The sequence below is a fragment of the Leguminivora glycinivorella genome, chromosome 16 (assembly GCF_023078275.1).
Source record: "Leguminivora glycinivorella isolate SPB_JAAS2020 chromosome 16, LegGlyc_1.1, whole genome shotgun sequence".
Lineage (NCBI taxonomy): Eukaryota > Metazoa > Arthropoda > Insecta > Lepidoptera > Tortricidae > Leguminivora > Leguminivora glycinivorella.
In genome coordinates, this window is record NC_062986.1 from 14,095,610 (window position 1) to 14,204,369 (window position 108,760).

Sequence of the window (108,760 nt, forward strand, 5' to 3'; positions counted from 1 at the left end):
GGTAAGATAGATAAACAATAGAACGACCCGGCGCGCGCTACGAATGCATTCAATGCCAAAACATTATAACTCAGGTCTATGATAATTCAGGTCAGTTATGTTTTAAATTTTAGTGTAAGGTTTTAAAGTCCAATATTGTTTGAATCGACATAAAACTACGTTATTTGTGAGAGAGGCGCGTTGTGTCTAAGCTCGGTGGCTAAAGGTGTCGCCGGTGGCGTCGGCGGCGGCGTCCGGGCCAAAAATGGCCGGCGGCGTCGGCGTAATCGGCGTGATCGGCGTAATAATTAAAAACATGTTATATTTTTAAAAAAACGGCACTTCTATAACCGGCGTTACAAAGTACATAAATAAACTTTTTATCATGAGCCCTGTGACACAATTTCATGTTCTAATGAAGATTTTAGCAATATTAATAGCAAATTATTTCGTTTTTTTCTCGAAATTTGTCACTAATTTGATATGAACCGCCGCCGCCTCCGGGCATTTTTGCCGATTATTAAACGGCGTGACCTTGATGGTTACTAAACTGCTCAAACTTGGTATTTGTATTTGCACTATTTGGATATATTTTTTGGACTTTTTTGTGCAATATTTGTTACAATTTGCCAATAAACTTTACTATGAATAAAATATTTGTTATTCAGCAGTAAGAAAGATGAGGGACTTCAGTATGAAGTTCTTAATGGCATGCGAAAAACTGATGGGCATGCGGGGAGATCTGTGTGCGATTTTGCTCTGGCTTACGTCTTGACTATAACCACATGGTTACAGCGCCTACGAAAGCACCAGATCTGGAGAGCCAAGACTCTAGGGACCCTGTTGGATCTTCAGCTATTTTTCCATCTGGATGACTACCATGTACTATTCAAGATTTCAGAGCTCCTCGAAAAATACCTATGTGCCCATCGCGTCGGCAAACTGCTTGTAGCCACTGTGTGTAGAACTATAGTTTGGAATGGGACGCGATGGTATACTACCCAGGTTGGATTCACTTTGCGTGATCTTAATTTCGTTGCTGATCTGGTTTTGCAGGAATTAAAGCTTTTCATTATAATTATGTGTGATTACAGCTACCGGCAAGTGCCAACCTTCATTTAATCGTAGGTATCTTGTTTTTTTATGTGCTTAATATGTGGCCCACTGCTGGGCAGGGGCCTGTTCTTTTTATCCCCACTTATTACAGTTTGCTGTCCGCTCCTGCCAGTCATTATAAAAATGCATCGAGGTCGTCCTTTTATCTCTTTTTTGGTCTTTCCCGGCCTGACTGCGGTAGCACGGTAACCATTCGTTGGTACTTTGGACTAACGGTCCTGGTATATATCGCATTAACAGATGGAAAATTAATCAGTGCTAACATTGCTACACGACGCAAAAAACAAAACCAGTTTTCTGGATCAACTATCTGCATCCAACTCAAATTTGTATGCCGAGAGCTATATGCTGGACATCCGTTTCTACCATAGTTGTGTGTAAAGCTCTTTTTTTTCTCGTCACTCATCAATTGGCTGAGCACAATGGAATTTCTGTGGTTGTGCTGACGATGTGTGTTCCTCCGACTATTATTAGGGGGGTATTGTGGGCCTTTCCGCGTCACGCCGACCAGCAGTGATCTATTGTGACGGCTCTTTGTGATTAAATAATCTTCTCATGCCCGTTGAATCCAGGAAGTTCAAGATTTTTTGGACTTGTACCTCATAGGGTTGCAGTGCTCCACCGATGCTAATGCCTCTTTACCAGCTTCCAAAGGTCCTCATAAAGAAAGAGTGCCTTGCAGATTCACGATAATTTAGAAAATAAATTATTTAATGGAAGCCAACAATGATAAAAAAATATTTTGTGCTATGAACAGATAATTATTAGGGTAATCAGTGTTTTTTCCTATCCCGTGTTCATTTACATATGTTATTTAACTCACTGTTTATATAAAAGTATACGAATGATTTTTATATAAGGAACACCTTAGTACTTGTTATTGTACAAGTAGGTACAAATTAGAGTTTTGAACTCTCAATAAAAGAAAGTTCCAAATTCAAAATCGCAAACAAATGGCCTGGGACTTACGAGGTTTAATTCAAGGTCACGCCAAATTTACTCCGGAAACACGCCGCCACCGCCGATTTTTGGCAAACGCCGTTGCTGATCAATTTTTAATCGGCACACACGTCTACAGAATGAATAACACAGAACAAGCCAAAAATTAGTAATTATTTTCACTTCGATCTCACGCCGATTTCACGCCGGTGAAATGATCGGCGGCGTCGGCGTGGCAAAAATGACCGGCGGCGTACGCCACGCCGGTCGGCGCACACCTCTAGTAGGTGAACGCGTACTATCCTTTGTGAATAGGCTTTAATATCATATTTTTATATTTATAGAAAAAGCAAACCGTTTGACATTTATGGTGACTTGAATTTGCAACTCACAGAAAATATTTTTTTTTTTTAAATTTCATTTAACATTAAATGGTCATTTTAGTACCAAAACTAAATTCTACGTTATTTATTTACTCGAAAACGATACTAAACATGACCTAATAGCTAAACGGGTCCTAATAGAGTTTTTTAAAATAAAGGCATTTTAAAATTACGCTCGCGGCGTCCCGACGCCGCGCGGCTTAAAGGTTTTTTTTATGAAACTTAACGTTAGTAAAGGTGGGTAAAAGTTATATTATTCATAATTTATATTAAATAGGCTTTCATATCATATCATATCATTTGTAGAAAAAGCAAACAGTTCGACATTTATGATGACTTGAATTTGTAAATCATAGATGAAAATTTCAAACTTTTCATTTTTTTTATTTTTTTTACCATTAAATTATAATTTTAGTACCAAAAATGAATTCTACGTTATTGATTTACTCGAAAACGGTACACGATACCAAACATGACCTATGAACTAAACGGGGTATGTTAGAATTTTTCAAAGCAAGCCGGGTGAAGCGGTACTTTGACCCCCCCTCCCGAGCCCCAGGGGGGAGGCTCCCGAAGGCTCCCGATCTTAATCGGCTTATTTTGATATAAGGAACAACTGTGCCAAGTTTCATGCTTTGGTCAAGAAAAAAAAGGTTTAGCCTCTTTTTGTCGATAAACGTCCCCACTAAAAGTCTTTATAAAGTTCTACTTTTTTGATATTTTTTCATATTTTTTTAAACATAAGGTTCAAAATATAGAGGGGGGGGGGGGACGCACTTTTTTTCCTTTAGGAGCGATTATTTCCGAAAATATTAATATGATCAAAAACCGGCCAAGAGCGTGTCGGGCCACGCTCAGTGTAGGGTTCCGTAGTTTTAATGAGATTAAATAAATAATATACACGAGATGTTTAGAGCGTGTGGTCTCGTCTCACTTGCTTTACCTATTGAGCTGTGATCACAGTAAATAAGAGCTGTAATAACTAATCATCAAGTAAACACACAACCCTACTTATCGTGCGTCAGTGGTTACGTTACAGTCGTACAATTATGTACATAATAAAATCATCAGCCACTTGAATTCCACTTGCGCCCGCCTTGAATACATTACTTAATACTTGGTTTACTTGGTTTTATTTGTGTTTGGGAATTTAGTATTCTGAACGAGTTGGTTAAATGTTTACGGGATTCGGTTTTGCACAGTTTTTAAAACAAGCATTTATTTTTAATCACCTTAAAACATAGAAGAAGAAAGGTTTTAATTCTACGAGATTACTCACGAAGATCTACATATCGTTAAGAAACATGATTTCATTCCAATTTACTCACTGTCAATACTTACTTTGAACGTGCGATGACACAAAGTTGACAAAGTGAGTCTGGGCCTCGAACACAAGAGCACGCCACTTCGCACGCCACTCGTCGACGCCGATATTACGGAGATCTGCCTCCACTCTATCCGCCCAGCGATATTTAGAATGGCCAGCAGGACGGCGTCCAGTAGGACGACCCAAATAGGCCCTCTTGACTGCCCGATCATCACCCATGTCAATACTTCTCTCTATTCAGCGATGTATATATAAACCATTCCTTTTATATGTTTGCTTGATCTTGCATAGTTCCATAGTGATACTTTCACACGTTCCCTAAGGTACATACAATGCCGTAGTCGATCATTTTGATCGGCCACCTGCCTTGGATATGATGTTTAAACCAGAATAGTCGGCAACCAGTCTAAATGAGCGCTACATTTTGTCATTTTCTAACGAAAACAAATAGCAAAATCACGGACAAGAACGAACGATTATCAAGGGCTGCGGGTTTAGCACACTAGAGTGATAGACTTTATCACACTAGTGTTCTAGGCCCGCCGGTTAGACATCTTAGAACAATCGTTTAGGAACAAAGCCATTAATAAGTACTTAAGTCTTAATGATATCATTATTATTCCTAATGAGTTTGGTCCACGTGAGTCTTACGGAATCGATATGCCAAATTTGATAGTACTCGTATACGTATTAAGTAGGTACCGTTTCGTAATTTTATCAAGAAAACAAGTTCAGCAGGGACTAGTACTAAAGCAGACAAGTGTAAGTAATTAGTACTGCACTTGTCACGTTTAATTATTTACCTACAATGTACAAATCGAGTAGTTATAATCTTGATACGGTGCTGATTCGCCCTATAATGTCATCGCCCCATAATAAAACCTTGTTGTACTATGAAATAATTTAGTTTTACTTCCGTGGAAATAATAATTTGTTTTCTTTTAATCAGGAGGCAGATGACAGATGGCGCCACCTTATTAGTCCATTGCACAGATGAAGAAAGAGCGAGAAGATGATATTTTTTTCTCTCTTTCACATAATGAATGACAGTGACGTGCTCACGCACTTGTACAGGCGCCGCCTGGCGGGATAAAATGTCAGTGTGCCTCCTCATTGTAATAACACTGAATCTATAGGCGAAATCCAGAAAAGTTTATATGACATATAGTCTTGAAGTGTGGTCAGGAATATGCTGTTAAAATTATTATTATTCTTATTATTCAATTATAGGCGAGCAGCTATTCAGCTGATGAGCCTATGTCACACAGTGTCTCATGATTTATAGTTAGCAAAGTCATGTCACTATCTTATTATTTAAAATTATTCGGTTTTCTCATGTTAAATTACACCGTGTATACATTGTGCGTGCTACCTAACTTACTTATTCGTGTTTTTAAATGCTTATACCTATGTCGGCGGCAGATCGAAGAATCCGGCAGAACACGAGATTCCTAGGCATATCGTGAAACGCCGCCAAATCATGAATTGCCTAAAAGTTGGCCAGGCGTATCACGATATGCCTGATAAACAATACGGCAGATCGATTAGAGCAACGCATTCGTCGATATTCCTAGCTCTATAGCGGGCACTTCGTAGAATAGTTTCTTTCTTGGCTATTGGTGGCGCTGCGTATGCAGTATGGCGGTGTTTCTTTACCGAGTGAAAGATATCGGCGCCTCAACAAAACGATTTTAGCACCGAAAATAGTGTCATTATGGAAAATAGAAGTGCAAAACAAGCTTTTGAGCCTCAGCTCCATTAATTTTATGTGAGTCACAAGGATTCTGTGCACAATGTCAAAAAACAGTAAGTCTCGTTACATTTCATTTGTAAAATACAAATTATTTAATTAAATATAGTACCTACTTATTATGTTTATTGCATTTTTAATTTTTTACTTCAATTTTGGACACCCTACTTAAGTATTGTATGATATGGCGGCGTATCATGATGTGCCTACGAATCACATGATCTGCTTAAATGCCACTTGCGGGCTTTACTTGGTGAAATCATGAAATGGCGGCGTTTCATGATATGTCTAGGAATTTCACGATCTGCTTAAACGTCACTGGGCAAATCGTTAAACGGTGAGTTTTGAACGATATGGCGAATGTTACTAAGCCAAATTATGATTTGGCGGCGTTTCACGATATGCCTAGGAATCTCGTGTTCTGCCGGATTCTTCGATCTGCCGCCGACACCTACATTGACTTGACTTAATGTCCTATGTCCCCTAGATGGGGCAGAGGGCATCATGGAGGGCATCCACAGTGCGTCGCCATCCCGAGCGGTTTTGGGCTTCGCGCTTTACTTCGCTCCAGGTCATCCCTATCGGCTTCGCTTCTGCAGTGATCGTCCGCCGCCAGGACTGCTTAGGGCGGGCACGTCTTCGCTTTCCTTGGGGATTCCAGTCTAGGGCTTGCCTCGGTATGTGGTCGGGGTTCCTTCGGAGCGTATAATGGCCAATCCAGTTCCATTTGCGGCATTTGATCTGCTGGTTGATCGGAGTCTCACCGCAGCGTTCCCACAGAGCTGTGTTGGCTTGGTTACCTACATACTAGGTGTTCCATAAAGATAGCTAAAGGAAGCAGAAATTAGTTCAAGTACATTTTCTGCAGCTAACATAATGAATGAATCAGACTGCTCACCTTCATAGTGCTTATAGGTACATAATAATTATTACTTAAATACGAGTAGTTAACTATTTAACTGCACACGGTAGACTTGACTAACTTAAATGGTTATACCTAGATAACCATCAATATAATTCATGCACGCTCCTCTTCTTGTATTATCCTCTTTTGTATTTTTTCCTCAGGCATTTTTTTAGGACAACATGATCCTCCCTTAATTCGCCTGGTGAGATTAGAATCGTGCATTTTTTAACGTTGACTCTTTAAGTGATAAAAACAATCAATTTACATAAGGAAAAACCTACCTTACAAGGAAAACGTTGCGTCAGAAAAATATAAACTGCATTATAATATCTTCTCAATCAGGTAATCACACAGATGTCATATATACCCATTGAACTACTATGTACTACGTACTATGTACTATGTACTACTATGTACCTCAATGTATATACCATAGATCAAGCAAACGTATCTACTTAGCGTGTCAAATGAACTCAGTGAAATCCACTGAGTTGTCCGTCTTTAATCGCAGCTTGCAGCTTTCGGGCGTCAATTTTTGTAAGTTGAAGTCAATCAAAACATAAAAAATGCCTCGTTACGTGATATTCAATTGCAACAACACAAAAATTATGAACAATCAAGAGCCTGAGACATATTTAAAATTACAGGCAAGAAACAACTTCAGTACAAAATTTGACACGCTCGGCCCCTATAAGTAGATGAACTTGTTTCTTCTATGGTAATCATTTGTGCTTTCCACGCCCAAAGAGCGTCAAGTATAATAAGGTCGTACGAGTACAACATAAATTGTGACAAAAGGGTCCTTAGGTATTGGTAATGAAGCATAAGGCTTCTAACTTGCAGCGCCTCATTTACACCCGGATATTACTTTTGCGTCGCATCAATATTTTTATCGTAATACGTCTGTGGAAACACCTCTTTTTTATTTAATGATATCAGACCTTAGATAAAATAACCGGTAATCTCGTTTCTGAATAAGCAAATTTATCTACGTGCGAAGTTTCCGTAATAACAGGTATCATAGGATTATTAGACGAATGTTCTAGAATCTGTTCTGTCGTTAAGAGGATACGGTAGCGAAAATGCTAAAATGGAAAGGAGCCCCCCTTTCAACTTGGGAATTTTAGTTAAATATCCAAGTGTTATTAACTAGATTTATCGAAAAAAAATTATCCATTAAGAACAACTCAGTCAAAAGATATTTCAAAAAAATCTTTAAAATCGAGGTTCCGCTCTCGACTCTTTCCTCCTTCAAAACTTAATCAATCTGAACGAAATTTGAGAATCTGAATAACAATGAAATAATCTATGTCGGACCGTTTAGTTTTTTTGGTTAATTGTTACCAATCTTGAGTATCACACCTTTTTTTGCGCCACAGTGAAAAAGGCCGTTTTTGGAAATTTTTGATTGGCTCTAGAATCTTTAAAAAGCAGAATATCAAAAAAATCAAAACGGTCCGACACAGATAAAAATAATAACAATCTGTGTTGAAAAAATCATTGCTTTATCTTCAAAAACCAGGGAGGAAATAGTCGAGAGCGTTTGTATGGAGAATTGACCCCTACTGTATCGTCTTAATACGACGCAAACAGTGGAATACGGAGAGTGGACTTTGGACCATGATTTCCATTTCAAACGTGCCACTTGCTTGCTAGAGACTAGCCAATCGTACAATGGTTGATGCTTTGTGGTGTATGATACGCACCTAGCCCTGTCAGTGATACGCAAGAGCGACAGAGAGAACTACGGATACGCTACGGAATTGATTGTATTCTTTACTTCGGGCACGTGTATTATGATTATGACAACTGGTAATCTAGAAGTAGATATTGTAAATACAACCTCGGTTTTATGTAATAGTATATTGTTTATAGCTAGGCTTCCTTGGTAAATATTTAAGCACCATGCCGTTTCCTACCACTGTTTCCTATCCGTTGCAAAGATTTAAATTAGGAATGATGATATGGAATGCAGGCGTGCATCAAAAATATAAGTAGATACCTAGAAAGTAGAATGCTTATTTGTTTCTTTCACAACTGACGCTCGCGTCAGGATTCCACGACTCAGTCGAGTTTGAAGGGAGGAGAATGGTTGTTGAACCCTCTGACCCCCTTCCCATTTAAGTCATTCCTTCCCATTAAGGTGGTGGTTCCAGTGCCTACCATAATGGACTTAACGACGTGTCGCATTTAAAAGTATCTAAACAAAAAAAAACACGGTGTAAAATTAAGCTATTTCAAGGCACAGCACGTAGGTGAATCTTTAATCAATTTCCTCATTGCATGAAAATAACACTTACCTTCATATTGTTTCTGAGGTTTTTTTTTTTTTTTAATGTCTATTTTTAAGTTTACGGTCCTCGCTTTCAGTACGGGCGGCCGATAACTCTTGATACTTTATTTGATATATTTGCTGTTTATAATGTTTTTACTGTCTTAATTTACATTTTCTGTTTTTATTGTTTCTGAGGTATGAATACAATATTTACCTACTGCCAAAAATCTACAGCAAGGAAATTGTGAAAATGACCATGTAAAGCGGAAGAAAATGGAGGCTATATGTATTCAGTATTCACCCAATTATTGTTGATACATGCTTTGCATTTTGCTTCGATACCGGTCTACCTATTGCAGGTGGTTCCATACATACAATTCTAATTGTAATAAACGAGGTAGGGTCATTGTCTTAGTTTGCGTCCACTTACCTACTCTACATTTTGTCCACAAAAAGGATATTTTATTATTACAGTTCTTGCAAAATGTAACTTGTATTCAGGTGGGAATCTTGAGCGTTGCGAGGGTTTCAAGGCACGAAGGTTAAACAAACTTTGCCACCGAGTGAAACACAAAAATTTTCACCACACCAACACGAACAAAATACTGACTATAAAACATCAAACTTAATCAAATCCATGAATTTATCCAATATTTATGATTCAAAATAATCATTTGTACGTAAATTCTATCAGCCACATTAAGATATCAAGTTAAAATTTGTATGAAATTAATTACTTTGCACTCTTGTGGATAAAATGCAATTTTGCTATCTGTTTTCGAATAACAAAGTGAGCCTTTACCATATGGTGTGGTGATATAGTTATTTGTTATACAAGGGGGCAAAGTTGTATTTTAACGCCGAGTGTGGAATTGAAAAACGAGCAAGTGAAAGGATTCTATAGTTGAACCACGAGCGAAGCGAGTGGTTCGAGAATAGAATCCTGAACTTGCGAGTTTTTTAACACACGAGAAGTAAAATACATTTGCACCCGAGTGTAACACAAAACTTTTCCTCTCACTATAGTGAGGAAACTACAACGCAATAAATGCGTTTATCACTGCTTCCAGTAGTTCCACAGGTGGTAAATCATCTTTATTACTAGATTCACCTACTTATATCAATTTTACAGCAGTTAATTTGACTTTATTCAAGGTCAAATTACTTTACCCACTAGTGGATAAAATGCGTTTTTACCCGCTGGTATTAAAGGACAAAACACGTGTTTCCGAGCTAGTGAGGGGAAAATAAAATTATAAACTAAGTACGTAGATTACGTATGTAATATTTTGCTAGACTAAGTATATCTACTTAAATATTTCGACAAAGTTTAGTGCAATAGTATCTAAATAAATTTTGTATCTTTTTAGTTTTATATTATCTGTTACCGTGCTAGCCGTATTTATACCTACTTAAGTATTTGCAGTCTGGATTCTTTGATACCTAAGTACCTATAGGTATCGACTTATCTAAAACTTACCTTTTTACTGATTTTACCCAGTATATAAATGAATTACTTCCACAGTAGGTAATTAAGTAATGTCCATAATTAAGTCGTTCTTTCGTTGTTGTCCTTTGTCTTGTCTCTGCTACTTGCATATTTATGTCTGCAAGACGACACAACGTATTGTTTTATTGAACTGTACCTACATACATAAATAAACGCTCTGAAAGAACAATAGCGATCTCAAATGAATAAGTATAGGCTGAAAAATGACGAATAATTGATTAACAATGTAAGGAAAAGTTTGTTGCCTCAGCAAAGTGTTACATTTTAACCGCATTTATATAGTCAGTATACCATTTAATACCTAAGAATCAATGTAATCACATTGATTTTACTACTCGTACCTATTAGGTATAGGTACATACATGCACATTTGATACTGCCATAATTATTACCACCGCAATATACGTAATCAATATACGTAAATAATTTATTGTAATAGGGAAATTCCCTTGTTTGTTTATCTATTCAGAAAAAAATATAATTAGGTATGAAGAAGACTATACCGGCTGTAGCTATATTTTTTCAACGTTATTAATTTTAAGTTACTTACCTAACCTAGCATAAAACAATTCTTAAGCTTACCTCTGCCTGTCCATCCGTCGTTTTTATAAGGGTAAGAGTTTATTGTACCTATATGTTACGATACGTTGTGATTTTTTTACGGGGTTGAGGGTAGATTCCAATAATAGTTAGGTACTTACTGTCAAAATCAGACTATTGTTTTTTATCTATCTTCCCGAAAAAGGGGGCCGATTTTTAAATCTCGGCCATTCGATTTCGTGAAATTCGTTCAATAATATCTCCACTCAGCGCCGGCCCGTGCACTCGATCAGGGTAGAGCGAGTTTGAGTTTCGGCGCCCTTGACAAGAAGTTTGACTACTTAGGAAAAAGGCGCGAGCGTAGCGAGCGCGAAATTTTGTAATTTTAAAACTAATGGTCCATTACCACTAGTTTTAAAATTACTCGGCGTCCTTTTTCGAAAAAACATTACGTCGATTTCCACAGACTTTCGAACGGCGAATTCGTGCGTTTGAAATTCAAAAATCGATCCCCTGTTACGAAATTATGTGCCGTGAAATTCAAGATTTAAAATTAATTACGTCTATCTCTGTATTGTGTAACATTTTTTTGAGATAATTTACCTACATGCTTATACATAAATATTAGAGAGATATTGTGGTATATTTATCTAACAGGTAACTTGCCCTAGGTAATCCTATTATGAATAAGAATAATTTATTGAAAAACCTTATTGCTAAATACATTTATGCGTTTACTTATATTATGTGGAGTTTTATTATATTATCATTATCAATTTCCGTATCACTGCGGATTAAGCTTAATATTTAAATAATCGTCTGCACGATGGTGCGAATTTGGTTCAGTCCGATAAAAAATTGATCGATTAAGCGTAGGTGGCGGGAGGTGTGTACCTTGCACCTTACTGACGTCAAACCGTAGGTAGTCAATATTTTTATGCCGGTGGGTGTGTTGCGTTTAAATGCTATTATGATTATGCGGACGAATTGATAGTACACTTGATAATTAAGTTTGCCTTTAGGGCTAGTTCAGACACGGCGGAAACCGCGCGGATGCAAACCGCGCGAATCAACCGCGCGGATCTTATTTCAATAGCATAGTACTAGAACGTTCACACCACACCGCGCGGACTATGCATCCGCGCGGTAGCCGCAACTCGACCGCAAGAAAATAAAAACGCGCGTTCGCCGCGCGGTCCAAATTCTATGACGTTGCCTACGCGTGTTCAGTTGCTTCGCGGAATCCGCGCGTGCCGCACGTTACATGACGATGGAGTGCTTTGACACCGAATTATTTGTAGACGAAATTGAAAAACCGGCTAAGTGCGAGTCGGGCTCGCGCACAAAGGGTTCCGTAGCAGCAAATATAATAAACCAATAACTTAACCAAAATTACAGTTAAATCAACCTATCTCAAAAACTATAAGAGATACTTTGATCAAACCAAAAATCGTTGAAAGAGTTAATTAGCATGCATCACCTCTATTTTTTTTAGAATTTTATACCCCGTAGTTATAAAAATAGAGGGGGGGGGACATACTTTTTACGACTTTGAGAGCTGATATCTCAAAAACCGTTCACTTTAAGAAAAATGTTTTTTAGAAAACTTTATATCATTTTAAAAGACCTTTCCATTGATACCCCACACGGGTATGTACATCGAAAAAAAAATTTTCATCCCTCAGTTACATGTATGGGGGGCCCCACCGCCAATTCTTTTTTTTACTATTTAGTGTCATAATTTTGTAGCGGTTCATACAACACATATTCCCATCAAATTTCATCACTGTAGTACTTATAGTTTCCGAGTAAATCGGCTGTGACAGACGGACAGACGGACAGACGGACAGACGGACAGACGGACATGACGAAACTATAAGGGTTCCGTTTTTGCCATTTTGGCTACGGAACCCTAAAAAGACCAGCACTATGGGATATCCAGTGTGCAGATTATTCCAGTAAAATAGTCAAAAACAGAGGTAGGCAGGAGCTGGTAGAGATTTTAGGTGACAAAGAGGATTCGTTGGCGAAAAAAAAATGTTTGGTTAGTTGGTACTTTATTTACAATTTTCTACAGTAGTTACATTTAAATTCTATATTTTTATATCTTGCCATTCTACGCGACCCATTTACAAAGTAATGAGCATATCTATCTCTTATGTTCAAAGATGACGGTGTACTTCTTCCTGCGTACGATCTATTAAGATTTCTCATGGGTGCAGAGTATAAAGTGTCTTTATACCGCACACCATCTCTTGTTCTAACAAAATTGTGTATCATTGAACTGAGAGGCTGTCACGTCACACAGACTGGTATTTGACCCAAAAAGTTGGCCAAAATTATTTTAAAGTTCCAATGGCCTCCTAACCATTTGTTATTAAGATTTAAGGGTCAAGAAGGTAAAATAAACCGGCCAAGTGCGTGTCGGGCCACGCTCAGTGTAGGGTTCCGTAGTTTTCCGTATTTTTTTTTTAAACTACTGAACCTATCAAGTTTAAAATAATTTTCCTAGAAAGTTGTTATTAAGTTCTACTTTTGTGATTTTTTTCATATTTTTTACACATATGGTTCAAAAGTTAGAGGGGGGGACACTTTTTTTTCGTTTATGAGCGATTATTTCCGAAAATATTAATATTACCAAACAACGATTTTAGTAAACCCTTATTCATTTTTAAATACCTATCCAACAATATATCACACGTTGTGGTTGGAATGAAAAAAAAAAATTGTCCCCACTTTACATGTAGGGGGGGTACCCTAACAAAACATTTTTTTCCACTTTTTATTTAACCATTTTGCCGGCGTGGTTGATATATATATTGGTACCAAATTTCAGCTTTCTAGTGCTACCGGTTACTGACATTATCCGCGGACGGACGGACGGACAGACAGACATGGCGAAACTATAAGGGTTCCTAGTTGACAAATTGAAAGTTGAAAGACATTAAATATTATATTTCAACTTTTATTAGTTATTTTCATCAAAGCTTACATTAGCTTTCTTCCAGGACATTTCTGTTTTATGTCTCTTGCTCCTGTCGCTCAACTCTAAGAAAGTCTTTTCAGGACGACCAGAACTGACTCCTGCTTTTGGTAGAGATATGCATCCTTTGAGCTACTCGATGCTGCTATCTAGGAATCTGGCACTTGTATTAAGAGCAGCTGTCCATTTTTGTTTAAACTAATGCTTGATGCGAGACAGTTTCAGCTTTATGTCAGCAATATTGTGGTCATTTTCCGTATATAGATTCAGTAATACTTGCTCCAAAAATTGCAACTTTTTGTTAAAAGTTGAGCTGTCTGAGCGTTCAATAACAGCAAATAAATCATTCCTATATAATACCCGGATTCCAGAAGAACCTAAAACACAAAAACGTAAAAATAAGTAAAATCTCATGTACCAAGTAACGAATGTGCTTACGGAAAAAAAATCACCAAAAATAGGCGGGTGCATTGGGGTGGCTATTCTGTACTTTATATTATAAAAGAAAGTCTATTCTTCAACATGTCATTAAAATGTTTGCTGGATAATGCTTGGTAACTTATTAAAAATTCCAATGTTCTTGAAAAACCTATCTTTTTATTTAAAATTTCCCGGTACTCACTTCTCAAGGGTATTAATGAAGAAAATCAATTAATATTTAAGTAAAATTTAGTGTTAAATAAAGTACATACCTGGTTCTTTGCAATCCATATTAGAAACCAACACAAAACGGGCCAATCAAGGAATAACAAATTTTTGAAAACAATGAAATTCGAGTGCATCGAACAATCACGCAGACGCTTTCGGCGAACGGTAATTTTCGACTAAGCCTACACGGGTGATAGATGACTTTAGCACGTGGTATTTTTTTTTACTAGGTGGAGGGGTTATTCTAGTTTTAAGAAACAATGGTTAAGAAGGGGTACGGCGTAAATAAAAAAAATGGATTTTGGCCAGCTTTTGAGGCTCAATACCTGTCTGTGCGTCACCTCACCTCGCACCGCACGATAACCGCGCATGTCTGAACACTTTCGTTCGCTCGCGGATTGGATCCGCGCGGATTAGGACCGCGCGAAATCCGCCGTGTCTGAACTAGCCCTTAACGTGCTTGGTGCGTCGCGAGGTGTCGTAACTTAGTTGGATTACACTTCCAAGGTTTCGTGTTGTATTGCTGCGTTGTTGTGAGATGTGGCATACCCCACCTGGCGGTACGATCGATAGCACGCTTTCACGCGAGTTCAACTCATAACTCGTCAACCGTCCGCGGAAACGGATACTATTTTTCTCTTTTTTGACACCAAAAGGAGATACAGAAATGTATTCCATTGCTGAGGCTACCCTAGCTTTCATCGTTCTTTACCTATTTTCGTTCCTATTCGAAGTGGTAACGGGATTAGTGGTATAGGAATGAAGCGGTTAAAATTAAAATAGCTGTAAAATGTGATACTTATTTAAATTATTTTTAAACTTTAATTAATATGTAAGCTACGTTCTAAGTCAATGCAATACTAGTTAAATATAAGTGTTAATTATTTATTAAAATCATTCATCCATCTCGTCGTGCACTGCTGAATCATGTAAGTAGATAATTATTATACATTCTTCCTGTAATCCAATTAAAGTTAAAGGTTAACTTCGTTGCTTGAATACAGTTTAACAAACATTCGTTTTAATATTTGTGTAAAGGAAAAAGAGACTTTATTCCGTCTAATTAATTAATGAACATGTCACAATGCTGCAATTTCCCGCGTTTTGTATTGTGATATTATCAGCGCCATCTATTGAAGAGTAGTGGCATTTACGGTCGATCGTTCGAGTAGACTTACGTACGAGGTTGACGTGCACACGTGTTTGGTGTTTGTTACGTAATTCCATTAGAACTTTGTAATTATTGTTACATTTTTACTGACAATAATTTTTATGCTAATGTTTCAAATGTAATTTATTAATTTCAATATCACCTAATTCTCAGTGGAATACTCGTGTGCTCCTGTGCCCTCGTTCATGAAATTTTGTAAAAAAATCTAGCTGTCAAGTGCTGTCATTATAATTATGTCAAAATCAAACCGATCAAGCGTGCGATCAAGAACTCGATAGAAAACGATCAAGACCTTCAAAGGAATTCTCTGCTCCCACAACCTAGACGCTGGCGAAATTGTCCCAATGGACAGATGCCATGAGAACTAAAAACTGAACTGAAAATATTATAGATTACACATACATTTACTTTATGAATTCGAATAAATATTTGAAATTGCGCTCTTAATAACAGCAAGGTTATTAAAATGGGCTTGCGAAATATTCCTCGCCGGCTGTACAGTCACTACAAAAGTCCTTTCACGTGTAAATGTAGTTACTCAACTGTCTCTGTCGATAAACTGCAAAGTGTAGTCGGACTGGAAGTTCACGCACAGTTAAATACTGAAACTAAACTGTTTTCCGGCGCTCAGAATACTTTTGGTGGTGTGGTGAACAATTGTGTGGCTTTATTAGACGCTGCCATACCTGGAACGTTGCCTGTTTTGAATAGAAAGTGTGTGGAATTGGCAATAAAAACAGCCCTCGCTCTCTCGTGCAAAGTCAACGAAGTGTCTACATTTGATAGAAAACATTACTTTTACGCCGATTTGCCGGCTGGTTATCAAATAACGCAACAGAGAGCCCCTTTAGCCAGTGATGGAGTCATTGATTTTCAGGTAGTTTTATTATCTATACCAAAAAAAGATTTTTTGAATATTTTCTTTTTTAATAATGGTTTTATTTTTCATCAGGTTTATACTCCCGGCATTCACAAGAAACCTTACAAGAAGAGTTCAAAGATCAAGCAAATCCAGCTGGAGCAAGACAGCGGCAAGTCCCTTCACGACCCGGAGCTCAAGCGCAGCCTTGTGGATCTCAACCGGGCTGGAGCACCACTGATTGAACTGGTGTTTGAACCTGACTTGGAGGTGAGTGATATTACAATAATGTACCGGTCTTAGAAGGAATGTTAATATCTGGTACAAAAATGATGTCACCGGAAGATCAGTAATGAGTTTAGAGTTGTAGATTTTTTAGTTTAGCTGTCTCCTCATGCACCATGATTCTCTTAATTTGATTATAATATTCTAGTTGTCATTGAGTATTGCAGTAAAACATTTTAAATTTAGTTTGATAAAATTACTAAAATGTTAACTTTTATAAAGTTACCAATTGATTTCCAGTTAGAAATTGAATGTTGTTGAACAATTGAGTTTCAGTGAGACCTTTTAAATCATAATCGTTTCGGAAATGTAATCATTCACTTGCATAAAAGAAACATTTTGTTATTCTTCCTTTGGTTCAATACAGTGAATACAAAAGCTCCAGGTTACTAAACATCAATTTTATCATTTCTTAGGATGGAGAAGAGGCAGCGGCGCTGGTGAAGGAGCTGATGCTGATCGTACAGCGTCTCGGTGCATGCTCAGGCCGCCTGCAAGAAGGCGCGTTGCGAGTCGACGCTAACGTGTCGCTGCGACGCGCCGGTGACCCGCTGTCCACACGCACTGAAGTGAGTCACATGTAGACTATTACTGGCTAAGTAACATTTATGGCTATGAGTACTCTGGCCGCCTATAAGCACTAGTCCCACCGCGAACTAGTAAGCTATGAGCTATCGGCTATAAAAACGAACAAAAGATAAGCACCCCCGTGCCAATAAAAGAGACACGGCGATTTTGATAGCTCACCGCTGGGCGAGTAAGTATAAACATCGCCGTGTCTCTTTTATTTACACGGGAGTGATTATCTTTTGTTCGTTTTTATAGCCGATAGCTCATAGCTTACTAGCTTGCTGTGGGACCAGTGCCATAAGATGGTACTTTCCTTGTCGACGCTAAAGTGTCGCTGCGACGCACTGGCAACCCCAGTGGGTCACACACTGAGGTATGCCATGTGTAGGCTATTACTGGTTGAGCAGCACTGCACGTTGATGCAAACATGTCGCTGCAACATCTTGGCGACTTGCTGTCCGCACGAACTCAGGTAAGTCATGTTACCATGCTCTCGTTGATTTATGTTGTTAGGCTACTTAACTTTAAGCATGGACCTATCAAGCTGCGCATGAAATTTGTACCCTTACACTTAGGAAAAAAGTGTTTTCTTTTTTTTTCATTTTGTCATCATTACCAAAGAGGATCGAGAATTATAGAGAGTTCCTGTCAAAGTAAAATGTGTAATCACAGTGCATAGACTGCCATCTCGCGGCACAAGCTTAAAACTTTTGAACCTCCATTTTGACAATTTGGCCCATATTCTTAGCTTGATATGTGTCAAAATGTCAAATATTAATATTAGCGCCATCTAGCCGAGCGTTCTCCAAAGGTGTAACGCCATCTTGGCCACCGTACCTTTTTCTCTATGGCTTTGAGGTACGTTTTTTTCTTACATAGACCTTGGCCGTCTATACGAAGTTATACCTATAGGTCTTTGTCATTACTGTGCCCTTTTTTGTATAACTACAAGTTTTCTCATGATTTTTTAAATCTATTAAAGCCACATAAAACGTTTTTATTTCCAATGAGAGTTACACTACGATACCTATTGTAAAGTCAAGTAAAGTTAATGATAATGACTTAACAACATGAACGTGCGTTTTTCAAAATGCAAACACAAGGTTTTTTCATTCTCGCGTGCACATTACAGCTTGCAATCATCTATGATAACAAAGGTTGAATAGGTTTCTTTTTATATGAAGGACAAGTGCCTACCTATTTATGTTTTTTTATATGGTAACTTTATTACAAGCTTTTATTCAACTTGCATTGTTATTATGTTAGTGTGCGTCAAAACGTAGAAACTAAATTTGACCCTCTTCCCGGTTTCCGATTGAGCTGAAATTTTGCACACAACATGTAAATCACGTGACAATGCAATATTATGGTATCATGGAGCTGATCTGATGATGGAGCAGAAAGGAGGTAATAGGAACTCTGTCATGAAACGTCGTATCCCCATCGAGTAAGGGGTTTTTAGAAACGTCCTGAGAGCAGTAGATGACTTGAAAGAAAGGTACAGTCGGCGATAAAAGCTTGTGCCAAAAATTAATTTTTGCAAAAAACTTATTTTTTGAATATTTTCAGATAAAGAACATTGGGTCGGTCCGCGGCGTGGCGGCGGCGATCAAGCATGAGATCGCGCGGCAACGCGACGTGTTATCGCGCGGCGGCGTCATCGTCAACGAGACGCGAGCGTGGGACGCTGTCAAACGAGCCACCGTCGCTATGCGGGACAAGGAGCAAGTGCAAGATTATAGGTGTGGTATAATAATTATATAGTCTAGCATGAGATCGCGCGACAACGCGATTGTCGTGCGGTAGCCGCGGTAGCCACAGAGCGAGGGACGCGTTTGGCAGAAATGCGCCACCGTCGCTATGCGAGACAAAGAGCAAATGCAAGATTATAAGTATGTGGTATAATATTAGGTACATAAACTAAAAGGAGATCACGCGACAACGCGATTATCGCGCGTCATCGTGTTTGGAATTCTCATTCTATCAGCTTTGTTATAAATATCTTTAAAATCTCTATAAACTTACTAAATCATCATACTACTATTATTATTATCGTATGGCTTTATTAAACAAAGGATTTACAGAAAATCATTAAGGTTACATGCATGTTTAAATCTATAATTTTACATCTAAGTTAGATATCCATTCCCTGGCATCCGCGGTTATAGCGTGCAATTCTCTCAGGTCTCCAGAGAAGCGTCTTATAGGGCATTCCTCCACTATGTGCTTGGTTGTCTGGTCCGACGCGCCACAATCACAGTTTGGTGACGATTTGTATCCCCATTTATGGAGATTGTGGTTGCAGCAGCTGACGTCAGACCTAATTCTATTTAGTTGGTCAACGTCAGTCAACAAAACAATGGTTCTTTTGTTGGGTCTATATCAGTCGTTTGTGTATTGAGTATGTTCCAGCTTTTCTTCCATTCCAAATTCACACAGAAGCGTTCTGGGCCTTGAATTTGGGAATCTGACCAGATAGGCTTTCGGGATCGGAGACGTTCATTGGGGAGATGGTCCAGTGTTTTTCTTATGGGAAGCGTGTCTTTCTTAGATTTTTCCCATTCCCTCGAGGTGGCGTGTGTTCTGCGAATTTCTGGTGGCGCAATATGGGAGAGAACAGGTAGCCAATGTGTAGGTGTGGGTAGTAGGCAACCCGTTATAGTGCGCATAACACGATTCAGTTGGACATCGACTTTATTTGTGTGTGCACTTTTGTACCACACTGCTACTACTATTATAAATGGGAAAGTGTGTGTGTCTGTTTGTTTGTCCGTCTTTAACGGCAAAACGGAGCAACGAATTGACGTGATTTTTTAGTGGGATGGAGAGTGACATTATCTACTTTTTGTCCCTCTACCCCCCACTTCCCTAAAATGGGGATGGAAGTATGAGGCATACAGCAATTTTCAAATTTTACGCGAGTGGAGCCGGGAGCATAAGCTAGTTACTTATATAGTTAGTTTTTCTTTTTCGAACTTGTTAGTTTTAATTTTACAAAAAGCAGGTAATTTAATTTCACTTAATTTCAAACAACCCCATTTTTATTTTTCCAGGTATATGCCAGAACCGAATCTCCCGCCGCTCCGTGTCAACCTGAACACAAAGGACGCCACACAAGACGTGCTGAGCGTGCCTCTCATACAAGACTCCATACCAGACCTCCCCGAACATTCCAGAAGGAAACTCATACAGGACTACCAACTGCGGCCCGATACCGCCATTCAGCTAGTCAATGAGCCGATCCTACTCGAATATTTCCAGAGCTTGACTTCAGAAAACGTGAAAAACTCAACCAAAATCGCCAACTTACTCATCAACGATCTACTAACGGTGCTTAATAAGAAAAACTTAGATGTCGAAGAATGTAATGTAACTATTAAACAACTAAAAGAGATTGTTGACATGCTTGTTGCAAAGCAAATTAGTCTTGAAGTTTGTAAAAAAGTTCTAGAAGAGTTGGTCGATTCTAATATTGCTATATCCCCTTCTAAAATCGTGAAAGAAAAAGGCTGGTCTTTGGTCACAGATGAAGAAGAAATCACTAAGAAATGTGTGGAAGTCATTGAGAATAACCCTAAATTGGTGAAGCAGTATAAGGAAGGGAAAGTCAAAGTATTCTCGGCCTTGTTAGGAGCGTTAGTTAAGAGCTCTAGTAGTAAGTTAGATATGTCACTAGCATCCAAAAAGATGGAGGAGTTGTTGAAGAAGAATTAAAATATTGAATAATGGAGTGCTTGTTTTCTTTTTAACATGTTTATGAAGAGGTATTTCCTGTCGCTACTTTGGAACTACTTACACTGCAACAACAAAACAATGCATGAAATAAGTTGAGGGTTAAGGGGCTCTGACAACACCCAACAAGCGCGGATCCAGCTTCGTGCCCGGGGGGGGGTCACGTGGTCTATTTCTATGGCCAACCTAGCCCCACGACCCCCCTGGATCCGCGCATGACACCCAATTGCGCAAAATTGATGTTATTACTTGCGCAGTCTTTTTAAGACAAACTATTAGTTTTAGTAAGGCAAGTAAATTATATGTTATTATTTATTATATTTCAACGAACATAGCCGTACCTACTCGATACACGATTTAATGAAATCGGCGCGATAGAAGAAATTGAAAAGATTGGTCTCGAGTTTGTCATTAAACGGTTCTATGTCGTTCAATTATTCACTTAGTTGTCTTTAATTAAAATAATAATAACACAAATATACATATCTAAAACACTAACCAAACATATTGCACAAATAATGCATCTTTCTATTCTATTTTTATATTTTTCCATACTTTTCGTAGCTAGCCGCCCTCTTTTAGTGACATCGCGCTCTCACTTATTCCCATACGAATAGACAGTGTGCGCTAGCGTCAAGGTCATTGGGTCTTGTCAGCGTCTTAAAGGACAGTGTCCTACAATTGACACAACATCAATAAGACCGAATAGAGTTACGTCGCTGAATTTAATGTTGAATCAAAGTAAAACTAATCAATCAGACCATGAGACCACACAGCACAGTATTATTCTGAAGTAACGCTAATGGGCAAACTCCCTTGTATTGAACATTTTCATGATTTTGCCTTTGATACCATTTTGATACCGTTTGCTATTAGACAACTTATAGGCGTTTTTTATAATTTACCGTGAACGTCAGATATAATACATGTATAAGTAAGCTTTGGCCCGCGGCTTCGCTCGCGTTAGAAAGAGACAAAAAGTAACCTATGTCACTCTCCATCCCTTCAACTATCTCCAAATAAAAAATCACGTCAATTCGTCGCTCCGCTTTGCCGCTAAAAACGGACAAACAAACAGACACATACACACACACACACTTTCCCATTTATAATATTAGTATGGATAACGTAATATAAATAATTTGTAATTTAGGTATGTACCTAAGTACTATTAAGTAGTTGTTCTAATTCCATGTCATTCATAAATTTTGTTTTGTTGTCTGTGTGTTTACAAATAAAGTACTGATTCTATTCTATTCTATATTACCGCCACATGTAAATATGTTTGCAATAAATGGATTGTTTGTTTGAACTCCTGTGGTGTTTCACGAGCAATTTCCGCAATACTTATGTATATAGTACTATTAAATCATCCTTGCCTTGAACAATTGAAACGCATGGCTGGGCCCATAACCTAAGATGATTATAGTATAATCAAGGATTATTTATATAGGATTTACAGTCTCCATGCTAAAAATCGTACCTCATTTTTTTTAGCGCCACCTATTAAATACTATCATAACGACTACACTGATGAATGATGATGCATAATTTTTTTTTTTGATAATGTGTATTGACGTGATATCATGATATTAAAATAAAGAAGCATGTCATTTGTTCTTATGAAAAATAAAAACACGCAAAAATATTTCGGGAAAATATGAGCGACATCTAGTTATAAGCCTAAAAGGCCCCTACATTTCAAGGGTACGTTTTTTTGTATGAGCGTTGTCTGTCCCGTATTATAATTATGGTCCTTGGTATAATTAATGGTGGAAGTGCTGGAACCATCATAAGCTAAGCCATGATAAATTTTGATTTTAATAAAAAGGACATCACTTAAGGATAAATAATTCAGTTGTTTGATGTTTTTTGTATTTGTTAGTACCTACATAGGAGGCAACTAGGAGGTACTTAAATCAAAAACATTTTTTATATGGTTTTTATTTAGGTATTTATCATCTGTCAATTAGGTATCTACACATTAACAATGTTGACGGAGGAGGGGGGTGAGATTACATGAGGAGTGTCTTTTCAAAAGGGCTTATTTCCACATTGAACTTTTTTTGGGAAATCGAGAAAAACATAATTCCACGGTATTGATTTTGAAATTAATATTTAATTTGCAAAATTGTAATATTGTAAGTTGACGTTAATGCTATGATTACATCAAACGTAACATGTGTACCTAAATAAATATTTAATTACCATATATTTTTGAGAATTAAGCACTTTTGATGCGAACTTTTGGGAATTTAAGCCCTTTTGTTGTGGCCTTGCAGCATAAATGTAATTATTTTAGAATAGTTTTATTTTATTTTTTGATTTTGTATTAAGTTAGTTGATATCAATGTTGTTGTACTACATACATTGGTTTATCCACATAAATAATCATTACACATTTTTCAAAATGTGTTCTAAACTTTGATGTTACTCTTTTTTTTAAAGATCAAGGCGAGATTTTTGAGCTTTAATCTCAAAACAACACGTAATTTTCTCTACTAAAAAAAACTGCATTGGAAATAAGCCCTTTTGAAAAGACACTCCTCACATGCGGTGGTATTGGAACGTCAATATTATTAGTGTGTGCCACTTGGTATGCTGCGGAGCGAAGGCTGTTTGTGGACGCGCATGCGCCCCAAATATCCTAAACACAGGGGTCGTCAACTATAACGTCGATATTGACTTTTTTTAAATTTCGCTACTTTTCATAACTCTTTATAAATAAAATATAGCTTAGATAATATAAGATACGGGCTTAATATTATTAAAAAATATATTGTAATTGGTAGATTAATACAAATATGTTAATCGATTCTTGAACAGTTAAAATAACTGACCTATTTTATGACCTCGTAAATCATACATAAATACATACATATAATCACGCCTGTATGCGGTAGGCAGAGCACATGAACTAGGTACTAAGTTTCAATGCGACTCTTGGCAAAAAAGACATTGCAGTGACAGGTTGCTAGCCTCTCGCCTACGCCACAATTTAACCCATATCCCACAGTCGACTTCTACGACACCAACGGGAAGAAAGGGGGTAGTGACATTGTTAACCCGTCACCACACGGGGGAATCAAAATAATTAGAAATATATTTATACACAACTTCGGTCAGTTTATAAGGCTCTGCAAATTGGCACCTAAATTAAATTTGTCAATAATTTATTAGACTTTCAGTGCTCGTTTTTATTAGACACTATAAATTAATAGCTAGTAAAGTACCTACCTACCTACGAATTCGATCCTTATAAAATACCTAGAGCAGAGCGTTTGAAATTGAACCTTAAATAAGTATGTAGTTGCTGTTGTGTTGCTAAGTCTATTATTATATTAAACACACTCCTCACTAGACAATTACACTACCTAATTACTCATTAATTAACATCTCAACTATGTAAAACTCAACCCATAATCAACATAATGCATCCCATTGTCTAAACTGTTGTTAACCCCTGTCCCTCTTTCTGTTACTGTAAACAAACAACCAACAGGACAATTAAAATCACGTCCACTTGCATCATCCGCCACTTACTCGCCTCTGGACTACCGTTCGCCTTCAGACCACCACCAACTTCCAACAATGCTATCCGAAGTTTTCCTCTCCTGCCTTGTAGCCCTTCGGCTAAGTTCGGCAGAGCCGACCGCCGGCGGAATCGACCGAACCATGAGCGATGGAGTGACCAGTCTTGGCTACAATGTGTTGTATGGTGATGAAGACTTTACGATACTGAATACTGTTGTGGATGAGGTCGAGAAGAAGGCACAGAAAGCGAAGATTAGACTGAATGAGCTGATTCAGCCGCTGCCGGTGAGGGATGTGAAATGCTTGATGTCAGCCGATCATTATTGCTCTAAGGATATGAAAGAGACGAAAGGTGAGTTTTCCTTGTTTTTAAATCCATATTAATATTATAAATGGGAAAGTGTGTGTGTGTCTTTTTGATTGTCCGTCTTTCACGGCAAAACGGAGCGACGAATTGACGTGATTTTTTAAGTGGATGTATACAGTTTTTTATTTAACACGCTTTTATTAGGTCGTCGTGTATGTAACTAACTATGTAATGGAATCTGCGGAGGCTAATTTAACCATCTTCCAGGGATCGTAGCGTAATGAAAATTGGCAGCTGTATGTAGTTCTGATGACAATACAATAATATGATACTGTTGAACTGATCTGATGATGGAGCCGGAAGATATGAACTGGAACTACATGATGGAACATCGTATCATAGCTGTTTTTGGGTTTCTTAGAAAAGTCTTGTAATGAACTTTGACTACGATTAGGTTTCAAGGTCTGATGATGGAGCTGTTTTTGGGTTTCCGGAAGATATGAACTGGAACTACATGATGGAACATCGTATCATAGCTAGTTTTTGGGTTTCTTAGAAGTCTTGTAATAAATTTTGACTACGATTAGGTTTCAAGGTCTGATGATGGAGCCGGAAGATATGAACTGGAACTACATGATGGAACATCGTATCATAGCAGTTTTTGGGTTTCTTAGAAAAGTCTTGTAATGAACTTTGACTACGATTAGGTTTCAAGGTCTGATGATGAAGCTGGAAGATATGACCTGGAACTACATGATGGAACATCGTATCATAGCTGTTTTTGGGTTTCTTAGAAAAGTATTGTAATGAACTTTGACTACGATTAGGTTTCAAGGTCTGATGATGGAGCCGGAAGATATGAACTGGAACTACATGATGGAACTTCGTATCATAGCTGTTTTCTGGTTTCTTAGAAAAGTCTTATAATGAACTTTGACCACGACTAGGTTTCAAGGTCTGATAATGAAGCCCGAAGATTGGCACTGGCATTCCATGATGGCATATCGTATCATAGTTGTGTTTGTGCTTGTGAGAAAGGCCACGTAATGAACTTTGAACGTTACGTTTTCAACGTTATAACAAACCTATTATTGACCGAAGCGAAGCGAGGCCTAAGTTAGGTTAGGGTTTTCTTGCGACCCTTATGAGCGGAAAAAGGAAAGACCAAATAAGTATTTAAACTAAGTCAGGTAAGGGTCTTTTTGTGACCCTTAAATATGTAGCCCAGGTCGCGGGCTAGCGTCCACATGCTTGCAAAAGAAAAATTGATAACAAAAGCAAAATTGGGGGGGGGCGAAGCCCCCGCAAAAAAGAAAGATCAACGTAGTGTGTAAAATAAGTTGGGCTAGGGTTTTTTTGTGACCCTTAAGAGCAAAAGTAAGAGGGGCTCGGGGCCCCCGCATAAAAGAAAGATTAATGTAATATTTAAAATAAGTTGGGTAAGGTTTTCTTGTGACCCTTACGAGCAAATAAAGGGGGGCTCGGGGGCGAAGCCCCCTCAAAAAAAGGATCAACAAAGTATGTAAAATAAGTTGGGTTAGGGTTTTCTTGTGACCCTTAAGAGCAAAACTAAAGGGGGTTCGGGGGGGCGAAGACCCCCGCATCAAAGAAAGATCAACGTAGTATTTAAAATAAGTTGGGTTAGGGTTTTCTTGTGACCATTAAAAGCAAAGAAAGGGGGGCTCGGGGGGCGAAGCCCCCCGCATAAAAAAATGATCAATGTAATATTTAAAATAAGTTGGGTAAGGGTTTTCTTGTGACCCTTAAGAGGAAAGAAAGGGGGCCTCGGGGGGCGAAGCCTCCGGCATAAAAGGAAGATCAATGTAATTTTTAAAATAAGTTGGGCTAGGGTTTTCTTGTGACCCTTAAGAGCAAAAGTAAGGGGGGCTCGGAGGGCGAAGCCCCCCACATAAAACAAAGATCAACGTAATATTTAAAATAAGTCGGGTTAGGGTTTTCTTGTGACCCTTACGAGCAAATAAAGGGGGGCTCGGGGGGCCGCAAATAAAAGGATCAACGTAGTATGTAAAATAAGTTGGGTTAGGGTTTTCTTGTGACCCTGAAGAACAAAACTAAGGGGGTTCGGGGGCCGAAGCCCCCGCAAAAAAAATATCAACGTAGTATTCAAAATAAGTTGGTTTAGGGTTTTCTTGTGACCCTCAAGAGTAAATAAACAAAAGGGGGGCTCGGGGGCGAAGCCCCCGCATAAAAGAAGATCAACGTAATATTTAAAATAAATTGGGTTAGGGTTTTCTTGTGACCCTTCAAGTGCAAAAGAAAGGGGGCTCGAGGGGCGAAGCCCCCGCATAAAAGAAAGATCAACGTAATATTTAAAATAAGTTGGGTTAGGGTTTTCTTGTGACCCTTAAGACCCTTAAAAGCAAAAGTAAGGGGGGCTCGGGGGCAAAGCCCCCGCATAAAAAAAGATCAACGTAATATTTAAAATAAGTTGGGTTAGGGTTTTCTTGTGACCCTTAAGAGCAAAGATCAAAGTAGTAAAGTTGGGGGCTCTGAAGAACAAAACTAAGGGGGGGGGGCGAAGCCCCCGCAAAAAAAAAAGGTCAACGTAATATTTAAAATAAGTTGGGTTAGGGCTTGTGACCCTTAAGAGCAAAAGTAAGGGGGGCTCGGGGGCAAAGCCCGCCGCATAAAAAAGATCAACGTAATATTTAAAATAAATAAGGGTTAGGGTTTTCTTGTGACCCTTAAGTGCAAAAGTAAGGGGGCTCGGGGGCGAAGCCCCCGCATAAAAGAAAGATCAACGTAATATTTAAAATAAGTTGGTTAGGGTTTTCTTGTGACCCTTAAGTGCAAAAAGTAAGTTGGGGGGCTCGGGGGGGGGCGAAGCCCCCGTATAAAAGAAAGATCAACGTAATATTTAAAATAAGTTGGGTTAGGGTTTTCTTGTGACCCTTAAGAGCAAAGATAGGGGGGCTCGGGGGGCAAAGCCCCCTCAAAAAAAAAGGATTATCGTAGTATGTAAAATAAGTTGGGTTAGGGTTTTCTTGTGACCCTTAAGAACAAAACTAAAGGGGGTTCGGCGGGCGAAGCCCCCGCCAAAAAAAAACTATCAACGTAGTATTCAAAATAAGTTGGTGTAGGGTTTTCTTGTGACCCTCAAGAGTATATAAACAAAAGGGGGGCTCGGGGGCCCCCGCATAAAAGAAAGATCAATGTAATATTTAAAATAAGTTGGGCTTAGGGGGCCTAAGAGCCCCCGCATAAAAGAAAGATCAACGTAGTATTTAAAATAAGTTGGGTTACGGTTTTCTTGTGACCCTTAAGAGCAAAAGTAAGGGGGGCTCGGGGGGCAAAGCCCCCCGCATAAAAGAAGATCAACGTAATATTTAAAATAAATTGGGTTGGGGTTTTCTTGTGACCCTTAAGTGCAAAAGTAAGGGGGGCTCGGGGGGCGAAGCCCCCGCATAAAAGAAAGATCAACGTAATATTTAAAATAAGTTGGTTTAGGGTTTTCTTGTGACCCTCAAGAGAATACAAACAAAAGGGGGGCTCGGGGGGCGAAGCCCCCCGCAAAAAAAAAATATCAACGTAGTATTCAAAATAAGTTGGTTTAGGGTTTTCTTGTGACCCTCAAGAGTATATAAACAAAAGGGGGGCTCGGGGGGCGAAGCCCCCCGCATAAAAGAAAGATCTACGTAATATTTAAAATAAGTTGGGTTAGGTTTTTCTTGTGACCCTTAAGAGCAAAGAAAGGGGGGCTCGGGGGGCGAAGCCCCCAGGATAAAAGAAATATCAACGTAAATCAAAACGCAAAAAAAAGGATCATCGTAGTATGTAAAATAAGTTGGGTTAGGGTTTTCTTGTGACCTTTAAGAACAAAACTAAGGGGGGTTCGGGGGGCGAAGCCCCCCGCAAAAAAAAAATATCAACGTAGTATTCAAAATAAGTTGGTTTAGGGTTTTCTTGTGACCCTCAAGAGTATATAAACAAAAAGGGGGCTTGGGGGGCGAAGCCCCCCGCATAAAAAAAAGATCAACGTAATATTTAAAATAAATTAGGTTAGGGTTTTCTTGTGACCCTTAAGCGCAAAAGTAAGGGGGCTCGGGGGGCGAAGCCCCCCGCATAAAAGAAAGATCAACGTAATATTTAAAATAAGTTGGGTTAGGGTTTTCTTGTGACCCTTAAGAGCAAAGAAAGGGGGGCTCGGGGGGCAAAGCCCCCGCAAAAAAAAGGATCATCGTAGTATGTAAAATAAGTTGGGTTAGGGTTTTCTTGTGACCTTTAAGAACAAAACTAAGGGGGTTTTCTTGTGACCCTCAAGAGTATATAAAAAAAAGGGGGCTTGGGGGCGAAGCCCACCGCATAAAAAAAGATCAACGTAGTATTTAAAATAAGTTGGGTTACGGTTTTCTTGTGACCCTCAAGAGTATATAAACAAAAGGGGGCTCGGGGGCGAAGCCCCCGCATAATAGAAAGATCAATGTAATATTTAAAATAAGTTGGGTTAGGGCTTGTGACCCTTAAGAGCAAAAGTAAGGGGGGCTCGGGGGCAAAGCCCCCAAAAAAAAAGATCAACGTAATATTTAAAATAAATTAGGTTAGGGTTTTCTTGTGACCCTTAAGTGCCAAAGTAAGGGGGGCGAAGCCCCCGCATAAAATAAAGATCAACGTAATATTTAAAATAAGGGGTTAGGGTTTTCTTGTGACCCTTAAGAGCAAAGAAAGGGGGGCTCCCCGCAAAAAAAGGATCATCGTAGTATGTAAAATAAGTTGGGTTAGGGTTTTCTTGTGACCCTTAAGAACAAAACTAAGGGGGGTTAGGGGGGCGAAGCCCCCGCATAAAAAAAAAAAAAAAAAAAATATCAACGTAGTATTCAAAATAAGTTGGTTTAGGGTTTTCTTGTGACCCTCAAGAGTATATAAACAAAAGGGGGGCTTGGGGGGCGAAGCCCCCCGCATAAAAGAAAGATCAACGTAGTATTTAAAATAAGTTGGGTTACGGTTTTCTTGTGACCCTCAAGAGTATATAAACAAAAGGGGGCTCGGGGGTCGAAGCCCCCCGCATAAAAGAAAGATCAATGTAATATTTAAAATAAGTTGGTTAAGGCTTGTGACCCTTAAGAGCAAAAGTAAGGGGGCTCGGGGGCAAAGCCCCCCGCATAAAAGAAAGATCAATGTAATACTTAAAATAAGTTGGGTTAGGGCTTTCTTGTGACTCTTAAGAGCAAAAGTAAGGGGGGGCAAATTAAGGGCTTTATCAACGAAAATTTTCACGCCACGCCACTGCTAAGCACGTCGCGAAGGTCTACAGATCCCAGAGCCACTATCAGTCTTTTAGTTGCTTAGCAAACTGTCGCGTCCACGTTCCATAACCAGGTTCAACCCCACGCAAATATACTAGAGAGCGACTGAGAAAATTCAACCTTTTGTCTCTTTCCTACTCTGTAAGATGAAATCCTTAAGTTCTGTATTGCATTAATCTTCAAATTAGCGCAGCACTATGAAAAATGTTTTAAATGAATGACTTTATTGCGATAAACTTGGTACCTATACATCAGGTGGTATTAATTCTTATTAAGCAATAGCAATACGTGTTAAGCCACAAATGGCTTGCGAAATTCGCCTACTTGAAATAATATTTTTGTTTAAATTTTAAATATATTTCATTATTAACGACTAAAAAGTATAAAATAAATTTATAGTTTAAAAAACTCTAGAAAAACACGCTTTTATAAATGCACGTAAAAGCCAAAAATAAATTATGGATCGTTCAAGTTGTCTCTATTGCTGGGATGAAGAGTAAACTATGTGCTTTTAATTATAATATTTGATTGTAAAAGCGTGGGGCGCTGTAACAGGAAAAACTTTTTGTATAACTTGCTGAGAAATCAAGTTAAGCTATATTACGAGAAGCAGTTTACACAGATTGGCGCGCTAACTGGACTTGCAGCACGACTGCAGCGCCCCACGCTTTTACAATCAAATATTATAATTAAAAGCACATAGTTTACTCTTCATCCCAGCAATAGAGACAACTTGAACGATCCATAATTTATTTTTGGCTTTTACGTGCATTTATAAAAGCGTGTTTTTCTAGAGTTTTTTAAACTATAAATTTATCATGTGAAGCACATGCCAGAATAATCCTCCTTTTATTTTCTTTCAGGTATCATAATCCAAGCCATAAAAGACGACTGTGCGTCCTGTTCGACGACGCAGAAGGAGTCGGCCGGGAAAGTGATCGCCGCCATGATGGCCCACGACCCCTCCTCCTGGAAGCTCTTCCTCACCAGGTACGACGGCATCAAGAAGATTCAGAGGATCTTGGGATAAGAGACTTCACGTGATTCTTGCCTAACGGGGTTGCCTGGTATTGACCAGATACATCGGTTATGGTTGGCGCCAGCATAACCTGCCCAGTTAGCTCCTTCAATGGAATTGTGTCAACGTTTTTGGATTTTGTTTTGTCTTGAATCCTAACTTTTTATGCCATATCTAATAAAACAAAACTTGAAACAGGGGCAAGCTATGATAGAAACGTAGAAACCTTTGTAAGTCAACCCATTTGAGAAATGATACTAAAATGTCACAGTGTTTACCTATACTGAAACATTAAATTCGTATACATTTCGTTAAAAAGACCAAAATTCATGATCAAAGGTTGAACACGCTAATAAATAAGTAGTTAAAAATAATTGACTAATCTTAAAAATCTGCCATGAAATTATGCGACTTGATTTTCATTTAGTACCTAAAACATTTTTTTAAATTATGTATTTAAAAATATAAAAATGAAGACTAGGATTATATCAATCCCATTGCTTACCTACCTACCTCTATTTCATTTACACTTACATGTGACAGGCGTAATTATTCAATACAATTCGCCGGGGATTCCTTCTGTGGGTAATATAAAATGTTACTAAACGTTGTAGGGTTGCGCTCCTGCTAAAGGAGCAATATATACCCAAAAGGACTCTCCCCGAACAAGACAACCAAGAATACCTGATCGTAAGGGAAGAGGAGGTGGTAAACGCCCGCTCCAACCGGGTCCTTAAGCCCGGAGCCAAGGTGAGGGTCAGGAGGTACCTCATGGAACCCGTAAAAAGTGATGGATCGAATTAGACTAGGCTTATTTATAAATGTAAATATTATTAAATTAAAGGAAAAACTCATACCTCCGGCAGGATTCGAACCTGCGCCTGCGACCTTCTGCAATGCCGATGCCGGTGCAGCCGCTATGACCAGTTTAGCTCTCAATGGTTCTAAGGTTGCAGGTTTCAGTCCTATTAGATGTGTGAATTTTTCCATTTTTCCTTCAAATCAAAATATGTATGTAGTGATGATAAAAATAGGATTATAATTGTAAATTGTGCCATTTTAAGTAATATTTATAACTGATGTTTCGCATAAAATATAGGTTTTTGAAACTGTTTGGACACATTTGGATAATCGTCGTTATGGATGGCATGCCACTTATGTACCTAAATGATATACCTACGATTTTAAGCATCTGTTCTATAGCTGGAATTAAAAGTGGCCCGAGAACCCTGAAATAATGCCTCATTAGATTGTTTAGGTTCATATATGTTTCTTGAGTTCAATTTTATTGAGTTTACGAGCCTATCTGACTTGTCTGGACTCTGGAGAGGTGGTCAAAGTAGTTTACAAATTATTCAAAAAGTATAAATTTGATGAATGGAATGATGAAGAGTCAAATAGGCCCCGCGTAAAATTAATGTTGTAATAAAGACGGAATATAAGAATATTACACATTTGTTTCATTTATTTTCTTAATGCCACACGGCAACCATTTCAGATTTAGACCCAAAAATTCTACCACCTATTGAACAGTAAGTAGACCAAGTGCATAAGCAGTACTGCCTAGTAAGCCAAATTAAAAAAAAACTTATTGTGTATCAATTATAGAAACTCCTTAACTTCGGACGACTGACGGGTCGGAAGACAGTGTTGGTCTGCTTCAGCTCCACGTCAGTAACTGGCAGGAAGTTGCGTGGGATCAGGGCAAGTGGCACTTTAAGTTTACATAGGTCACTGAGCTAGGTTAAAATTCAATGAAATACTCGTCTGAATTATAAGAAACCCATATATTAGCGACTTTCTAATGGATTTGTCCGGTTTTCACAGCCACTTCTTCATAAAATTGATTTTCATTTTTCTTGATTTTCTTCGGTTTTTGTTTCCTCCGTAGTTTCGCCTTCTGCTAGTTTTTCATCTTCCGTTGTCTTGTCCTCCTTGGGAATTTTGCTGTCTAGGTACTTTTTCTTGTAGGATCCATCAGAGTTGTACCTGTAGGAAGTTAAATAATTATTTTCATATTTAACCTATTATATTTTCTTAATAAGATTAAATGTAGGTACAAAATACTATATGATATGATGATATTCGTCTCGATCTGATCGAGCCTGTGTACTATATTTGAAACATTTGCTGAATCAATAACTGCTTGTAACAAATCTACAGGCGTTTGATGTTTTTAATAGTGCTACTATAAGTTATATTTTGTTTGAATTCAGCTATACTGCCTGTACTAGGTACATGTATACATTGAGAAAAATTCCTTAGGTATGTACTTTTTCTCAAGCTCTTGCCTACATTTTCAGCGGCCTTCGCTCCTTCTGGCGAACCTTGCTCTTGATGCAGATTGTATATGAGTATGACATTTATCATCACCTTGTCGGCGCCGTCGTCGTTAGTTATTCGTTAGTCGTTATATATTCCTTCCAGAAGGTTCTAGAATATAAAGAGAATGTTCTTACTTCATCTCGAGCTTCTCCCAGTCGTCAGGCCTGTGGTCGATAATGTAGTGCATCACCTTGTCGGCGCCTTCCTTCCGTCGCTCCGTGCACTTGACACAGTCGTTATAAATACTTTCCAGAAAGTTCTAGAATATAAAGATAATGTTCTTACTTCTTCTCGAGCTTCTCCCAGTCGTCAGGCCTGTGGTCAATGATGTAGTGCATCACCTTGTCGGCGCCTTCCTTCTGTCGCTCCGTGCATTTCATGCAGTCGCTGGATATGGCATCGGGAAGGTTTTCTGCAATAATGTCAATAATTATAGTTCAGTACAGTCCACATCTCTTCAATTTACATAGTTGCTTTGCTCCAGGAGCCGTGGCAAAATGTCCGTATAGCTCAAATAATACGGGGAAATTACTTAGCTAAAATGACGGAATAATTAATGGAAGACTTTTTTTCACTAGGATATGTACCTACTAAATCCCAGGTAATAGTCATAGGTAGCTCAAAGCTTACTTCCAGGATTGACTTTAATTCTTTACCTGCCATTGTGTTTGATGGCGTACGGATTCCATTCTCTCCAAAGGTTAAAAATCTGGGTATCTTGATGGATCAGAGTCTTTCTTGGACAGCTCAGGTGAGTGAGGTTAGCAGGAAAATGTTCGCTGCGGCCGCATCTCTCCGTAGGCTTCGTAATCTCTTGCCTTACGCAACTAGGATTGCGCTTGCTGAATCTCTCTTATTGCCCATATTAGATTATGCCGACATTTGCTATATTGACCTTACGGAGGATCAACTCAATAAACTTGAGCGTCTGCAGAATCTTTGTATAAGATTTATTTTCGGCTTGCGCAAATATGACCACGTGTCTCACTTCCGTTCTCAGCTCAAATGGCTCCCTATTCGTCGCCGCCGGGACTCTCATATACTCGCCCTTCTTTTTGGCATTCTCTTTAACCCTGCTACTCCGCCTTATCTCAAAGAGCGTTTCAAGTTTCTCTCTTCTATCAGATGTTCTCAAACTCATATTCTTGCTCCCCCACCATCTACTTCTAAATTCTATAGCAACTCTTTTACCTTCCGGGCTGTACGGTTGTGGAATTCCTTACCAGTAGAATTAAGACTAGCAAAATCTCTTCCAATTTTCAAAAATCAGCTTAAATTATACTATCTATCTCTATCTTAAGTTGCCATTTTTATTTATTGTATTTATGTATGTATGTATGTATGTATTATGTGTATGTAAGGTATATTTATTTATGTATTCGGTATATATGTATGTGTGTTTGTGTTGGTTTTCTCTATATTTTTTGTTCTTGCACTGCCTGTTAACTTTTGTTTCTGTTCCATTTTTCCAGCTACCCTAAGGTTGTCTGGAAGAGATCGCTTTTTAGCGATAAGACCGCCTGTTGTTACCTAGTTATACTCTCACTAAACATTCTGTATACATATAACATGTAAAATGGTGCAATAAAGAATATTTACTTACTTACTTACTTACGTTATAGACCGATGAAAAATAACTTCGGCCTATAATGTACGTATCCTAATTTAAAAAAATCTTCCATTAATTATGCCAAGATTTTCATACATAACTTTCCAGGAGCAACGTACTAAAAGAATAGTTCACTAGCACTTCAGTAGGTAGGTACAGTCAACATCCCTTCAATTAAGCGTCATAGTTGTGGGCTCCATGAGCTGTGGCAAAATGTATAGCGCAGGGAATTAGGAGAACCTGCACTCAATTTATACGCAGAGACAGTTAGTGGGGACGTTTATCGACAAAAAGAGGCTAAACCTTTTTTTTCTTGACCAAAGCATGAAACTTGGCACAGTTGTTCCTTATATCAAAATAAGCCGATTAAGATCGGGAGCCTTCGGGAGCCTCCCCCCTGGGGCTCGGGAGGGGGTCAAAGTACCGCTTCACCCGGCTTGCTTTGAAAAATTCTAACATACCCCGTTTAGTTCATAGGTCATGTTTGGTATCGTTTTCGAGTAAATCAATAACGTAGAATTCATTTTTGGTACTAAAATTATAATTTAATGGTAAAAAAAATAAAAAAAATGAAGAGTTTGAAATTTTCATCTATGATTTACAAATTCAAGTCATCATAAATGTCAAACTGTTTGCTTTTTCTACAAATGATATGATATGATATGAAAGCCTATTTAATATAAATTATGAATAATATAACTTTTACCCACCTTTACTAACGTTAAGTTTCATAAAAAAAACCTTTAAGCCGCGCGGCGTCGGGACGCTGCGAGCGTAATTTTAAAATGCCTTTATTTTAAAAAACTCTATTAGGACCCGTTTAGCTATTAGGTCATGTTTAGTATCGTTTTCGAGTAAATAAATAACGTAGAATTTAGTTTTGGTACTAAAATGACCATTTAATGTTAAATGAAATTAAAAAAAAAAAATATTTTCTCTGAGTTGCAAATTCAAGTCACCATAAATGTCAAACGGTTTGCTTTTTCTATAAATATAAAAATATGATATTAAAGCCTATTCACAAAGGATAGTACGCGTTCACCTACGCGAGCTTAGACTGTGTGCGGGGAACGCGCCTCTTTCATATATTTGATCGCCAGTGTCAGAGGTGTGTTAATGCATAAATAGAAAAAGATTCATTATTATTGACTCCGGTGTCGACAACGGCAACACTCGGGTCGGACCACACGCTCTAAAGACCGACTGTACCTGTTATTTATTCATTGTAGTGAATCCTGTAAGAAATTTATATAATAGTATTTTGATATAATACAAAACTTTTCAGTCGAGTACCTTTTGTAGTACGGTACGAGAGTGAAAAGCTTAATTATATCACTATTGTATACAATACTTTTTCTACGATCTTCATCATCAATGGACGGAAATATCACCATTCATGCAAGTTAAAATTAATGTCAATAGAGTCGTTCACCGTTGTATCAACATCGAATTACCTAGCAACCAATTGTTTGTAATAACCGTCTCTGATTGGCCGATAACGCGACAGATAAAAAAAAAATGTGTTTCAGATGCAGGAAAATTTGCCAGGTATCGCAAATTAGTATAGAAATTGTATGAAGTTCTATTTTTGAAATTATTATAGTTAACTAAAGTCAATTATAATGAGCTTATTATAATTGAGTCGGAACTGCCATAGAGTATCCAACACTGAAAAGTTAGCACTCATAGTTTAGTCTGTGGTGTCCTAATTGACAGATTACTCATACTCATACTCATACTATACATTCCCTTCACAGAGACATAGCTGGGTACATATGGAACTGCATAAAGAAGGCTCTACCCTCTTTATGCCGTTGCATCGGTTTTTGCAACCTGATTTACATTTACATCTTGTAACTTCTAAGCATATACTGGCCACTTCAGTGTTGCCTGACTGGGATGGAAGGAAGAAGGAGACGAATGGGTACCACACTACCCATTCGTCTCCTTCTTCCTTCCATCTTCAAGAAGACGGACTTGGCAAATTTTGGTGTGGCACCAACGCCTGACTCCAAACAAGAACGCCCTGAGTTACAAGTTACAAGCGGAAGTCTCTTTGCAACTTGTCATATTAGACATTGACAACCAGTTGAAAACTGTAACTTGTAGCTTCGAGAAATGGGCCCCTGGTACACTGTGCGCAGTACCTATATGCTGATGCAAGGCAGCCTCTGAAGGAGGTATGTTCTCCAATTGTCGATCTTTTCTGGTACCTAAAGAGGTAGGTACTTCGACCACTCATTCACCGTTACGCAACGACTTGGTCTGAAACAATATGTGCATTATCATTTTAGAGTATACAACTATCAAATTACAACTTTTTGGTGGATCACGTAACCTTCAGTATTACCCACTTACGTTACGTATCATACAAAATTAGTACAAACTTTAGTAGAATCTGATTTTCCTCTGATATTGCTACATCTTGTAATAGTTTGACACCTTGGGCGGCCTGGCTAAGCTTCAAAGCCAAAAGAAAACGTTTCTAGATTAGACATAGTATGGGATAGGTACGATAAACGCAGCTTGAAACGATCAACAAGGGAGAAACATGGCCACCCAAGGCTTCAAACTATTACGAGATGGAGCAATATCATAGATAGGCTAATCATATTCTACTAAAGTTTGTAATTATTTTGTATGATAGGTAAGTGTGTAATAGTGAAGGTGATCCACCAAAATGTTGTAATTTGATAGTTGCAGAATCTGTTTAAATAAAATGACAATGCACATATTGTTTTAGATCAAGGGTCCTTAAGCAGCAGTGAATGAGTGCCGGAAGAACCTCTTTACTAGAAAAGATCGACACTTGGAGAACATACCTCCTTCCGAGGCTGCCTTACTTCATCATATACTGCCATTTGTCTAAGACTGGGGCTAAAGACATGCCAACCACACCCTTGCTGCTGACGCATTAGGACACCACGGACTCCACTGCCAGTCTAGTGCTGGCCGAATTTTGTGACACGCTGCACTTAACGATTTAATCCGCAAGGCTCTCGGCATAGCGAACATACCGACAACCCTCGAACCTGTCGGCTTGTCAGCAGCAGACGGAAAGCGGCCTGCTGGTTGCTCGCTTTTGCCTTGGTTTCTGGGACGACCCTTGGCGTGGGGCGTGACCTGTGTGGATACCTTGGCTCCGTCCAACGTCTAACGTTCGGCCCAGAAACCAGGGACTGCTGCTGCAAAACTCCCAGTTTAAACGCGCAAATATGTATTTTTAAAAAACAACTACATATTTGCGGCAATTGCATTTGAAACATTTGGACCATGGTCATTAGACACCAACCAGTTCGTGAAGGAAGTTTCCACCAAACTTGTCTGGGTGTTTGGTGACATACGCATAGGCTTTTACATCATATTTTTTATTTAAAGAAAAAGCAAACAGTTGACATTTTTGTTGACTTGAATTTGCAAATATGCATAGATGAATATTTTTTATTTATTTATTTACCATTAAATTATAATTGTAGTACTAAAAATAAATTCTTTGTTATTAATTTACTCGAAAACTATATCAAACATGACCTAATAGCTAAACCGGGTCTAATAGAGTTTTTAAAATAGAGGTATTTTAAAATTACGCTCACGGCGTCCCGACGCCGCGCGTCTTAAAGTATTTTTTTTGTGGAACTTAACGTTTGTGAAGGTGGATAAAAGTTATATTTTTTATAATCTATATTAAATAGGCTATCATGTCATATTTTTTATTTATAGAAAAAGCAAACAGTTTGTCATTTATGATGACCTGAATTTGTAAATCATGGATGAAAGTTATTGCACCAAAATAAGCGGTTCACTATTTCCTATTGCTATGCTACTTACGTCGAATACGCGTAAACTTACTCTTCAACTCTTTCCCATCAGGCGTGCACGGTCTCAGGTCCAACAAACAGTTGACATAACCAGTGAGGAGCCGGCTCGAAGCTAGAATCTCATCTAAGTCGATGCCGTCATACTTGGTAGTGTATGTTTGCTCCTCGCCTTGACTTTGAGCGAGGATAAGGAGCACTAGGAAGGCGAGTCTTTTCATTGTGAATTAGCGCCTGCGGAAAATATGTTGGTGATCAGGTACAGTTAGCTTTTACTTGGGAAAAATGGCACAGGCTCTTTCAACTACCCGATTCTTATGATTAAGAGTAGGATAGATGAAAAAAGTAACAGGTGAAGGTATCCCAACTCGAAATATATTTGCTGGATATCTGAGTTGCTGAATTACCATTTAAAGAGTTCAAACTGAGTGGATTTTACCAAAATTTCGAAAAAAAAAACAATCTGTAGAACTAAGGGCCACTTTCACCACCCGCTTAACTGAAGGTTAGTGGGCTGTTGTCAAACTCCATTTTCGGTGGTGCAAGTGACTGTAAGGGCAACTTGCACCAAAGAAAATGGAGGGTTAACCCACCATTTTCGTTGGTGCCAGTGACCCTAAGTGAGGTTAGCTTGGTAACCCTTCTAAACAATGTAAAAAAATATACCCGCCTTCTAGTGTTGAATGAAGGCACTGCCCAAAGATAAAGCGCTATTTTTTCTGATTTCAGTTCAACAATTTTCCTTTATATATGCTAGTGTAAATACAAAAATGGGGAATTTATTGCATGCAATGCTAGAATTTTAAACTTACCCATGTATGTTTGATTGTCATCAACTACAAACGCCGTAACAATTGTGTAAAATGTAAAACAGAGAGCCGCAAGAATGTTCCCTATAAAAGTTAAATTTAGAAATAAAATATTTATTATTATTATTTACTGATACAGATCTTTCAGTGTTGCTGACCTGCCATCCTTAAAGTATATAATATACTGCATATAATGTAGGTAGCACCAAATATATGTATGTAGGCCCAGGCCTCAGGAAAACTCTTCTATCTAAAAGGAAAAAGAACGATATAAAATAAAATGTGAACCCGTGTGTAACACTAAGTTTATAAACAAGATGCAATTGTAAAACTATTACTGTAAGTGATTGAGATTTGCATATAATGGGTTAAAATGGCGGACACATACGTGGTATAAGCGTGAGTAGGTAGAATCATTTTTAAATAGTTAAGGAAACGATTTTTATAACTCCACTTTACCAAATGTCACTAGGCAGTACCGGCCCGAGCACTCAAATAATTTTGGCGCTGAAAAAAAAGGCCCGTTATTTTTACCATGTTGCTTTTTGGCGCCCCTCCTATACCATTTGGCGCCTAGAGCGGCCGCTCCACTCGCTCTACCCTTAATCCTTATTATAGATACCTACAAATATATATTTTTTTATTATTTATTTATTATCAGAAATCAGAGTCTCTTCGCTAATAACTAAGAATAAAATAACACTTACAAAGTATCAATAAGGAACTTAAATAGTCTTCTTTTGAATATATTTCTATTGGCCTCCGACCTGATATCTGCAGACAGACTGTTTAAGATGTAGGGTAGACGTTTAGTCAGACACCTATCACCATAGTGATTAGACACTCTTGGCACATTGTACTTGCCTGCAGTTACTGATCTGGTGCCGTATGTATTATTTACAAGTGATAAACTATGATCATGACTTCCATGGTGACTAAGTGCTAATGTAAATGTATGCTTAAGGCTTACTGGTAGAATCTTACATATCTTAAATAACTGACTATATTCTGACTTACATTTATTTTTAGTCTTTCTGTTGACTAGAAGTTTTAAAAATCTTAACTGTAGTTTTTCAATTTTACTTATGGCAGTTTTAAAAGTTAATCCGTAGCAATTTAGGGCGTATCCTATAATAGACTCTACTAAAGATTTGTACAGATGTTTTTTTGTACTTAAAGGAACTTTGAAGCTAAGGTGGTAGAACTTGCCTAGTAATACTCTAAGTTTATCACAAATATAATCAACATGATGGGACCAAGAAAAGTATTCATCTACTTTGACTCCAAGGTAGGTTACACAGTTAACTTGTAAAATAGGTTTACAGTGACAGAGGGTTTGGTAATTATGTATACAATGGAAGTTATGAGCTATTATTGGAGATGGTACACTAGTGAGGTGCAGGTGAGGCGAGCGTATAACTAGGAGTCTTGTTTTGTCTGAATTCAATGTGATACCATTGTCATGAAAATACTTACTAACAACAAGAACGATTACAATAATAATTATATTAGCCCTTGCTAACAAGGAAAGTTTAATTAAAGCTTAATTATTACGGATAAAGTATAATTATTACGGACGACCGGGTTTCAAAATTTGCCATTTTATCCATATGAAATGTCATGGAGCGCTTGTAAATTCTTTAAAATAGTTTCTTGGTTTTACATCCATTTATCCAAGACGCCATAATACAAAACGAGCGTTTTTTTGCCATATTTATTTAGGTTTTGGGTTAAATTGTGGCGTAGGCGAGAGGCTGGCAACCTGTCACTGCAATGTCACAGTTTCGTTTTCTTTCAACCCCTTATTTGCCAAGAGTGGCACTGAAGCTTTAATAGTTTCATGTGTTCTGCCTACCCCTTTATGGGATACAGGCGTGATTGTATGTATGTATGTATGTATGTATTTATTTAGGTAGCCTAAGTGGACCGATATCCCATACATTTAAGCCGCCATCTTTGATTTATGCCTTTGAAAACCTTCCTACATCCGATATCGGATCAGATAATGTGAAAACGCAATAAGGGCATGGACCAAATTATCCGCTCCTGAATTATTTTTTTGTATGGGAATTTCCATAGACACGACGTATTGCTACGCGACGTACATGTGTCTGTAACTGTGGTTGATGCAACTGGCCCTAAGAAAACACTAAAGTGTTTTGTTTAACTACCTAATTTAAACAATTGACAGTCGGTCACCTCGACCGCAACAGGGCCACAGTATAGTCCATTTCAAATACGAAGGCCCGATGGCACTCGAAACTTAACAATAGGGCTCATAATGTTTGCCTTTTGTTATCTAATTAGGCCCACTTCAAATTGGCACGCGTCGGTGCAATCTTTTTGTCGGTGCAATCAGGTATCTTTTGTTATCACTAATCCTATTGTTAACGCTAATTGACCGTCTCAAGTGCCATCGGGCCTTCGTATTTGAAATGGACTATATAATAAAGAGTACTATCGTACAGTATGGCCACTCCCGCTCCCCGCTGGAAGCGCCGCCCACCCCCTCTCGGTTACCTCACAGTTACCGCCTGTCAAAAACGCGAACAGTCAACCTGTCAGATCTCACTCATACAAGCATGGTACGTGTTCACCTACACGAGCTTAGAATGTGTGCTAGGAACGCGCCTCTTTCATATATTTGATCGCCAGTGTCCGAGATGTGACAGGGCAGTATTCACATGTTATACTCAAAATAAACAACAATAAAAATTCAAAGCACGTTTGAGTAGGTAACCATGATTTGTCATGAATCATCGTGTAGACAGGAGTATTCTTAACGCGGCGTCACCCCTGACCCCCGTGACTCCGGGCTGAAGAACAAGGGCACATGCGTCATAAATGATACCTAGCAAAGAAAATAACCATTTCTAGAATGCTACAAACGTTTAAAAATATAGGTGTACAGTTCACCGGTAAATAACATCGTACATAAACTAACCACGAAATTAAAAAAAATAAAACCCCGACCGCGATATAGTGGACCGACTTTCATGAAACATGGCTGAGAACACTCCCAACTAACTCAGTTAAAAAAAAAAAAACGAAATCGAAATCGGTTCATCACATGACACATGTTTCTCTGTCTGTCTGTGTGTGTGTCTCTCTGTGGCATCGTAGCTCCCGTACGGATGAACCGATTTGGATTTAGTTTTGTTTTGTCTGAAAGCTGAGTGTCGGGAGTGTTCTTAGCCATGTTTTATGAAAATCGGTCTACTATATCGCGGTCGGGATTCTTTTCAAATTTTTTTTTTTATTAGCTTTAGTTGTTTCAGCCCACTGTTTTTCTCGCGTTCCATGTAAGAATGAAGTCACATCTATCAACATCGCGCTGTCTTTTGTGTATGAAAAATCGCTCGTTAGTATGAACTTGCGTCTTCATACTACCGTCGATTTCTCATAAGATGCGGTTCGATGCTGATAGATGTAACCATCCTCCTAAGTGATTAACAAGATCGAGAGAAATCGACTCATTAAGTTCTATATTAAGATTCTTAAGAGAACAATTATTTCATAAACTGCTATCGTCCAGCGGCCTCCTGTAACAGGGTAAAACCCATCGACTAGTTCTGTAACACAACAAGTAAAATATAGAGGTATTAAGCAAGTATTGTAGCTCTATTATAACCGACAATAAGGAGTAATTAGATGTATATTGGTGATACAAAACTAAAACCAGTAATGCTCTGAGCGGCGGCTCTTTTAGGCAAAATGATGATTAGTCTACTAGGTAATCATATCTAGTTATTTACGACAATAAAACTAGGTGTGGCGACGGGTTAAGAATTTCACCACCTCTTTGCAAACACGTGTCGAGTTTTGTATTTTTTGGTAGTGGTTTGTTATTTTAATTTGCGGTGGGAGGGTGGGAACATTATTTGCATGTAAAAAATACGCAAGTTCGCGGATTAGCAAAGATTTTTTTTAGATTTTGGGAGGACAGTCGTGCTATTTATACGAGTAAACCCTAAAATCTAAAACGCGTATAAGATAAATATTTCAATTATTTGTTTTATTTTTTTGCAAGTTGACGTACTGTAGTATAACCTGCACTATGAAGCATTTTAATTACAGCATTTAACCTGTAATGAACCTTAGGTACACGTGTAAATTTATTTATATTGTTGTGATCTAACTTCCAATATGGATGAAAAATAGCACACAACACGAGAGGTACCTAAAGACTAGCGATGAATTTTTATAGTGTTTTTAAAAAAGTTTACCTATTACCACCGGATTTTTTTTATAGCAAACTGCAATTCGACATCGTTTAAATTGAGGCTGAGAATTGGCTATTGAGGGTTGTCAAAAATAAAGTAATTATCTTATCTGTGGTTGTAAAGGGCCGTGAATTAGTGCAAACCAAGGATTATTTATGCGTGATTTACAGCCTCCATGAAAATATATCCTCATTTTTAGCGCCACCTATTAAATACATTGGTGATGCCTCTAATTTTTTTTTTTCAAAACGTGTATTGACCTGATATTAAAATAAGGGAGCATATCATTTGTTCTTATGAAAAATAAAAACACGCAAAAATATTTCGTGAAAATATGATTATGGCCACTTCCAGGCTGCGAAACAGCGTTATCTAGTTTTAATTTAAGCCTAAAATGCCCATACATTTCAGGGGTACGCTTTTTTGTATGAGCTTTGTCTCTCCTGTATTATATGGTCCTTGGTGCAAACCCTAAAATTAGGTATTCGTAGCAATGCTGAGCTGATAGGAGTCGATTTCGCCAGGAGCTTTCCGACTGTATTAGGCTAAATACTGACGAAGAATAGAACATGGAAGAGTGCATGGAAGCAAAAGAGACAGCACTTTCTTCTGGAATGTAAACAGGTATAGGTTCCTATATAAGTCTGTATATCGTCGCCTAGCACCCATAGTACAAGCTTTTCTTAGTTTGGGGCTAGGCTGATCTGTGTAAGGAGTCCCCCAATATTTATTTATATCAACATCGGCGGTTTTCTATTATTAGCAGCTTTTGCTACGTGGCTACTGAGTGTTGGAACAACATCCCTCAGACGATTAAGGACGCATTCCCTGCCAAGTATCAATATTTTTCCTAGATAGAAAACGATATTTTACACCGTGGAATATTTTTAGAATAGGGATACGATAACAATTGTTGGCAACCAAGGACAAACAGGGAGTTTTCTTCTCCACTAAATTAATATTGATAAACAGCAAAGCTTTGCGTCATGCGTCAGGATCACCCACAACGCAATCGACTCTAGGTTACTTACTAAACACTGGTTCCTCGCTACATGTAATTGACTTCTCTCACCTCGGCGTGTGAGGAAAGGTGACTTACGATACTTCCCAGCACAGTCCAAGTGTCAATTGTCGCTTAAGAGGGCTTTCGTGTTAAAAATAGTGAAATCGCAACCGAGCGCTCGATCATACTGTGTGTGGTATCAAATTAAAGGGCTTTGCGAGTAGTTTATAAATATATATCACATTATAGGACTTTTTCTACTTGGTATAACAAAATATGAGAAAATGTCCAAAAGTGGTAATAATTGTACCGGTGAAGGCTCGTTTTCAAAAAATTGGCAAAAATCAATAATAGCAATTTATAATCACTAAGGCATAACAGCAATTTAAGTAAACGTTGCAGATTAATTAAGTACAAAACTTACTTCGATGTGATGTAGATTTTCAAAGAAATTGTCACTTAATTTTAGGTAATTTCTGAAAAAATTGAATTCGCCTTAGGCTAGTTTACTCTTTTTCAAAAACTTAAAAAGGATATACGAATTATAAATTTACCCGTTTTAATATTCAAAATTGTCCAAATTTTACAAATAAGATCGACTGATTCAGCTCTATACGTGCGTTTTTCTAAACGTGCATTAGAGAAAAATTCATAATTAATTTAGTGAGTTAGTTTTCAAAAATCCAGTCTTATAAAAATCAAGATAATAAGATGCTCTAACTGGAACTTGAATTAAATAAATCTATTGGATAACGGAAAGTGTAGTATTTCACCGACTAAAACTATCAATTTTACATTCTTTTGACGTTTTTTTTGAAAGCAGCCTTAAGTGTTTAATAAACACTTAAGCGCGGCTGATCCATACAAGCCGATTCCCATTCCTAAAATTGATTACCAGTAAAGAACCTAATGTTAAGGTAGGTTTCTTTTTGCTCAGTGTTGCCTATCAGAAATTTTCACCACCCGCCACTGGTGTTTATACCAATGGTTAGAGAGGCTATTAGAGTTTCTTGTCTACAGCACAAGTAGGAAGGATTTCAAAGAAATCAAAGGTGGCGGCGTAAATATATGGGATATCGGTCCGATATCCGATATCGAATCGGATAATGTGAACACGAACTAATGGTTCAACAAATATTCGTGCTTCGTTTTAAGTTAAGACTAGTGGCCGGTATCATGGTCGTTATTAGGGTTCCGTAGACAACAAGGACCGTTATAGTTTCGCCATGTCTGTCTGTAGTGTCTGTCCGTCCGTCCGTCCGTCCGCGGATAATCTCAGTGACCGTCAGCACTAGAAAGCTGAAATTTGTACCAATATTTATATCAATCACACCGACAAAGTGCAAAAATGAAAGAAAAAATGTTTTATTAGGGTACCCCCCCTACACGCAAAGTGGGGAGTGATTTTTTTTTCATCGCAATTCTAACGTGTGATATATTGTTGGATAGGTGTTTGAAAATGAATACGGGTTTCCTAAAATCGTTTTTTGATAATATTCATATTTTCGGAAATAATCGCTCCTAAAGGAAGAAAAAGTGTGTCCCCCCCCCTCTAACTTTTGAACCATATGTTTAAAAAATATGAAAAAAAACAAAAAGTTTATAAAGACTTTCTAGGAAAATTATTTTGAACTTGATAGGTTTAGTAGTTTTTGAGAAAAATACGGAAAACTACGGAACCCTACACTGAGCGTGGCCCGACACGCTCTTGGCCGGTTTTTGTCACTTGTCATAAGTATGCACGGTGACAGACACGGTGAGAAAAGATAGACGCACTTTCATCTTGGCCCATTTATTTGTGATAAGTTACCTACGATAGATAGTAAAAAAATATGCAGATTTAAAACAATTTTGTTAAAACAAGATTTACTAATAAGTGGCACTTAAACTTGAGCAATTTTATGTGCTCAGCCACCGCTTTTTGGAATACAGGCGTGAGTGTATGTATGTATACTTAATAATTTTTAATTTATCTATCTTTTCTCTTGGGCTAGGTTTTTTACAATATGAGTATAAAAGTAAAAAAAAAAAACCGGCCAAGAGCGTGTCGGGCCACGCTCAGTGTAGGGTTCCGTAGTTTTCCGTATTTTTCTCAAAAACTACTGAACCTATCAAGTTCAAAACAATTTTCCTAGAAAGTTTTTATAAAGATCTACTATTGTGATTTTTTTTCATATTTTTTGAACACAGGGTTCAAAAGTTAGAGGGGGGGGGGGACGCACTTTTTTTTCCTTTAGAAGCGATTATTTCCGAAAATATTTATATTATCAAAAAACGATCTTAGTAAACCCTTCTTCATTTTTAAATACCTATCCAACAATATATCACACGTTGGGGTTGGAATGAAAAAAAATGTCCGCCCCCACTTTACATGTAGGGGGGGTACCCTAATAAAACATTTTTTTCCATTTTTTATTTTTGCACTTTGTTGGCGTAATTTATATACATATTGGTACCAAATTTCAGCTTTCTAGTGCTTACGGTTACTGAGATTATCCGCGGACAGACGGACGGACGGACGGACGGACGGACAGACAGACATGGCGAAACTATAAGGGTTCCTAGTTGACTACGGAACCCTAAAAAACACTTACAAAACAATATAAATACATTATAAAAAACCTAACCTAGGGTGCCGCCAGCAACGGGGCAGGGCCCAAGCTGCCGGTGGTTAGGGCTGCAAAGAGAGGAACCGTCAGAATATCCGCGCTGTGTCCAAGATCACCGCCTTCTGCATCTGACCCTTGATCCAGCCACCTAGCGAGAGTCTCTTAAGATGTTGGTCGAGAGGTCTTCGCTATGAGACCGTTCGCATAAGTAATAATAATTATTAAATGGGCTTTAATCAAGTAAAGTATGAGAATTATTTTATAATTTAATTTTATTTAGCTTATATTTAAACTGAAATAGATACCACACACTAAAGAAAAAGCGATCAAGCCCACTCGTGGTGAAGCCGGGAATCGAACCCGGGTCTCCAGCTCCGGGTCTCAGCGGGTCTTTAGCTTGTCAACACGTTACATTTAAATTAGGTACGTTCAATCAAATAATTAGGTATCCTACAAACAGGCAGGTAAACCTACTTTTAATTTATACTCCAACAATATACAGCTTAAAGTACTTTGCAGGAGCTTATGTTCTAGTACTAGGTACTAAAAGTATCAAGGCTAATACTAAAAGACATATGTAACTCCGTATAGACTCTGGTATAGACGGATAAAGTCTAAGAAAAAAACGTACCTCAAAACCATAATGAAAAAGGTACGCTCTGCAAGTTGGCGCTAATAAAAATATTTGACATTTTAACACATATCTAAGCAAGCTGCAAATACTAAAATATTATAATACGGGTCTATGCATAAACACGTTTAGTTAGGTAGTATATTAAAGTTTTAACAGCGAAAGAAATATTAGATGACAAAAAATATAATGTGTAAAAACTATTTTTGCCTCAAAGTTGTGCAAATACTTAATATTATTTACAGTTCTTGACTTTTCTAAGGCCATGCTAATTTGAACTAGCATGTTTTTACTTGTGACTGACGTAAAATGTGTAGAGTAGGTGTTTTTGATTATTTGATAATAACTTCATCCCTTCAAAGTTTCAAAGTTTTTTTATTGTATCTAAGGAAATATACAATAACACATTCAATACAGCTTTTAGTATATAGAAAAGTAAAGCCTATGTGCCTCACTGCTGGGCACAGGGGGAAGATTTTTTAATCTCGGCCATTCGATTTCGTGAAATTCGTTCAATAATATCTCCACTACTAGCTATTTAAATTCTACTAACAGAATCGAAAACGAGTGGTCATTACCACTAGTTTTAAAATTACTAGCAGTCCTTTTTCAAAAATAACATTACGTCGTTTTACCACAGACTTTCGAACGGCGAATACGTGCGTTCGGAATTCAAAAATCGATCCCCAGGCTTTTTTTCATGCATGAGAGGGCTCGGGCTATAGAGGGCTCGCTAGCTTAATGCGGATTGGTTAAGTATACTTGAGTATACCTATGATTTTACGAAATTCAAGACATGCGCTGTAACTCACCTAAGGTTTAATATTGGCGTAGTTTGTCGTCCGTCTAAGCTTTCTATTTCGAAAAAAATACATAAACAGACCAAAGTGAGAGAAATCATAAAAATACATTAATTAATGGCATTGCAGAAATTGTAAATACCATGAAGCGATTGCTCAGTAAAAATCTAAATCCGTCTTAAAGTGTTTTCGTAGGTATACCAGGGGGGCTAGCCGAATGGCACAATCGCTCACGAAACGCTCACGAAACGAAGCGCTAGTAGATATCTATCTCTATCGCGCTTGCGTATTGGCGCGACAGAGCCAGCGGCGTATCGCTTTCGTTTGGCGTCGGAGAAATGCCATTCGGCTACGGGGCCTGGCCCCGTGCCCGTGCAATTGTGCCATTCGGCTAGCCACCCTGTTATGTTATAATCGTATGTAAGAGTTTTTCAAGTACCTAAGCATAAGCAGCGTGCCTATTATGCTTCCAATTTTATTACTTATTCACGTGGATTAAGCATCCGTCACTTTTAGACGGAGAGCTGGCAGGATTTTGGAGTAGGTCCTTGAGGCAACCTGGAAAGGTGCTCAGATGCTTCTCTGATCATAGCCAACATCAGGTCTGCAAGTCTGGCAGCTGGGGAGCGGGGCTTTATCGAGCTATGAATTTTTGAAGATTTAATTTTTTGAGGCCCAAAAAAGGTGTTTGAGGCAACCTGGAATTATTAAAAGGTGAAAATAGAGTTCCTCAGAAGTCGCCTAGTATTTATGCCAGATCATTTGGCCGGGTCCTTCACCGTGCCAGAACGGTAAAAAGTGGTAAAAAAAAAAATTCCAAAAAAGGTTCTTGAGGCAGTCTGTCATTTTTACCAGTGAAAGATGAGGGTCTAAATAGCTATGGAAAAATAATGCCATGACATGAGGTGGGGTCCGTACCCTGCCATTCGATCTTGAAAGTCAATTTTTTAGTTTTTCGTAAATAACTCGTAAACGGTGGCCCGCAGCAAAAAAATATGTTAAACAGAAAATATCTACATAAAATTTCCTACAAGAAAGGTTATGTACGTTTTTTCGATAGGATCAATATATAAATGGATAATTTAGTAAGAAAGTTTTTTTTAATCGATTACATGCTCCGTTTTTCGTCAATACCTCGTAAACGGTGGCCCACAGCAAAAAATTATGTTAAACAGAAAATATCTACATAAAATTTCCTATAAGAAAGGTTATATAAGTTTTTTCGCTAGGGTCAATTTTTTAGTTGGAAAGTATTTTTAAATAGATTTTTGGGCCGTTTTTTGTTGATAACTCAAAAACGGTGGCTCACAGCCAAAAATAATGTTAGACAGAATTAATCTACATAAAATTTCCTACAAGAAAGGTTCTATAAGATTTTTCGCTAGGATCAATATTTTAGTTGGAAAGTATTTTTAAATAGATTTCATGGGCCGTTCTTTATTAATAACTCGAAATCGGTGGCTCACAGCCAAAACTAATGTTACACAGAATTTATCTACATAATATTTCCTACAAGAAAGGTTCTATAACATTTTTCGCTAGAATCAATATTTTAGTTGGAAATTATTTTTAAATAGATTTCATGGGCCGTTTTTTGTTAATAACTCGAAATCGGTGGCTCACAGCCAAAACTAATGTTACACAGAATTAATCTTCATAATATTTCCTACAAGAAAGGTTCTATAATATTTTTCGCTCTGGATCAATATTTTAGTTGGAAAGTATATTTAAATAGATTTCATGGGCCGTTTTTTGTAAATACCTCGTAAACGGTGGCCTACAGCTAAATAAAATATTGACGAGAAAAAATCTACATAAGATTCCCTACAAGAAAAGTTCTATACGTTTTTTTGCTAGAATCAATATTTTAGTTGGAAAGTATTTTTAAATGGGCCGCTTTTTGTTGATAACTCAAAAACGGTGGCTCACAGCAAAAAGTAATGTTATACAGAATTAATCGTCATAATATTTCCTACAAGAAAGGTTATATAAGATTTTTCGTTAGGATCAATATTTTAGTTGGAAAATATTTTTAAATAGATTTCATGGGCCGTTTTTTGTAAATGCCTCGTAAACGGTGGCCCACAGCTAAATAAAATGTTCACGAGAATAAAATCTACATAAAATTTCCTATAAGAAAGGTTGTACATATACGTTTTTTCGCTAGGATCAGAAATTATTTCCAGAAATAATATTAAACAGAAATAATCTATATAATATTTGCTACAAGAAACGTTATGTAAGATTTTTCGTTAGGATCAATATTTTAGTAGGACAGTATTTTAAATAGATTACACGAGCCGTTTTTCGCAAACAACTCGAAAACGGTGGTCCACAGCTAAATCAATCTTCAACGGGAATAACAAACATAAAATTTGCTACAATAAAAGTTTTGTACGTTTTTTCGCTAGGATCAATAATATTTAAATAGATGTATTTATTTATTTACTCAAAGAAAATTACACAGTATGACAGTATACAAAACTAAAGCACCGTGAATTTTAAATAAACATTACAACAAGTAACATAAAATTAAATATTAAATAAACAGCAAAATCAAAACATTACATACCAAAACATAAGTAATAAATAACAGATGCCTTCATTCCTCCAATCCCACACAAAACCTCATGCATTCGTCACGTATAAACGCCCATCTGCTCGCAAGAATATCAACATCAAGTCACCGCTAGTTCGTGCACTGCAAATAGTGAATGAGTTTTTAGACGTGGCGCCTACGTCTAAAAACTCATTCACTATTTGCAGTGCACGAACTAGCGGTGACTTGCGGCAAAACACGGTTCGAGCGGCCGGCACCACCAGTAGGGGCAGTAGGGGTGCCTACATTCACGAAAAGCATATGGGTCTCTATTGGTTCCCATAATTTTTTAAGTCCGATTTTTACTATCCATAACGTTTTCCGTCATAATTTTTCTTAGTCATATTATCACCAGTCATAAAATTAAACGTCAGAAATTGTAGTGCCGATTTTTGAAAGTCATAATTATTGTTAGTCATAAAATTTATTAGCCATAATAATCAAAGTCCATAGTTGTACAAATCCATAATGTTGAAGGAAATAAACTTATTCGGAATAATTGTTCTAAGGATTTTATCACAAGTCATAATGATTAATAAGCATGTGTTTCTTCGCTAATAGCATTCAATGGGATCTCTTTTGTTTCCCATAAAAAATGTTGCAATGTTTTTTCGTCTGCATTTTCGTAAGTTGTAATTTGGCTTACACTTTCCTCTTTTGTTACCCTATACAACATGTACGGAAAATAGTAACAAAATAAGAAAAAATGTATGGGACAATTTTTTTACTACTGTGATTGAAAAAGCTAGTAATTCTGATTAGAAATAGCATATTTTTTTAAAAAATATCACACTACATAAAAGTGGCAAAAAAAAGAAATGCTCACGCCATGGCTTTCGGGGTCGACGGTCGCGCGATGGTCGCGCGACGGAGATGCGACGCATACGAAATCAAACCTTATCGATATGGAAGTAGACGATGCGATGAGACGCGACGGCGACGGCCGCGACGGTCGCCTCTCGCAAAACGGTTTACATAGACTGTGGCGCCCCTAATAATACTTTCTAATTTCTACTCTTTTTTGCCAAACTATTAATGCGGTAAATGTCACCGGTTAAAACTTTGCCTCAAAAAGATTTCAAAAAAGTTTAAGCGCGGAAATTTAAAAAATTATACCTATATTTGCTCGGATTTATCAAATACCTATGCTTTTCAAATTTCAAAATGAGTTCAGACAAAAGTGATGTGGATGTAGATTTAAACTGTAGTAACCTATAACTGCAGTAACCTTTTCTTATAGGAAATTTTGTGTAGATTTTTTCTCGTGGACATTTTATTTAGCTGTGGGCCACCGTTTACGAGGTATTTACAAACACGGCCCATGAAATCTATTTAAAAATAATTTCCACCTATAATATTGCTCCTAGCGAAAAATCTTATAGAACCTTTCTTGTAGGAAATATTATGTAGATTAATTCTGTATAACATTATTTTTGGCTGTAAGCTACCGTTTTTGAGTTATCAGCAAAAAGCGGCCCATGTAATTTATTTAAAAATACTTTCCAACTAAAATATTGATTCTAGCGAAAAAACGTATAGAACCTTTCTTGTAGGAAATCTTATGTAGATTTTTTCTCGTGAACATTTTATTTAGCTGTGGGCCACCGTTTACGAGGTATTTACAAAAAACGGCCCATGAAATTTATTTAAAAATACTTTCCAACTAGTAGATTAATTCTGTATAACATTATTTTTGGCTGTAAGCCACCGTTTTTGAGTTATCAGCAAAAAGCGGCCCATGTAATTTATTTAAAAATACTTTCCAACTAAAATATTGATTCTAGCGAAAAACGTATAGAACCTTTCTTGTAGGAAATCTTATGTAAATTTTTTCTCGTGAACATTTTATTTAGCTGTGGGCCACCGTTTACGAGGTATTTACAAAAAACGGCCCATGAAATCTATTTAAAAATACTTTCCAACTAAAATATTGATCCTAGCGTAAAATCTTATAGTACCTTTCTTGTCGAAAATTTTATGTAGATTAATTCTGTCTAACATTATTTTCAGCTGTGAGCCACCGTTTTTGAGTTATCAACAAAAAACAGCCCAAATATCTATTTAAAAATACTTTCCAACTAAAAAATTGATCCTAGCGAAAAAACTTATATAACCTTTCTTATAGGAAATTTTATGTAGATATTTTCTGTTTAACATAATTTTTTGCTGTGGTCCACCGTTTACGAGGTATTGACGAAAAACGGAGCATGTAATCGATTAAAAAAAACTTTCTTACTAAATTATCCATTTATATATTGATCCTATCGAAAAAACGTACATAACTTTTCTTGTAGGAAATATTATGAAGATTAATTCTGTGTAACATTAGTTTTGGCTGTGAGCCACCGATTTCGAGTTATTAACAAAAAACGGCCCATGAAATCTATTTAAAAATAATTTCCAACTAAAATATTGATTCTAGCGAAAAATGTTATAGAACATTTCTTGTAGGAAATATTATGTAGATAAATTCTGTGTAACATTAGTTTTGGCTGTGAGCCACCGATTTCGAGTTATTAACAAAGAACGGCCCATGTAATCTATTTAAAAATACTTTCTAACTAAAATATTGATTCTAGCGAAAAATGTTATAGAACCTTTCTTGTGGGAAATATTATGTAGATTAATTCTGTATAACATTATTTTTGGCTGTGATCCACCGATTTCGAGTTATCAACAAAAAACTGCCCATGAAATCTATTTAAAAATACTTTCCAACTAAAATATTGATCCTAGCGAAAAATCTTATAGAACCTTTCTTGTAGGAAATTTTATGTAGATTAATTCTGTCTAACATTATTTTTGGCTGTGAGCCACCGTTTTTGAGTTATCAACAAAAAACGGCCCAAAAATCTATTTAAAAATACTTTCCAACTAAAAAATTGACCCTAGCGAAAAAACTTATAAAACCTTTCTTATAGGAAATTTTATGTAGATATTTTCTGTTGAACATAATTTTTTGCTGTGGGCCACCGTTTACGAGGTATTGACGAAAAACGGAGCATGTAATCGATTAAAAAAAACTTTCTTACTAAATTATCCATCTATATATTGATCCTATCGAAAAAACGTACATAACCTTTCTTGTAGGAAATTTTATGTAGATATTTTCTGTTTAACATATTTTTTTGCTGCGGGCCACCGTTTACGAGTTATTTACGAAAAACTAAAAAAATTGACTTTCAAGATCGAATGGCAGGGTACGGACCCCACCTCATGTCATGGCATTATTTTTCCATGGCTATTTAGACCCTCATCTTTCACTGGTAAAAATGACAGACTGCCTCAAGAACCTTTTTTGGAATTTTTTTTTACCACTTTGTACCGTTCTGGCACGGTGAAGGACCCGGCCAAACGATCTGGCATAAATACTATGCGACTTCTGAGGAACTCTATTTTCACTTTTTAATAATTCCAGGTTGCCTCAAACACCTTTTTTGGGCCTCAAAAAATTAAATCTTCAAAAATTCATAGCTCGATAAAGCCCCGCTCCCCAGCTGCCAGACTTGCAGACCTGATGTTGGCTATGATCAGAGAAGCATCTGAGCACCTTTCCAGGTTGCCTCAAGGACCTACTCCAAAATCCTGCCAGCTCTTGGACCATTTCTGGAAAGTATGTGTGAGACTGACATAATATGTCTTATCCACGTGGATAAGTGATAAAATTGAAAGCATAATAGCCCGGCAGGTAACATAGGTGTTTGTTAGTTCGAGTTGACTAAGCAATTTATTAACATGTTTGTAAATACAGAGGCGTCAATTCTGAGGAATTGACGTCATTAAACATGTCAATACTTATTGATTGATCTTAAGATCAACAGTACAGTCAGTAACGATAGAAACCTTTGCATGGGAAACAACATACCTAATAATAGTTAGTTGTTATACAAGGGGGCAAAGTTGTATTTTAACACACGAGAAGTAAAATACATTTGCACCCGAGTGTAACACAAAACTTTTCCCCTCACTACAGCGAGGAAACTACAACGCAAAAAATGCGTTTATCACTGCTTCCAGTAGTTCCACAGGTGGTAAATCATCTTTTTTACTAGATTCACCTACTTTTATCAATTTTAAAGCAGTTAATTTGACTTTATTCAAGGTTTTTTTAGTAGTAACACTACTATATATATTAAATTATAAACTGAAATAGATACCATACACTAAAGAAAAAGCGATCAACCCACTGGTGTCGATTCCCGGCTTGATCGCTTTTTCTTTAGTGTAATTTCAGTTTATGATGTGAATTATGTGAAATAAGTGTGACAGGAATCGACATCATTTTCAATTAATTAAACTTAATTTGAATGCAAATACTGGAATTATTATCCTACCAACAAAAAATAAAAATCGCCCCACATCTCTCTGATATGGAATCAGAGATAATAAAATCATCACACTCGCTCGTAAACGGTGTTATTACATGCCTGCATACTGATACGTAATGAGCAATTTTACCGCCCTAGGGCGGTAAAGTGAATACCTGGGGCCCGTTTCTCGTAAGGTACAAGCCTTGTATTACAAGTGCGCGAACTGTCAAATCGTATGGGTTTCCATGGAAACACACTTGTAATACAACGCTTGTACCTTTCGAGAAACGGGCCCCTGGTGTAGACTTCCACGACCTGTCAAAAAATACAAGATAGCGGACGAATGTTCGAAATGTCAGCGTAGGTAGTTATTTCAATACATTTAGTTTAAAATTTGGTTATTACCTGCTTCGCGAGTGTGATGAAAAATAATGTGTAATATATCACGGGAGGGCTTTAATAACTCGAGTTTGTAATTCTTTAAAATTGATAAAAGTAGGTGAATCTAGTAATAAAGATGATTTACCACCTGTGGAACTACTGGAAGCAGTGATAAACGCATTTTTTGCGTTGTAGTTTCCTCGCTATAGGAAAAGTTTTGTGTTACACTCGGGTGCAAATGTATTTTACTTCTCGTGTGTTAAAAAACTCGCAAGTTCAGGATTCTATTCTCGAACCACTCGCTTCGCTCGTGGTTCAACTATAGAATCCTTTCACTTGTTCGTTTTTCAATTCCAAACTCGGCGTTAAAATACAACTTTGCCCCCTTGTATAACAAATAACTATTTCAGTTCAGATGGTGTTTCTTTTACGCACTAGTGCGAGAAGTGGTTCATTATATGTCAGGTCGAAACTTCGGAGGGCCATCTGTACTGAAAAACCTCATACGATACATGTGCGAAAGGGAAATTCGTAACTCGTGTCGATTTAAAATACTCCCTTCGGTCGTGTTTTAATTTATCGCAACTCGTTTCAAACTTCCTTTTTTACGCACTTGTATCGTAATGTAGGTACTATTTCTTGGTCTTTCTTAAAATTACGCTTTCGTTCTGCGAGTCTACGAAAACCTAATTAAGTAAATGCTAACTTTTCCTCATGTTTTACATTGTTGAAATATCGAATTCTATAACGTTTGATATAATTTAATTATATCGATTAGTGCGTAATTAGACTAATTAGGTATATTTAACTGGTACGTTTAATTTTTTTAATACCTAGTCTATGTTGATATCGAAAAAATAGAAAGAAAGATACAGCGCGGGAATGCTGCCAGCCACGGGGCAAAATTATTATTTTAATTTAAATTTTTAGGTAGGTTTAGTTTTGTAGGTTTTATTTTGAAAGTAGGTACGAAGATTTTTTTATTAATTGTCCACGCATGTAGGGGTGGACAGAATATCTTGGGGTCGTGGATGAGGTGAGTTAAATGACACTCGTAGTCCAGTACATGCACGTATAATGATGATTAAGTGTGATACATAGGTGTTGAATATCACTGAATTTAAGCGGACGGGCGCGGCCGTCCGTCGCAAGATTGCTGAGCGAATTGAAGTACCGCCCCCACTTCACCGCGCCCCGCACCATGCGTTGCGCCGGCGACGGCTCCCGAAGATGCCCGAACAAAGACGAGGCGTTAACATTAATATATTATATTTAATTACTTTATATATAGAAAACTATCATCCTGGTTAGTAACAAGTATGAAATCTAGAACCTATTATTGATATTATGTAATTAATGGAATCACATTAGCATCGGTTTCACCCAAATCAAAGGAACTTTACCACAATATGATATTATTAATATAATGAGACTTTCCATTAGGAAGGATTCTAATACTTCAAGTTCAATACATTCACTTTCCTATTAAATTCTAATATAAATTTTGATAAAACAAATCTTATTCATAAAATTTCCGGACTCTCCCGTTAAGGAAATTCACAAATGTATTAATAATTCCGTTAAGCTCAATTAACTAGGTACCAAGGTAGTTAAGTACTTTTCCATGCAAATAAGGCCGGATAGTATTCGAAGAATCAATATTGTTACGTAGAATACAAGGAAAACTATACTGTGATTAATTAGGTCAGATAATGTGACAAATTGCCCTAAAGGGAATTTCAGAGAAATACTTAGGGCTTGCTTTATTTCAGAATAATAACAAAACTTTAAGGCATTTTTTTTTATAAACCTAGGAATGAAATAGTGACTAATCAGTGACCTATTTGTTTTACCAGAGAGAGTCTGTCAAATTAAAATATGTAATCACAGTGCATAGATTGCCATCTCTCGACACAAGCTTAAAACTTTTGGACTTCAGTTTTGAAAATTTGACCCAATATTCTTAGCTTAATTAAACTATTACACACAGTTCAATATACCTATGCAATGAGAAATAATAGGATTTAAAAATAAATGGATATGTTAATAATACTTATGCGTCAATCTAAAAAAACCTCGCTCATGTACGTTGGTTCATAGAGACATGAAAAAAAAATACCCAGTTTGCGTAGGTACTTTGTCTACTAATTACTTTTTGTAGATCTTTAGCACAAAATGTCAAGCTGATAATATGTGATTATTATCACATAATTATTAAAGTTTCCATTGGACTGTCTATCAATAATTGTCAATTATTAACCCATTGAAATTGTTAGGTACCAATTTGAGTCTTGCATCAATAAGGGTCATAAGTTGGTAAGTATCTATAATAATTACGAAAAGAATTTTTGAAAATTCTATCACTTACATTATCATTATACACCTACTTTGGATAATGCTACAACATACAATCACGCCTGTATCCCATAAAGGGGTAGGCAGAACACATGAAACTACTAAAGCTTCAGTGCCACTCTTGGCAAATAAGGGGTTGAAAAAAAACGAAACTGTGACATTGCAGTGACAGGTTGCCAGCCTCTCGCCTACGCCACAATTTAACCCATATCCCATAGTCGCCTTCTACGACACCCACGGGAAGAAATGGGGTGGTGAAATTCTTAACCCGTCACCACACAGGCCACATGCTATACTGTTTAAATATAGGTAGGTAGGTAGGTATATTGTTTTTTGTTTCATACAATACAATAGCTGAAAGCTACAGCTTCCAAATATTGAAGCATTTTCATCATTAGCTAAAGTCAGTTTTTCAGTACCTTACTGCAACACAATAACACAATTCAGAAATTCAACACACACTAAATATAAACAAATATAAGTATTTACAAGCACTTGTACATATTTACATATACCTAGGCACAATAAATATTAACTTTTAAATATCATTCACATCCAGCATAACAAAAACGAGTACCCAAACCTACGTCACTCCAAAAACTGTTAAAAAAAAATCCCCAATAAAATTAAAGAATATCATAAGATTCATAAACTAGTAACGTCAGCGCAGCACCGGTGATTATCAATGCTCTGACGACATTACCATGTCGCGGAGTCACAAATGTCCAAAACTGGTTTTCTGTTGTTCGCTGAAGTTCTGTTTAGTATAAAAAGTCGGCAAGCCTGGTGGTTGCATCACAAGCCTTTGGACAAGGGTGCTGGATAGTCACATATAATTCAAGTGAGTATTGCTCGAAAATTTATAGGTACCTCTCGCGTTCGTCCTTAAGACGGATTATTCAAATCGCTAAAGATAGGCCGCCATACATTTTTTTTTTTAATGATTGAGGAAACATTTTTATTTGATTTGTATTATATACTTGTTACATTTCTTTCCTGCATTTAAATAATGTCATGAACACTATAGGTATATTTTTTTAAACTGGGACAAACTTTTTTTTAATTTTTTTTTAAATAAAACTAGCATACTGGCAAACCTTTTTTTGTACATTAACATTAATCATTTAAAAATAAACTATCATACTCTTAAATAGATTGTCATCCATTGGTGTATTGATGTTGGTATTTGAATATTTACATGATAGTGTCATCGTTTTTTAATGGGAAGAACCCATAGATTTGTAAAGTTTTTAGTCCGTCTGTGCCTACTCTTACATCGAGTCTTACATAGAAGTAAAAGTAAAAAAGTAATTTTGATAAAATTTAAGTAAAAAACAAATGCAAAAATTACAGATTGTGTGAAACCTTGTGACAAAACAAAATCATAACTGTGTCAAGTCATTGGAAGCTTAAACGTGACATTTACATTTCGCGCCAATAAACAGTGTATCCAAAATGACAATCGTTGACGATAGACGTCGATCGAAACGCAGTCTGGCTCGAAAGATAGCAGCGATAGATAGCTACAGATATTATGCGAAAAGCTTTTCGTTCATCATATTAAACTCTCTTGTCTATTGCAGAATGAAGAGCATCCTGATCGTCTGCGTCCTCGCCCTGGCGGCTGCGGCCTACGCCCGTCCCGGAGAAACCTACACCGACAAGTTCGACAATGTCAACCTGGATGAGATCCTGGGCAACCGCCGGCTGCTGATCCCTTACCTGAAGTGCGTGCTCGAACAGGGCAAGTGCACTCCTGATGGCAAGGAGCTGAAATGTAAGTGTTAATAGTCTATTAATCAGTGTCAAGTCTATGTTCGTATTGTTCGTCTCGGAGAAACACCGACATCGACATATTTGACAATGTCAACCTGGATGAGGATCTGGAAATCAGCCGGTTGATTGTCCCTTATGTGAAGTGCGTTCATGAACTAGGCAAGTGCACCCGTGATGGCAAGGTGTTGTAAATAGGTAAAAACATAAGTGAAGTAGGTAATAACAATCAATAATAAAAGAGTAGAAATTTATAATATTCGAATCCTGACTCTGTTCAAAGTTTATCTAGTACAATACAATAGAAGTAGTACCTACATGAAATCACGATGTCTGATTCTGATCATCTTCCGTTCCATAGTCTAAGTATCTCTTTATTTACATGAACATATTTACATAATTATATAAGAAACTAAGACTGAACTTATATAATATTATTTATGTTACATCATCGGAAGACAAAAGTTTTCTTTCCTGTCGGCCTAGTCGAAATGACAATCGTTACGACCCAAGAGCCGATCGAGACACAGTCTGACTCTGTCGCTCCAATACAGGAGATCGATAAAATAAAGATCGTCGATCGCTCTTGCCTATTGGCGCGACAGAGCCAGACTACCTTTCGCGGCGTTTCGTTTTTGTTTCGCGTCGGAGAAATGCCATTCAGCTACAGCACCTGATTTTAAATATTTATTTCTTCTCCACAGCGCACATCCGCGACGCCCTAGAGAACAACTGTGCCAAATGCACCGAAACCCAGCGTCGCGGCACCCGCCGGGTGCTCGCGCACCTCATCAACAACGAGGCCGATTACTGGAACCAGCTCTGTGCCAAGTACGATCCCGACCGCAAGTACGTCACCAAGTACGAGGCGGATCTCAAGACTGTCGTCAAGGCTTAGACTGACATGTGATATGTGATATTATTGTAGGTTATAGTGAAATAAATTATTTTTGTTAACTTGATCTTTTCATTTGCAAACTATTGTAACGTAGTATATTTTCTTGGTCGTAATTAATATTTTTTTATAAATCTAAAATCGAAATTTCTTTAATTTTATTTTGTTTCAAATCCTGTCTTAGTGCAAAAATACTTGCATCCACGCATGTATGCACTTTTCTGCATAATCTGTGCACGGGTTGCCAGATAGCTAAAAATAACGCGTAGTATGAGATTTTTTAATTGTTACTCCAGTAGATTTTGATAAATTAAATTAATATAATTATATAGAAATAATGCAGAAAATTATCTTAAATACATAACAAAATACTATTATATTAATACTCTAAATAAGAGGCCTGTCTGGAGTGACAATCTTGCTATGTACATCATAGTAAATCTTTCATGACTCTGATGGAGTCTCAAATAAATATAATATATTAATTCGATATATTATGTCTTCCTGGGTTTGTCACCCTATGTCCTTGATTGCTCCATATGCAAATAGGTTAATGATCATGGGTGGTCCATTTCTTTTTTGACCCTTTTGGGTGCACACGCACTTTCTCCACAAGACCATACCGCATGGTGGTAAAAACGGTGGAAGCAGAAGGCCTGCAATAATCCTCGGATTGAGTAAGTATCTGAATTGTTCTGATCAACTCCATAATGGCGTAAAACGTTGTGGGTTTGTTCCTAACCATGTGCTTGGTTATTCACAGGGATGATCTGTCTTCTGCTGTGGGATTGGGAGCGCTCCGCTAGGAAATTTCTTTAACCTTCAGCGGTGAGCTAATTTATTAGATTGTCTTCTATTTTGTCATGCTGGTCTTGAGAGCATTAGACTAATGTATTTTTATGTCGCTTTCAGGAGCCGGGATTATATTTATAGATATATATATTATTAACTCTGGAAATCCTTGTGACCGGCGCAAGTTCTGAGTCCTGTTTGCTGGAAGACGGCCTGCCTCTGCCGCATTTGTCTCGGTGTCCACGTGGCACGCGTTCCGGGTTGAAAGGTCTCCGCAGTGCAGCAAGCATTCCCCGGGAGGTCCCGTGCCACCTTCCACAGCTTTCCCGAAGGTTCACCATCTTAGAGGTCGGTCCAATTTATCCTTCTAATGGTCAGGGCAACTGCGTCAGCTGCAATTTAGGTAGATTAAATTCATAGAGTCAGTAATTTAGAGCAAGCAAATATTTTTGAGAACTGGTACCTAGGTATTTTAATAGTATAATTTCTAGTTAAAAATTAAGATAACTTGTGTGAAAATTTACTTAGAACCCTTTTAAGCGACCTAGCTTCCCGCTGAGCTCTGTACATTGCATTGGTGTCGAACAAGAGAATTATAGGTCAGTTTTCACACGGTTAGCGCAGTGAGTAACTAAATTAAGAACCAACTGAACAAACACATTTTGGTAAGAATTTTCTTTATAAATAAATGTTATAAAATATACAAAATCTTAAATTATTTATCTCCACCATATACTTCCCCTAGCAAGCTTATTTCGATACCGGTTTTTATTATTTTCAGTTTTAGTATTTTTTTTCTATTATTATCACTTGTGTCCTTAATTTTGTACAGCCGGAGCTTTAAGTTTATTTACCAATAAGGCACCCTGTGATAATTGGCGCCCAAAGTTTTGAATTTAAAAGCTTGCTGAAGGAATTTGTGGAATTTTGGTACCAGAGAAATATTTAGAAATTTTTTGTATGACTCACCTTTTGTTTCTGCTGCTTGCTCTTAGACTATGAAATATTCCTTTTGTGTTATTATTAAAGTGCATTTCTGTTGATTTCCTGCACATTTTTTTATATATTTAGAAAGGAGAAAGTTTAATGATTACGTAATCATTTTGAGGTTATTCAAGTGTCAAAGAAAGTTGAACACGTGTTAGTGTGCATTGACTTCCATAGTTGGAAATTTGAATAATTTTGTGTGCATTTTCTATAATTTGTGTCGCCTTGAAACTTTTATTATTATTTTGAACGTTTTACAATATTTTTTGGAAAACTAAAAGTTGCCTGCACTTGTAAGCAAAAGTTTACCAGGGTTTTGATTAAAAGTAGTTGCATTGACTTTCAAATTTGCCAGAGCTTTATCATTGTGTTACTAGATTTTATATTTAGCTTAGAGCCAGCAAGCATTTGGTTTTTGTTTTTTTTTGTGGCTTGTAACTCTAAGACTGTTTAGGACACATATTTTTTTTGTTTTGTGTTTGGACTTTGGCAAGTTTAGAAAGAATATTAGATTTTGTCAGTCAGCTAACTGTTTTAAAAGGTAACTCAAATAAAACAAGGTTTGAATTTTTTAAAAGAACATTTATAGTTTAAAGTACACACTTTTACATAATAGAGCATTGTAATACCAGTATTCTCAAGAATTAGATTCACATTTAGCAAAATGGAGAGAAATATTCAGTTTCACGCATTGTTGAAAGATGAGCTGACTTATGAGGTGAAAATTCGTTCTGAAACTCCCGCCAGTACAGTAGATGCTCTGAGGAAACAGCTTCGGGTTCTTGTTGTCGAGGCTCCAAGCGAAGACATTTTAGAAACTTCGCTAGCGGCAGACACGGAATTGGATATTGTGGCTAGGAAGATTGATGATTTGTCGACCCTTGTCGCGAAGTATAGTGAGTCAAAGGAGAGGTATGCCTTGAGCCGAGCGAAGGCATTAGGGTACCATATTTATCATCGTCTCGCTAGGATCCAGCCCGAAGAGGATGACCAGGCATTGTTGGTTACGAAGTGCAGTTTGCAGTCCAGGCTGGAGAGTCTGCTGGCGGAAATTGAAGGTCCACTTGCGGGAACTACAGCACCAGTTTGTGTCGCTGAGGGTTCGAACCCAAGTGCTTCAGCTTCGGCCGGTAGTTCTGAAATGCCAACAGATAGTTTTAGAGAAATGCGTGTACAATGCTCGAGTGACTTGAACATTTCTAAATGGCAAGTCAAATTTAATGGATTGACAGACCCGCGCTCATTTTTGGAGCGTGTGGAAGAATTAAAAGAGGCAAATGGTGTGTCAGATTCAAAATTATTTAAGGCCGCGCCTCACTTGTTTATTGATGGTGCTTTATTATGGTTCCGTGGTATTAAGAGTTCGGTTTCAAGCTGGCAAGAGTTAAAGTCGCTCTTGTTAGATGAGTTTGTCCCTGGTGATTATGATTTTAGGTTGAAACAGGAAATTCAGGCTAGGACACAGGGCGAGAACGAGCCCATTCATTTGTATTTTGCAGTAATGTCAGGAATGTTTGCTAGATTAAAGTCAGACTTACCGGAGGAAGCGAAGCTTGACATCTTGTTGCACAACATTCGACCACATTTTACACAGCAGTTAGCATTGGTAGACATCCATTCTGTCGCCGAACTGAAGACTTATTGTCGAAAGGTTGAGTTTTCACAGCAAAGGGCGAAGTTATTTGTAGAACCGCCGAAGGTTAGTGAACATACACTTTGCCGCGATCATGTATATAAGGCCTCCAGTTCCAAACATCAACAAGTTAATGCTATTGCTGAAAAACAAAGCTCAAACTTCGCGAGAAAGTCTGACGGTTCGGTGCCACAGTGTAACACTTTGCAACAGAGAAAGCAACATTTTAAAACTAATGACTTTAATATTTCAAAGCCACAGCGGCCGGTGTGTTACAAATGCAACAAAACTAATCACAATTTCAGGCTTTGTAAACAAAGGCCTAAAAATAGTTCGTTTAAATGTTACGGTTGTGGCAAGCCTGACACTGTACGGTCGCAGTGTGACATTTGTTGTCAAAAGGGTAACGTTCAGAAACCGATACCACAACAGTCAAAAAACGCCTAAGGCAGAATCGCAGCAAGTTTAATGGCCAAGTGAATCGATTAAATTTAGAATCGATTACACAAAATAATAATTTAAGTTCGATTGCTACGATTCTGTTTACACCAAATAAAAATGATATTAGGCCATATTTAAAAATAGGTGTAAATAATTTTGAGGTTTACGGTTTAGCCGATAGCGGCTCAGCATTGTCGGTTTTAGGTAACAATGCACATTTGGACTTTTTGAAATTCGGTTTTGTACTTCAAGAGGCACACTCCAAGTCGTGTAGTGTTGCGAATGGAGTCGATTGTGAGACAATCGGGCATATTTTTGTCCCGGTTACTTTTTTGAATGCTACCAAGGTTATTAAATTTGTAGTTGTACCCTCTATTGTTAATCATGTTGTTTTGGGGGTAGATTTTTGGAAAGCATTCGATTTATTGCCTGACGTTTTAAAAAATGCGAAACGTATGACTCCACCTGAAAATTATTTTATGTGTAACGGTTTAAGTGCGGAACAAGTAAACACGATCCGGTCTTACGAACACTTAACTGCGGCCGAGAGGGAACTCGCGGATACCGTTGTAGGCAAATTTAAAAACATTTCGTTCGAGGAGAAGGGGCTTGGCAGAACCAGCTTAATGGAGCACACCATTGACACTGGCGACGCCATGCCCATCAAAACGAAACAATATCCTTTGTCTCCGGAAAAACGCGCTGCTTTATCCTCCGAGTTAGACCGTATGTTGAAGTTGGACGTAGTTACGCCCTGTGAGAGTCCGTGGAATAATCCGGCTCTTTTAGTTAAAAAATCTAACGGTGATCGGCGATTCTGTTTAGATTGCAGGAAGTTAAATTCGATCACGAAAGGAGATTCGTATTCCATTCCGTATATTCCCCAGATTTTGGACAGTTTGAAGGAAGCGAAATACCTGACCACGATCGATTTAAGTTCCTCATTCTGGCAAATCCCGTTAGCTAAGGCCTCACAGGAGAAAACCAGTTTTTGCGTTCCCGGTCGTGGTATGTTTATGTTCAAGGTCATGCCCTTTGGCCTCTGTGGAGCGCCTGCGCGTCAGCAGAGGCTAATGGACAGCCTTATTGACCATAATATAACGAGCGACATCGAAAACGGTTTAGTTTTTTGTTACATCGATGACATCGTTATTTGTTCATCAGATTTTCAGACGCACATACGGTTGCTCAATCGTGTGTTGGCGAAGTTGGAAAAGGCGAACTTAACCATTAATTATGAGAAGTCTAAGTTCTTCAGGCAGTCTATAAAATACCTTGGTTACGTCGTAGACGAGTTCGGGTTGCGTACTGATCCTGACAAGATCTCTGCCGTTCTCAACTTCCCCACACCAACGAGCGCGCGTGACGTAAGGGCATTCTTAGGAACGTGCTCATGGTATCGACGGTTTATCCGAAATTTTGCATCGATAGCCGCTCCTCTGAATAAACTTACGTCACAGGGCAAGAAAGCGCCACCTTTCGAATGGTCTGTAGAAGCAGAAGAAGCATTCAAAACTTTAAAAAACGCTTTAGTTACGGCACCCATTTTGGCGGTACCGGATTTTAATAAACAATTTACAGTACATTGTGATGCGTCGTCCTACGGGATTGGCGGAATGCTTTCTCAGACCATCGACGGTGTTGAGCATCCTGTTGCATACGTTAGCCGCGCCTTAAATAAATGTGAGCGAAATTACAGCGCCACAGAAAGGGAGGCTCTCGCGGTTTTATTTTCAGTGGAGAAATTTCAGGCATATTTAGGCTCGCGTAAATTTAAAGTGATCACTGATCACGCGTCACTCAAATGGTTCATGAACCTTGAAAACCCGTCAGGGAGGTTAGCTCGTTGGGGTTGCAGACTGTCTCAATTCGATTTTGAGATTGAGCACAGAAAGGGATCGCTTAACGTTGTGCCTGACGCACTTTCGAGACTTATGAAAGTTGACGCTATAAATGTTACGAATGATGACGCTGAGCCAGACGAATGGTATGACAAGATTTTAAATGGCTGTAGGTCATTTCCCGCGAATTTTCCGAATTTTTGTTTAAAGGACGGGAAACTTTTTAGACTTTCGAAGGCCAAGTATAATTTGTTGCGAGAGTTTGATTGGAAAGAAGTGGTGAAGAAGAGTGATCGGAAGAGAGTTTTGCAGCAAAACCATTGCGAAGCAACTGCAGCTCATTTAGGTGTTTTTAAAACTCATCGCCGGTTGGCGTTGACATACTTTTGGCCCGGTATGTACAAGGATGTAGTCGAGTTCGTAAAGGCTTGCGATGTCTGTGCAGCGTACAAGCACTCGCAGAAACCGACTGCAGGCCTCATGGGACAACCAAAGGTATGTCATCGACCATGGTTGGTAGTTAGTATCGATCTCGTCGGTCCGCTTCCGCGCTCTCGGGCAGGTTATACATTTTTGTTGGTTGTTACATGTTGCTTTTCGAAACATACACTGCTGTTTCCACTTCGCCGCGCTACTAGCGCTTTGGTGGCGAAGCATTTTGAAAACCATGTCATTTTGGAACATGGCGTACCTGAAACCGTGATTTCGGACAACGGAGCGCAATTCACGGGATCAGAGTTTAAGCAGTTATTGAAACGCTACAACGTACCTAACATTTTTTACAGTCCGCGCTATTCTCCGCACGTGAATTTGGTGGAACGTTATAACAAAATTGTAATGACCGCCGTAGCGTCTTACGTAAAGGAAAATCACCGTACATGGGACGAAAAACTGCACCAGATTAGGTTTGCCATAAACAGTGCAGTCAGCGAGACCACCGGGTATTCTCCTTTCTTTTTAGTGCACGCTAGGGAACCGGTCATTAACGGCTCCTTTTATAAAGATACCGATAAACAATATGGTGTAGGTATCCCTAGAGAGGAGTATGCGGGCGAATTTGGTTGTTTGAAAGATATTTTTGAACAGGTTAGGGTACGTATGTTGCAAGCACATGAAACAAATGCCAAGTATTATAGTATGAGACGCCGAGAGGCGAGATTTTCGGTTGGGGATATTGTTCAGAAGCGAACGTACACGCAAAGTGACGCTTCTAAGTTTTTTATGTCGAAGCTCGCACCTAAGTATGAACCGTGCAGAGTTAAGAAGGTTTTGTCCCCATTAGTTTATGAGCTCGAAAGGTTGGACGGTCAATCAATCGGGTCGTGGCATATTAAAGACTTTAAGTAGGTATTAACGGGAGTCAGGTTTTGAGGTGGAAGTCATCTCTGGACGCAAAGCCTCGAGCCTGTAGGGCTTGTCGCTTTGCCGCCAGGGTTGACAACTGCTATCACCTAGCTCTCGTAACATAACATATGCGGTTGAAATCGTTAGTAGTGTTAAATATTCGGTAAATATTTAATTCACGAATTTTGTTCGGAACGTGGCGAACAGAAAGCTGCTTCGTTACTATGTTTGCATTGTGTGATGTATGTAGGTATATGAATGCGTGAAGTATGTTAGGCGCGATCGATACTGTGCTCAGTCTTAAATCGAATTGGGCTGTAGGTACTTATAGTTTGGTTAAGAGTTTGGAAGAGTTATCCTTGGACGCACGATCCCTCGTCTTGTACCTGTCGTCGTGCCGCCAAGGACGACAAACCACTCACCAGCTACTGTGCCTCTCAACCTCAAGGTCAGAGCCGTCTTTAATATGACCAAATAGCAACATTTGTTGCAAAAATTTTGTCAGGTACTACCATACCGGACAAACATCGAAATAGTACGTTTTTTTTAATTTTTTTAGCGTATCCCTTAGGTAACGCGTCGTTAGGCTAAATACCTAACGTTTTAGTTTAGGTACTATTTCGCATGTTGCCACGCCTTGTTTTTGTTTACGGTATACCATGTTTTGTGGGTGTTGTGCAACATGATTTTGGATGTTACGTTTCCTCCGACAAGTTAGTCGGGGACACGCTTTTGGAATATTTAGGAGTTTTAACTAAGAGGGACTAAAACTTAGATTTTGACGATTTTGTTTTGTTTTGAACTTTAGGTTCTTTGGATTTCGGAGTCGGCCCATAGTTTATGGACTAGACATTTTCATTTTGCCCGGACAAGCAGAGTATATTTTAAGGAATGCTGATCAGCGGTCCTGGCGTTGGATATTGGCTTTCTTAGCACAAGGTGCTTTACATCGCGTTGTGCTGAGAACGCCAACGGTTCGTTCACTGGTTGTTAGGTATTACGGAGGTTTTTTTCTATGTGTTGCGCGGTTGGCCTCATAGTTTTTTTTACCTGCCGTTATTGGTTACGTGGGTTCGAGATTTTTTTTAGTTTTGAGTTTTGTGGATATGGCCTTTCAGGCAAGTTGATGAAAATGGTAGAATTGTTTAAAAGTTAGGAAGCTTTGATGGTTTTGTGTAGACATTTTTTTTAAATAAAATCTCGAAGCCTCGTTTTGTTTTTCCCTTTTTCATTGTCCTTCTGGGATACTATTTCTTTTAGTATTATAGTTCAGTTTTCTTGCCTTAGGGTTGTTTGTTGCCTTGGTTCCTCACAGTTCAATGTGATGAAAGCCGCTGGGGACAGCGGGCGGTTCACCTACGTTGAACCTTTAAATCGGGGAGGGAGGTATTGTAACGTAGTATATTTTCTTGGTCGTAATTAATATTTTTTTATAAATCTAAAATCGAAATTTCTTTAATTTTATTTTGTTTCAAATCCTGTCTTAGTGCAAAAATACTTGCATCCACGCATGTATGCACTTTTCTGCATAATCTGTGCACGGGTTGCCAGATAGCTAAAAATAACGCGTAGTATGAGATTTTTTAATTGTTACTCCAGTAGATTTTGATAAATTAAATTAATATAATTATATAGAAATAATGCAGAAAATTATCTTAAATACATAACAAAATACTATTATATTAATACTCTAAATAAGAGGCCTGTCTGGAGTGACAATCTTGCTATGTACATCATAGTAAATCTTTCATGACTCTGATGGAGTCTCAAATAAATATAATATATTAATTCGATATATTATGTCTTCCTGGGTTTGTCACCCTATGTCCTTGATTGCTCCATATGCAAATAGGTTAATGATCATGGGTGGTCCATTTCTTTTTTTGACCCTTTTGGGTGCACACGCACTTTCTCCACAAGACCATACCGCATGGTGGTAAAAACGGTGGAAGCAGAAGGCCTGCAATAATCCTCGGATTGAGTAAGTATCTGAATTGTTCTGATCAACTCCATAATGGCGTAAAACGTTGTGGGTTTGTTCCTAACCATGTGCTTGGTTATTCACAGGGATGATCTGTCTTCTGCTGTGGGATTGGGAGCGCTCCGCTAGGAAATTTCTTTAACCTTCAGCGGTGAGCTAATAAATTAGATTGTCTTCTATTTTGTCATGCTGGTCTTGAGAGCATTAGACTAATGTATTTTTATGTCGCTTTCAGGAGCCGGGATTATATTTATAGATATATATATTATTAACTCTGGAAATCCTTGTGACCGGCGCAAGTTCTGAGTCCTGTTTGCTGGAAGACGGCCTGCCTCTGCCGCATTTGTCTCGGTGTCCACGTGGCACGCGTTCCGGGTTGAAAGGTCTCCGCAGTGCAGCAAGCATTCCCCGGGAGGTCCCGTGCCACCTTCCACAGCTTTCCCGAAGGTTCACCATCTTAGAGGTCGGTCCAATTTATCCTTCTAATGGTCAGGGCAACTGCGTCAGCTGCAATTTAGGTAGATTAAATTCATAGAGTCAGTAATTTAGAGCAAGCAAATATTTTTGAGAACTGGTACCTAGGGTATTTTAATAGTATAATTTCTAGTTAAAAATTAAGATAACTTGTGTGAAAATTTACTTAGAACCCTTTTAAGCGACCTAGCTTCCCGCTGAGCTCTGTACATTGCATTGGTGTCGAACAAGAGAATTATAGGTCAGTTTTCACACGGTTAGCGCAGTGAGTAACTAAATTAAGAACCAACTGAACAAACACATTTTGGCAAGAATTTTCTTTATAAATAAATGTTATAAAATATACAAAATCTTAAATTATTTATCTCCACCATATACTTCCCCTAGCAAGCTTATTTCGACACCGGTTTTTATTATTTTCAGTTTTAGTATTTTTTTTCTATTATTATCACTTGTGTCCTTAATTTTGTACAGCCGGAGCTTTAAGTTTATTTAACAATAAGGCACCCTGTGATACTATAACATTACCATCATACGAGCCACATGTACAATAACAACGAGGCGAATTACTGGAACCAGTGTGCGTAGTCAAATTCACAAACGCTCACGATAATATTCGGCGTTTGCCGTCGCAGAAATGCCATCGAAACGCCGCAGAAATGTAGTCTGGCTCTGTCGCGCCAATTCGCAAGAGCGATAGAGATAGATAGATACGAAAGAGATATTATCGTGAGCGTTTCGTGCGCGTTTGTGCACTCAGCTACGCACACAGCTCTGTGACAAGTATGATCCCGACCGAAAGTATGTCACCAAGTACTTAGACTTGCTGTATTGCAGCACTGACACTGACATGTGATACTATTGTAGGTTGTAGTCGAATAAATTATTTTTGTTAATATTGTGTTTTAATCTACAAATTATAATTGATGACATAACAGTTACCTACTATAAGTATTTCCATCATATGAGCCACCAGCAAATACATCAGAGGCTCAAGCCATCGTGTCAAGTCCGCTGCTTTAGTTTCTTGCCTCAAATATTTTTATGACCCTACTTGCAAAAATACTGAAAGTATTTGAATAAAATTTAGGCTTGTTTCCTTTAGTCAAATCAGCTTCTTTTTAGAGCTGTCAAAACGATTTGCTGATATATTTAATTAATTACTATGCAATAGTGAGGAGTGACGTCACGGTCAATTCATTTACTTTATATCTTTCTGCTTGACTTATTAAATAAAAAATATGTTTAAAAGTAACTACTGTCCATTATTTTTCTTTTAATTATGTGATGCTTTATTTCGTGCTGCATAAAATATTTTTCACCTCACTAGCTAGGAAAGGACATTTTTATTCTTTGAAAACAGATAGCAAAATCGCATTTTATCCACAAGAGTGCAAAGAATATTTGAAATCCGAACGTGTCATTAGTTACTTTTTTAAATATAATTTTTTGTATAGGCATGTCCCAGACCGGACAATTTTCTCCCTGTGCTTAAATTGTCTTAACAAATCATGTGATGCGAACGTAAAAACAATTTCATATCGGATTGTATCCGACTAAAAATATAAAATTCAAACAATTTTATAACATGATTTTACCATAGGACACTTGAAATCGTACAAGAAATTGTATTTTTGACTCTTCCATTGTACTTATTCAGAACGCACCTTAAGTAAAATTGCAATCTCAAAACGCGTGAAACGGAACGCACCCAAATATATTTTTCTTCTTGATTCTTAATTTGAAACTTTTGTGGTGTCGGTCGGTGCATCGTGGAAATTGTAATAAACGCAAATTCACTTATTTCAGTTGTTTTTATTGCGTGTTTCCTCGCTTTAGTGAGGTGAAAAGTTATGTGTTACACACGGGATGCAAAGTTATTTTTCCTCGTGTGTATTGCAACACTCTCTACGCTCAGGATTCTATTTTTGAACTACTCGCTTCGCTCAGGATTCTATTTTCGAACCACTCGCTTCGCTCGTGGTTCAACCATATAATCCATTCGCTAATTCGTAGTTCAAGCCCTAGAATCCATTCGCTAGTTCGTGTTGCAATTCCACACTCGGTTAAAATACAACTTTGCTCCCTTGTATAACAAATAACTATTATTTTAAGTATAGGAAACTAGCCTATTGACGGTTCGGCTTTGTTATTTTTTTAAATCTTTATTATTACAAAAAGAAGGGGTTTTGTCACCCTTGTTATTATAGAAAACAGATAAAACCAACTGGTCAGCGCCCTTGCACTCTTGCCTCTCACCAACAACAAGGCGGATTACTGGATCCAGCCACAGTAACGATATACGAACCAGCGGGCCGATTTTTGAGTCTCACGCGTTCGAATTCAGAAAATTGTCACTGAAAATAATAAGCAAGTCACCGTTTTCAACCGGTATTTTAGTGAAAAAATCCCGTATGCGAGATTCAAAAATCGCCCTCCAGCGTTGTGCCAATGCCAAGTACGAACCCGACTAGTAGGTACTAATTGCTACCTTTTGCTCCTGCATTTTAAAACAATAGGTGTTCAGATTAAAATTTGCCAATTTTTTATTACGTGGATCGGAGGCCATTCAAAATTGGGAACCGCTGTGCTGACCAAAATCTTTTTCTTATCTTATTTCGCGTTGACGTCAATTGATGACGGCTTTAGGCCATGTGACGATAAATTTGCATCCCATTATGAAATATTTTATTAGTCATTTTGAGGATCCGCACCTATGTTAAAACGAAAATGAAATTCATAAACCTATAACTTTGTACTACTTAGCTAATTAAAAAAACGCTTAGCAAGGGTTCCGTACACCACAAGAAGGGCATAAGGGCCTCCTTTTTTGAAGGCGCTTAAGTAAATTTTGGCGAATAATCGATATTTTGACCAACTTCTAAACACAAAGAAATAGGAATGAATTTATATGTAATATTCAAACGCGCTCACACAATTTCAAGAGATTTATAGGTAACGTTTGTGGTTCCCGAAAAAAAATCGTATTTGAAAATAATTAAGTTCACTACTGTCATCCGTTCCATCATATAACTATACGCTAGCTTTTGCCCGCGGTTTCGCTGCGGAATCCGCTATACACAATTCCACCCAACAATTTAGGGAAGTAGGGATTAGAAAGAGACAAAAAGTAGCCGATGTCACTCTGCATCCCTTCAACTATCTCCACTTAAAAATATTTTTTTAAGAATTTATTGTACTGGGTAAAAAAACAGAATCAGAATAAGCCTGATATAAGACAAAAATGTCCCAAAATTTTCGTACAATTTTTCACTTTCCCCTGAGTTACCGGCCATACAAGTTCCGTGGCAAATTGTAACTCAGTGGAACAAATAATGTAACATGTTATAAATTCAAAGAGCTCATGATTCTGAGTAGATAAAGTTTAAATATTACCACGTTTGGAAAAAAGTAAAACAGATAACAAAATAAAAATCTGCCTTCTTACGATAAGGAACGGAAATTATTTCGTTATTTTGTCGGTTAGTGATTGATAGTTCGGTGACAAAATATTATATTTTTACTCTTGATATCACCGTTTGCCATAAAATTAACACTGTAATCAGTACCTATCTCTAATCCAAAGTCCGACTTTGTATGATGATTCATACCTATCGGTTTTGATGAGAAAAAGCCGTCGGAATGTTTTTCCCCACGATGCTATCATGAAACCTGATTTTCACACGGATTTTACAGGAATCTTTACCGTCAGTTATATTCTTTATGGAATATTTTTAACCACCGCACCAAATCTCAAGGAAGGTGGTTCTCAATTCGTCTGTATTTTTTTAAATGTTTGTTCCACGATATCTCAGACGTTACTAGACCGACTTTGAAAATTTTTTTTGATCGAATGTATATGCATACAGATTGGTCTCATATTTATCAGTACCCAGTTCTGATGATGAGATCCTGGAGAAATCGAGGGAACGCCTCAAATCTGAAAGGCATACATATGGTGATTTTATGTTTTCATAAGAACAGCATGCACTCACGTACAGAACAGTGACATTTGGTGCAGTGGAAGTGGTGATGAAGATCAGACCGAAAATCCTCAAATCTGAACGGCACGATTATAATGACTTTGGTATTTTTATAAGAACAGCTTGCGTTTACTTTCAGAATAGTGACATTTGGTGCAGTGGAACTTCTGATGATGATCAGAACGGAACTCCTCAAATCTGAACGGCACACTTATAGTGACTTCCTATTTTTATAATAACAGCATGCATTTATGTTCAGAATAGTGACATTTATACGCCTGATGGGGGGATAGGTAGATACTTCAAGGGTTTACATTTGCATTGCCAACATTGAATCCTATGTAAATATTTACACACAAGAGTTGTAGCAGAAAAGATTTAGGTTAATCCATAGTTTTTGTAACCGACGCTTATATATTTTCCATTTTTCATACTAGCTATTACACTTGCGGTTCAATTTTGAGATTCTTCTTTGACCCAGGGGTTAAATAACAACTTTATCAACAACGAAAACTCTATATTGTAATTATATATTTTAGGCAATCAAACCACGAGCCTACATAATGTCATATCACTAAACAGATTTCACGCGAATGGTCAAGTTCAATAAACCCAACGTCATAACTATCCAAGGAACTAACCCGAGACAGGTAAATAATAAAGAGAAGCGTTTCTGAAAAGCTTAGCTGAATGGCACAGAAGGTGATGCAGCAAGAGTTACTAGGTGGATTTTAATCTAGATTACAACGTGAGCATAGACTGTTAGCTCTAAGCAAGCTTCAGCATAGTGTAAACATAATTTTTATTTTAAATTATTATGTTGTTTGAGATGGACGAAGATGGCGGGACGAGTTGGACACCTCCAGGCAGGTAATTATGGTCGCGGGATAAATGATAAAACATCTGGTCGTCCCTATCGCACTTACTAATTGTGCGATAGGGATGGCCTGATATTTTATCGTCTATCGCGCGACCATGCTACCCGTGCAGATGTAATTAGACGGATGGTACGAAGTGGTAATAGCCAATGGGATCTGTGACCTATTTCAAAAGACAATTGTCACCCAATTGTCACCCAACAGTGACACGTTCATTGCCTAGTGCCGTAGCCGAATGGCATTTTGCGACGCGAAACGAAAACGAAACGCCGCGAAAGGTAGTCTGGCTCTGTCGCACCAATACGCAAGAGCGATAGAGATAGATGTTTACGTGAGTTTCGTTTCGTGAGCGTTTCGCGAACGTTTGTGCCATTCGGCTACGTACCCTGTTCAACAAGGAAATATTGGCGCTGAGTATCAATGTTACTTCTCAGTCCAGAATAGGCAAAGGATTGCCAGTGTCAAGTGTCAATGTCTGTGGTGAAATATCCCACTGTGGATAGGTACCAAGGCAAGAGATCTTTACCCAAAAGTGCATTAATTTACAAGCCTATAATTTTTTATTTTATCTCTAGTCAACACGTAGGTACCAAATTAGTTAATGACAATAGTGATCATACCGATACTGGGATATTACTTATCATTAATTGATTATGCAGTGCCCATTAAATAAATATTACCTACATACCTGTTTCGTACACTAATTAGTGCATTTAATTCTCACGAAGTAGCGCTGCCAGACGAAAAACTCTAGTAAAGTAGAAGCTCCACTTGCTTGCCAATCCTTATCAACTATCATTCTCTGACTAAAGTAAATTGACGCATCCATTAAATTAGCTATTTACCGTACCCAACAAACCTGTTCCATTCAAGATTTGCACTATAAAAGAAAGATCTAATATCAGAAGACCAGAACCATCTCATCCCTAGTCGAGCACAGGTCAAAAAAAAAAAAAGAATATAAAAATGAAGGTTGTGCTTCTAGTCTGTTTGTTCGCGGTAGTAGTATCGGCGAGACCTGGGGAAAAATACACGGATAGATTTGACAATGTGAACTTGGATGAGATTTTGGAGAACCGCCGGCTGTTGGTGCCGTACGTCAAGTGTTTGTTAGGACAGGCGCCCTGCACTCCTCCTGGGAAGGAGCTGAAATGTAAGTGTTCATTTGTTTTTGACGGTGGCTTACTTGAATTTGGACAGGTATCGTGAGCTGCAAAAGTGCGTGGTGGGTCAATTAATCCATTCATAATTTCTCCATGCAATTTCGAAGTTCACTGTACCTACCTTATTGTGTCAATAGCAACGTCATCCACCTTTTGAGCTACTCGTAACTTTAAATTTCGGGTATCTTTCTGTTCTTGCTTTAATGTTAGTGTTGTCTTGTGTGTGCGGTGTGTGTTGCGTTACTGACACATAATCTATTCGAAATTCCTAGAAAAAATGAGTATAAAATAAAAAGTGGGATCATCAGTGTCGTCCCGTTTATTTACATACCTAATTACACAAGTATTAAGTAATTATTTATATTGATTTGAAAAGGATGACACTACGATGTTTCAATTTTTAATATACCTAGTTATCTTGTTAAATAACTATAAATTTTTTATTGAAACTTCATGAAGTTAGGGAGTCATGAAGTCGGACTACTGATTGCTACTTTATTTGACATCGGACTTTGTTGCTAATAACTTCCTAATTAGACGAAGATACTAAGATTCTGTGTGTGTGTGTGTGTGTGTGTGTGTGTGTGTGTGTGTGTGTGTGTGTGTGTGTGTGTGTGTGTCACCATTTAATGATAGGTACATAATAACGTAGTCATTAAATCAATCCATATTATAATAAAATAACATGAACTTGAGAAGTCATATAAGTGTAGAACTTGTAGAATGTATCATCAGATTTCGGAAACCGGTTCCAACTGAGCTAGACTTAAAAGTCTACAGTGACTTTTCTTTTATACTTATCAACCGCGACAGGTCGAAAAAATCTAGGTATGTTATTGCAAAAATAGTAATTAATTATTCGAATACTAAGGATTATTATTTCCTTTATTTATCTTTTCTCTTAAGCTAGGTTTTTTACAATATGAGTATAAAAAAAAAAGATTTATTATTATGATAAGACATACTTTCAAATAACCCCGAATCCACGTGAGGATATTAAAAAAGTGTAAATGTTTGTCGTCTTGCTCGTCATCGTTGGTCCTCACGTGCCAAATTCACGTTGTTCTAGCCCAACCGGTACCATGTTTACTAGACTAGTCTGTTCATAAATTCTTATGAAATGACGTACTAAATAAGGTTGGGTTGTCAAGTATAGGAAAACCAGCATAATAGCGTAAACATTTTTTGCGGAACTCGAGGTAGAGATACGTTGGTTTATGATCCAAAATTCTATCAAAAGGTTGACTTGTCCAAAATTCTATTAATCGTATGGCTTTTTAGTCAACTAAATATTTTATGAAATTCGCGACGTCTAGCCGTCTAGTTTGTACGAAGTTTAGACGCCAACGATAAACTGTGAAGAAGATCACAACAATTCCTACTTAGTTGTCTACAATTATATTATGTACATATGCTTATTGACGGATGGCGAAACTATAATTAGGAAACCATAGGCTGACAATGTTAGGTTAGGGCTAACCTTCTTAATTAACTAAAAAGCTCCGATGAGAAGTCATTGACAATAGTATATTGTGCAACAAGGGAGGTAAGGGGGATTTTGTCAACGAGTGTTAATAACTCGCGACAGCCGCAGGCTGGAGAGAGTTATAGACACGAGTATACAAAATCCTTACCACCTGAGTTACACACAATATTTTTCATCACATTTGAGAGGTAACACAGAGAAAAAAAATCATAAGGCAAAACCTTTCATTGAATGGCGGTGTTGTACTGCCCGTTGCTATGGCAACGCGGTCAAGCGCAAATGGAGATGGCCGTCACAATTTCCTGCCAGATTGCAAATTATAACGATTTATTTTCGTGAAATTTACAAAATAAATGTAAAACACACTGAAATAATTGTAAAACATAAATAAAATGCATTTTTCATAACGTATAATATTTTAATAGCTTTTTTTTATAGCTTAATTGTCAAATTTTAGTTGTGCAAAAAAAATCCTTGGCTGATTGGAACATCCTTTGCCTGAAGTATTGTATGAATTGTATTAATTTTTAAAACTAAATCCATTTCTCCCTTGCAAGGCCTTGGGAATAAAATAGTTCATTATTATTCAGTACACGTAGACGCAATGAGACCTTTAAACAGCAAATGTGATGAAAAATTGTTAATACCATACGTTTCCATACTGATTTTTATATCAGGAGAGTCACGTTCCTCTGCATTATTTATTTTTATAATTAGAATATTAATAAAATAAACCTAATTTTACCTTCTTGTCATCAGCTCACATCAAAGAAGCCCTAGAAAACGGCTGCGCCAAATGCACAGACAACCAGCGCACCGCCACCCGCCGTGTCATCGGACACCTCATCAACAAGGAAGGCCAGTACTGGAACCAGTTGGTGGCCAAATATGACCCTAAGCGTGCGTACGTAACCAAGTACGAATCGGAACTGAGAACTGTTAGGGCTTAGAATGAACAAAAGACTGATCTGTTTAAAGAATAAATGGGATGAAAGATGTAGTTGGTCTTTTATTTTACTATCACATTTTTTGTTTGAAGTATCCATAGTGTTTCTGAAAAATGTCATCGGACACCTTATCAATAAAGAAGGCCAGTACTGGAACCAGTTAGTGATCAAATATGATCCTAAGCGTGCGTACGTAACCAAGTACGAATCGGAACTGAGAACTGTTAGGGCTTAGAGTGAACAAAAGACTGATCTATATAAAGAATAAAGGGGATGAAAGACGTAGTTGGTCTTTTATTTTACTATCACATTTTTGTTTGAAGTATCCATAGTGTTTCTGAAAGATGTCATCGGACACCTCATCAACAAGGAAGGCCAGTACTGGAACCAGTTGGTGGCCAAATATGACCCTTAAGTGCGTTTTCACATTATCCGTTGCGATATCGGATGTCGGAAGGATTATGGCGGGTTCAATGTATGGGATATCGGTCGTACACCCGATATCGGATCGGATTATTTGAAAACGCACTAAGTGTGTGTACGTGAAATAAATAATAGTTATTTGTTATACAAGGGGGCAAAGTTGTATTTTAACGCCGAGTGGAATTGAAAAACGAGCAAGTGAAAGGATTCTATAGTTGAACCACGAGCGAAGCGAGTGGTTCGAGAATAGAATCCTGAACTTGCGAGTTTTTTAACACACGAGAAGTAAAATACATTTGCACCCGAGTGTAACATAAAACTTTTCCCCTCACTATAGCGAAGGAAACTACAACGCAAAAAATGCGTTTATCACTGCTTCTAGTAGTTCCACAGGTGGTAAATCATCTTTATTACTAGATTCACCTACTTTTATAAACTTTAAAGCAGTTAATTTGACTTTATTCAAGGTCAAATTACTTTACCCACTAGTGGATAAAATGCGTTTTTACCCGCTGGTATTAAGGACAAAACACATGTTTCCGAGCTAGTGAGGGGAAAAATAAATAAATGGGATGAACGATGAGTGTTGGTGTTGAATTACTTTGCAATTTTTTTTGACAGTCTATCAGCTATGTCCATGAAATGTATGGAACTTCTTAATAATAGATTAAGTTAACTCAAAATAAAACAAATTTGTGTTCAATAAATAGTTCATTTAATCGATTTAAACGTCATTGTACCTACTCGCAAAACTGTTATTTTTACTCGCAAATTAGCCAATTTGACAATCGTTCACGATCCGTGGCGATCGAAACTCAACTGTCTTTGTCGACCAATATGGAAAAGCGATAGAAATATTAGATAATTGCCTATCCCCTCTTTCTATCAGTCCTTTATATTAGCGCGACAAAGACAGTCGCGTTACTTGCGTTTAGTTTTCTACGGATCGTAAAGACCCATTTACACTGTACGAGAACTCGCAGGCGATTTTGGTTTGCTGTATTGTATGTAACCAATGAAACTAAAATCTCATGCCAGTTCGAGCGCCGTATAAATGGACCCTAAGTTTTGTCTTTAGATGCTTTCACTTAGTCATCCCGGGCAAGGAAAGCCTCATAGCTCTCCTTGTACTTATCTCCAGGGTCGTATTTGGCTTTCATCTGAGTCCAGTATTCGGGTTCGTTCTCCTTCAAGTGTTTCACGACTTTTCGGGCGCCCTTCCTCTGTTGCTCAGTGCACTTTTCACACGATGTGGTCATGGCGTCTTTGATGGTATCTGGAATATTAAATAAATATGTATTATATTAAATAAATATTATATATGTGCGTTATAATATGAGACCTGGTTTGCGGCACTTGCTGACAAAATGGAAAGAAGACACTATAGCGAAATGTCGCAATCGGTTGCAAGCTTCCCTTGTCAGCTATGTGGCAAAATATGTCGCTCTCGCATAGGTCTCTTTAGTCATCAAAAGCGATGTCTCTCTGACATTGCACTATAAATCGTCTGAAATAGACGCTAAGGCCAGTAGTAGAAGTATGTATTATGATATGTAGAGAGAGGTTTAAAATAAGCACTCGATTATTATTCCGCGTGACTGTATATAAAGTCCGTAATCCGTATAGCCCTTATGATGGCCAACCTCCGGTAGGAGATGGCACTGGAAGAAGAAGGTAACATTGGGCAGAGAAGTTAGGCGTTTAGGCTTGGAGGGATCTCATGGATCGTTACACAAATTGACAGTTCCAGGGTATACTCAAGAATACACAGATGTCCATCATAGATACAAAAATAAGTCAAATGAACATGAAATCCACTGATCGTTACACAGCTTTCGGGCGTCAATTTTTGAAGTTTCAAAACATAAAAAATGCCTCGGTGATACTCAAGAATATTTGAACAATCAAGAGCCTGAGAATACAGGGATATCAAAATTTGACACGCTTTACAAATATAGAATTTGTTTCTTCTATCTAAAAAGCAAGAATATTTGTGTTTGATATAGAAAATGGCACAAATATTTTAAATATTATATTCAGGTAGATTAAGTCGCAGTGCCATAGTATAATTTAACCTACTGCCTTATTAATTTACCAATACAAGCATATTTCTTTTTTCATGGGAACTAAGCGTCCGAAGCAATCAGACATGCAATAATAAACCAGTTTAGCGACTAGTTCCATTTATTTTTAAATAAAAAGTGGTTTTTAATGTGAAGACAGGATACCGACGATTTATTGTATCGGTGACTATGGTGTTAAGTGTTAAAAACACAAAAAAAAACCTTAGGTAAGATGTTTATTTTTTATTACTCGCACCTGGATCGTCATACGCTTGTAAAACCGGTAGATGTGTAGAAATTATTGTTAAGAGGTTGTTATTTCTCAAATTTTCAACGCATTTTGTAAACGTAGTCTAAGTCCGCTTTCACATTATCCGATCCGATATCGGATGTCGGAAGGGTTTTTTCAGATGGCGCCTGTAATGTATGGGATATCGGTCCGACATGCGATATCGGATCGGATAATGTGAAAACGCACTAAAGTCTATGTAAACACTTGAAACCTAACCGTAGAAATCCGGCACTGTAGTTACATTTTTATCTAAAAATATTTTTATAAGTTTATGCAAAACTTCATTCAACCAATTTTAGAGACTTTATGACTAATTCCCGAAAAGTTTGTATATTTGGATCACGTCTTTTATTTTCATAAAAATTGGTAGGCGGCTGATAGAGTCCATGATGCAGGGCAAGATCCACTAGTTTTTTTTAGTTTATTTAGAAAACAATTTAGCCTTGAGAATTTAAGGAAAATTAGTGTTTAAAAAAACATTATAGCAAAAAAATGGCCAACGGTCGGTAATATGCAGACATTAAACGTCGATACGAACTATCCAAAGTTTAATGCTTGAGAAAATGAGGAAGGTCTGGCGGCTCTGGGCTCTTAATCTACTACAACTTACTTTTAAGCGTTTTTCCTTCCGGCGTGCATCGTCCCTGCCCCAACAAACACTTGACGTACGGCACTAACAACCTTTTATTCGCCAGAATCTCATCTATATTCATATTATCATATCTATCCGTGTATTTGTTCTCCTCAGCAACGGCCAGGCAAACCAAGCCTACACACAGCACCAACAGTTTCATCTTTCAGTCTGTATTGACACTGAAGATTAATCGGAAACCGATCTTCTTTTATTTCAGCATTGTTGCAATTATGATCCTTGATGAACGTCGTATACCTATTAATCCCTTACTAAAATACCTACAGCTTTATTCATTCTGTTAAAGGCTTTATGGTATGAAGGTAAGGTATGAATTTCAAAGGGTTTTTATATGTAGTTACGGAAGATAATAATAGACCCTTTATGTAATCGGCATTGTTAACTGGACTGATGCCTCTTAAATGCATTATAATTGTTCCGTGGAGTTCAAATCGATTGTTTACGTAGTTTATGTAAATCAAATTCTTATTGTTCTCTATTTTATTACTCCGGTAATTATTATCTTAGGAAACTTTGATCGAGATACCGCAATTAATTATTACTAAGTAGGATTCACACCTTTGAAAGGAAACTATGCAGGTGGTGTAATGTTGAACAACTTGGTACTTACAAATAAGGTATAGGTATTTATTTTTACACTCATATTAAGGAGTGAAAAAAACACTTAATTTATGATATCAACACGAAATATACACGGTGTTTCCGGTATCACTCAAAATAGGTATTTATTCATCTTTTAATCTGATCGTTCATTTTAATTTTCTGTACAGCTCTACTTGACTTTTAGCTCTACACTCAATAAAATAATTGCTAAAATCATAAACATAATAATTTATGATATCAACACGAAATATAGAGCTTTCTTGAAAAAGATGACGAATGTCTTCACTAATCTGTTAGTTGGAAGAGATCACTCATAGGAAGTTAGGTAAAAAATAACTAATAATACTAATTTAAATAAAAATTTTGTATACATCTCGATTCTGAACAAAAAGTGTTAATGAAACACGGTGTAGACAGAAAATACTTGATCATCACTGTATATTTTTTTTATAAAAATCATATAAAATCTATAACAGAAATGGTCATTCATAATTAAGGCACCCATAATGTGTAACATGGATGTTTTCACGTACAGTATTTTTTTACAATACATATACAATAAATACACTTTGACAGGACTAGATTAATTTAGTAACTAGTCAAAATGATTTGAATAAAGGCTTTTAAATGGAAAATAAAATATTAGACACCGGATTAGAAAAAGCTTAAAGTGCAGATAGTGTTTTGAAATGCTATGCTATTTATACAGATTCCATGCTGCGTTTTAGGTAATAAAACTATTACCTCATCAAATGCAAATGAACATAACATGATATGAGCGTTATATGAGCTATTTATACATATTGTATTAATATCATTGGAGAAATGCAATAAAACTCAAAGGTTATACAACCACCTTTTGGATTCAGTCAGATATATTCAAAGGTATTTGATGGGTTTTTGGGGCCAAATCTAAGTTGATTGACAAATACCTTGGCCGTGCCTTTCTTAAAATTAAATATTAATGAAACTATCAACAATTGATTTTAAAATTAAAATTTTGCGAAATTGAACATACATCATCCAATTCGGGTCTCTTTTAATATTTGACAGTTCTTCTTTTAGTGCAGCTTGGTAACCCGAATCAGTATGCATGTCGAGAAAAACCCCAGATGTTTCGTTTATTCCTCAGGAATGGTGATGCCATTCTCTCTCGCTCGTTGCTCATAGGTCTTCCTGAATTTCCCTTCGGGGTCGAACCGGGCGGTCAGTTGGCGCCATGTAGGTAATTCGTGTTTGATGAGGTGTTCAATGACCTTGGCTGTTCCTTTCTTCTGGGCTTCGGTGCATTTCTCGCAGCCCGTTTGAAGAGCGTCTTCTAGGTGATCTGGAAAATAATAAAATTATTAGAGAAGAAAAAAAGTTTATACCTAGGTACATGTAAAAGATTGGCCCGCTTTGAACTTTGATATGGTCAAATGAGGCATGTATTGCATAATTACACTTTTATTAGGTATATACGATTCCGGAAAACACTTAACTCAAGCTATTATTGAAAAAAATATGCACCACATTCACACAAACTATTAAAACGATTTACCTGATTATGACTGACCTCTGTATCTACATTATGTACAATTACATTTTATACTTAAAAGATTTTTTATGTCAAAAATTGTTTTAAAACTTTTTATGATTTTGATACATAGCGCTTTGCAAAAGCTAAACTGATCTCATGAGAGAAAAACAATAATATTTGTATATTATTGAATCCCAAGAACTTGTATTCTTCTTGGAACACTGCTGGAGATATTTTCTTATATAATTTGGTGTAAGCCAATACATCTGTCTCGCGCGAGACGTGTACAAAACGCGTCAGGTCAAGGCAAGGGACCTGTTTCTGTGACACTGGAAAACAATGCATATATTTACAGATTTATTACTCAGTTTGCGACACTCTTCGATGAGTAATCTACATACGTTAAGAAAATTCATGTCAATAACATTCATCAACTGGTAAACCAAAAACCAGGTTCAGAATGTGACCTCCCCCTTTCTTTCCATGGGTGTCGTGGAAGTCGACTGTGGGATGTGGTATATAGGTTAAACTGTGGCGTAGGCGAGCGTATGCTGACAACCTGTCACTGCAATGTCACAATTTCGTTTTCACCACACCAACTTGTAAAGTCTCTCCTTGCTATTCGAAAACAGATAGCAAAATTGCATTTTATCCACAAGAGGGAAAGAAATTTCATACAAATTTTAATTTGACATCTTAAGCGGGCTAGTAGATTTTATCTATAAATGTGACATTATCTGGGTAAAGGGACCTTATCGTCGATGGCGTTTACGTCCCGCGGCATCGTAAGTATTTGTATACTCACATCGCTCATAACGCTGTAAGCGCCATCAACAATTAATAAGGTCCCTGGAAGGGACCCAGATAATGTCACAAATGATGATTTTAAATCGTAAATATTGAATAAAATGATAGATTTGATTTAGTTTGATGTTTTATAGTCAGTATTTTCGTCGTGTTGGTGTCGTAAACATTTTTGTGTTTCACTTGGTGGTCAATTTTGTTTAACCTTGAAACCCTCGCAACGCTCATCATTCCACTTTTTGAACCACTCGCTACGCTCGCGGTTCAATATTGGAATCTTTCGCTTGCTCCGGTATCAATATTGGCACGTGCGGTTAAACAACAACTTTGCCCCCTTGTAAAACATTGAAATAGGCCAATAGAGGACAGGGTGTATAAACGAGTGAGTTTCTACCACAGAGAACCTCCTATAGAGTGGCTGTTTGGGGTGCGAGGAGCGGGCGGGGAATGTGTTAAGCGCGCTGTGATTGGCCGTTTCAAGGACGGCGGGCAGTCGCGCCAGATGAAAAGGGACAGAAGTATGACTGTCCCTCTACTGACGCGTAAGTGGCCAATGTAAGTTGACCTATGCCGGCTCTGAATAAATTATAAATATGACTTATTTGTGGAATGTAATGCCGTCTGTTTTTAAATTTGAGCTTCTTGTTACCTTTCCACACCATTTCACACTACAGGTGGACATCTTTAAGGCATCAAAATACCCTTTTCCAATTTTTTTGTGCGAAAAACACGCGCTGCTTTCGGGTCTGTTACTTGGTCGATACTGATCGGGCACGGCGAGCGCCCGCGCTTATATCAGTGCAAATACTAGGAAGGCTGGCCACCGCGAGTCGTCTTGTAATAGATGTCTATAGGGGTTGGTCTGTGGTTTCTACATTTAAATACGCTGGATATGCTAAGAGTGACAGTATATCTTTCAACCCTTTAATATGTAAATTGTAAATTTTAATTTAATGTAATATTAATATGATATGGATTTTAATTGTCCGAAATAAATGATTTTTTTTTTTATTGCCATGAGTGGCACTGCCAACTTTCATTTAGTAGTTTCATGTGTTCTGCCTGTGGTTCTGCTTCTGCCTACCCCTTTATGTATGTGTGTAAACCAAAATTCTATAATAATCGAATATAGAACGTTCGGACGTCGTGAGCTTTGACTTGAATTAACTCGATATTAAAAGGCCTTGACAAATCTGCACCTCATCGTTAATGACACGAACTACACAAAGGACTCGAACTATTTTAGGCACTCGAACTCGAGTACAGTAAGGGAATGTTTAAAAAGACACAGAGAAAACACTAAATTATTGCATTACCTATGTGAGTTATGGTAATTTCATAATCCAATTTTAAATTAAGTAGGTTTACAAGCTTAAAAATAACATCGTAACTAAATAAAGTCAAATGTATCGTCTAGAATGCGAAGTTTCAGAGTCACTTGAACTGCAGTTACAAGCGGCCACAGGTTACGGAGAGTGCTTACTATCGTGTGAAGGTGTAATACACATCTTTGAAGTATTTTAAAGTTCTAATCGGGCCTTTAGAATGAGAATTAAAATATTGTGGTAGGTAACAGTGGCGGGGCGTGAAAATTTTCGTTGGTAAAGCCGGAGGGGTTTTCGGAATCTGTTTTGTATGGACTTCTACAGATATTAGATAATTTTAGGGAACCCGTTGGGAATCGAGTTGTATCGACGCTCCGCCACTGGTAGGTAATGTTCTCTTTGGTAGGTAAATAAAAACTCCTTTGCTGACTGACATGCGAGTAATCTGTCATGTCATGTAATATATAAGTCAGTGTTTTTTCTTGTCATTAATGTATAATTTGATGTGTAGTTTTGCTTAATTTCCTTTTGTTTAATGAACTTTGGCAAGTTCCCTAGAAGTAGAGACTGCCATCCCTGATAAACTTTTTAGGTAGTACAAGTAGGTATCTCATAAAGTGAGTAATTAATATTTAGCAGTGTGCGTGGTTTGGCAATATTGATTCAGTGATTTTGGATTGATAGTTTTTAATTGTTTGTTGTGTGGTGTGTTTAAGTATATGTCCAAATAATATTCAGTGAACTTGTGATTGAAAATACTAGTGATTGCCATGTCTGACACGCCAATATAGAAGCTGCCCAAAATCTACGTAAGTAATATTTCTTATGATATAGACAGGAAGCGAGCTGACGAGACGCCTGATGGGAAGTAGTCATCGCCTCCCATGGACATTGTAAGGGCTGCTTGTGCTCTGTACACTAATTATATTCTATATAATCAACATCAGGGGAGCCGCTTATGCGTTTCCGATCTTTGAGAACCTTGAATAACTGCTTCTTGAAGAACCCTTTAAGATAATTAAGTAGTATATCATAAAATAATGAATGGCCCACATACTGTACGTAAGAATCCCAGTAACTCATGTATGGCACGGATTCTTTACGCAATCGAATCGCGGCAAGATCGTCTTGATTAATAATTAAAATTACAGATGAGAATTGCAGCAAGCCAATCAGTGCAAGCGTCAGACTGTATGACTGTCAGTATGTTTGCGATAAACTGTATACACTGAACGTTTATTCTTGCACTATCTTTAGCGAATTGATTGTTGAGAAAGTTTTAGATATACGTTGTTAAGGCTTATAAATTGGTTCATAAAAAGATTTTAAACCGGGCCATCTTAATGTCAGGCCTGAGTTCACGCGTGCAGCGGGGCGGGGCGTGCGGCTTGCATGTCAAACAATTGAAGCTCATACAAGTGCCCTGAGTGCGTAGCCTTAGGGCCCATTTAGACGGTACGAGAACTCGCATACGAGTTTTATTACATTGCGGTATTTGATGGCTGTGCAAAATTGTATGTAACCTCAACAGCCCGCAATGTAACTAAAATCGCATGCGAGCTCGCACGCCGTCTAAATCAGGCCTAATGCACAAACGCTCACGAAACGCTCACGATAATATCTCTTTCGTAGCTATCTATCTCTATCACTCTTGCGTATTGGCGCGACAGAGCCAGACTGCATTTTTTGCGGCTTTTGGGGTCGCATAATTGCCAATCGGCTACGGGGCCTGAGTCACGGTCGCCCGCACCGCTGAACGCTCCGCTCCGAGCGTCCACTCAGGCCTTAGATACGCCAGTGCCTTATAACAGCTATTATAACAATACAATTTATAAGTATCTTGTCTTTTTTCAGTGGTATACAAAAAATTCGTAATGCTTGGTAACTTGTAATGCGCTGGTAGCCTAGCGGTAATTACGTGCGACTTTCGTTCCGGAGGTCGCGGGTTCGAACCCCGGCTCGCACCAATGATTTTTTCGAAATTTATGTGCGACATGTCATTTGATATTTGCCAGTCGCTTTTCGGTGAAGGACAACATCATGAGGAAACCGGACTTATTCCAATAAGGTCTAGTTTACCCTTCGGGAAGGTTAGATGGCAGTCGCTTTCGTAAAAACTAGTGCCTACGCCAAATCTTGGGATTAGTTGTCAAAGTGGACCCCAGGCTCCCAGGAGCCGTGGCAAATGCCGGGTTAACGCAAGGAGGATGATGCTTGGTAAACTCGTATTTACTATGCTTCACCAAAGACATATGTAACTCCGTATAGACGGATAAAGTCTAAGAAAAAAACGTACCTCAAAACCATAATGAAAAAGGTACGGTGGCCAAGATGGCGTTACACCTTTGGGGAACGCTCGGTTAGATGGCGCTAATAAAAATATTTGCCATTTTAACACATGTCAACCTAAGAATATGGGCCAAATTGTCAAAACTGAGGTTCAAAAGTTTTAAGCCTGTGTCGAGAGATGGCAGTCTATGCACTGTGATTACACATTTTACTTTGACAGTAACTCTCTGTAATACTCAATCCTCTTTGGCTTCACTCTCCGTTCGAAGTCGGGGTTGGTCACATAAATATCCTACCTTTCAACTCCTTGCCTTCAGGTGTGCACTTTCCCTTGTCCAGTATGCAGTTGACATAAGCCTGCAGGAGCCTCTTGTTGTCCAGAATCTCGTCCAGGTCGATGTTGTCGTACTTGTCCGTGTATTTGTCCTCCGCCAACGCGGACGCCAAGCAGAGAAGGATAAGGAATTTCATCATCTGAAATGTGTTGTTGAAGGTTCAATAACCAGTTTTGAAGTATTTTTTTTTAAAGAGAAGGATAAAGAATTTCATCATCTGAAATGTGTTGTTGAAGGTTTTATTCCCAGTTTTGAAGTATCTCCAGTCCGTAAAGTATATGAGGCACGAAATACTACAGCCTAAGGAAAATTTCTGGATATAACGGTTGCTAGCAAATGCACTTAAAAAAAGTCTTATCTGCTCGGTTGATTGGTCGTATCTGCTGTATGGAGCAAACTTATAACCAAATGAAGGCATTCAGATGACGAAAAGAATTCTTTGGAAGCTGGATCCAAAGAATTCTTTTTCAAGATTTTATTAATTACCTAATACTTTTTTTTTCCGGATTCGAATAAAATTTAAACTGTTAGCACAGATGGGGTTTGAATGAATAATTCCCATCATCACCCGTGAGAGCCTGGTGTCCGCTTTGACAACCAATTAATAAATGAGTAATTTCCATTAGGCACAAAATGGACCCCTGTCACTGTTTGGCACATAGCAAGATTTGCCATTCAGGATTCAGAGTTGGATTGATCAGACTCTAATAACGCTTTTTGTACTCTTTCCTACATTATCATCAAATCTAGACATGATCAAACCATTGCTATTAAATAGGCCAAACTTTTCTTAACAGAGACGTAAGATTGCGGACCATAGGTAAACTAGGCGAAGCATAGATCTCGTAACGCACTAAGTAATGTTTGTCTAAGCCTAACATACCATTGTATGGTCCGTCAACTGTAATCACTGAGAACTGAGGACTTATGGTAGTTAGAGCCTCCGTCTAGTATTTATATGGTAGTTGCACTCGTGGTTAAAACATCTAATTTGCACGGTACATTACGCTCTTGTGTGATTGAGGTAAAAACCCCTGTCATCGCTCGTACAGGGCGTTTGAAAAAGTTATACTTGGTGCGTCGAATGATGATTTCAATAACAGTTCCTCTAAATCACCTTTGACTTGATTGAATTAAGATGGGTAGAAGCCGTCCATAGTGCTGTCAAGAGCCATCTAGTTGTAGAAATGTAAAACAAGAGTGGCGCCCTGAGCGGAGCGTTCGGCGGGGCGTGTCCAGCCTATTCAGCGTTGACTCAGGCACAGTATAAAGCAGTAATAACTCTTCTAACAAACTTCACTCCGCGCGGTGTGTCGAAAACTACTCTCCATATGCACCAAATACATGCGAAACTGGTAAGTATTGGGCTGGACAGTCGGGGCCGCGTTCGCGCGCTGTGTTGACGTGTTGAGTTCGGGAGAAAATGACGTCAGCACCGAAGACATATTTTCGTTACTGTAGTGTTTATGGGTGTATGGAGAACAGTTCTCAAAATGCGGAAATGTCAGAATGTTCTTTAGAATTCCTAGACACCCAGAAAAGTAAGTGGTTGTTATATTTTTGCAGTGTTAGGTACATTATAGCTTACGTAAATGGCGTAAAAGTGAGATTTAAAGCTAGAATGACACATTAAAATCAATAAAGATTTATCTGTAACGATATTTAGGTAGATGCTGCGATCTAGCTCGAAAGTTTGGTACCTACTTAAATATTGTGCAAACATCTATTCAAACATTTTATGTAAATACGATTTCGTCAGTATTTAAGAAACAAACACGTACTTGAATCTTTATTAGATAAAAAGGTAGAAAGAGCGTTGGTACTAGCATAGCGCCATACACAGTTACTACGAGTAGGACAGTAGCACAGGTACAACCCTGCGTGACCTTGCGCAGTAGTAACGACCGCGTCGCCGCTGCCGGAGATTAACTACTGATTTATCCTTATACTGTGACTCAGGACACTAATGTATGAGCTTCAATTGTTCTGATTCCCAATGTGAGCGCGCACTCATACTGCGTTTTTCCCCTCGGGCCATCATGATAGCTCGATTGCCGTCAACTTAGATGCCATTGAGCACCCTAGTATTATTTACGGCAGCCTACGGGCGATTGGGATCCCTTCTAATGCATAATCTCTTTCGGATAGGCTTCATTCAGGTGGAGGGATTACTTCATCATCATATCAGCCCTTTATCGCCCACTGTTGAGCATGGGCCTCTCTTCTAGTACGCCACTTGTCCCGGTCCTGAGCTAGTCTCATCCAGTTGTGACCCGCAATTTTCCGGATGTCGTCCACCCAACGAGCTAACGGATGCCAAGTGCTTCTTACATCTGTGAGCGGCCACCATTCTGTTAAGATTTTAGTCCATCTGCCATCATGGATTACTTATATAATATTAAGCCCTGTAGATGTTACTTAATTTAACCAAACCTTCAGTTAACATCTAACAATGCCTCATAAAAACCGAAAACCAAAGGATTTATGTCGCTTTTAAGGACGACTACATGTAGTTATCCTTATTTGGCCGGCCGTTTCATACATTTGTATCATATTTAGTACACTATTGCTAGACCGACTACTAGACTATATGGTATAAGATAAGTATTTGTATATTATATACCGGTGTATTTTTACCCGTGTGGTAACGGGGTTAAGAATTTCACCACCCCCTTTCTTCCTGTGGGTGTCGTAGAAGTCGACTGTGGGATATGTGTTAATTTGTGGCGTAGGCGAGAGGCTGGCAACCTGTCACTGCAATGTCACAATTTGGATTTCATTCAACCCTTTTTTGCTAAGAGTGGCGCTGAAATTTAGTAGTTCATGTGCTCTGTCTACCCCTTTATGGGATACAGGCGTGATTATATGTATGTATTATATGAATGTATATCGTTGTCTGAGTACCCACAACACAAGCCTTCTTGAGCTTGCCGAGGGACTCAGTCAATCTGTGTAAGAATGTCCTATAATATTTATATAAAAAAAGTTTCGACCATCATGTGTTATGTATTATTATGTCACTTCAAACTACTTATATTGTAACTGGTTTTTCTATCGAAATAATTATGTATAAGACTGTTTGTCATATAAATTACATGATAATACTTTAATTCTCAGTAACATTATATTTTTCCTCATTTATTGTCGTTGCCATTAAAAGGTCGCTGTGACCAGTTTCGTGTGAAAGGAGGCTTGTCTTGCGAACGTCATCGAAATATTTATCTATGTTTTTCCTTATTTCTTAATAATTTATTTTTTGTTAAGTCACTGATTAAAACAAAGTTTATAGTGCAAAAACCGTTTAGCGACGCTAACGCAGATTGGATCGCAGTCTGGCTCTGTCGCACCAATACGGAAAAGCGATAGACTACATTTGGCTACGTACCCTCTTCAGAAACGCAAGGGCAATCGTCCGTTAACAACTGCCGTTCTTAAAAAAGTTAGTAATCTAGAGTTTGTTCATTATTACTATTTATTACAGTTTATATTTTTTAACCCCCGACGCAAAAACGACGGGTGTTATAAGTTTGACGTGTCTGTCTGTCTGTCTGTCTGTCTGTCTGTCTGTCTGTCTGTTTGTCTGTGTGTGTGTCTGTCTGTGGCACCGTAGCTCCCGAACGGGTGAACCGATTTCGATTTAGTTTTTTTTGTTTGAAAGCTGAGTTAGTCGGGAGTGTTCTTAGCCATGTTTCATGAAAATCGGTCCACTATGTCGCGGTCGGGGGTTTTTTCAAAATTTTAATTTTGTGGTTAGGTTATTCTGTGACAGATCTGAAACAAGGCGTTTGAGGGGTTAAGGGCAAGGTTCACATTTTATTAATATAGATCAATTTAAATATGAAAAAGATTTATTTTTGGAAATATTAATACGAATTTACTTCAAAGTTAACGTTCTACGCCTAAAATCTGGCACGAATGTATTTTTTATTATTATTTCTAAAGATCAACATATCCAGAAGTGACTTAGAAGAAGGTATCATCAAAACCCTGCAGCTTTATCTGTACTTGATTTAAATCACGATGTCTATTTGAATCACTCTGTACATTAATGATAATGGAAAATGAAGTAATTTTAATTCTTAAGGTTGTTGCTTATCACATTACCTATATGTCAGCAATTAGTGTTATTTCTTCATTGAAATATCTGGAGGTAATCCTTGTTAATGATATACAATACAATGTTATAAAAATACCGAACATTACTTATGATTAATTTAACAAAAAAACCCCGACATATTGGACCGATTTCCATCAAACATGGCTAAGAACACTCCCGACTAATTCAGCTTCCAAACAAAAAAAAACTTAATCTAAATCGGTTCATCCGTTCGGGAGGTATGATGCCACAGACAGACAGACATGTCAAACTTATATATTAACAGTAACACTCCGTCGTTTCTGCGTCGAGGGTTAAAAACAAAAAACAATATGGAGAATATGATTACTACTATGATTAACAATTTTGCGTGGCAGTTAATAAACATCAGAGCTAAGCGATAGATGTCATTGGAAATTTTCTAATAATAAAGTAAGAGATATTCAACGTCAACGCAACAAAGTACAAAATTGTCTTGGAAATACCTTTAACCTCGTAAAGCCCAATGTACATTACAATGTACATAGTTGTTGCAATCTAAAATCTTTTAAAAACCAAGTAAAGTAGAGTTTCCATTTGTTACATTGTTTTTTAAACAAACGAAATTCTTACCAATTTACTTATAGAACAAGGTTCAAATTCAAAATGAGAAAACTTAACGATGTGGGCCTTATGAGGTTTGTGATGACATCTCTATGAATTTCCATAATATTAGTTAATTGATAAGTGTCAAGAGTATTTACTGTAGGTGACTAGGTATGTGTTTTCCGTTGTTAATTATCATTGAGCCTACTTGCTAATTGATCTGACAGATACAGCTATTGTTAGGACCAGTTAGGTGAATCATGATGAGATGTAAACAAACGTTGCTTAACAGTTTACGTCATAATCATCATCAACATCCTTGAACATGTTTACACACAAGATCGCAAACAATTATACAATTTGAAGTCTATTAATGGGGTCCAAGCGCGAACAAGTTGTTCACAGAAATCGCGAAACGTCTAGTTGAGGTAACTGGTGACGGCAATTTCCTCGCACAACGTATCAGCAATGCGATACAGCGCGGAAATGTCGCCAGTATCCTTGGTACAATGCTGCAAGGGCCTATTTTAGACATTAGTTAGCTTTAAGTTTAGTCTTAGTTTCTTATATAATTATGTAAATATGTTCTTGTAAACAAAGGTTTTTTATTATAAAACCAAGCTTTTATTTCCAAAAGGGCAGAGCACATGAAATTGCTTCAGTACCACCCTTAGCAAAAGGGTTTTTTTAGACTTTTTTTTATACTACGTCGGCGGCAAACAAGCATACGGTCCGCCTGATGGAAAGCGGTCACCGTAACCTATGGACGCCTGCAACTCAAGGAGTGTCACGTGCGCATTGCCAACCCATTAGACACTTGTACACTCCCTTTTGCTGTGTCAAGTACATAGCAAAAAGGAGCGTACTTCTTTAGGGTCCCCCACATTTTTCCGTACAGTTGGCCCGACGCGACGCTCGCGAGACGCTAGATGTGGGGGGACCCTTACTGTGAAAGGGTTCTACAGTGGCCTAGGATTCAAATTGGTTGGCTACGATACTCAAGGGAAGAAAGAGGCATGTTTACAGATTATTTAAGCAGCATCTGTGATCGAGTAACAGCTTCACTCGAAGCTATAAATACTTTACCTAATTTTATTCTTGACCGACATAATCGATTAATCGTCCAACTTTTTGACAAAGTAAACGAGGGTTCGCATGAAATCGATCCTCAACGTGCATGAGTTGTTTTGAAACCTATAATAGGGGTGGTAATTCTACCTATAGAAGTATAGAGTTCGTAGTTCGTACCACATTTTAAGGATAGCCTTCGCTAGCGGAAGCGGGGCTGTAACTTCCGACGCATCATTTTCCTTCACGGGGCATCACGGCGGATCGGTCTTGTTAGTGATGTCCATAGATAACGAGAGTCGGAAGCTTCAGCCTGACCCAGGCCCGGTTTAGCATGAATCATTATTTAAGCTAGCGAGTTCAAACTGAAATGAACTGAAATAAATGTCATATACAAAGAAAAAAATACCAAGCCCTCCAAGTGTCGAAAGCTGGATTCGAACCAGCGTCCTCCGTTTACGCGACGCGTGTCTGAACCGTTCGGCCATTTAGTCACGGTGCACATAGGGGTATTTGACTAAAAAAGCTGGCCAAAATGATTTATATATACATTTTTATAAGGTATAGCGGGGCAAATCTCGACTGGGGGGCAATTGTAACTAGTCAATTTTTTCCATTATTACACTATGATGTTGATTTCTACATGTATCCACTGAACCTACCATTTGTATAACCGGTGAACACTCTATTTTATAATGCAAACATAATAGTAAAACATGGAAAAACAGGACCAGTTACATTTGCCCCTCAGTCAAGATTTCTTATGTGCATCGAGTAATGGCCAGCTTTTTTAGTGAAATACCCCTATGTGCGGTGGCAACGGTCGCATTTTTCAAGTATATGACACAATTTTCGAAGGCTTGTGACTCACGAGTTAAATCTATATAAATAAATTTACTTCTCTTATTTTTACTTTAGTTTACGCACAAACTAATTTTATCTGCATTGGGTGACTGTTAGGTCGAATTTCAAGGTTATGGCTTTTTCCTGTTCAAGCCACGATGCCTACTTTGGTGTTTAAGGTATCCTTTGTATGAGCCATTCATCATAATTTTGCCCTTTTGTCATTTATTTTTCATTTTTTGGGCAAGTAGTGTACCAGTAGATACAAATACTAATAGCAAAAATTCTCATTGGAGAAGCATATTCAAACATGCCATGTATTTTCAATTTTTCAGTTAGTTCAACCAGCGGTAAGCTTAGTTGCTTTTTATTTTACATAGTTTATGATATCCATTTCAATTTATACCTTTCTATTTATTTATTTTTTCTTAATATGTGAACTGGCATAATTATGCCGTAAGGGTCCACCAAGATTAGATGTATGACATCTATATCATGTATCTACAATTTTTATCAAAGGGAATGTCTGGAAAAACGCCTGCAGGGCTAAACCACCATGTTTCAGTTGGCAGAAGCAATTTCACGCTTAAATAAATGAATCATTTAACATAAAAAAAAACTCATGGGAAGGTTTTGTGTGATACGTCAGTGATATACAAACTAATAGGTAATTATTCTTATATTCTAGAACAATGAGAAACAATTCCATACTTAATGCAAACCGCAAATTATGCAAAAACGTCAAGCATTTATAAGAGCGTAGTGGAAAATTAACGATTTCGCCTTGCCTTGTAGTCCAGTGAAAAAAGCGGTTTTATTCAATGAAACGTATTAAACTTGATATCAAAACCTGTCTTAACGTAAAAAATTTTTTTTTTCATTATTTACTATACGGAAAAAAACACGTTTGTTTATTTAATGTTACTTTGGTAACCTTATTAGTATTTAGCACACGACATAGGTGCTAATCCTGCCTAGGAAGCTGGAGGTATTCATCACAGATATTAGTCCTCCAGCGATGGACTGGTCTACGCAAATAAAATCGTCTCCTAAATAAATAAATAAATAATCTGTATACAACACAAATCAACTGTATTGTGGGACTACGTTGATAGTGTAATGTCCCCAAATTGTTCTTTATTTTTAAGTATTTAAACCTTATTTTCTTTAAATCCTTTTAGTCCTTTTACCCTCTGCTGGGGTGTAGCGCTCGAATCATATTCCTTCATGGACTCCGGTCTTGGGTTGGGCAGCTTGGGTAATCACCACCCCATCCCTATTTACTTGCTGCATTCAGAATTCAGAGTCCCATTGAGTCGGTATGCTCCGTGTATTTATTCGTATGTAGCTTAGGCTGCTTAGAGATCTGCCCTGTAAGCTAGTTCATGCGTATGAACGTAGGCTTTCAACTAAATGAGCAATAATTTTCCACAGTTTTCACCACTTCCATTCTTTCCAACCATTCTTTGTTTATCGGAGTACAGCACCAAATACAATTGTACCAAGCACTAAGTAAGTAAGTAATTACGATTACTCAGAACCATCAAGTGACGTCGTACGCCGTTCGAGTTCACAAACATCATTAGTTCATTACGAACCAACATTCCAAATATATGTATACACGACCTTATAACCACAGTCTTAGAGACGCGTAGATACATTTGGCATGCTGGCTTGTAAATATTTTTGTGAACTCGATAGGTCAAGTTTGTTTGCATGGACGGAAAAACACGGAAATATATGAATATGTCTATTATATAGTTTGATCCAAAAGCCTATCAATAGCCTAGATAATATGTATGCTTCGCGTGTGTCTTGCAATTTGTATAATTATATTCCTTATTATTATGCTAGAATAAATGATGCGTTAATTCAAAGAGTTTTTTCAGCCCTATAACTAACTACATGTTTATTTAGAATCATATTTCCGTATTTCAGACTAACGTATTCTATAAGTACCTAACCTTTTTTGGGGTCCATTTAAAAAAAATCTAAATTGCCTTTTTAAGCCCCAACGCAAAAACGACGGGGTGTTATAAGTTTGACGCGTCTATCTGTCTGTTTGTCTGTCTGTGTGTGTGTCTGTCTGTGGTATCGTAGCTCCCGAACGGATGAACCGATTTAGATTTAATTTTTTTTTTGTCTGAAAGCTGAGTTAGTCGGGCGTTTTCATAGCCATGTTTCATGAAAATCTGTCTACTATGTCGCGGTCGGGGGTTTTTTTCAAAATTTGGAACATTTTGGGCCTAGTCTGAAAATCTTTTTTAGTCAATATTAAAAAGTTTGGATATAATTCACAACGCGTTGATGTCATTTGCTCAGAAATGCATTTACGCATTGTATAATAAACAAAACGAAATATGACTATAGGTAGGTATTTTATTTATATAAGGCATAAAGTTTTAAGAAAAAAAATTGACAGTGAATTAAATTATGATTATTGATTATAGTGTCAAAGAAACCTTTAATCGCTAATAAATATTTGTTTATTGTAGGTACATATTTATTGTGCCCCTAATTCATTTTATACTTATTGAATTAATTTACCAATAATATTTTTATAACAAATTAAAAACGTTAATCACGCCATCTATCAAACGCGTAGTACATTATTAGTTCGAGTGGATTAGATTGAGTAAACTATCTTCATGCAACTTTGCGCGTGATTCATCGATACGAGTTGCTTCTGTAACGACAACATAGATGGCAGCTCTGTATCTTAGCTACGCAAGTAAGCTTAAGTGACCTTTTTGAATAAATTTGTTTTTTATCATGCAGAAACGTCTGTGAGCGATATTACATATTTTTAAATTAAAGGAAAAATGGAAAAATTCACACCTCCGGCAGGACTGCAACCTTTGGCCTTGCCGGGGCCATCGCTCTTCCAACTGCGCCACGGAGGCCTGCTGGATGTGTGCGAATTTATCCATGCCTTCCCTCAATTCTCAACCGCCTTAGGGTGGCGTTATAGTAAACATCTACCCGTAAGAACCCTCCGTGGCACAGTTGGAAGCGCGATGGCCCCGGCAAGGCCAAAGGTCGCAGGTTCGAGTCCTGCCGGAGGTGTGAATTTTTCCATTTTAGCTTTTTGAATAAGTTAACTTTTCAGTAAGGATTTCGACACATCCATCCATCAATAAGGTCATAGTTTTGTGTTCCTGCCGGAGTGGAAGGGGTACCTAACGAGGGTACAGTCAACCTATTGGAACCCTGGGCCACTCTACAACCATGTTAAAATGATAAGCAGTAAGAGATTTCTTACAATCTGATTTATAACGTCACTATGACATAGTTCTAGAGTGAACAGAACTAGGGTTCCAATTGGATTGATTGTACACTGTGTGGGTCCATGCATGTAACAGCTCAGGGTACGTAGCCGAACGGAACAAACGCTCACGAAACGCTTGTAGATATCTATCTCTATCGCTCTTGCGTATTGGCGCGAGAGAGCCAGACTACCTTTCGTGGCGTTTCGTTTTTGTTTCGCGTCGCAGAAATGCCATTCGGCTACGGGGCCTGGAGTTGCAATTTTCTCTGAGAACTTTTTGTTTATATATCTGTCGCGATATAAAGATATCGCTGAGAGAGTCAAAGCCGAAAAATAAAATATATTTGGAGAGACTGGAGATCGTTAGTTGTTCGACATTTTTTTTTTAGGTTTCGTCAATGTAGGTACGACTAGGTGTATAACTTACCAAGCCACAACAGACTACTCTTCACTAAGCCAGAATAGATACTCCCTGGTCCCGTTGCTTGCAGAAAATTCCATGAAACATTGCGCATATGTATTTACAAGTTCGTTGCTGAGATATTCGAGAGGTTAAAACTAAATCCGAAGATTAACTTTTAACTAAAATTGTTTCGTATTAACTGACCCCGTTGTTTTGTTTTCTCTGAAATTAAAACATACAAAATTGCACAACATACCGCTTGTTTCTTGCTTGTAAGGATGTTTTTTTTACAAAAACTACACAAGTAAAGTACAAAGTTTCCATTACGAGTATTATCACACACTTGTCCACTAATAATAGGCATTGACGTTTTATTATGAGAATGAAACCCTTGTAGTAGGAAATCCTCCACAGTAAATTAATGTCATTAAGTTTCGCTTCATCGGCACTCGGAGACTGCAAACTATTAACAATAGTTAGGAGACAAAAAATCACAGAATACATTTTCACAGATGTACCAGTTGTGTTCTCTGCCGAGGTTCTTGCCAGTCCCTCTCGTGTTGCAGGCGTCTATAGGTGACGGTGACCGCTTTCCATCAGGCGGACCGTATGCTTGTTTGCCACCGACGTAGTATTAAAAAAAAGTCCCGTATTGGGATACCCTCCTTCAATTGAGGAGAGATTTCAATATTTACGAGTGGTGTTACTATATGTTTACGAGTACGTAGTCAGTTTAGCTGTTTTTGATGTTCATAAGCGCATTTCAGCATGCTTACTTTAAAACGATCTATCTATCTAATAACAGCCTTTAAAGCGCCCGTCTTTGGACATAGGCCTCCTCTCTATTCCTCAACGCCTGTTGTACCATTTCGGTTCAACAAGCTGGCAAGAATTAGTTGTAGTTGGCAATCTGCAACTAGTTCTTGCCAGTTTGTTTGCAGATGTCATCTTTCCATCTCAGGGGTGGTTTGCCACGACCGTAGGTGTTAGCGGGATTCTACTCCAGAGTTCGTCTCGCCCATTGACTATGGTCCATCCTGCAAATGTGCTCAGCCTACTTCCACTTTCTGTGTCTGGCCTCCTCCACCACATCTTTGAGTGTTGTGACCAGTCTGATGCTCTCGTTTCTTTTTCGGTGCATGAACGTAATTTCATCTATTATTCGTAGTTCATCTTTAGAAATGGAAGAGCGGTACCTTTTGGCACAAGCTATTTTTAAGCTTAAAAGGAGATTCCAAACACTAGCTGTAAGATGAAAATTGTGAAAGTAAAATATACATTTTTTTTTCAAGCATCGACCGTTCCATAGCTCTTCTAATGCACTAGCTTTATTGCTCATATCTGTGGTACCATAGATAGATAGATAGATAAGTAACTTTATTCGTATCCACAACACAACATAAACAGGAAAAAAAGAAATGTGAGTACACCGCTTAACTTAACTAACCAAAGAAAAAGAGAAACAACATTATAAAGAAACATGTGTCGTGGTACAAAAGGCGCTGGCTCAGCGTTGTGATGTGGCAAGCCACATCGCTGGTATTCTGCCAGTACTTTAGAAAAAAAAGTAATTAAATAAAAATAAAAAAAAACCTGTGTGTGTATGTGTGTGTGTGTGTGTGTGTGAGAGAGAGAGAGAGAGAGAGAGTGTGAGAGTGTGTGTGTAGGTATATGTGTGTTTGTAAGCGCGCGCGTTTTGAGCGTTGGGTGACATTTATAACTTTTATAAGCATAAAATAAATATATTACATTACAGATAAATCCAATAAAATGTGTGTCATATTAATAAGTTACATATTAATTACATGCTTATGCAAACAAAAATATCTGAACACGACTGTAATACAGGTTAAAATAAAACGGACCGAAGAAACTTTGCATAGGTAGTGACTTTTGAGGCTATAATGAGCAACGTTCATTATGGGACCAATGCTGAAATCGCGAAAAAAAATTGGCAGTTCCATAATGATCGGCTTCATGACAGTCGAAATAACCAAACAGCCAAATTTTTTTGCGATTTCAGCTTTGGTCTCATAATAAAAGTTGTTCGTAATGGCCTCAAAAGTCACTATGAAAAGTTTATACGGTCCTTTTTATTTCACGCGGTATACTCGTACATATGCGTTAACATAGACAAAGTTATTTGAAAATTATTATTCTAAGATTCGTATTAATTTGACGACCGGTCTGGCTCAGTCGGTAGTGACCCTGCCTGCTAAGCCGCGGTCCTGGGTTCGAATCCCGGTAAGGGAATTTATTTGTGTGATGAACACAGATATTTGTTCCTGAGTCATGGATGTTTTCTATGTATTTAAGTATGTATTTATCTATTTAAGTATGTATATCGTCGCTTAGCACCCATAGTACAAGCTTTGCTTAGTTTGGGGCTAAGTTGATCCGTGTAAGGTCCCCAATATTTATTTATTTATTTTAATTTCCATGTTATGATTTTTTTTTAATTAAAATTGTTTTTCTGGAACATTTGAAATTTCCAGTATCATATGTACAAGATTATGATACGACTGAAAGTTGGGGGAAGGCGGGATAACTGAGATAAAACTGACACAGGTGAGATACCTATACTGGTGAGATGACGGGTGATACCTAATACCTATCGCGTAAGAAGAAAACATGCTGCACCGACCCGAAATTTAATGAATGTGGGCCAAACCATTTTTTTAATACTACGTCGGTGGAAAACAATCATACGGTCCGCCTGATGGAAAGCGGTCACCGTCACTTATGGACGCCTGCAACTCAAGGAGAGTCACGTGCACGTTGCTAACCCATTAGAAACTTGTACACTCCTGTTAAGTACACAGCAAAGAAAGAGTTCTAAGGAGGGTTTGGGTTGCCGACGATTCAAATAGATGGAACAAATGAGTTTCGTAAGTCCTTCCGTCACCAGCACACTGCACCCTCGTTGAGCTCTGGCAGCCTTACTCACCGGCAGGAACACAAAACACTATGAGTAGGGTCTAGTGCTATTTGGCTGTGGTCTTCTGTAAGGCGGAGGTATACTTCCCCAGTTGGGTTCTGCTCTAGATTCGAGCGAGATGATATCCGCTGTGCACACTTCCACACAAAGCGGAATATCATTCGCTATGTCCTACCTCCTACATACTGTAACTCTACAGATATCAGGGGGGTTACCATGAAGTGCTAAAGCCGTTCAGTTTAGGTTGAGAGAAAGGGACGAAGCTATAGCAGTTCCATAGCTCCGTCCCTCTCTCTCAACCTAAACTGAACGGCTTTAGCACTTCATGGTAGCCCCCCAGATATCGAATGATTGTAACTCTACAGATATCTGGGCGTGACGGGTAACTAAGTCTTACTTTTTTTCTCAGACTTCGTGCTCGTTGTAAGCAACAGGAAAATATACACGTTAAACTTTCGTGAGACATATTCAAATAATTAATGAATCTACGGTTGTACTCACGTTATTATATCGCTATTGCTGCGACATGTTTCGGGACATGTTGCGCGCGCGCAGCGGGCGGAGCGGCGGGCGGCGCGGCCAGTTCACGGAGTTTAGCCGTCGCGTGAACTCCTATATGCCTGAAGAGGGGCCTCCGAATTGGCCCGAAACATGTCGCAGCAATAGCGATATAATAACGTGAGTACAACCGTAGATTCATTAATTATTTTAATAGGAAAATAAGAAGGAGGGAAGATGAAATACAATTTTCACAGGAAATAAATGAAAAAGGTTGTTGATATTAACCGCAAACAATTAAAGCTTGAAAACAATTAGTTTGTCTATCTTTGAACAATGAAACAGCGGCTATTGTATGTAAATCTGTGAAGTAAAGAGCATAAAGTTGCAGTAGTTTACGGAAATCTTGTTTTGCAAGCCAGTTATGAAATATTAACAATTAGATGCATCAGATGCAGATCTGCAATGATAATTAATCATCCTCCTTGCGTTATCCCGGCATTTTCCACGGCTCATGGGGGCCTGGGGTCCGCTTTGACAACTAATCCCAATATTTGGCGTAGGCACTAGTTTTTACGAAAGCGACTGCCATCTTCCAACCCGAAGGGTAAACTAGACCTTATTGGTATTAGTCCGGTTTCCTCACGATGTTTTCCTTCACCGAAAAGCGACTGGCAAATATCAAATGACATTTCGCACATAAATTCCGAAAAACTCATTGGTGCGAGCCGGGGTCGCACGTACTTACCGCTAGGCTACCAGTGTGTTTTAAATCGACACGAGACTACGACCACACCTCGGACACTGGCGATTAAATATATGAAAGAGGCGCGTTCCTAGCACACAGTCTAAGCTCGTGTAGGTGAACGCGTGCTATGCTTGTATGAAATATGATAGGTCGACATTCGCGATTTTGACGGGCGGTAACTGTGAGGTAACCGAGAGGGCGTGAGCGGCACTTTCAGCGGGGAGCGGGAGTGGCCATACTGTACAATAGTACTCTATATTATACTGTGCTACGACATTCCTCAGTACAGATGAGCCTCTTAAGTTTCGACCTGACAAGAAAGGAACCACTTTGCGGGCAAAAAGCATCATCTGTACTGAAAAGTCTTTGTTGTGGACATTATTTTTTTCATTGTCTCAGTCAATTGAGCTAAAAGAAATGGTTCACTATTATCTGGCAGAAACTTTTTACGCATATATTTGATTCGTATAATAGTTCTTGGCAGAAGTCACGTTTGGCAGAAACACCTTACGCAGAATATGCTTCGGCATAAATCATTTCGCAGATTTCTGTGATACCGAATTGTCTGTTGTCATAATGTTGATGAGCATAATAGTCTTCTAGTCGAACAATACTTTTGCAGATAATATTTGTGCATAACATTTAGGCGGCATAAAGTTGCCATTTGCTACTTGATAGCGAGTTGGATGTGTTGGGGATGCAAAATACCTCGCTTCGCTCGTCGTCGTACCTAACGGTGGCACTGGGGCAGTTTTTCTTTTTTGATAGCGTGTTCTAATGTTATGCTATAAGATTATTATGGTACATACAAATTATGCTAAATCAAAGTCGACCCAAGTAATGTTCTGTAAAACAATATTCTGCCAAGTGTGTCTTATGCGTGGCAGTAATAATGCCAACTAAGTTTTCTGCAAAATTACCATTCGACTGAAAGTGTTTCTGCGAAACATGTTATGCGAAGTGTGTTTCGGACTAAAATTATTCTGCCAGATGAGGGTAACCCAAAAGAAATCAACTGTAAGAAAAAATAACATAAACTCACACTTGTATTTCCAAAAGGGGTAGGCAGAGCACATGAAACTGTAGGTTTCAATGCTACTCTTGGCAGACCACAATGGAACCCATACCCCACAGTCGACTTCTATGGCACCCACGGGAGAAAACATTTAGCAATCTTAGTTGAAAATTATTAAGGTAAAATTCTCATTGTAAGATGCCTCTAGGGAAAGTCAGGTCAGATTCAGGGGGGAGGGCCATGGGGGCCCTCCCCCCTGAATCTGCGCATACTTAACAACTATTTACGCAATTTTCAGAATTATTTGTAACCAGTTGTAATAAAAAATACCTGAAATCAGTTTAAGCGAATATTTGGTATAGATGAAAAACTTAAGAAAGTCACCTATTGTATGTGTGAGTGACGTGTTCGAATAGAGAACACATATTTTCTCAAACATGGTATGAAATATTGATGTTATGTGCCTTATAATTGGCAGCGAAGTATGACGTTGCAGGTGCGGCTAGGACGATTGATAGATAATGGAATTTCATACAAACCTTGCAGGCCAAGGCCGGCAAAGTCCTCTTTTTTAATTTCCAAACACAGATAATTGTGACATACCATCCAGGTATTTAGCCAATTAAAAAAAAACTATAAGGGGCTTTATAGACGCCGACTGCAACTGGTACGGGCCCTAGACAATATTTGATTTTGGGTGCGTTTTCATACAAAAAAAATTTTTTTCGTTTTTTTTTTAATTTTTTTTTAACTTTTTGTTTTTTTATAAGCGTATACGGGGTATCAAAGAAGAACGAAAATTGGACTATTTTTGCGCTACGACGCACCGTTTAGGAGATACAGCCATCCAAAGTTACTATTTTCAGTAGACTTTATTTATTTCATACCATGTTTGAGAAAAGCACTATACATACCTCGGCGGGAAATGGGGTTGCCCGCCTCAGACCTATCCGACCTCGCTTCGCTCGGCCGTTGTAGTAATGTACTAAGTATTAAAATTAGTAACACAAACAAAACAAACGCCTATTCGAACATGTCACTCACAAATACAACAGGGTGGCTAGCCGAATGGCACAATCGCTCACGAAACGCTCACGAAACGAAGCGCTAGTAGATATCTATCTCTATCGCGCTTGCGTATTGGCGTGACAGAGCCAGCGGCGTATCGCTTTCGTTTGGCGTCGGAGAAATGCCATTCGGCTACGGGGCCAGGTGACTTTCTTAAGTTCTTCACTATATCACGCTCCTATTAAAGGACAAACATTATCCATACTAATATTATAAATGGGAAAGTTTTTTTTTTATACCACGTCGGTGGTAAACAGGTATACGGCCCGCCTGATGGAAAGCGGTCACCGCAACCTATGGACGCCCGCAACTCAAGGGGTGTCACGTGCGCGTTGCCGACCCATTAGAAAACTTGTACACTCCTTTTTTGAAGGACCCCATACTGTAGTTCATCGGGAATACCTCGTGTATGTCTGTCTTTCACGGCAAAACGGAGCGACGAATCGAAGTGATTTTTTAGGTGGAGATAGTTGAAGGGATGGAGAGTGACATAGGCTACTATTTGCCTCTTTTTATGCGAGCAAAGCCGCGGACAAAAGCTAGTAATATTATATTCACTTAATTTTTCTCCCACACCACAAGAACCCAATGACCACAGTAGTTCTACAACAACCACGAACCACGGGGGAATACATAAAACAATACAGAACAGCTAATGTCTCATATATGCCTCCACTTAAGCGTAGCGCCTCCGCCACAATTATGGCAATAGAACAGCTGATGTGTCTTGTAGGTCAAGGTCATTGTGAAACAGCCTTAAATGAAGGAAGCATTTAACGCTAATAATAGAATAATAGATATACTTCCAGGAATCATCTTTAGGCCTGATTTAGACGGCGTGCGAACTCGCACGCGATTTTAGTTACATTGCGGGCTGTTGAGGTTAGATAAATTTTGCAGAGCCATCAAATACCGCAATGTAATGAAACTCGTATGCGAGTTCTCGTACCGTCTAAATGGGGCCTTAAAGTCATTTTATTATTAACTCCCGACGCAGAAACGACGGGGTGTTATAAGATTTTTCACCACACCAACTGGTAAAGATCAATTTTGCTATTCGAAAACTGATAGCAAAATTGCATTTTATCCACAAGAGTGCAAAGTAATTTCATACAAATTTTAACTTGATGCCTTGAGCTGGCTGGTAGAATTTACCTATAAATAATTATTTTGAATCATAAATATTGAATAGATTGATTTGATTTTGATTTAGTTTGATGTTTTATGGTCAGTATTTTGTCAAAGTTTGTGTTGGTGTGGTCAAAACTTTTTGAACCACTGCTACGCTCGAGGTTCAATATTGGTTGCTCGGTACTCGGTGCACTTGCAACAACTTTGCCCCCTTGTAAAACAAATAACTATTTTTTAGTGTGAATATGTAGACGTTTGACCACGAAGCATTTTGGAGAATCTGTCTGTTTGTATGTGTGTGCGTAAGGCGTCGTAGCTCCCGGATGGATGAACCATTTAGTTTGAAAGCTGAATTAGTCGGGAGTGTTCGTAGCCATGTTTCGTGAAAATCGGTCCACAATTTCGGGGTTTTTTTTTCAAAATTTTAATTAATATTCAGCGTTTAAACAAAAAAACTAAACATAAATCGGTTCATCCGTTTGGGAGCTACGATACTACAGACAGACACACACAAACACACACATACAGACAAACAGACAGACAGACACGTAAACTTATAACACCCCGTCGTTTTTGCGTCGGGGGTTAAAATCACAGGGCCACTTTGGAAAAAATCAGCACGTGACCGGCCACCATGATCCTCGGGAGAGACCTTTGTCTAGCAGAGCACGTCTTTCTCTGTCTCTGATCACGTGTATTCTAAAGCTAGTATAAAAAATGACCTATATCAAATTAGCATAAATGTGAAACGAGAGCCAAGTTTAATACTTCGCCGACAAAATAATTAAAAATATTAAAATGTAGGTGGGAGTCAGGCTTAAGCTCGCTTTGGATGCAACTCACTTGGGTATATTAAATAAATAAATATTGGGAGACGCCTTACACTGATCAACCTAGCCCCAAAAGCTTGTACCAATGGTGCTAGGCGACGAATGCGACGATACACTTACTTATACAGATAATTACACTTATATACATAGAAAACATCCATGACTCAGGACAGGAACAAAATATATATGTGCTCAATGCTCATTTCACACTAATAAAATGCCCTTACCGGGATTCGGGATTAGAACCCTGAACCAAGGCAGCAGACAGGGTCACTAGCGTCGCTACGCGCTGGTCCAGACCGGTCGTCAAAATAATATTCATATTTCGAATATATTTTGAATTACGCAGGGGCTCACAGTTTCTCGGCCGCTGCGTCGCCAAAGCTTCTCAGCATGAGTTTTTGACGTTTTAAAAAGACTTTAATCGATAGCGTAAACGTCCCGCAAAACATTCATTGTATGGAGAAAGTAGACAGCGCCCCCAACAGATCAGCCGGCGTAGCCGAATGGCAATCGTCGACGCCACACGCCGGCAGAAATGCAGCCTAGCCGCCTCGCGGGATAGTGGTGGCAAGATATTGGCAAAATAGTATCTAATTTAGTTGTGATCCCTTCACTAGATAAGAAGAAGACGTATTCTTAAACGTCCAAAACTCAGTGGAAATTGTAAATTCATTATACGCGATATAATCCGTTTCCATAGTTTTATTTCATGAGTAACTATCGCAGTAACCGAAGACAATATTCAGCGGAAACGCTTACTAGGCTCAGCAGTTCTTT

The 108,760-nt window shown here is 38.0% G+C and overlaps 6 protein-coding genes across 11 annotated transcripts; 4 read left to right on the forward strand and 2 right to left on the reverse strand.

Moving 5' to 3' along the window:
- Positions 1 to 15,793: 15,793 nt before the first annotated feature.
- On the forward strand, positions 15,794 to 20,972 carry LOC125234697 (glutamyl-tRNA(Gln) amidotransferase subunit B, mitochondrial). The gene is made up of 5 exons (XM_048141053.1): positions 15,794 to 16,405; positions 16,481 to 16,657; positions 17,089 to 17,241; positions 18,812 to 18,984; positions 20,296 to 20,972. Exons 1-5 carry the CDS (start codon positions 15,995 to 15,997, stop codon positions 20,954 to 20,956), a joined length of 1,575 nt encoding a protein of 524 aa, XP_047997010.1. The 5' UTR covers positions 15,794 to 15,994; the 3' UTR covers positions 20,957 to 20,972.
- A 2,491-nt stretch (positions 20,973 to 23,463) lies between these two features.
- Positions 23,464 to 32,547, forward strand: LOC125234793. The gene is made up of 3 exons (XM_048141194.1): positions 23,464 to 24,860; positions 30,943 to 31,069; positions 31,712 to 32,547. Exons 1-3 carry the CDS (start codon positions 24,566 to 24,568, stop codon positions 31,899 to 31,901), a joined length of 612 nt encoding a protein of 203 aa, XP_047997151.1. The 5' UTR covers positions 23,464 to 24,565; the 3' UTR covers positions 31,902 to 32,547.
- A 350-nt stretch (positions 32,548 to 32,897) lies between these two features.
- On the reverse strand, positions 32,898 to 79,082 carry LOC125234795 (ejaculatory bulb-specific protein 3-like). Of its 4 annotated transcripts, none has more exons than XM_048141196.1 (5): positions 39,814 to 40,078; positions 39,659 to 39,682; positions 38,881 to 39,080; positions 33,708 to 33,834; positions 32,898 to 33,086 (listed from the first exon to the last, which is right to left on the reverse strand). In XM_048141196.1, exons 3-5 carry the CDS (start codon positions 39,065 to 39,067, stop codon positions 32,948 to 32,950), a joined length of 453 nt encoding a protein of 150 aa, XP_047997153.1. In that variant the 5' UTR covers positions 39,068 to 39,080; positions 39,659 to 39,682; positions 39,814 to 40,078; the 3' UTR covers positions 32,898 to 32,947. The 4 variants fall into 4 exon arrangements, with proteins under 4 accessions (XP_047997153.1, XP_047997152.1, XP_047997155.1 ...); XM_048141195.1 differs by having other exon boundaries at positions 39,659 to 39,739; XM_048141198.1 differs by lacking the exons at positions 39,659 to 39,682; positions 39,814 to 40,078 and adding an exon at positions 78,973 to 79,082.
- On the forward strand, positions 59,256 to 61,296 carry LOC125234798 (allergen Tha p 1-like). Its single transcript, XM_048141203.1, has 3 exons — positions 59,256 to 59,407; positions 60,150 to 60,343; positions 61,044 to 61,296. The coding sequence occupies exons 2-3, from the start codon at positions 60,151 to 60,153 to the stop codon at positions 61,235 to 61,237; spliced, it is 387 nt and encodes a 128-aa protein (XP_047997160.1). The 5' UTR covers positions 59,256 to 59,407; position 60,150; the 3' UTR covers positions 61,238 to 61,296.
- On the forward strand, positions 76,497 to 79,237 carry LOC125234802 (allergen Tha p 1-like). Its single transcript, XM_048141208.1, has 2 exons — positions 76,497 to 76,741; positions 78,997 to 79,237. Exons 1-2 carry the CDS (start codon positions 76,555 to 76,557, stop codon positions 79,185 to 79,187), a joined length of 378 nt encoding a protein of 125 aa, XP_047997165.1. The 5' UTR covers positions 76,497 to 76,554; the 3' UTR covers positions 79,188 to 79,237.
- Positions 79,238 to 80,273: 1,036 nt separating this feature from the next.
- LOC125234799 (ejaculatory bulb-specific protein 3-like) lies at positions 80,274 to 90,451 on the reverse strand. 3 transcript variants are annotated; one of them, XM_048141206.1, is made up of 3 exons: positions 90,373 to 90,451; positions 89,451 to 89,628; positions 80,274 to 80,883 (listed from the first exon to the last, which is right to left on the reverse strand). In XM_048141206.1, exons 1-3 carry the CDS (start codon positions 90,373 to 90,375, stop codon positions 80,696 to 80,698), a joined length of 369 nt encoding a protein of 122 aa, XP_047997163.1. In that variant the 5' UTR covers positions 90,376 to 90,451; the 3' UTR covers positions 80,274 to 80,695. The 3 variants fall into 3 exon arrangements, with proteins under 3 accessions (XP_047997163.1, XP_047997162.1, XP_047997161.1); XM_048141204.1 differs by lacking the exon at positions 80,274 to 80,883 and adding an exon at positions 83,745 to 84,544 and having other exon boundaries at positions 90,373 to 90,440; XM_048141205.1 differs by lacking the exons at positions 89,451 to 89,628; positions 90,373 to 90,451 and adding an exon at positions 82,573 to 82,793.
- Between the last annotated feature and the right edge of the window lie 18,309 nt (positions 90,452 to 108,760).

Bases quoted from the DNA above. Each gene is read 5' to 3' on its own strand.
- LOC125234697 (XM_048141053.1), top strand. From the start codon at position 15,995: ATGGGCTTGCGAAATATTCCTCGCCGGCTGTACAGTCACTACAAAAGT. The intron at 16,658-17,088 runs GTGAGTGATATT...ATCATTTCTTAG, and splicing joins TGTTTGAACCTGACTTGGAG to GATGGAGAAGAGGCAGCGGC. The intron at 17,242-18,811 runs GTGAGTCACATG...GAATATTTTCAG, and splicing joins CGCTGTCCACACGCACTGAA to ATAAAGAACATTGGGTCGGT.
- LOC125234793 (XM_048141194.1), top strand. From the start codon at position 24,566: ATGCTATCCGAAGTTTTCCTCTCCTGCCTTGTAGCCCTTCGGCTAAGT. The intron at 24,861-30,942 runs GTGAGTTTTCCT...ATTTTCTTTCAG, and splicing joins GGATATGAAAGAGACGAAAG to GTATCATAATCCAAGCCATA. The intron at 31,070-31,711 runs GTACGACGGCAT...TAAACGTTGTAG, and splicing joins TGGAAGCTCTTCCTCACCAG to GGTTGCGCTCCTGCTAAAGG.
- LOC125234795 (XM_048141198.1), bottom strand. From the start codon at position 39,067: ATGAAAAGACTCGCCTTCCTAGTGCTCCTTATCCTCGCTCAAAGTCAA. The intron at 33,835-38,880 runs GTAAGTTTACGC...ACATTATTGCAG, and splicing joins TGATGGGAAAGAGTTGAAGA to AAAACCTTCCCGATGCCATA. The intron at 33,087-33,707 runs GTAAGAACATTA...AACTTCCTACAG, and splicing joins TGGGAGAAGCTCGAGAAGAA to GTACAACTCTGATGGATCCT.
- LOC125234798 (XM_048141203.1), top strand. From the start codon at position 60,151: ATGAAGAGCATCCTGATCGTCTGCGTCCTCGCCCTGGCGGCTGCGGCC. The intron at 60,344-61,043 runs GTAAGTGTTAAT...TCTTCTCCACAG, and splicing joins TGATGGCAAGGAGCTGAAAT to CGCACATCCGCGACGCCCTA.
- LOC125234802 (XM_048141208.1), top strand. From the start codon at position 76,555: ATGAAGGTTGTGCTTCTAGTCTGTTTGTTCGCGGTAGTAGTATCGGCG. The intron at 76,742-78,996 runs GTAAGTGTTCAT...TCTTGTCATCAG, and splicing joins TCCTGGGAAGGAGCTGAAAT to CTCACATCAAAGAAGCCCTA.
- LOC125234799 (XM_048141204.1), bottom strand. The intron at 84,545-89,450 runs GTAGGATATTTA...ATTATTTTCCAG, and splicing joins TGAAGGCAAGGAGTTGAAAG to ATCACCTAGAAGACGCTCTT.